Source organism: Physella acuta, unplaced genomic scaffold (genome assembly GCF_028476545.2).
Source record: "Physella acuta isolate Inbredline_101_S28 unplaced genomic scaffold, ASM2847654v3 ptg000916l, whole genome shotgun sequence".
In the NCBI taxonomy this organism is placed as follows: domain Eukaryota; kingdom Metazoa; phylum Mollusca; class Gastropoda; family Physidae; genus Physella; species Physella acuta.
Window position 1 is genome coordinate 331290 of NW_026732433.1, and position 144179 is coordinate 475468.

At 35.1% G+C, this 144179-nt stretch overlaps 10 protein-coding genes and 3 long non-coding RNA genes across 39 annotated transcripts; 9 read left to right on the forward strand and 4 right to left on the reverse strand.

The window, feature by feature from the left end:
• The first annotated feature begins 510 nt into the window (after positions 1-510).
• LOC131953331 (uncharacterized) lies at positions 511-5414 on the forward strand. Of its 2 annotated transcripts, none has more exons than XM_059316477.1 (4): positions 511-542; positions 2589-2818; positions 3335-3377; positions 3615-5414. In XM_059316477.1, the coding sequence occupies exons 2-4, from the start codon at positions 2638-2640 to the stop codon at positions 4699-4701; spliced, it is 1311 nt and encodes a 436-aa protein (XP_059172460.1). In that variant the 5' UTR covers positions 511-542; positions 2589-2637; the 3' UTR covers positions 4702-5414. The 2 variants fall into 2 exon arrangements, with proteins under 2 accessions (XP_059172460.1, XP_059172459.1); XM_059316476.1 differs by lacking the exon at positions 511-542 and adding an exon at positions 718-913.
• A 2545-nt stretch (positions 5415-7959) lies between these two features.
• LOC131953305 (uncharacterized) lies at positions 7960-12814 on the forward strand. Of its 2 annotated transcripts, none has more exons than XM_059316442.1 (4): positions 7960-8061; positions 10200-10329; positions 10631-10673; positions 11604-12814. In XM_059316442.1, the coding sequence occupies exons 2-4, from the start codon at positions 10251-10253 to the stop codon at positions 12643-12645; spliced, it is 1164 nt and encodes a 387-aa protein (XP_059172425.1). In that variant the 5' UTR covers positions 7960-8061; positions 10200-10250; the 3' UTR covers positions 12646-12814. The 2 variants fall into 2 exon arrangements, with proteins under 2 accessions (XP_059172425.1, XP_059172426.1); XM_059316443.1 differs by having other exon boundaries at positions 7960-8046.
• A 4779-nt stretch (positions 12815-17593) lies between these two features.
• Positions 17594-21462, forward strand: LOC131953306 (uncharacterized). 10 transcript variants are annotated; one of them, XR_009388622.1, is made up of 5 exons: positions 17594-17738; positions 20145-20262; positions 20430-20572; positions 20928-20992; positions 21308-21462. It is a non-coding gene; the product is annotated as an uncharacterized LOC131953306 (long non-coding RNA). The 10 variants fall into 10 exon arrangements; XR_009388626.1 differs by lacking the exon at positions 17594-17738 and adding an exon at positions 17821-17839; XR_009388625.1 differs by lacking the exon at positions 17594-17738 and adding an exon at positions 17832-17850.
• Positions 21463-28054: 6592 nt separating this feature from the next.
• Positions 28055-33078, forward strand: LOC131953330 (uncharacterized). Of its 5 annotated transcripts, none has more exons than XR_009388630.1 (4): positions 28055-28321; positions 28554-28596; positions 29618-31070; positions 31999-33078. XR_009388630.1 is itself a non-coding variant. In XM_059316474.1 (4 exons), the coding sequence occupies exons 1-3, from the start codon at positions 28123-28125 to the stop codon at positions 30426-30428; spliced, it is 1053 nt and encodes a 350-aa protein (XP_059172457.1). In that variant the 5' UTR covers positions 28055-28122; the 3' UTR covers positions 30429-30445; positions 31999-33078. The 5 variants fall into 5 exon arrangements, 4 of the variants coding, with proteins under 4 accessions (XP_059172457.1, XP_059172456.1, XP_059172458.1 ...); XM_059316474.1 differs by having other exon boundaries at positions 29618-30445; XM_059316473.1 differs by having other exon boundaries at positions 29618-33078.
• A 5997-nt stretch (positions 33079-39075) lies between these two features.
• LOC131953333 (uncharacterized) lies at positions 39076-41787 on the forward strand. Of its 3 annotated transcripts, none has more exons than XM_059316480.1 (2): positions 39076-39130; positions 40598-41787. In XM_059316480.1, exon 2 carries the CDS (start codon positions 40670-40672, stop codon positions 41678-41680), a length of 1011 nt encoding a protein of 336 aa, XP_059172463.1. In that variant the 5' UTR covers positions 39076-39130; positions 40598-40669; the 3' UTR covers positions 41681-41787. The 3 variants fall into 3 exon arrangements, with proteins under 3 accessions (XP_059172463.1, XP_059172461.1, XP_059172462.1); XM_059316478.1 differs by having other exon boundaries at positions 39105-39263; XM_059316479.1 differs by having other exon boundaries at positions 39105-39256.
• A 2943-nt stretch (positions 41788-44730) lies between these two features.
• Positions 44731-52747, forward strand: LOC131953286 (uncharacterized). 2 transcript variants are annotated; one of them, XM_059316409.1, is made up of 5 exons: positions 44731-44827; positions 46012-46150; positions 48986-49143; positions 51547-51688; positions 51996-52747. In XM_059316409.1, the coding sequence occupies exons 1-5, from the start codon at positions 44779-44781 to the stop codon at positions 52234-52236; spliced, it is 729 nt and encodes a 242-aa protein (XP_059172392.1). In that variant the 5' UTR covers positions 44731-44778; the 3' UTR covers positions 52237-52747. The 2 variants fall into 2 exon arrangements, with proteins under 2 accessions (XP_059172392.1, XP_059172393.1); XM_059316410.1 differs by having other exon boundaries at positions 48986-49134.
• Positions 52748-55244: 2497 nt separating this feature from the next.
• LOC131953284 (uncharacterized) lies at positions 55245-60210 on the forward strand. 3 transcript variants are annotated; one of them, XM_059316404.1, is made up of 2 exons: positions 55245-55406; positions 57187-60210. In XM_059316404.1, exon 2 carries the CDS (start codon positions 57258-57260, stop codon positions 58266-58268), a length of 1011 nt encoding a protein of 336 aa, XP_059172387.1. In that variant the 5' UTR covers positions 55245-55406; positions 57187-57257; the 3' UTR covers positions 58269-60210. The 3 variants fall into 3 exon arrangements, with proteins under 3 accessions (XP_059172387.1, XP_059172388.1, XP_059172389.1); XM_059316405.1 differs by having other exon boundaries at positions 55245-55399; XM_059316406.1 differs by having other exon boundaries at positions 55257-55275.
• A 1215-nt stretch (positions 60211-61425) lies between these two features.
• LOC131953285 (uncharacterized) lies at positions 61426-73653 on the forward strand. 2 transcript variants are annotated; one of them, XM_059316407.1, is made up of 5 exons: positions 61426-61537; positions 66593-66731; positions 69467-69624; positions 72072-72213; positions 72517-73653. In XM_059316407.1, exons 1-5 carry the CDS (start codon positions 61489-61491, stop codon positions 72755-72757), a joined length of 729 nt encoding a protein of 242 aa, XP_059172390.1. In that variant the 5' UTR covers positions 61426-61488; the 3' UTR covers positions 72758-73653. The 2 variants fall into 2 exon arrangements, with proteins under 2 accessions (XP_059172390.1, XP_059172391.1); XM_059316408.1 differs by having other exon boundaries at positions 69467-69615.
• Positions 73654-74149: 496 nt separating this feature from the next.
• On the reverse strand, positions 74150-78728 carry LOC131953283 (tRNA (cytosine(72)-C(5))-methyltransferase NSUN6). Its single transcript, XM_059316403.1, has 10 exons — positions 78521-78728; positions 77702-77833; positions 77128-77229; positions 76762-76855; positions 76476-76632; positions 75928-76129; positions 75535-75652; positions 75222-75379; positions 74692-74817; positions 74150-74335 (listed from the first exon to the last, which is right to left on the reverse strand). Exons 1-10 carry the CDS (start codon positions 78578-78580, stop codon positions 74156-74158), a joined length of 1329 nt encoding a protein of 442 aa, XP_059172386.1. The 5' UTR covers positions 78581-78728; the 3' UTR covers positions 74150-74155.
• Positions 78729-78796: 68 nt separating this feature from the next.
• LOC131953329 (mesencephalic astrocyte-derived neurotrophic factor homolog) lies at positions 78797-83550 on the forward strand. Of its 4 annotated transcripts, none has more exons than XM_059316469.1 (5): positions 78797-78859; positions 79067-79313; positions 81234-81364; positions 81906-82047; positions 82274-83550. In XM_059316469.1, exons 2-5 carry the CDS (start codon positions 79193-79195, stop codon positions 82468-82470), a joined length of 591 nt encoding a protein of 196 aa, XP_059172452.1. In that variant the 5' UTR covers positions 78797-78859; positions 79067-79192; the 3' UTR covers positions 82471-83550. The 4 variants fall into 4 exon arrangements, with proteins under 4 accessions (XP_059172452.1, XP_059172454.1, XP_059172450.1 ...); XM_059316471.1 differs by having other exon boundaries at positions 78844-78859; positions 79100-79313; XM_059316467.1 differs by having other exon boundaries at positions 78846-78902.
• A 7822-nt stretch (positions 83551-91372) lies between these two features.
• LOC131953296 (macrophage-stimulating protein receptor) lies at positions 91373-99585 on the reverse strand. Its single transcript, XM_059316432.1, has 8 exons — positions 99482-99585; positions 98410-98526; positions 96637-96720; positions 96082-96266; positions 95688-95797; positions 93098-93257; positions 92764-92897; positions 91373-92453 (listed from the first exon to the last, which is right to left on the reverse strand). The coding sequence occupies exons 1-8, from the start codon at positions 99498-99500 to the stop codon at positions 91715-91717; spliced, it is 1548 nt and encodes a 515-aa protein (XP_059172415.1). The 5' UTR covers positions 99501-99585; the 3' UTR covers positions 91373-91714.
• A 4493-nt stretch (positions 99586-104078) lies between these two features.
• On the reverse strand, positions 104079-107105 carry LOC131953297 (uncharacterized). Of its 2 annotated transcripts, XR_009388617.1 has the most exons (4): positions 106852-107105; positions 106108-106165; positions 105638-105796; positions 104079-105507 (listed from the first exon to the last, which is right to left on the reverse strand). It is a non-coding gene; the product is annotated as an uncharacterized LOC131953297 (long non-coding RNA). The 2 variants fall into 2 exon arrangements; XR_009388616.1 differs by lacking the exon at positions 106852-107105 and having other exon boundaries at positions 106108-106414.
• A 25657-nt stretch (positions 107106-132762) lies between these two features.
• LOC131953298 (uncharacterized) lies at positions 132763-135432 on the reverse strand. Of its 2 annotated transcripts, XR_009388619.1 has the most exons (5): positions 135409-135432; positions 134724-134867; positions 133974-134086; positions 133630-133687; positions 132763-133391 (listed from the first exon to the last, which is right to left on the reverse strand). It is a non-coding gene; the product is annotated as an uncharacterized LOC131953298 (long non-coding RNA). The 2 variants fall into 2 exon arrangements; XR_009388618.1 differs by lacking the exon at positions 135409-135432 and having other exon boundaries at positions 134724-135343.
• Between the last annotated feature and the right edge of the window lie 8747 nt (positions 135433-144179).

Sequence of the window (144179 nt, forward strand, 5' to 3'; positions counted from 1 at the left end):
AATAAAAAGGGTAGTAATTACATAGGCCTAAGGGGGGGGGGGGTCTTCCATAAATGACGTCACACTCGTAGGGTGGCGGGGGTCCGTAATTTTGGACGGGCTGGTAAAGCTCATGATTGCTAATCCTAATAGTCTTGAGTTCGAACTCTCTTCTAGGAGAAATAACTCAAACAACTGCTACCTTGTATTTTGTTCTTGGATGGAAAAATGCCATGGAAGCAAATAAATAGATTTTGTAGACCTAAATAAAGATAGATCTACATTTAACTACATTGTAACATTAGGATTAGGCTAATAAAAACGGTAGTGAATCCAGAAATTTTTAAAATACAGTTTGCGAAATTGCGATCGACGCTTTACAACTACTTTAGACAGAATATTTCTATAAAGATCTAGATTCTAAGTCTAGATCTAGATTTTTTTTTTTTATTGTTGCTCAGTTTAACATGTTATTAATATTATGAAGGTTTTTAATAGACCATACTTTAGCCATACCTTTAAAAATTAATCAGGCAGTTACTTTAACTTCCGGGTTAAACATGGTTGTCAACAATATTTTTAAAGTATTTTATTTAGTTACTTAGTCTGTGCTTATAATATATTATGTACTAATAATAATAAATAATAATGCTCTAGTTAAATGGATAGGATAATATTTATTATTTTTATTAAATTATTCACGTTCACCTCCAGTTGAGCGTATATATTCGAAGTGACTACTCGGAAAAAGATTTTTCGCCCCAACGTCCTCGCCTAGTCGGCAAAAGATAGTTCTACGCATGCGCAGTGACCTATGGCTGGGGTTAGGGATAGTTATAGGCAGTATGGGTTTAGGCTTAGGGATGGGGTTAGAACTAGGGTTCTGCGGTTGTAAACACGCATGCGCAGTACCATCAAAAACATCGCCGTGAAGGCAAGTTGTAGTTTCTCTCCATTGCGCATGTGTACCTTTTTCTGGCTAGCATCAACCTTTTATATTAGGCCAAGGCCTATAAACTTTTAATATTAATAAAGTATAATTTAATAAATAATAGGCCTAGGACTATGTAGGCCTATAGCCTAGGCCCTAAAAATAATAAATAATTATATTAGGCCTAAATTATTAGGCTAATAAATAAATTAATATTATAATATTATATTATATTAAATATATAGGCCTATAGTATTATAGACTTATTGCATATATGATATATCGGAATAATATCGGCATATTATATAATTTTATAAACACCAGCGAAACACAAAAATGTTAGGAAATGTCTTGGCCTATTTTTAATAAATATTTACTTAGGGGTCATCCATAAATGACGTCACGCTTTTTTTGACGACTGTTACCTCCCCCCTCCCCTCCGTCACACATCGTCACAAAAAGCCAGACCCCCCCCCCCCCTAAAATGACGTCACACCTCAGCCTACATCCCCTCTCAAAATTGCAGTTGAATTTTCCCGAAAACATCGATATTTTTGCAAAATCTTGTCTGAACTCTGTCAAAATAGAGTATTTTAATAAATTCCTTATGCAATTTATCAAATTCAAAACAGTTTTCTAAAATGCGAAATAACGTCTAAAATTCGTTTTCTAACATTGCTTTTTTATAATGTAAAAGTGTGACGTCGCACCATCTGAACCCCTCCCCCTCATCACACACCATCACAAAATTACGGCCCCCCCCCTTCCACCTACGAGTGTGACGTCATTTATGGATGACCCCTTAGGCTATGTTTTTTAGTTTTTGATAATTTAAAGTTACTTTTGTCAAACCTTAAAAACTTAAAAAAAATTTTTTTTAAAATTTGAAATGAAAGATTAAATGTGCTCTATTTAGATCCAGATTTTGATCTAGCTGTTTTTGGTTTATTTCTTGAAAATATGTTTATATCAGTTAAAATTTCATGGCAATGGTCAAGTACAAAACTCATAATCGCAAATGGTTTCACACCAAAATCGACTTTTTTATTTTATATACTGTATATAGAGAAAAATCGCACACTCCCTTAGCGCCGCCCTTGCGAAATTAAAAATTTTTTTTTTTTACAGAACCCTTCCCTAAAGTGTTATAATGAACTCCCCAAAATTTCATGCCTATCGGATGAACGGTGTCAAATCAAAACCGACTTTTATTTTTATAATCTGTATATAGAGAAAAAACAAATCGTGCCCTAGGGGGGCGCCACTCCTACGAATTTGAAAATGTTTTTTGAGCAAAAACCTCCCCAGGAGTATTCTCAACATCTTACCAAAGTTTCATGGCGATCGTGAGAATGGTGTCAGTGCAGTTCACTTTTATTATTTTTATATACCGTATATAGAGAAAAATCGCACCCTCCCGTGGCGCCGCCCTTGCGAATTTGAATTTTTTTTTCGCAGAAACCACCCCAGGAATATTCACAACAACTTCCCAAAGTTTCACGGGGATGTGATGAGAGGTGTAGTAATGCATAACAGACAAACACACATACATTGCTTTTTATATATATAGATTGCTTGATTATGTTGTTTTAATTTATATACTTTTTTAACAATATTGTTATTTCAGGCCTTTAATTTGGTATTAGCCTGTGTTAAAAATTAAGTGTTTGTATTTTAGGTAAGTGTTATGCCTACTCCAGTTTGAAGATGAGGTAAAGACTTTGACTATGGAGGGATTGTCCAGCGAGGAGAATAGCTTTTGTGTAGCAGCGGAGGATATGATAGATACTAATCTGTTAGATAGGACAAGTCATACAGTGCCGAAATCTCTGTTGCTTGAACAATGTTCTGCTGCTGATATAGAGATGGCCTTATCAGAGGTGAAACAACTTGGTACAGAGGATAACGGTAATTAATTAATATAATTAATTTCTGGATAAAAATTTAGTATATTGTATTAATCATGTAACACTTCAATGTATATTCCTTTTTCCTTTTAGTGCTTTTCATGCAAACTAAACAGTCTTTTAAATGTAAATTTAGATCACTTATAGTTAAATAAAAATGCAGAGTAATTGTAGGTCGACCTTTGGGCTGATTGTTAACATCCTCTAAATGTTTGTGCATTTATTATTTATTTATTTACGTTCAAGGTTATGAATATATCAAAATAAAGGTTAAGCACTTAATAACCATATTATTTTGATGTCAGGTATTTGTATGAGAGCAATAACTATTAACATATTAAAAAAAAACTTGAGCAATGGGAGCAAACTCAGGAGGTTAAAAAAGGAATGAGCAGTGCTTATGAGTTAGAAATGGGTAGTTAAATGTTTAATTATTTTACATCAATATTTTTCTCATTTTGGAATTTCATAATAAATAATGAATCAAGTTCATTTTAAATTTAATTTTTTTAAACAGAACTTTTAACAGTTTCACAACCAATGGAACACAATTACTTTATGTAAGGCTCAATGGTGGAAAGTATATTTTAAATAAAAATCAATAGGAATACATGTTTTACCTTAATAATTTAATTAATCATAGTTAAGCGTATTTACTGCAATTTTTCAGTTCCTGTTGTAACTCTTTTTCTTACACTGATACTATTGATTAGATTTATTATGGCCAAATTATAATTGAATGATTTATATTGAAATTATTTACCATAGATTATTCTTTTGTCTTGTTAAATCCACAGAACGAAATCCCAAGGCCTTGAGGTTGGAAAATATGATACTTTACTTGACTGTTTTATGGAACTTACTGATCCTGTACTGAATGGATATATTGTACGAAGCATGCAGATCTCCACTGTGAAAAGTGCTAATTTTAAGTGCAGACAAATAGCACAGAAACTAGATCTTTTTGACATAAATAATTTATTAGTTTTTCAAAGGTTTCGTAATGCTATTGTTAAACTTTTAAAAAATGTCCAGCTTTTGAGAAAACAGCTTAAAACAAACTGGAGCAGGCTTGTGGAGTGTCTCAATACACCTTTTACTTTCAATATTGTGGGTAGAGTAAAAAGTACTGTAACAAGTGTAATACCAACTGAGGATTTAATTACCAGTAATCTAGAGCTTGTTGTGGTACAAGTAAATACATCTGGTAAGGAGATTTCTTCTACTCAAGAAGATGATACTAGTGTGTCAGAGGAGGGTATGAGGAATACTAGTCCATTAGGTGTGCCAGGTTTTTCTTCTGCTGATAAACAAATGACAGATGAGAAAAGTAAACGTAGCATTAGAGCTAAACATAGGCTTTGGTTAAAAACAAACAGTTGTTCTAGGTGTCATATGAGTAATCAAGCACTGCTCAAGAGTAAAAACAAAATCAGAGACCTTAGAAAAATATGTCGCACTCAGCAGTCACCTAAAATAGAAAGTTTACAACAAGCCTTAACCAACAAATCCATGGAGGTTGAGAAGCTTAAATTAAAGATTAAATCCTTAGAAATCAAGTTAAAGTACAAGTTAAAATCTGAATCAAAAAGTGATTTAACACTTTCTTTTTTGGAAAAGGAGAAGGGTGAACAGCCCACAACTTCTACACAGGAAGAATTAAGAGTATTAAAAATAATGCATACTAAGCTGCAAAATAAAATGCAATTATTTAAAGAAATAAATGAGAAAAATTTGCTGGCTTTCTCCACAAAGCTGAAATCTAATCACATTGAAATAGAGCAGCTGAAGGCGGAGATAAAAAAGCTGGTAGAAGAAAACAACACATTGAACGATAAGCTTTCCACAGAGTTAATTTTTCAACCTTTTGATTCAACAGAATAAGCCAATCGGTCCATGTTTTGCAATGTTGAGTTCTGATGAGTGTTTTTCTGTTACTTAAATGATATAATCTCAAAAAAACAGACCATTGTAGCCATGCATGAAAAATAAAAGTATTAAAAATTGTATTTACATATTTGCCAAATAGTTTAAATAAAGTAAAAGAAAAGGCAGTTTGTACTTGCTTACCATTTGACAATCAAACTGACAATTTTTTATTATTTTGAAGTAAATAAACTGACAGCACCAGTAGTTAAGCACATAAGTTATAAAATTTAACACGAGTTTTGAATCAGAAAAAAAAAAAAGATTATTCTGATTATTTTTCAGGTTCATTAATATGACTTTATTGGTATGTATGGCAAATGGATTTTTAAAATGCGAAGTGGGGAAGAATACTTTTGATATTAAATACTTTAAAAATGTGTACTGTATTTATTATTACTGTTTGAAAGGATGGCATGACCCATGATGCACTATCCTTTGTTTGCAATAATTTTAGGGAAAAATTATTTTCCTCGACAATATATAATATATAAATAAAGTGAGAAAGTTCATATTTGTATAAGGTAAATAGCTTATAACTTGTCAAAGAAAATAATATAATGAAAGCTACTGGGTGACTGGAAAACTGAGTTTATTTCACAATTTTATTTTACTTTTCTTGTAAATAATGTGTAGGGGCCTATAATGTAATAAATTATTTTTGTACAATACACTTTTTGTTACTTTTTTGTTCTTTGTTAAAATATCTTAAAAAAATTTCTTATGCAATTTTCTTAAAGCAATTTTAAAGCAGTTTTTTTGTCATCCTCCATCTAAAATATACAAATTAAATAGTGAAGAAGGTGCTATTCTAAACCTGCAAGTACGAGTACCCTTAAAATAAAGCATGACTTGCAATTTGGCATGGACTCAATGTGACTGTCATATTGTAGATCTATATCATCATTAACAGTTGCCGAACAAAAGATGAAAGCCATCGTTATCCATAGTACTGACACTGACTGCTTCATTAACAAACAGTGATGTAGGATACAAACGCCGACCACAAAGATATGTTGTAAAATTAACAAAACGTTGTGTACAAACACAGACCACAAGACAAGTGCTTCATCAATGAACAGTCAGAGTACAATCCCCGAGCTATGTGCCTTCATTAACCATCAGTGAGGTACAAACACTGATCACAAAAATGTGTTCTTCATATGGCTGGTAGGCGCATTTATTAACTAACAGTAACAGCTTAGTACAAATGCCTACCAAAAGTGTGTTGCCTACAATCACTAACCAACATTAGCCAACACTTTAACGCCCACCACAAGAAAAGCGCATCCATTTCACTCTTCTCATTATTTTATTTATCCATCACTGGCTGTTCTTGCTTGCTTTATTTAATTTTATTTTAATTTTCCAAAAAGGCGTATCACAAATGATCACAGATAGAGCGGTCGCCCTCCCTCTCTCTCAGTGTTTCTTTCAGACTTTTTCTCCGGGGGGGGGGGGGGGGGTCAACATTTTTCGGGGGGGGGGGGGGGGCGGACACAGGAGATGCCTGGAAGCAGCTCTCTCTCTCTCTCTCCCTGCACCTCACTTTACTTATACAGTGAAATCAAATCAAAATATCTAAATTTAATTTGTTTGATGATTTTCTAGTACCATGGCCACAGAGGTGTAGCGAGGGGGGGGGGGAAGGTGTACATATGTCCCCGGGCGCCAACCCCAGGGTGCGCCAAAATGGGTTGGAAAGAAAAAATTAAAAGCTCATTTTAGCTGCAGTTTTGCAGTATAAATAGAAAAAATATATGGGGGGGGGGGGGCGCCAAATTTAAAGTTTGACCTCGGGCGCCGGGAAGGGTTGCTACGCCTCTGCATAGCCATGTACACTTTATTTACTCGCCTTGAAATAACAATTGATTAGGAATTATAAATTCTGACAGATGCTAGACTAGATCTATAGGCTAATACTAATATACAGCAGTGGAGTAGGCAGGGGTTAGGGGGATACAACCCCCCCCCATGGACCCCTCTGTAAAAAAGTGTTACTGTCATAATACCACTGTTATTTATTTAAATCTATTTCTGAATCAGTATATATGTATAATAGAATATGAATGTTTAGAACAGTCATCTAAAAACTGTTGCTATGTTCACTCTGAGTTGGCTATTTCCTCACCACCACAATTGTGTAGAGTGACATTAATATCACACCTAGGTATACGCTGGGTAGGATACCTGACCTAAAGTGGCTGGACAGGGGTGAATGAAGTTTAACGCCCCCCCCCCCCCCCCCCAAACTGATATGTTAAGTACATTACGAAGACGCGCAATGAGGTACCAAAGTACCATGCCGCCAGAATCATAGTTTTTGAAACATGTAAAGCTCTGTAACTATTGTTTTTGCAATTACAAGTAAAGAGGTGTGTGATCAATAGTGATCTAACCCATACCATATCATTATGTTGAATTTTTATAAAAACTTTTATTATGCTGTAATATTTTATCATTATTCATTTATGATGACAATATATATAATTCTGATTGTAGACAACATATTTTTGTAAAAACGATAGTGTTAAGCTATTATATTACATACTAAAGTAATTATTGATCTTTTTGACATTTACATTTAAATTTGTAGAAATATGCATAGTTATATTAAGAGGGTGATTTTTCCCCTATTTCGTTTGTCTTAGGGGTCATCCATAAATGACGTCACGCATTTTTTGACAATTTTTACCTCCCCCCTCCCCTCCGTCACTCGTCGTCACAAAAAGCCAGACCTCCCCCCTAAAATGACGTCACACCTCAGCCTACAACCCCCCTCAAAATTTCTCTTAAAACATCGATATTTTTCCAAAATCTTGTCAGGACTCAGTGTTCTAAAACTCGTTTTCTAAAATTTCCTTTTTTAATGCAATAAAGAGACATCACACCATCTGAGCCCCCCCCCCCTCCCCCTCATCACACACCGTCACAAAATTACGGACCCCCCTCCCCAATACGAGTGTGACGTCATTTATGGACGACCCTTATATATATATATATATATATATATATATATATATATATATATATATATATATATATATATATATATATTGCTGGAAAAAAATTGACCTCCCTTCTCTCCCCCCCCCCCCCCCATGAGACGATCCTGGCTACACCATTATATAGATCGATCGATCTAGTTTGTTTATTTAGTTCGGGCATAAAGATGTACGCAATCAAAAAATTGACCTGGCAACAACTTTTACTTCCGGGTCAAACATGGCTCCCTTCGATACCTTTCTTAACAGAAGCACTTCACGTACCAATAAAACTAGCAAATAACAATAACTTGTGCAGGTCTAAGATCTCGTGGTATGAAAATAGTAAATACGGCTGTTTCGTTTGTACTACATTACATAGGCCCTAACTAACTACTAAAGTTTATAAATCTACAGATCACAATATATATAGTCATTCAATTTCAATGTAATTTGAATTTCATACTAATTTCTACTGTAGACTACTGTGAATTTTCAATGGAGGCGAGCGAGTTGACGAGATTCCTTCCATAATGTTGTTGACATGGAATAAAAACGTCCTTTTTAGATTTAGACCGTAAAAAAAAATAAAAAATAAAAACTTAAGCCTAAAATTAATTTAGAAATTTTATATTTTTAGAATAAATGCTATAAAAGTTGCAAATCCAGAGAACTTGAAAATAATTTGTTGAGTTTAAGGCTACATTTCTATTTATTTTCATCAAGCCTAAGTTATAACCGGATGTTTTACTTTCGTAAGACAAATATTGATTGGCTGTACAGTAACTTAGTGATCGATAACTATTTGTTTACAAAACTTTGCAGATCAAGTTTTTAAATAACAATGCAAATTTAAAACCCCATGACCTAGTTTTCTATTTTTAGCTTACAATGTGTACAATAAAATCAATGGCGGCCTATCGAATAACAGGATGCCATTGTTTATGTCGCCATTACACGTGAAAACCAAATTGTTTTTGCTTTTTTTAAATTTTTATTTAGTTACCGAAAATATTATAAACATCAAATACATCCAATCTTTAGTAAAGTCCGAAAAAAACCAGACATACAGGATTTTATAACCATATTAATTGTAACTACGCTGTGCAAGATTTTTAAATTAATTTATACTCTTTTCTCGCTGGTGTCCATTTGGTGAGTAAAAAACCCAAAATCAACATATTTAATCATGCAATTTAGAGCTGAAATTTAGTTGTTAATGTGCCAGATCGGTGGCGCCGTGATGTAGATAAATATTTGCTATTATCATTAATCGCTTTCAGTATCAGACAATGTAAAACGGGAGCTAATTCATTCATAATATTATTAGGCCTATGTATTATATATACTACTAACTAGGCTATAATAGATGAAATACAACTCAAATCTTCGTATCCAATAAATTTTATTCTTCGATTCTGATTGCAAGATTTAACATGTTTAAAAATGGCGAATTTCTACAAGTACGCTTAAGAAGTCCAGAAGTGGTCGTACCTCATTGAAACGTCAAAATGATTATTTAGAATCTAGGGCCTATTAATTAATTATTTATTAGGCCTAATTAATGATTAGCCTGGGCCTAAGTGATTTAATAAATTTGATTTTATGATCTCGTTTAGACAGACTAAGCTGAGTGAGACCTAGTCTCACTTTCTAGAATCTAGACTGAAAGACTCACAATCACTGTGCAGTCTTCGTGTGAGTTACGATACTAATAATAATAATATGTTGTTGCGCCATCCAGTGACATGAGTAGTAGTAGTATCACTATCCTAATGAGTGTGACTGAGAAAATATTTTGATGAAAATTCATTTTGTGTTGAATAAAAAAATTTATATTATGCATAGTCCGACTTATAATAACTTTTTATCATCATTCCTGTGGAGCATCCACACCTCACCATCGTACTCGTTTTTAGGTGATTTCTTCAAAATTGGGTCCATTATTACTTAAAATAACATTATGCTAAAAAAAAACACTCACTACTAAGCATGTGACCAGCTTTTAATACTTTTATAATTTAATTTCAATCTATGACCATGACAAACTATTAAATGCACATCTCTTATGAAAAAGTGAAAGAAATTAAGCTAGACACATGTGATTCTAAGTCTTAATTAACTGAATATATTATAGATTTGCAGTACTGGCTACCTAAAGTAGTTGACAACTATATTAGAATCCTTACTTTTAACATTTAAGTACTTGATGCAATAGAAGATTTATGCCATTGGTGTCACTTATAAGTGCTTCCAAAATGATGGTGGGATTTAATAACAGTAAAATATAAAACTGATAAACAAATAGCCTTGTTAATTAGTACTCATTAGGCCTACAGTTTTAAAATCTACTGATTAGGCCTACTAAATTCTAAATCTAGTTTTTATAATTTTAATAATTAATTACAATAGGAATATGTGTTGGAAAAATTTTTGATCACATGGTTTGTAACTTGCTAATTTACATTTCAGGACTGAAAATAAATCAATTGTTAGGTCCACTTCTGTTTGAACATTCTGAAAATGTCTCTCTACAATCAGTCAACAAGTGCTATAGAGATATCTTCTGATGAGGAAGGAAACCTTATTGTAGCTTTGGAGGGTAAGATAAATACCAGGCCTTATAGGGTAGGCCTCTTGAGCTTATAAACAAAAAATATTTACATACCGGTATGTTAGTAATCTGTAAATAATAATAATCAGGCATTTCTTCTATAAACTGTATATTGTATTATAAAGAATATATAAGGTATTTGATGTGACTATTTAAATATGCGATTAAGTACCATGATATATTATTAAGCAATTTCTTTTATACTCACTAATAATTACAATGAATCTTTAGAAAGAAATATCTTTTACTACTTTTAAAACATATTGTTTCATTAATTTTTATTCAACAGATACTTCAACTGTTTCAAAAACTGTGGTGTCCAACTGCTCTAAGTAAGTGTATATGAAAAACTAGCGTGCCTGTCCCCGCACGTTGCTGGGGGCTGGAAAAAGTGTGACGAAATATATTAGGAGGGTTTCATCAATGTGTTACCAATCCTATATTCTTAGACCGTGTTTTCTAAAACCGATTTATTTAAATGTAAACAATACCCATGCTACATTTATTGGATCATATTGTCTGGGCAGGGGTTTAGCTAAACTGTATGAAAGCCTTGAGTGTATGTTAATCTCTCTCAGTAACATAGAGGTAGAACATATTTTGACTACTGTCCAAGTGTCAGGGACTTAGCAAGGCACTATCAGGAGCCCCCAGTTACACTAACGTGTCTTGAGTATATAGCCTTACTAAAAAAAAATTAATGTAGGCACCATAGTGCTCAAGGGGAGCCCAGGGTGTTTTGGGACACGCAATCACCAGGAAGCTGGCAGATGATAATGTGGTCAGCACTATGCCCTTCCGCCTTTACTTTCCCTCACGTGATTTAGGTACCCATCAGAGTTGGGTGGACTTAGGGACGTTCCACTAACGTGAACCCGGATTCGAACTCGAAACTATCGGGTTAGCAGTCTAGAGCTATAACTGTACACAGAAAAGAATCATATGGCGTCCTGCAGGGAAGTTGAAATTTTTTTGCTGTAGATACCTCCCTAGGGGTATTCTCAACAACTTTCCAAAGTTTCATGGCGATTGGATGAAAGTAAGGTGTGGTAAGGCATAAAAGGAAACAAACACACAAACGTACTTTCATTTATATATATATATAGATAGATTTTAAAATGTCCTTTTAAAATTTTGTATTTAAGGGTTAATTCATGAAGTCATAGCTATACATCATTTATTTTTATTATTGAATTTGTAAGGCTAAATCGCTGTCATGTTGTCTATACTGACAAAAATTCTTTGTCTCTTTTAATACACAGAAGTGAACCAGGTAGCTTTATGGAGGAAAAACTTAATACTTTAATTGACAGTTATTCCAAGTGTACTGGTCCTCCATTGAATGGAAATATTGTGTATAGAATGCAACCCTCCAATGTGGCACTGTTTAAGAGGTGTATGCAAACAGCATTTACTACTAGTAAACTTGATACAGATTCTGTAGAACGGTTTGATAATGCTGTTTTGAAGCTCCAGAAAGAAGTCCAATATTTAGCAAAGAACAGTAGTGACTGGCCCAGACTTGTAGAACTTTTAAATATGCCTTTTACTTTCAACAAATCAGGAAAATTATCAAGCACTTTAACTGTAACAGCAGTTGAGGCATGGAATAATCAAGGAGTTGAACTCAATGAAGAGTATGGAAATACGTCCACCATGGAAGGATCTAGTAATAATAAACCCAGTGTGGAAATATCTTCTAAAGGGATAAGTCAGTCTGATGTGTATATGTGTACAGATGAAACTATTCCTGGTGTTGTTGTTGTGGCATCTGCTAAAAAGGGAAATGAGCCTAGTGTGGCAGAGAAGGTTGGGATAAACACCAAGAGTAAGATTTTAATAAAAACCAGCTGTTGTTCCAGGTGTTTTTTGAGCAGCAGAGAGCTGCATCAAACCCGGAAGACAGTCAGATTGCTTAAAAACGCATGCCGCGCTCTAAAACTACCTCTAATAGGACGTCTGGAACAAACTGTGAAGAGCAAATCCATAGAGATCCAGGAGCTTACAAATAAGCTAAAGAAAAGTTTGGCAGAGGAGAAAAACAAGAATGAACTGGCTGTTGTAAGTGCCCGTAAAAATGTAAGACATTTTAAAAAATTGCATTCAAAATTGAAATGTTCAATGCAGACATTTGGAGAAGACAGTAAGAAGACTATGCTTGAGTTGGAAAACAAAAAAAAAGAGAATGAAACTGAAATAGAAAATCTAAAGGCGGAAATAGCCAAAATAGTGGCAGAGAATAGAGTGATAGAAAAAGAAACAGATACATATATCGATAAGCTCCATTCTGCGTTAAATTCTTGATTTTTAAGGTGGGTATAGGTGTATAATATTAGCTCAGTTAGTCATCAAGATTAACATTGTTATTTGTCTGAAAGTGTATATTTGTTCTGTTTTTCGCATGAACAAATTATTCAGTTATTTTTTTCAACCTGATGTTAATGGATTAAATAATTACAGATGTAAATTGAAATCTATTGTGCTTAAGTTCATTAAGAAATGTGTTCTGTATTTGAAGATGTATGGCAGTAGCTCTCTTAATTTATACATACCTCACTTTTAGGGGAAGTAGAAAAGTGTCACATTGACCAGAAAATAAGTTCTTTCCTATAATAAGGCAATAACAATAACTATAATGAAATTAACTATTGAGGGATATGAATGGCTACACAGTGGGATTTACTGTCCAGTGAGACAGCTTATAGTAAAAGAACATCATATTAAATAAGCAGTGGTGGTCATTGAAAGATATGTTTTTTGTTAATGTCGCATACAGGAGCTTGTAAATGAATGCTGTAGAAAATGTAGATTACTTCTGACTCCTGTAAATTTTGTCTATAGGTTGTTTTAAATATGTATATCAGTGTTTCTTAAAATTTTAGAGGTACCGAACACAAACAGCTTCATATTTGCATTCACCAAACCTTCTTAATAGGAAATAAAAATATGATATTTTCGAATTCAAACATAGTTATATTTGTATTTCCCATCTCCATATAGCTTAATAAGGTAGTGTTCTCTTAGCTTTGTTGGTGCAAGAATTACTCAAACCTGACATTGCAATTCATGCAGTTTGAACATTGACTTTCATCAGGTTCTGTTAAACATATGAATTCATATTGTACATATTAGTCCAACGTCTTTCTGTTTTTGCTCAACATTATTAGTATGAAGGGATTAAACTATGTAATAATAATCATTAAAAAAGTTTTTAAAAACCCACGTTTTCTGATTGAACTAAAAAGTAGAAAATAAACGCTATACATCACAATAATGCAAGCGATCACTCTACTATAAGCGATGATAAACGTGGGGCGCCGAAGTAAAAGTTATATTACTATTGATTAGATAATACTATTGACTTTTATTAGGGAGCTTGTAGAGAGTCAACAGTATTAGAAACTGTAAGAAAATCACGGCGCCCCACGTTTTTGATCGCTTATAGTAGAGTGATCGCTTGCATTATTGTGATGTATAGCGTTTATTTTCTACTTTTTAGTTCAATCAGAAAACGTGGGTTTTTTAAAACTTTTTTAATGATTATTATTTTCTACTTTTTAGTCTTTGTTTGTTTGCATTAAAATCTTGCTATCGATTTTATCTTTTCACTTTTTTTGGGTAAACGAAGACAACTCGTAAAAAGACAACTCGTAAAAAGACAACTCGTAAAAAACACGTTGTGTGAATACGTTACTGACTAGAACACATAGATTTGAACCCGTGTCGAGTGGGATAGCAATCGTGTGCCCAACCACTCGACCATATCGTCTCCCCCAAACTGGCCTACCTCGTGTAAGTTTAAACTCGGTTCAAACTAAATTATCTGTCCCTAAGCCTGTGGCGAAGTGGGATCGTTCGCTTCACTGCGCGCGAGGTACGCGTCGCTCCAGTAAGTTTAAACTCGGTTCAAGCTAAATTCTCTGCCCCTAAGCCTGTGGCGACATGTGATCGTTCGCTTCACTGCGCGCGAGGTACGCGTCGCTGGTTTTTTTTCTAATGGCTAGCAGAGGAGAATTATATATATAGATTATATAGCGGTCTAAAATGCTCAATAAAATGTTTCCATTGATCAATTTAGTAATAATAACAATTGAATATTCAATGGTCATCCAAAAGAAAGCTTCCCTGAAAATTTCAGCGCGCTAGCTAACTGGGAAGTGCCAGAAATTTCGATCGCAAGATTTGATTGGAAAGACAAACACACAAACAGAGAAAGCAAGTTAAAGAAAACGTGGGAAAAAGAAATCACAAGATGTACCATCACGACAGTTGACTACTGGCCACGGTAAAGAAAAAAAGTATCTTCTTCACAGTATGTATACACACAATTAACTCACGCCTGTATAGGGGGCGTTGGTGTATGTGTGTGGTGACAGGAAGGACTCCACGCTATTGAAATATGATAATGATATGTTACTGGTATTTTGGTGTATTGAATGGTTTGAGAGTATGATTGGAATGTGAATTAATAAAATATGTTGAATGTGACGATGCAAGGAAGGATGTGACGTGCGAGAATAGGTTTTGGTTGTTAGGGGAAATAGTTGAAGTTAGTCTTGGTCATGTCGTGTGAGGGTCTGTAGGTCTTCGTCATGTCTTCGTTAATGTATTCGTGTCTATTATATGTAATTAAAAAGATGAAAATGAATAATGCCGTCCTGCGACACTTTAAATTTTATCGTTTGTGTACGTGGTATTTCAAGTCCTTCGAACCCGTCCAGATCTCACATCATAACATATGATGGATGCAGCGGGTCTGTTGAATCTGATTGCTAGGTGTACAACTACGCCAGTCAATACTGATCAACTTTTGAGATGATCTCCTCGACACCTGATATATGAACGTCTTGATCTACACCAGGGGTCTCCAAACTACGACCCGCGGGTCGGATGCGGCCCCCGAGGTCCTCTCATACGGCCCGCGGAGATCATTTTATCTATGTAAAAAAAAAATGTTGGAGGTGGCTGAGGAACTTTGCCCAGAAAATTCAAAACAATCTGAAAATGTAGCTTTGGGTGCAGATACCAATGCCCGCCTTGTTGAAAACTTTGTGACTTAAATAGCGAAAAATGCAAGCAAGCTTCGCAATTTTCAATTGCAATGGATGAGACGCTGGAAAGCTGTTTCACTTCTCAATTGCTTGTATTCATTAGAGGTGTTGATGAAGACATGAACATAACACAACATATTTTTCTGAACCTAAAACTACTAGATAGGGAAATCTAATTTCTGATCTATACACCCAACTTAAGGCCTTCAGATCCAAACTTGTCAAGTGCAGGCCAAAACCTTAACACACTTTCAGCAGTGCAAGGTCTTCATTTGCATGCGAGATAATAAAAAAACTCCAGTTGCAGTTTCAGCAGCGGTTTTCTGACGGATTCAAAGGCAGAAGAGACGAGACTAATTCAAAATCAAAACCCATTTGAAGCAAATGTGGCCAGTTGCCCATATTAACTGCAGCTGGTGATCATCGAATAGCAGGAAAATGACCTCCTTAGAGACAAGTTCAGAGAAGGGTGGGTGGGTTTTTATACGTTTTTTTTTAAAATATGTTTTTGCCCAAGAAAGACTTTCCTAACATTAAAACTATTGAATCAAAGTACCTTTTTTTTTTAATTTTGGAACAACATACCTGTGTGAACAAACATTTTCCGACAGTGTTTCTTTCGTAATATTTTTCTCCTGGGGGGGGGGGGGGGGGGAGAGGGAGGAGACTTGTAATTTGTATATATTTCAATATAAATATGTTTTGTTAGGGGGGGAGGGAGGGGGTCCGCCACACCAGAGATATCCTTGGAAGAAACTCTGGCCCCCGAACCGATATTTAATAGTTAATACGGCCCTCGGTCTGAAAAGTTTGGAGACCCCTGATCTACACTAATCTGGCCGTGCTGAATTCGTCTGTCCTCTCACTCATTACTGTCAATAAAAGTAAAATCTAAATTGACATGTTTAGATGTATATGACATAGCTCACTAAGGGATTATTAGGTCTGATGAAGTAGGTACAGCTCCCAGAGGCGTAACTCGGGGGGGGGGGGGGTTCGGACCACACCGGGTGACACCATTTAGGGGGGTGACACCAAGGCAAAAAATAATGATAATTCCACTTAATTAAGTGATTTATTTGAGTGTTAAATAGTGTTTTAAGAGGGGCAAATCGAAAGTTTGAGGCGGGAGGGGGGGGGGGTGGGGTGCAAATCGAAAATTGAAAGTTTGTCCCCGGGAAGAGTCGCTACGACTCTGGGGGGGGGGGGGGGGTGACACCCGACCTAGCTACTCCACTGACAGCTCCATATATTGGTCCATTTTTTTAGTGACCTCCGATAATACCTATAACTTGAGTACACTTTTAGTTAGCTGGACAAAAATCTTATACATTGGTATGGTAGCCCTATATTATCTAACTCACTGGTTGCTATCAAATTTCGAGTGATTTGGGGTCATCCATAAATGGAGTCACTCTTGTTTGGACGATTTATACCTCCCCTCTGTCACACATCGTCACACAAAGCCAGACCCCCTCTTATGACGTTACAACTCAGCCTACAACCCCCCCCCCCCCCCGGCACAAAATTGCAGTTGAATTTTTCTTCAAATTTCGATATTTATACTAAATCTTATCTGAACTCTGTCAACATAGAGTATTTTAATCAATTCCTATTTATTAAAACCGTTTTCTAAAACTAGAAATAAATGGCTCAAACTCGTTTTCTAACATTACTTTTTTTTAATGCAAAAGTGTGACGTCACACCATTTGAACATCCACCCTCCCACCACACACCGTCGCAAAATGTCGGACCTCCCTCCCCCCCTACGACTGTGACGCTATTTCCGATTTCTCCAAAAAAGTACCGGTATTCAATGCTTCCTTTATAAAGTGCTAATTTTCCGCTCGAGTATATACACGCTGTTTGCATTCATTTGGCGCGGTGCGCATTTGCTGTGCAATTCTATTTCCACATGATTCTATTCTAATTAGAAAATTAAAGTTTGAAATTTTAAAAATTAAATAATAAAACTAAAACATATATTGTCGGATTGCCATTTTTAGGGGAGAACAATCCCGCTTTAATATAGCGCAGTGGTTTAATAAATTAATATTAAATAAATATTGATCTGTTGTAGATCGTGTAGTTATAATAATCCTTTAAGTTTAGTCTACCAGTTATCTGCAGAGTAGGTTAATCAATCGTTTAACTAGGACAGTAAAATTGGCTGAAGTTAGCAATAGTAATGCACCCCATGCGGATCATCTCAACGACAGAATCGTTGAGCCTCTCTCCGACTGTGTCGCTGAGAATAAAACCCTTTGGTGGTTTCTCAGTCAACACTGTCGTTGAAAATAAAACAATAATTAAACATGCTCTCCACAATTAGGAAAGCATAAACTGTAGGTGTTTTGAAGCTAATATTCCAGCCATTTTGTTTTGACGAGAGCTAGTCCAGATCTAGATCTAGACTAGATCTACTTGATCAACGATTTACACTGATGTAAAACCTACGTAAATCAAATCTACAAGATCAGGATTTACATTTAGATCTAGAAATCTACATTATTGACTAGAGAGAACAAGTTAAAAGTATGCCTAGTGCGTCGAAAGTAAATGATAGAATCTAGATCTAGAAAATCTAGTAATTTTTCAGTAGCACTAGCTAGATCTAGACTAGTCTAGATTGACTAGATAGAAAGATAATTATTTCTGTGGCATAGCTGTCCTTTAGCATTTAGGATCTAGATCTAGAAGTCTAGATCTACTCAATTTTAAATCTCTTCTATTTCAAATTGTTTGTAGATCTATATCTACAAGATTAGGCTTAGGTCTAAAAATAATATATACTAAAGTTAAAGCTACACAAGTACAGTGACATCATTCCTAAACTTAATGACATTAATGGCTAAAATTCACTGAGCATTGTTGCACTTAAGACTTAAACGTAAGGCCTAAATAAATACTAAATAAAATTATTACGATAGCTTAATTTTCGTGACAGCTTTTCTCTTCTTTTTTGCCATGCTTAATTTAAGTCACTTTCATGTGCTGGTAGCTTAAAATAAAACTTGTTTAGGAAGTTTATTTCTTTCTCCCTTTCATAATGCTGCAAATATGAGTAAGACGCTTATTATTATAATTAAATAGCTGCGATAAATAATCATTTGCATCTTTTTGGGGGTATTTCTTTTACATGAACTGTGAAATATGGTATCTCAAATTTTGCGCGTAACTCAAAGCGAAATATTACTCGCTCAACTGCTCGTATTTAAAAAATCTGGTATGTCGAGGCACTAGAATGTTGAGGTACCACAGGATCTACTATGTATTGAAAGAAAACATAAATTAATTATAGAATAATAGGCAAATATAGTAATAAAGTAGGCCTTATAGCTTTAGATTTTATTCAGCCTACTAATAAATAATTAAATAGGCCTAAAGTAGTACTAGATATTAGTTAAATCCCTAGTATTGTGTAGGGTTATTTTTATTAAAAAAACAGATCACATCTTATACATTAAGGCGGGCTCAATAAAATAAAAATAATTTATTTAGGACCTAGGCCTATCTTTTGGAGATCTAAAATTCTAAATGAAAAATAAATTATTAATTAGACCAACAATAGGCATAGTATGCTAAATCTATTTTAGTATTTAAATTTAAGGCTCGGCCATCTACTAAAAATTTTATAAATGTCATAAAATGGCCTACTTAATTATAATTACTAATTACTATTAGGCCTAAGTTTAAACTAGAGATAGCCTATTTTATTAGTAGAAAAAGTATTAGTCATAGTTAAGATGGTATAGCCTTATGTAAATTAATGTAATCAGTGTTAGATATTATGATATCGATCAAGCAATTATTATATAATATCGGAAAGGGGCCTAGCACTCTTAGTCATTAGTCTATTACTACTATTAGGTCTTACAAGTAGTTTAGCCTATTTATATATTATAGGGCCTATAGGCTGTTATTTAAATTAGGCCAAAGGCTTATTAGGAAAAGGCTTAATAGGCTTTAGTTTTTAATTAGGCAACAAGGCAGAGGCTTAATGTTGCTTATAGATTTAATTTGAAATTATTATGATATACGCTACTCTGCGGCTATCACTTAACTATAGACTGCTATAGAGTATATTATAGCCTAGGCCTAGCTAAATAAAATAATTCAACTCACTTAGCTTACTATAATTTTTAAAAATGTTTAGTTAAGTATTCAGCTCTCTATGTCAGCTAAGGCCCATAATTGTAATTATCCTACTGTTAGATCTATTAATTATTTAATAATTAGTAGGCCTAATTATAGGAATTAGGTCTGATACATTAAGTCCTATACATTGGTCGTAGAGTAATACTATTGGGCTAGTAATTATATACAATATCTATACAAGCCTACTTATCGTTAATTTGGAAGTCTTTGCATTGACCTTAGTTTTCAGATGTAGCAGCCTAATTTTTATCAGATTATACCATAAAATCAAAAGTAGACTTGTAGATCTTTTTAAAACAAGGCATGAAATATTAATTTAAATAATATAAATTAAACAAATAGCCTAAATAACAACTACACAAAGTTAAAGTCATAATAACTTTTTATAAAGGTATCTTGAATTTCAACTGGAGGTAGTTTTGATAAATATTAGTATTCTGAACATTAAAATAGGTAGACTTAACATACATTTGTTCTGAAAACATATTTAGAAATTGGTTTTAAAAAATGAGGTTAGGATTGGGGTGATAACTAGTTGAGGATTAGATATGATATTCATTGTGTTTATCCATGTTGTAATTTCTCTTTTACAGGTTCATCCAAAAAAAAGGGAAGATCTGATTTTTACCAGTAATAAGACTACAGCATACTAAATGACACAAGATGTTCTTTCTCTATTACCTCTTACATTTGACATAAAAGTAGGAAAAGGTATGACAATTATTAATAAGCTGCTTTAAATTTTATAATTTGTTTTTTTATAACTTAATTGTACCATTTTTATTTCCAATAATGATAAATATAATTTAGTGTCATTTATATTTTAAAATATTTATATTATACTAGATATAATTTACTTCTATAATATTACTATCCAGGTTTAACAGTCTATGCCTACAACATAGATCTCCAGGACTAAAAGTACACAAAATGGCAATCAGTATATCACAAGTGTAATAACACATGCATCTAATCTGCTTCAGTGGCGAGAACTGGGTGAATCCTCTCAAACATTAATCAGGTAAGTTATCACAAGTTTGCTTTGGTTTATTTTGAACATGTTGATGGAGGTAGATTTTTATTGGTATAAATATTGTATTTAAAAAAATATTTTACCTAGTAAAACCAAGTCAGTGGTGATGATTGATACAATATCATTATGTATTTTTTTAAATATTTGTTTTGCAAAATATGCTGATTTGCAGGAAAGATATATATATATTTATATATATATATATATATATATATATATATATATATATATATATATATATATATATATATATATATATATATATATATATATAACAGTATCATTTAGTGGTTTGTCTTACAAATTTGAATTATTTACTTAATCTGTCTTAACTGCTCAACAGGAACTAGGCATACCTAATGAGCATCAAGCTGATACAGTAGATGTACAGAAGAGTTTATACACAAGGTAAATATTGATAAATTTTAAGTTTTCTTTTTTTAAGGATACATGTAGTGTTTTGGGAGAAAGGAATTAAATTATTTAAATTAGGCCTAATAGTTTATTTCTCTAGCTTATGTTTCACTTAAAATAACTTAAATTTTTCCCCCTTTATCACTAAAGCAAAATTTTATAGATATCTGTGCCGTGATTCATCTCATTCAATCACTTTTTTCTTGTTTTGTTTTGATGTATTAAACTAATTTAAACTAAAGATTTTTTTTTTTGCTAATTTTATTATTTCAGATGGATGATTAAGAAAATCATTTTGTTTTGTTTCAGGAAGTGAAAAGTGATGTAAAAGGCAACTAATACTTCCATCTACCATAGTTAAACAAGAATCTGCAAATGGTGATAATTGCAATAATCTTGATATATTAATGTTTGGCTTTATAATTATATGCAATTGTTTCATAAATAAATTATTTCTCAAAATTTGATGTTTTTGGTTTTCATACTTTGTACATAAGATGCAAGTGATTGAAAGCTGAAAAGGGTTGTATGTAGTTATAGTATTCCCAGCACAAGTTGACATTAAAACAGCTGAAGCTTTTTAAAAAAAAAAAACAAAAAAAAATAAATAATCTAGGAATGCTGTTTCTATTAGCTGAGCATATATTTGGAAAAGAACTTAATTGTTTACCAGAGAATACTGTGACCCAGTTTGTACTCCAGGCAAAAAGTGTCTATGGTTAATATTATTAAGTTAAAGAAAAGTATCAAACAAACAGGATAATATTAATAAGCAAGACCTCCACACTAGAGAAGTATGGAATGAGTGTTGCATGGAATCCAAATCAACTTTGATGTTGCTAATTGCTACACTGGCCATAATTGGCCTACATTGATTTTTGCTGAGGTAGGCAACTGTTTTTGTTTAACTTTAGATGTCGACTAAATAAAGAAGAAAACTGACACGCCAATACCAAAATCAAGAACTTGTAAAGTTCGTGGTTGCTAAACCGAGAAGTCCTGAGTTCAATCTCCCGTGTAGATGAGGCTCTATAGTTGGGGATAGCAACCTATCTTGGGGATACAACACTTGTTCTTGGATTGACAAAAGATAAGAAAAGAAATCCAGAAAGAAAAGCAGCTGAACGAAGAAGAAAAAGGCTGGATATATTCGGTATCAACTGTACAATTTTAACAGACACACATTTCAAACTACACATGCCTTTCAATGACAAAGTTCAGTGAAGCCATAATGTTGAGTTTGACTGAATGAAGAACGAAATTGTTATTTCAAGCAAAGTTAAGGTTTATTGTCTTAAAGACATTGTCGTGGATTGATTTAGACTAAGATTTCCCTGTTAAATAAGCCGACAACGATGGCTCTTTTTATTTCTCGTCTTTGATGTTGCTTTCATGAACTTGTATGAGATTAGATTACCTACATACATAAGGCTACAGAGTTTGGAATCTTGGCTTTCTAATAGTGGACCTGGCTACATGACATTACCCCCACCCCGTCAATTACCCCCCCCCCCCGGAGGAGCCCCCCTCCCGTATTTACCCCCCGGGGCAATTACCCCTTGTCAATAACCCCACTGGAGAACCCCCCCCCCCCCCCCGGCCTCAAGTTATGATCCTAACTCAAACTCTATACCTATGTATTTCCTTAATCCTAATCGATAAAAAAATGACCAAACCCTAAGCATTCACCTCAGCCTAAAACTTAACACATAACCAAAACCAACTCTAGACTTAGGTTTCAGCCTAACCTTGACCATAACACTAACCCTAATCCTAGCCTTAATCCTAACCCTGACCATAACACTAACTCTAATTCTGAATCTAACCCTAGCCCTAACCTTAGCCCTAACGCTAACCCCCTAACCTTAGCCCGAACGCTAACCCTAACTCTAGCCCTAACTCTAACCCTAGCCCTAACTCTAACGCTAACCATAACCCTAACCTTAGCACAAACGCTAGCCCTAGCCCAAACTCTAACTCTAGCCCTAACTCTAACCCTAGCCCTAATCCTAACCCTAGCCGTAACCCTAACCATAATCTTAACCTTAGCCAGAACGCTAACTCTAACCCTAGCCCTAACGCTAACCCTAGCCGTAACCCTAACCATAACCCTAACCCCAGCTGTACCTTAAGAGGTGTGTGCGTGTGGGGGGGGGGGGAGATGTCCTCCTTGGCGGGGGGTAAATGACAGGGGGTAATTGCTTCAGGGGGGGGGGAGAGAACTAATAATCTGTAAGTCCTACTATTCAATACATTTGGTTAACACAATGTCGTCACACATGTAAAACAAAATAAGCAGTGTTTTTATTATTTGTATCCTTAAAAAATGCAAAATAAATGCTACGCCATTAACTCAACCCTCTTTTTTCTCGTTACATATCGTCACATAAAGCCACCGCCCAAAATAATGGTGACGTCAATATACAATCATAAAGTGGTCACCCATTAACCACGACTCACTCTTCAGACGATTTTGCACCAAACCCCCCTTCTCTAATTGTAACAAATTTTCACAAAAAGCCAGATCTTCGCTCCCCCCCCCCCACCACTCTCTTTAAAAACACTACACCTCAACACATAACCCCCTCCGCCGTTCCCCTGAAACTGTATTTTTACTTTCTCGTATATACGAAGTATAGAGAAAGTCTTGTAATCGTGCAAAAAAAAAATCGAGATTTTTTTTTACAAATCTCGACGTTTTACACCTCACTGATACGGAAAAACATAATTTTGCAATCTTGTCCGTATGTCTGTGTCTGTGTGTGTCTGTGTGTAAACACGATTACTTGAGTACCGTTACAGCTAGGTTGATGAAATTTCATATATAAGTATTTTATCAAAATCATAGATCCGTATAAACTTTTGAGTGATTTCCGATAACCGAAAGTGGTACTTTTTCTACTTTGAATTTTTCAAAAGCCTATAACTTGAGTACTATTGCAGATAGATAAATGAAAATTTTCACATGTAAGCAAAAGATCTAATTCTCTACCTTCTGTCAAATTTTGAGTGATTTCCGTTGACAGGAAGTACTAATTTACGCTATTTCCGATTTCTCAAAAATCGCACGTAAATTTATAAAGTACTAATAATGTTGCGCACTATTATGCACATCTTTATTTGACGTTCACTTGGTGTGCAATTCTTTTTTCTACGAGGTTTTATTCTATTTTAAAAAGTTTAAGTATTTAAAATGGATTAAAAATCATGTCTATATCCCGAGTTGCCATTCCCCGTAGTGTTATATTAGAATATTCGAGAAAGTTTAGGGGAGATCACTCCCGGTTTATTATAATATGTACTGACCTCGATAAACATTGAGTTAATAAATGAATTAATACCAAAAGCAATCTTTTAAAGCCCGAAATAACGGATGAAAGCAAAAATGTGTCGTCACACTTTCCGATCATCCCTTCCCATAAATGAAAAAAAAAAGCCTGAACATACTAAAGGAGAGTATGGATGTCGATGGAGGATCCCAACGTTAAAAATTAAAGCAGCGCAAAATTTCAGGAATCCATGTTACATATTATTATTTTCCGTAGGTATAACAAAGGTATTTACATTGTGTTTTATATTTTACGAGCCGCTATCATACGCCGCTATTTTGTTGTTTCATTTTCTACTTTTCTGTAATTCATAATTTGTGAATTTGACAGTAACAATGCTGCCACTGAAAATATTTGCTTTAAAACACTATCAGTAGCTCGTTAAGGACGATAACCCCCCCTCCCCACCCTCCTTTCCCAAAAATCCTAACCCCCCCCCCCACTCCTCGTGAAAGCAGCCCCCTCTGAGTTACCTCCACTAAGTTTAAAATCGTTTCAAACTAAATTATCTGCCCCTAATAGCTGTCACTAAACCCGGCTCTACGATTGTAAACATTTAGCTTGAACCACAGCTCACTAGACCATGTAGGGATGGGGGTGGTAGGGATAGAGAGAAAGAGAGGGGGCTGCTAGGGGCGCTTACAGCTTGGTGTTTTCTATGGTATCCATGAAGAGAATTATTTATATAGAAGAAATATATATTAAACCAGCGAACCCGTCCCGCGCGTTGCTGCGGTCTCAGAAGACAGACTGACGCAATATTTTAAGAGGATTCCATAATTACATTAGCAATCACGTATTTTTTTACGCTTGACATTGATTTCTAAATCTAAACAATTTAAATGTAATCAAAGCCGGTGTTATATTGCTTTCATCATAGTTGTTGAGGCGCAAATTCTACCGCACACAGTAGCCCATTGTATCCATAATGTATCGCACTCTTTAAAACGAACGTAGGCGCAATAGTGTTTATGAGGGACCCACACAGGGGCGCTAGACCACACGCCAGTGGTGCAGTAGACAAAAAATTTCCCTACTGTAGAGCGCTCTTTTAAAACTCATAGTGTTCCTCCCGAAGCCAGTGGCGCATCGGGTCAAACGAATTGTCATCGAATGTCGTGTGCCACAGGGTCAATATTGTAGAGTGCTCTTTAACACAACCTTAGGATATCTCAGGGCGCCAAATCGCTTCCTGCCGGGGAGCCGGCAGACGCGCCTGATTCCATATAGTCAAAAATTATTGTTGCCCATCGTGTCTTTAGTGTATAAATTTAAAAAAAAAAAACGAACGTAGGCGTCATAGTGTTCACATGGTAGCACGGGGCGCTTCGGGTTACGTAATATCCGGGGCGCCGGCGGCTGCGCCTGTTGTTGCTTTTTTACCTTAGCCCCCATGCAGTTTTAATATCGCCGCCCTGGATTTTCAGGCGCCAAGCCGCTTATTAACAAAAATCGCACCCTCCAGGGAAACGCCCATAATAAATTTTAATTTTTGTTTTCGCAGAAACCTTCTCGTGAGTGTTTTCATTAACTCTCGAAAGTTTAACGGCACTCAGATAAACGATGTCAAACAGCATCCGTTTTGTTTTTTACAAACTGTGTAGAGAAAAATTGCACCCTCCAGAAACGCCGCCCTGTTAAAATAAAAAAAAAATAACCTCCCCTGAAGTTTTATGGCGAGCGGATGAACGGGATTAAACCGCAATCTACTTTTACGTATATATACCCTATATAGGGATCTATATATAGAATCGATTCGCGCCCTGCTGGGGCACCGTGCTTGTGAAATATATCCAGTGGTATTCTTAACTTAAGTTGCATGGTCATAGGATGAAAGGTGTAGTGCTGCATAGAGGACATAAACAAACCCACAAACAAACAAGCAAAACTTCATTATATATATACATAGAGCGAAATATAAATAATTCTAGATATGCATATATATATATATATATATATATATATATATATATATATATATATATATATATATATATATATATATATATATATATATATATATATATAGCTACATTTGGTGACTTCCCATTTTCCCAAATGGCGTCAAATTTTGCACATAATCCACCTATTAATTCATGTGAAAAAAAGCATCGTTTTCATCGTAAATTATTAGATTTTGGTATCAGCCTCTCTCCGGTCGTCGCTTAGCAAATCTGTTATCCAAAAATTCAACAAGCATGTATTCACCTGTACATTTTGCAGTTTGTGTCATCTCCCCTCACCCCCCCCCCCCCCCTGAATGATAGTTTTTAAACGTGCACAGTTAATTGTATATTTTTTTTATCTGCAGTCAGTTATTAGTACAGTTAACTCTCATTAGTCATTTATTGAACTGGCAAAATGCTTACTTCTTCTATATATTTTGCTATTTTTCGCCATGGTGTCACCCCCGAAATTTTGCCACCTTGCGCAGTCCTCAGCCCCGCCCCCCCCCCCAACCTTGTGACGCCTCTGGTTAGGGGTACTACTTGAGTACAGTAAATATGTATATGTATATGTATATATATATATATATATATATATATATATATATATATATATATATATATATATATATATATATATATATATATATATATATATATATATATATATATCGGGGGGGGGGGTATAGCCCCTTGGCACACCTTGTACCTACGCCACTACATAATCATGTTCTTAAGATTATATAGTCATTCTATGTATAAATTCGATAAAAATAGCTATTACGTATTCTGCAATTTTTTTTTTGTAATAACTAATTTTATAAACGAAATGAGTCTTAAATTCGATTAAAAAATGGGCCTTTATATTATGTATTTTTTCTATTGTGCAATCATATCATGTATTACTTGTTGTATAGCCTAGATTCTATAATAATATACTAATATATTCTATATTACATAATCCTATATTATATCGTTTAGTAATCTCTACCCTAATGTTTTCTATACCGAATAATCAATATTCTGTAATTCTAAATTGTGTATAAATTAATCATACAATCTCTAAAATTAATCATAACTATGGTCACAATTAAATTCAGCAATCCACTGTATTAATTTATATTGCTAAAAATAATTTTATTTTCAATTTTAAAGACAGAAGATACATTTTTTATAATATTAATTATTATTAGCTCTGTAAAATGAATGGTTGTTTAATTTTTCTTATATTAAATATTTTAAGCGATTAATTAATCGAAATGGTTTTATTCCGTTAGCTAGTTTTTACAGTTTATAACTATAATTAGAGTCTCAACGACAGAATCAAATGAGAAAAAATCTATAGCGTTATTATATACCGACACTGTTGATAAGCCACTCAACGACAGTCTCGTTGAGAATAGTGTAGGATCGGCTGAGTAATGAGTAAGATAAGAAGGTGAAAGGTTATTTTGTTTTGGGGGTACTCAGATGTTCAGTTACTTTTAGAATTTCAAGGGAAACCACTCTAATATACATATGGACATGGTCGCTGTAGTTTATCAAATCTTCCCCTCAAACACTTCTGTTTGAAGTAAATTTTTTGCCTATGTTCTAGATCTAGATCTAGATTCTTTCTAGATTATATGACATATGTAGATCTAGATCTAGATCTATAATGAATAACTAACCGATTCCTTAAGATAGTGTATACTACTAGATCTATTTAATAAAATTTAATTACTTTAATAATTAGTTAATTAGGCCTAGATCTAGATCTAGATTCTAGATCTATTAGAAAATGGAGGTCTATTTGGAGGGGCCTTCTAATTCTAGTGTCACTAGTGAGGAAAATGACTTTATTGTGGTAATGGAGGATGAGATAAATACTAGATCTAGCACTAGATCTAGATCTAGCTGGCCTCAGACATTAGATCTGTTAGAATTAGATTATTTAGATGAGAGTTCTTTACCAGAAAATAGTCAATGTGTGATGCATGAAAAAAGTTTTACCATTGATGAAGAGATGGCTGCAACTGAAAACAGAGAGCTTGTTGCAATGACTGAAGGTAATTAATTAATTAATTGTAGATTGATTATAGAATCAAAGATCTATTATATTATATTACTTTACTATTTTAAAAAAATGATCTTATTCCTACTTTCTGTACCAAAATAATTTTTTTATATCAAAATCATTGCAATAGTATACTATTTTACTATACAGCTTTAGATGGACAGGACTTAGATCTAGATCTATATTATATAATATATATCCTATATGTTTTTTTGTTTTAACAGATTCTAGAAATTTGCTTCAACATACAGAGGACAGCTGCTCAAAGTAAGTTTTTTCAACCTGTAGCAATTCTACTTTAATCAAATGTCAGTTGCCCAGTTTGCTTCTAAAGATTTTTATCATAGACAATGACATAGGGACCTAGAAGGCTCTTTACTTTCTGATTAGCCATGCACCAAAAAATAATTATAAAATTAAAGCTAGAAAATGTATTCAGAAATAAAGTAGTCTAAGAACTTCTGTTGTAAACTTTGCACATTTTTTATTTAATTAATGCTACTTGGCTATTTGCATAAACCTGACATATTACCTTTGTTGTTTTTGTTTTTTTTTTTTTTTTTTTTTTGCTGAATCTTTTTTGTATGACAAGCTTTGATTGGCTATCATTTATAATTCATTATAATCACCATCAATTTTGTGATATAATATTCCAGAAAATATTTGTTTGTTGATTGTAATACATTTTAAAAATTTGGAAACTTATGCTATAGGCCTACTTGCATGCATTTTTTAATAATTTTCCCCTATGATTTATGCCAACACGACCTATTATATTACTGAACAGCGTGCTTAAGTCAATTATTTTCTTAAATTGTGTTGATGTACTAAAAATAATGAAAACAAATTAATCCAGTTTAGAGAAAAGTCATTTTAAAAAACTTTTGATTAATCATGTCTCTGTGCACAATATTGAATGTATTTTGGGCTGTTGACATCAATAACATCATACATCTAGGGGGAGTGGAAATTGAGATTTGTTAAGAGATTATCATTACACAGAAAAGGTAAAGTTTAAAAAAAGTGACACCATGTACTTTGTATTGTTAGAGAACAAAAAAAAAAGAATGAAAGCATGTTAACTTGGCTAAAACTATTATTATTTCAGGAGAAATAAAGAAATAAATGTAGGAAGGAGAAAGTGGAATGTTGAATAGCATCTTTTCTTTGAGGATGGGGGGGGGGGGAAGAAACAGTATGGAAGACAACAGGACTTATTATTACTAATTGCATTACATAATACATGGATGTCACTTATTCATAACATATTTTTAAAATCTTATAACAGGGTGAAGGAACAAGGCCTTGTGGTTGGAAAATATGAAACTTTACTTGATTGTTTCTCAGAGCCTACTGAGCCTCTACTAAATGGTTATTTTCTTCACAGTGTGAAATTCTCTAAGGCAAAAAGTATTTCTTCACTGTTCAAACAATTAGCAGAGAGACATAACCTCTGTGATATAAATAACTCAGTAATTTGGAAAAGATTTTTTGCAACTGTTTTTAAACTAATAAAAACTGTCAAACAATTAAGAAAGAATATAATATCTAACTGGCAAAGACTTGTGGAGCTGTTCAATACTCCTTTCCGTTTCAATAAATCTAATGAAAAATACACTAAAAAACAAAATTCATTAGCCGTTCAAAGTTTCTTCAAATGTTGTGTTGATCCAAGTTCTTCTGCTGGTAAACAGATGATCACAAATGGAGAAAGTAAATATGGTCTAAGAATAAAACCCAGCTGTTCTAAGTGTCCAAAGATTAACAAAGAATTGCTTCAGAGTAAAAAGACAATTAAAAACCTTAGACAAAAATTGCGCTGCCTTCCAATAAGTCTCCCAAGAATACAAAAGCTGCAGGAGGCTTTACTGAGCACATCCAGAGAAAATGAGAAGTTGATGTCAAAATTACAAGAAATTTCTGATATGCATCACAACTTGCTAATAAATGTGCAGTTAAATAACATTGAAATGGAGGAGCTGAAAGCAGAAAATGCCTCACTGAAGGCCGAGAATAAAAAGCTGGTTGAAGAAAACACCACAATGAATGAGAAGCTTTCTACTGAGTTAATTTTACCTTTTACTTTTAAAATGTCTTAACTTGATTAAAATAAACAGTGAGTGTTTAATATTTGACAATGTTGAGTGTATTTCCTCAGTTATTCAGATTATCCTATTACTTTTTATAGTAAGTAAGACCTGTAAAGTGTCTTCAGCTCTAGGAATCATTACCTTTACCCAAGTCATTACTATAGATAGAATAAACTGACTTTTCAAATGACATACACCACCCCTATTGTTGATCTCTATGTGTAAAAAAAATTATAAATAAATATTTTTTATAAACATGTTTAATTAATTTTTATATTTATATAATATATATTTTTTTTGCATTGTCCTTGCAGTCATTTTAACATATTTTTTGAGGGAACGGTTGTTGTAGTAAGATTTATTATAGTATAGCTTATGATTATAGGTGACAGTATTTTGGGCATAACTAAATGTAACCACTTCTAAATCCACCCCTCTCTAGTTACACTTTATCAGAAGAGTGGAAACTACACTATCAAAATACAAACCTGCTCAGATTGTGTTTCTTATATGGACAATAATTGCTATTTATTTTCTAGGTAGTCAATTACGTCTGTGGGCTATTTTACATTTAAAAAAACAGGCTAGATGACTGACCAAATTGAGTGGACTAAGTTATTCTAGCTAGGAACCTGAACTCGAGACTTTCAGGTTAGCAGTCAAATGTTCTTCCATTTGACCATTTTTTGTTGAATGTGAGTTTTAAAGTGACATAACTGATCCAGAACTATAATTTGCTTAATATAAGTTTCATTAATTGTGCTCTTACGGAGTAGGCAGCACCTTCAAGAGCAGGCACTCCCCTTTTGTCACCACCCCAATCGCTGCATCTGTACATCTTTATCACAAGCTTATTGAGGGGCTTAACCACCAGTCTAGGTTTATACAGCGGGAGCTTAATACATGTGCTATTTTTTAGAATTTGAAACTACATTTGTATTTGTGAATATGTACCAGACACGTTACCTTGATGTTTTTCTTTTTTTTTTTTTTTGCTGAATCACTTTTGCATGAACATCTTTGAATTGAATTGCTAACTAAAATCAGGATCACCATTATTTTTGTTATGTGATTTTCCACAAATGATTTCGTTCTGTGACATTTAAAAGATTTTTAATGCATCACATGTTTGGTCTTTGTAAAAGACCTACATTTATAAAAAAAAATCTGAATCTAAAAGTTATCCTTGAACCGGATAATCCATTTGGTTGGTGAAGTAGAGTTCACTTTTTTGTTACTTCTGCACGATGCTCTACTTTCCTTAATATGTGTCAGTTAGCCATCGAGCCCTGGATCCAAACTTGTGATATAATGGTTAGCTGTCATGCGCTTTACCATCCAACCTTGCCATCCCTTGAAACTAATACTATACTTGTACACATTCTGGGAATAATTTGTCCCTATGATTTATACAATTGAATGTCAACATTGCCTAGGTCTCTAGTTTTTTTTTAAGCTATTAGCAACAAACATTGATAGCAACATAATTTATTTACTTAGAAAAGTCATAAAAGGGAACAAACTGTTTCAATATGCATATTAATTCATTACATTTTTTAAAAACTTGTTTAATACACAGAGTAAAAGAAAAAGGACTTGTGGTTGGAAACTACAACTCTCTACTCGACTGTTTCACAGAACCTACAGATCCTCTACTGACTGGGTATATTGTTCGCAGCATTCATTACTCCATCGTGAAAAACCGGAGTTTAGTGTGTAAACAAATAGTAGAGAGACAAGCTCTCTTTGATATTAAGAATAAAGTAATTCTGAAAAGGTTTATAGTTTCAGTTTCACACCTAATGAAAAAAGTTCTGTGTTTAAGAAGGAAACAAATAATTAACTGGCATAAACTTGTGGAGCTGTTAAATACTCCTTTCAGTTTCAATACATCTAATGAAGTAAAAGACACTAAAAAACAAAATTCATTAGCCATTCAAAGTTTCTTCAAATGTTCTGTTGATCCAAGTTCTTCTGCTGATAAACAGATGACCATAATTGGAGAAAGTAAATATGGTCTAAGAATAAAACCCAGCTGTTCTAAGTGTCCAAAGATTAACAAAGAATTGCTTCAGAGTAAAAAGACAATTAAAAACCTTAGACAAAAATTGCGCTGCCTTCCAATAAGTCTCCCAAGAATACAAAAGCTGCAGGAGGCTTTACTGAGCACATCCAGAGAAAATGAGAAGTTGATGTCAAAATTACAAGAAATTTCTGATATGCATCACAACTTGCTAATAAATGTGCAGTTAAATAACATTGAAATGGAGGAGCTGAAAGCAGAAAATGCCTCACTGAAGGCAGAGAATAAAAAGCTGTTGGAAGAAAACACCACAATGAATGAGAAGCTTTCTACTGAGTTAATTTTACCTTTTACTTTTAAAATGTCTTAACTTGAATAAAATAAACAGTGAGTGTTTAATATTTGACAATGTTTTACCTCAGTTATTCAAACTATCCAATCATTAAAATAGGTTTATGTTTCTAATGAACCAGTTGATGTCAGTCTCTAGGAATTATGTTTTTACCAAAGTCATAACTGTATTTAAAGTGAACCTACTTTTTGACGAGACTTTTATAAAATGCATTACTCCTTTAGTGGATCTGTAATTATAAGTGCATTTTTAAAATTCATTAAACATGTGTTAATTTGTAAATTACATAGGTATAAAGGTTTGTTGTGCTGAGTTGTTGTGTATAATAGAGTTATGAACATAACTATACAATGTAAACTCTGCAAAATCCAACCCTCTCTTCCTCTCTTTCCCCCCCCCCCTCTCTCTCTGTAGTCACAATTTGTCAAAGAGTGCACACTACCCATCAACCTAGCTCACACTATGATTTTCATATGGAAAATAATTTCCATTTATCTTTCAAATTATGGTTTATTTAACGTAAAATAATTCTCAGGTGCTTTCATTATATTCACACACAAAAAAATTATGACAAGGCTATATTAAAAAAATAAAAGCCTCAGCGCTCAATGATGAAAATTGAACTTAGATGTAGATCTTATGTTATAAAACCAGGCAGTAGCGTAGGGGGGGGGGACGACCTTAGGGGGCGCCAAAATGGGTTGGAAAAATAAATTGAAAGGTTGAGGGGGGGTGCAAAGAACCAGGGGTGGAACTACAATACCGCCAGATCCCGCAATGGGGGGGTGTGGGGGGGGGGGGGGCAGGCTGACCATAATCAATTTTTTATAGTTAAAAAAATTAATTTTCTTGCATTTTTGACTTGATGGTTGTTTTGTAAAAAGAATACTGTAGCTGCGGTTGGATTATCTTTATTCTAATTCTATAGACGCTATCCAACGCTGTTGTATATTCGTTTCCCTTTTGTTTTTAAACTTACACTTACAGTCAAACACAAGCTGTTGTCTGCTAAATTCTGTTGAAAAAATAAAGTCCATTGCGCGAGAGGCCGCTAGATATTAAGACGACTTTTACTTCTTTATAGCGTTAGTTAGGGGCTCACAATATATTATATAATGTAAAATGTTCATTAGTTGTATAGGTAGAACTACGATTGTGTAGTCTCCTGTATTCTACAAATTATAAAAAAAATATAATTACAATAATTTCGGTTTTATGTACATTTACTTCTTTTTGTTTTACAAAAAAAAAATGTGATATTAAACATGCATATATGAATTATCTCTCTTTAGTGTTTCTCTATAGGCTTAAGGAAAAGTAGTTGAGGCCATCCCAACTTCAGTACTGATGTATAGAAGCACACCGGCGCTGTGTTGTCCCTTTTGTTACTATCTCCTGACTTTTATGCACTACTACACCAGTAGCGGGGGGGGGGGGGGGGGACAAATGTCCCCAGGCGCGACCTTAGGGGGCGCCAAAATGGGTTGGAAAAATAAATTGAAAGGTTGAGGGGGTGCAAATAGAAATCTTAAGGGGGGATGCAAATCGAAAAGTTTGTCCCCGGGCGCCGAGAAGGGTCGCTATGCCTCTGTACTACACCCTTCTCATGCTATCGCAAAAAAAAAATAAATTAGGAAGTTTTTGAGTTCACTTCCGCAATGGTTTTGTTATAGACCTAACACTTGTTTAAAAATTTAAAAAAATATTTTTAAAATATTTAATGACGGCTTCCTACAAAAATGTGTAGTTAAGTGCCACAAGATCCCCAGCGGCTATCTAAGCGCCATGGATCTGCTTATTGAATATTTGTGTCCTGCACAGGGGCATAGGTGTACTACTTGAATCATCAGTCTCGCCGCATTAGGGGGCCTCTGCCGGTGGCCGTGACGCCTCAGACATCATGGCAGTGGTAGTGTGTACAAACTAGCGCCCCAACAAGTAAGCTGTCCTCTCAGTGGTGGTAGTATAGACAAACTAGCACCCCAACAACTTAGCCTTTTAAAGTTCCACCACTGGTATCTTGATAGTAGTTTTGTAAAAAAAAAAAAAAACATCTATTTCAGTAGTGATGTTCTATAGTAGCTAACACATGCTGTTGCGTAAAAGAAAAAAATATATATACTTGAATTGTAGTGAGAAAGATAGGCAAACCTTCAAACCACTTCCATGACTTATTTCCCATTTTTTAAATAGTCATTAATGGATGCCCATATGCTCCTTTTAATAGATATGTAGTAAACCTTCTGATTCCTGGTAACTGGGTGGCAGCCATCAGTACCTAAAGACCCTACTGGTTCCACTACAAGTAGCTCTGATGTTGATGACTCTGTTCACACTGAACTGGCACCTGCATATATCAACAATGTGCCAAATGCTGACAGTCATAACCATATAGAAACAAATCAAGCTGATGGTGAGCGACACGATGAAGCAGGAGAAAACAAAATACTCGAGAAAGACAAATCGATAGTGTGGCACTCAAGACCACTGCCTGAAGTACGCATTCCCAAAAAAAATGTACCCAAACTGCCTAAGAACCAAACACCCTTCACTGGTCATGTGGTTTCCCTCACAGAAGCACTCCTTCTGTACATGAATGAAAATATAATACGGAAAATTGTTGATTTCAGCAACAGGGAAAGAGAGAAAGAAAGACAAGACAAATGGCAGAGAACTGATGCAACTGAAATGAATGCTTTTAGGATGCTTACTCCACACTGGTGCTCTGGAAATCCACGTTTAAGAGCAGCTTATGAAGAGATTCAGCATCCTTCTGAGTCACATTCGTTCGACAAGGACACTAGATCAGTTAGTCTTTGCTCCCATAAGGGATATTTGGGAATTGTTCCATAGCAACCTGCCAAGGTATTATGTTCCTGGAGAGAACATAACTGTAGATGAACAACTTGTTGGTTTCAGAGGTCTTTGTAGGTTTATTCAGTACGAGCTGACCCGCGACGTAGCATACGCCGCTATCTAGTTGTTTTATTTTCTGCTTATCAGCAGTTCATAATTTGTGAATTCAACACTATCCCCTACCGCCCCCCCCCTCCCCCCCTGTTGAAAGCAGTCGTTTACTTAATTATCTGCCCCTAATAGTCGTCACTAACCCCAGTAACCCGGCTCTACGATTGTAAACATTCTTCGTGAACCAAAGCTCACCAGATTGGTGGGGGTGGTAACGATTTGCCTGGAGAGCGGGGGAGTAACGGCGTGCGTTTAAGTTTTGTCCTGCATGGTCCCCATGAAGAGACTATACCTATATATATATATATATATATATATATATATATATATATATATATATATATATATATATATATATATATATATATATATATATATATATATAAATACTAGCCGTCCCGGCCAGGCCCTGCTCTGGCTTCTGTGAAAAACCTTTCTGTTAACGACCATTACCTGTGTGTTTAGTAATCATCATAAACCCGGCATTGCCCACCCAAACCACAACCAACCAAAACAACAAAACGCAAACATAACGCTAACACAATTACAAATACAAACGAAAACAAAAACCTAACAACAAACCCAACCACAACCACAAACACCAATACAAACACAAAGAAAAAACAAACAAAAAAGCAAACGAAAACAAAAACCTAACAACAAACCCAACCACAAACACCAATACCAAAAAAAAAAAAAAAAAAAAAAAACGAAAAAGCAAACGAAAACAAACCAAATCCAAACGCAAAACCAACCAAAAACACAAATACAAACCCAAACAAAAAAACACAAACAAAAACGAAAAAAGAAAGAACGAAAACAAACCAAATCCAAACGCAAAACCAACCAAAAACACAAATACAAACCCAAACAAAAAAAAACACAAACAAAAACGAAAAAAGAAAGAACAAAAACGAACCAAATCAAAACGCAACCACTAACGCAAACCCACCTAAACACAAAGAAAACACTAACGCGAACATAAACGCCCGGGGCAGAATCGCCTGTTTTAGCTTAATAAACGACTATAGTACCCCAACTTATTCATAGTTTTTGCACTCACTTAAACGAACGCGCCTGTTTCAATTTAATGAACAATTATAATACTCCAAGCTTATCCGTAAAATACCTAAAACATTTGCACTTGATCAATCCCCGCTAATTATGTAATTATTTTTTTCCCAACACCAAAACAAAGTAATTAAAAAGTAAATGCTTTTCAACTAATGCAATGATTTCATAAAGGGAAGTAATTGTGTTTTGCCTAATTTATCAAAGGGAAGTAAGCGCTATAGGACTAAATAAAAACATAATTAGAATTTTTGTAAAAGATGATATTTTTTTAAAACTTGTGTTTAATGAACATGCCGACAATTATTACTATAATTTGAAAAATGAAAATGATTTCCCAACACTTTTAATAGTAATTTTTTAACTCATAAATTTAGACAAACGCGCACGATAATTGATCTAACACTTAAATCCGTAGAAATGCCAACGACAAACATATGCGTTACAGAATTGAGCTTTATATATTAGATATATATATATATATATATATATATATATATATATATATATATATATATATATATATATATATATATATATATATATATAATTCTCTTCTTGGATACCATAGAAAACAACAAGCTGTAAGCGCGCCTAGTAGCTCTCTGTCTTCCTCTCTAGGCATATCCCTACCACCCCCACATGGTCTGGTGAGCTGTGGTTCACGCTAAATGTTTACAATCGTAGAGCCGGGTTTAGTGACGGCTATTAGTGACAGATACAACTATCCATAGCGAGGCTGCCCATATCTTGGTAAAGAGTGTAGATGCTATGGATCAAATGGATAAGGCAATTCACTGTCTAACGTAAAACAAAAAGATGGTCATTGGTTGTCTTTTTCAACATGATTGACTTGGCATCAATTGCTGCAAGAGTCGTATTTCAATGCAAATATCCTACAAGTTCTCTGGCCCATGAAGACAACAGACAGCTGTTCAACGTTGAAGTTGCACAATCCCTCACCCTCCCACAAATACCGAGGCGATCCGTCCCACACATCAGGATATTGTGAAGCAGAATATCACCAGTGTTTTAAAAATGTTACAACCACGTGAATAAGTGAATAAGCTACACACACAACTTCAACTCCTCCAAAAAGGTAAAGGACATCTGACGTTTCTTCTGATTCAGCTTCAAAGTAAAAGAGATGCACATTGTGCCCAACAAAATAAGATTGGAAAACGAAATCAATATGCAGCAAATGCACTTGGCACATATGCAAAGAACACTCAATTATTCTATGTAATATCTGTACTCTTTGAACTGTAAACATTTTATGTGCTCATGTTATGATCTTTTTTATTATAATAGATAAGACATTTTTTATATAGTTAGATAATTTTTTACACAGATTACTTCAACGTGTCTATTTACAGTTCTATTTGAATATGAATCAAACAAATCAAAGAAATAGTAAGCAAAAATATATGTTTAGAAGACAGTTTATAAGTTATAAACGTTGTTTCCTATAGGGGGCCTACATATTGTGTACGGGTGTGTTACACCCAGTTGCCAGGAACCGCACGAAAAAAAAAAAGTGTTCATGCTTTTTAAATTAAACCCTACCTAAGTGTTAATTTCTACCACCTTATAGATGAGAATGCTTATTTAAGAAAAATTCAACTGCAATTTTGAGGAAGGGGTGGGGGCGGGGTGTGTAGGCTGAGGTGTGACGTCATTTTAGGGGGTGGTCTAGCTTTTTGTGGCGATGTGTGTCAGAGGGGGTTCAGATGGTGCGACTTCACACTTTTGCATTATACAAAAGCAATTTTAGAAAACGAATTTTAGACGTTATTTCGCTTTTTGGAAAACTGTTTTAATAAATTGTAATAGGAATTGATTAAAATACTCTATTTTGACAGAGTTCAGACAAGATATTAGAAAAACATCGATGTTTTTTTTTTTTTAAAAATTCAACTGCAATTTTGAGGGGGGTGGGGGGTTGTAGGCTGAGGTGTGACGTCATTTTAGGGGGGGGGGGTCTGGCTTTTTGTGACGAAATGTGACGAAAACGGAAGGGGAGATTTAAAAATCGTCAAAAAAAGCGTGACGTCATTTATGGATGACCCCCAAATTACATTTTTTGAAGGGTAGAAAAAATTGCTTTCTATTATAATGTAGTCTATAGGCCTTGTCTATAGTAAATATTTCTGGATCTATCTATATTCTAATTACTAGTATAATGAATATAATGGCCTAACTAACACAAATCAATTTACGTCCAAACAAATAGAAATTAAAGGGAAACTACTCTAAATAATATTTTTATAAAGATGGCCGCTGTTTCAAACTTAAAAAGTAAACTTATCATCTCGAACGTTGTTTTTGTCAGAAGTTAATTAAACTTAAACTTAATGTCAGGACATTTAAAAAAAAAAAATATTGCTTTAGCCCTTGGACCCAAGCGAGAATAGTCTCAAAGGGGTAAACGGTAAACCTCCATTCGTATTTTATTCCACGCTTCACATTCACTTCACCTCCAGTTTTATTTTTATTTTTACATTTTACGTTTCTAGTTAGTAGATCTAGTTAGATCTAATCTAGATCTAGTAGTTTTACTAGATCTAGATCTATTTTGATTTTTTTTACTTTGGTAATCAATCGTTTTAGGACTAGATAAATACTAGATTCTCTAGATCCAGATCTAGATTACGTAAAATCGCTCGCGACTAGTAGTAATGTAAAAAACAGGTGACTCTTTAATTTATAAACTTTAAATTTGGTAATCTATCGTTTTGGGTACGTAAAATCGCCCGCGACTTGTGATGTGAAAAGCAGGTGACTCCTTAAATTTTAATAATTATTTCACATTTTCAGTTGTTTAAAAAACAGGTACATAAAAAAATGAAACAAAGAAGCATTTTTGTATTTTTCAAAACATAAATCCTCCTCAAAATGTGAAATAATTATTAAAATTTAAGCAGTCACCTGTTTTTCACATTACTAGTTGCGGGCAGAGGCGTGGCGACCCTTCCCAGCGCCTGGGTACCCCCACTCAAGCTTTCAATTTGCACCCCCCCTCAAGCTTTCTATTTATTTTTCCAACCCATTTTGGCGCCCCTAAGGTCGGCGCCCGGGGACATATGTCGTCCCCCCTCGCTACGCCTCTGGTCACAGCGATTTTACGTACCTAAAACGATAGATTACCCATTTATGTACTAATATGTACCTGTTTTTAAACAATTGAATTAAATCTCATGAAAATTACCCTATGCCCTATTTGCCTAACACCCACCCAAGCCAATTGCAGTAACACATTGTTACCCCCACCCCCCTCCCCCCACAACACACACTCATTTACCCACTAGCCACCAGTAGGGATTGGTTGAGAATAAGTTAGAAATAGATTAGGTATAGCTATAGATGTAGTTATAGTTATAGGTTTTGTTAATTGGTTACTGGTGCAGGATAGCAAAAATGGATGGTTATAGCAATAGGGAAATTGAAATGGAATAGCAACAGAAATCTGGAAATGTATAGGTTTAAGATAAGGTTATGTATTGCTACAGTGATAGGTAAGGGATAGGGATATCGATAGTTTTAAGTTTATAGGGATAGGATATGTATTGCTACAGGAATGCTGTAGGTAAGGGATGAGTATAGGTATAAATAAGGATAAGGATAGGAATACATGAATGGATAGAGATAGGGAGTAAGGTTAGGAAGAGCAAACCGGGTATAAGCTGCTAGTTATTAATATAAAATTGTTTTAGGATACTAGCTATTTATAGGCCTATTTTTAATTCTATTTCAATACTGTTTCAGGAATTTCCACTTGAAATAGAAAGATTTTTTTTTTATCTCATTTCAAAAATTTAATACGGTTGAGAAAAAAGTATGGAATCCCAAGGCTCTGATGATTCTTATACCTTAAATAAATATTTTGATTTGAGAGAATCATTTTCAGAACCTACAACACCACTACTCAATGGATTTATTATCCGTAACTTGAAATGCATGCGTAACCAGAGAATGGATGTACAGTGTAAGAGATTTGCAAAGAAACACTATTTTATGAAAGGTACATCTTGTCACGGTGCGTACTTTAAAAAATTTGTAGAAGCTGTTTCAGACCTGTTTCATGAACTCCAGGGCCTCTTAAGATTTAAGAAAACTGTTAGATGGAGTGAGATTGTGGAGCTCTTTAATACTCCTTTTGCTTTTCAGCCGTCACCAAAGTGTACATCATTTAAGCAATTATATAATGAAAATCTTGCCCTTAAAGCACTTAAGCCATTGGAAGAGGCAAGACCTTCAGTGTCCCAGGATGGTTGGCCAGAAGCCACTTCTACTTGTAAAGAAAACCAGGAAAGTAATTTTGACTTAAATGTTGAAGGTAAACTTGAGAATTCATCTGAATTAAGAAAAGAAATATGTCCCATGTGTGATAGAAGAAATAAAAAAATTCTTAAGAGGAAAAAGTGGATTGAATTCCTGACCAACAAATATGACCCTTCTCAGTTACCTAACATTAAAACTTTAAGGACCAGAATTAGCAGAGCTGACTTGAAAATAGCAGCGTTGAAATTAAAAATAAAAGCCAAGTTTGATAATGAACAAGAGCAGCATCAACTAGAGATTGAACCTCTAGCTAAAGAATTAAAGTATCTACAAGACAGCTATGCTGAGATGCAAGTTAAATATCAGAATGTTGTACAGGAGCATCAGGAGAAACAGCTTGAAGCAAAAAGTGAGCTGTCTTGTTCCCAAACTGAGGTAGACATGCTCAGGGTAGAACTAGCAAGAGCTAAAGCTGAAAACAAGTTGCTTTTGCGCGAGAGAGAAAGAGTAATTGAACAGTATGAAGTACTGGTCGTTGAGGGGGCCACTGATTCTGAAAGTGATTAGCATAATTATTATGCTAATCACTTTCCAAAACCATTTTCTTTTATTATTAATTAAATAAAATTGTTTTGGAATTCTATAGGCAAATGTATAACAAATGGTGAATTAGAAAAGAGCAATTGATTTTGTTTTTATAAATAAAAATAATGTGTTACATAAAAGCATGTATATTTCTGTTTCATGCCTTTTCCAGTTCTATTCTTTAACTAATTGCAATATTTTAATTTTGATTTTTCCCAACACCTGACCATTTGGTATAAATCTATAATTTTGTTACATTAAATAGACCAACTTGTGATCTGTTAAAAAGGAATGTAAAATGACAGATTTTTTAATTACCTACATACATCACTTCACTATAGGTACACATCAAGAAATGTGTTTTAAAAAAGACAGTTTTTGCTACTGAGAGAGGGCAATATAAGTTTTTTTGTTAGTGTTTATGTTTATTTTATTATAACAAACCCTTTCATTGCACCAGTGGTAGATTTAGTTTAAGAATTTGTTTTTAAACTTGATTCAATGCAAATCTTTTTTACTAGTACTGATTAAAACACACCATGGCCATTTATGAAGATACATTTTTTTATAAATAGAAAATAGCAACATTCTATCCAACCTAAACTTAGTAACTGAGTTGTTTGAGAAATAAAAGGTGAACAAAAGCTGATTGTACATTTTTTTGTATCAAGGTGTTTACACCCTTGGGGTAACCCAGGGTGTCACTCCACTTCACATACAACTATGGATGGTGTCATGATGTTCTCATTAAAATATTTATTTTATTTGGGTTGGAAGGCATCACTTGGTGTGGTCCACATTATGGGCTATAACTCTCTCTATACATTCAACTATTTGTTGAAGGTTAGTTTATTAAAGTTAGTTGATGCTGGGTGGCATTGATATGAATTTTCCTCGTGATTTGTCATCAAATAATGATTGTTTTTGCACATAAGCTGCATAAAATTTATTTTTTCAAGAGCCACTCAACCATTCATCTTGTAAGACTATTGGCATTTACTGCTACGAGAGATAAGGTGATGTCATTCATTTTTCCTTTCACATTTTATTTAATGATGTACAAGAATTACACTAAAGAAAGTTTAAATGATAACATAAAGTATGTTGTTGATTTGCTGTTGCTGTATAACATGTTAATTACTAAGTAAAAAAAAAAAACTTTTATGATGGTATGTATACCATCACTGTTGTATCAATTTTAGTTAGTAACCTAAGTTAACTGGAGTTTTTTTTAATAAACCAACATTGAACTTATGCATATTTATAATTCAACTATTAGACTTATTTAATAATCACCTTTAAAAATTTCTTTAAAAATGTTTGCTGTTAGTTTTTAAATTTTAAGTGCAACAGAAAATATTGCAATGCTCAAAATTTGTAAACATCCAGCTTTGTATCATGTTCTATCTTTCATGTGCTAACAATACGATTCACATGTTATGTTTAATTCATTTTTAAAATAAGTTCAACTACATAGATCAATTTTGTCCTTATGTTAGTACTTTTATTTGACAAAAATGGCTGAGTTGTGTTTTTAAAAAACATTTCACTTTATTTTTAAATTATCTTTTTTTCTTGGCTTAAATGATACATTTCTATTCTCAATAAAAATCTGTTCCTCCACATATTTCTTTTTAAAAATTTACTTTATTATTTCAAGAGGTTTTGTTACCAACTTTTGGAATATGTGCTCACACTGTATGTACTTACCTAATGAACAGAGTGGCCTAGCGGTAGAGCGCTAGACTGCTAACCCAGAAGTCTCGAGTTCGAATCCAGGTTTAAGTTGGTGGAATGTCCCTGAGTCCACCCAATTAGTGAAAGTAAAGGCAGCTGGTGATAGTGCTGACCACATCTCATCTTATGCCAAGGTCAAGAAACATATGAACTCTACTTCATCTGCCCAATGGATCGCTAAGTCTAAAGAGGCATCTTTTTACTTTACTTACAATTTCTGTAAGATATAATTACTATAATCCTTTATGCATGATAAGTATAATATGATTATTTTATTTTCGTCATGTCATATTATGAAGGAGCATTAAAATTATATTAAGTTTTATTTAATTATTTATTTTATTTAAGTAGAACTTGTTATGAAAATAATGGGAAGCATATTATTGTCATGATAGGGGTCGGCGTGGTCGAGTCTGTAAAGCTCATGGTTGCTAAACTGAAAAGTCTTGTGTTCGAACCCTTGGGCAGATGAGGCTCGTAAGTTAGGGACAGCTACTCTTCTAGGAGAGACAACTCCTGCCTTGTAGTTTGCTCTTGGTTGGACAAAGGCTATGGAAGCAAATCAAAAAAGAAAAGCAGGCTGAAATCGGAGTCAATGGCCTCAATGGTGCATAACCAGTGGACATGAATACTAAATTATATTGGAGGGGATCCCTTCTAACTCTAAAATTAAGAACGAAGAAAAAGAAGATTGTCAGGATAAACTATTGAGACAGCTTTCAGGTTTGTGGCTGATTTATGTTTTAAGCTTTCAAGTAAGAGGTTATGATGATAATGATATCTGGCTATAAAAGTGTATAAGAAGAATGAAAACACTTCTAAGTTCAACAAGAGACTCAAAAGCCAAATTAATATTAATTTTAGTAGGGTCTATTATTCTCCTGTGTAACATAGGCTACTTCACCACTAGCCTACACAGAATGTCTAAAGAAGATGGTGCTTTCGGCTGATAGCAAGAGCTTAGCTATCAATAGCTGAACCAACAGCTTCCATAGCAAATGTTCATAAATTGCTTTTATATTTTTAAATCCTTTTTTAAATTTTATAATTTTGACACTTTAGACCACACTGGCTTCTATAAATAATCGAAGATTAAGCCTAGATTGTGTCAAAATTTTAAATATAAACAAAAATAAAGTAAAACTTCCAACAGAAACCCAACATGCAGAAAAAAAAGCTCAGACTGTAAACATACACACAAGACACAACAAACTGCCGCGCGCTAAAAATAGCAGTGCCAGACCGAGACACCTTGAGAAAACCATCTGGGCCACAGGTTACCTGCCTGCCCCGGGGTGAGCTGCCCCCACCGTTAAATGCGTGCTTGAACCTACACAGACAAGATGGCGAACGTTGCAGAGATCGTCTCGGTGGTGGCACTTCTTTGCTGCGGTAAGTCAAGATGTTGGTTGTGATGTGTGGGGGATGGTGTTAACTGTGGGGGGGGGGGGGGGGGGGGATGGATGGATGGGAGACGACACTTGCGTGATCGTTGACTGCTGGAGTTGACGGGACTCAAAAAGTTTTTAGTCTAGGATAATTCGTTTAAAATACATTAGCAGAATTACGAGGCAGGACAAGTGGTACTTTCTCAATATTATAATATTATAATATATTATATTATAATAATATATATATATATATATATATATACATATTATACACTATGTATAAATCAGTATACATGTGTATCTTTGTCTTAGGCTATATTTTATATATATATATATATATATATATATATATATATATATATATATATATATATATATATATATATATATATATATATATATATATATAGACGTTTACTGATGACACATTTTTGTAACAGTAATAAGTTTTTCTCAATTCACTATTTTGTGTAGTTCACAACTTTATCATGCTTCCCCCCCCCCCCTTTCTCGCGCGTTCCACAGATAGGCCCTAAAACTTTGAATGTTGATATCGTTATATAGTCGTTTTTTTTAACATAGGCGTAATGGTTACGGTGAAGGCCAATTACAAAACAATGCAGACATTTCTAAAGTAAGATAGAAACATTGGACACTATCTGTGCCTTGATGTTTAAAAATAAAATGTGAAAATAATCTTAACAATTTTTTTTTGTTGGGAGGGCCTTGGGGGGGGGGGGGGGGGGGAAATGTATACGGATCCTAGTTATATTGGCTATCTACAGAGTTTCTACCCCCCCCTCCCCGCTCGAACGAAGTGGAATTTATACAGAAAATATATACTTTTACCAGTATCCGCCCCCACCCCACCCCCAAATATTAAGTGACCCCCCCGCCCCGGAGAAAAAAAAACTGAAAGAAACACTGGCCACAATTCTATGGGGCCCCTGGTTTCAACCCGTTCACCCTTTCTTAATTACTATCTTGATGTTATTGTAATGGGGTCGTGTATATTTACAGAAGCTTTAATATTATAATTTGTACTTAGATTAGATTTCCTCGCCATTATATGGGTATGGGAAATCAATAAACATGCATTGCAAATAAAAACCAGAAATGCCAATGTTGTTGACCTCCCCTGTTTTAACTGTTTACACTCAGAGTAATCTCCCTTGATTCCCCCAGCCGCCGCCCACAAACCAAGATGCCCCGAGGACTATCGCTACAGAGTGGAAACGTGTGTGATGGAAGCGCAGGTGGCGCCACAGGCGGGGGGCGGTCTGCCTCTCGTTACTGACACAGATAAATTGGAGGAGCTGTGCGAGTAAGTACTGCTGCGGAGAAACCCGATTAGAACTTAGAACGTGTTTTTCACCAGACTGCTAGTGTGTCTTTGTCGCTCGTTTATCCCAATTATTCTGACGTTCACCACATTATTTATATAACTAGGATTCACCTATGATAAATATTCGTGCGTTAGGCGGAGACTGGAACATAAGACACCCCTCCTGCGTTCGCCCCGTCCCACCTATCGTGGAATGTAAAAATATGACATCTGTACTCAGTGGCGTAGCGAGGTCGGGTGTCACCCGGTGCGGCACTTAATGGTGTCACCCCCCCCCCCCCAGAGGCGTAGCGACCCTTCCCGGGAACAAACTTTCAAATTTTCGATTTGCACCCACAAAGTGGTTACAAAACACACGACTAAATAAAACAAAGGCTGTTCACAAATCTAAATAAAAGTTTAATACATATCTATGTATATTTTCTACACAAACCAAACACAGTCTATTTTAATTAAGGAACCCAAAAGTAAAACACACATCTGGGATACATTGGCTACAGAATTAGAGTACACAGCACTAGACTACACTAACCTGATAGATGTATAGTAGGTACTAAATAGAGGAAAAACAAACCACACTGTTACACACCTTTTATACCCGTACACAAACAAGTAGCCTACAATATAGACCACGTGATTAGCGACAGCTACAAACAAACAACGGCGTAGCCAGGAATTGGTCATGGGAGGGGTTCAAACATTTTTCCATATGTATACAATCATATATATATATATATATATATATATATATATATATATATATATATATATATATATATATATATATATATATGGTTCCACGGGATGGTTATACCCCCCTAACCTCCCTTGCCTACGCCACTGACATACCAACTGACATACACATACCAACAATATTCACTCCTTTCATCCCCTTCATTTATTCACTACATATAGACTGATAAAAATGTGGGAAGTCCTATGGAAATAAAAATGAAATAAAAAAGGATAGAGATCAATATTCATCGATTAGGGGTTGTCTATAAAAACTATCACACTGGCTGAGAGGCAGGTCGGTTGGGGTTTTAAAGTCGGCTTTGGTCGTCCACTCACCAATAAAGATCGTGCAGCTTGTTTTTTGTCATCTACAGCGACACCATAACCCAGTAGCGTAGCGAGGGGGGGGGGACGGGGGGGACGGGGGGGGGGGGCGGGGGGGGGGGGGGACATATGTCCCCGGGCGCCGACCTTAGGGGGCGCCAAAATGGGTTGGAAAAATAAATTGAAAGGTTGAGGGGGGTGCAAATCGAAAGTTTGAGGGGGGGGGGGTGCAAATCGAAAAGTTTGTCCCCGGGCGCCGGGAAGGGTCGCTACGCCTCTGCCATAACCTAAGATTATTTCCATCCTCATAACACAAGGCTTGTCTCCTGCCATTTCCACTGATCAACTACTTACTACGGCCAATGGATAGGAACCCCCAAACTTGGATTATCAACTCGAGCCCTGTCACTAAACTCTGTAGTCGTATGCTCTACAAATCGACCACGTCATTCAAGGCATTTCATGATTTGGCAGATAGTTTTAACAGTTTTAAAAAAGAACTTGACTCAGTCAAGTTACCATTTTGGATCTGATAGTCAATTGGACAGGTGAAGTTGAATTCGCCAGTGTCCATCACCACGACATTATACGATGGGATAGTGTGGTCAGTATTGTGTCCATCCGTTTTTACTTTCCCTGAGTCAGGTAACCCTTAAAGATGGATAGACTCAGGAATGTCGCACTAACTTAAGCCAGGGATTCGAACTCAAGATTTCCGGGTTAACAGTTTATTGCTCTACCACCAAACCCATTCATCCAACAAAGCGAGACATAACATTCTAAATGAATCCATTTCATAAAACAATACAAAGTGTTGTTTTCTATCCACAAAAGTAGAACAAAAGCTACATTTTAATGGTAAAGTGTTTAAGTTCAAGGTACTTGAGACCCAAAACATTGTGATGGGAGAGTTAGCTACCCCTCCCTGATAGCCAGGGAGAGTTATCTACATGCACTTTACGAAACCCGCCAAGGGAGATAACCTTTTTGCTAAGTGGTTCTCCCACACTACACAGGAGAAAACGGTTCTGGAGATTGCCAGTTTTCCTAACCACAATAACATTGGGTGCACCATATACAAACTTATAGCATTCAATGTCCAACCAAGTTAGTATGTGTGGTGTTTGAACCACGTTGAAAAACGAGTAGTTATGTTCACAATCCTTAACTTTTTTATTCGCTGCAAGTATACCGTATTTCATTCACATTTTAGGGGTTTCTTTCGATATGTTTATAGCCCGATGAATTTCTTGAAACGATCGTGTATAAAAAACAAAACGCAAATTTATCCACACACCCCTGCACTATTGTCTTTAGTCGTGAAAAAACTACAATTAAGCCCCCTTTCCCTTCCTGATAATGTCGAAAAAATCAACTTTTTTTGACGCTTGTGGACTGAGGGGGTAGGGGGGGGGGGGGGGCGTTTTGGGTCAATGTGGACGTCAACATGTTGAATTTAACATCAAAATCCTAACATTTAAAAAGAATTGTATATAAAATTTATGGTTTAAATCGGCAGTCCTCTTGTTAAAAATCACCAGCTCAATGGGACAATAAATGTATCAGAAATGTTAAAAGCGGCAATTTTTTTTTTACAAGCTGGAGGGGTGTGCGCCTCTAGCCTTACTGATCGCCCTCTGTCTGCTGCCATCTTCAGTGTCTCTCCTTATGTCCAACCCGTCCATCCTTGGTGTTGTCGGCTTATGTCCAGTGTTCAGAAGGTACACGTTTGACTTGATGCTGTCTTCTCACCAGGCGTGGAATTCTCCAGAAAACTATCGACTGTCTGCGAGACATCCACACTCGATGTGCCGAGAACGCCACCCAACGTCACGAACTGGACATGCTGTTCAGCCTTGACCAGTGGAAGCAAGGGCAAGAACTGTTGTGCGAGGACCTAAACCGTAAGTTAGGTAAACGAAAGTCACCCAGGACTTTCATAAAACTCACGTCATTTAACGTATCTGACCTACATGAAGCGCACTAATACATGTTGTGTCAGGGGTTACGACATACTCTGATGGGGGTTAATTCGAAAGTTATAAAAAATGTAACACGAATTTTAACAAATAAATAAATGAATTTATTTTGGCAAAGGGATTACATATTTAAAAACTTTACAAATTTACACTATTGTTGTAATTTAAATTAACTTTTCTTTCAAATGATAAAGAAATATTAAAAATATTTGTTTAAACTGCTAATTTAATGGAACTATTTAATTAAATGGGGGTATTGGGCAGGAGGATATACGCTTCATAAATCTTAAAGGGGCCAATTCTGAACTACGGACATTTTTTTTTACGGATATAAATATAATGTCGAAAATGGGCATCACTATCTAGAGTATAGAAATTGTTAATAATGTTTTTATCTTGCTGCGCAAATCAAAATAAAACAAATAAAGAGGAAGCGTTGATCTTGAGGTAAGACAGCCATGATGCCATAAAATGTGTTTCTAGGCAATGAAACACGGTGTCGTTTTTGTGTGTGCTTTTTTTGTGTTTCGTAGTTTAGTTTTGTTTTGCTGTGGTAGGCTGAACAAGCGCTTTTTCCCCAGTGAAAGTTATTGACTCTTCTTGGTGTTTGGGCTGATCTTGGTTAACTTAGTCAGAAAAGTAGCCCTTGTCTATGAATTAAAAGATGGAAAAAACTAATATATATGGGTTTCAAAGTAAGCCCAGTAAAATAAGAAACCCATTCGAAATTACTTCGGCAACTTTATAAAATACTAAAAAAAAAAAAAAAAAAAAAAAAAAAAAAAAAAAAACTGTTAAATTAAAATTAATCAGTAAAAAATCGAATTATTGGCTGGGAACTTATATAAAAAAATTGTTTTTCTTCTAGTCAGCCGAGTGGAATAAGTAAAATATGTGAAGGCGCACTGAATGTAGGCCTAATGATTAATATTTTACTTGTTTAATGCTTAAGTAGTTGTGTAGGCCTAGAAAGTACAATGTTTTGTGTGATATAATGCTTTCCCCCACTTCTGAGGAGGAAGCTACTACACCTAAATGCAAAAAGCATCGTTTATCCGTTGTCAATTTTTTTTTATATTAATGTAGCCTATGACAAAAAAAAATCCATAAACGATGCACAGTAGTAATGAAATACTGTTTCAACGAATTAGCTTCCAACATAAACCAAATTAAAATAAAAAGTTGAAGTGAAATATGATCAATCATCAAGGTTTTGTTGGTTCGTTTTTACCCCCTCCAACAAACACTTAATTCTTTTTACATATTATGATAAAAAGATCAGACCAACCCCCTCTTCACACAAACTTGAGCCTATCACATTTTTTCAAGGGACATAACAAAGAAATGCTTATTATGCCGAAAATATTAATAGAGTTGTTTCCCTTAATACAGTTTTGAGCCGAAAACTATCGCAAATTACAATTTTATCATTCCCAAACCATTTTCTCATTCCCAAAAAGCAACCACATTACTCGACTTTAGGCGCTTCCTCCAAAATTGTCCCATGACATTCCAGCTGCATGTGCTTCGCTGACAATTGATCCTTTCCATGTTTGCTTTAGCCTACTAGTAGTATAGATTGCGTTTTTCAGCAAATTTTTTTAAAGTGACGTCCCGCCCCCTTCATCACGCTACATGAAGAAAAAAAAGTGGAAAGGAAGATTGGTACAGGTCCCCCTACCCCTTGTTTGCTTTTACAAATTAGCTGCTTAGCTTTTATGACGTTTACATATTTAGATGCTTTTACTTGATTAATTGTATACTGTATATGTACATTTTTGCTTCCCTTGTAATTGTTAAATTAGTTTTAATGTAAAATTTAATTTTTATCAACAGAAAAAAATTGTCAGAAATAAGGCTTTTAACTTTGCCACTAAATGAATTAAAAAAAAAGAATAACATTTAGTGAAAGCCTAATAGTTTATCGTACTACAACAATTAATTAACCCACCAATCGTTTAAAAAAATATCGGCTACTTTTGAAATGAAACTGCATAGTTTAAAGTTTGATTTTTTAAAATTAATCTAGCATGCTACTAACTCAACGATGAATTAGATTCAATTAACAACATTTTAAATATTACTTTAAATCTTGAAGGTAAAAATTATTTGATTGGATGTACACATATTAATTATTAGAACCCTAGTCTAGTAGTGTACTATTTGTGAGCTAAATTTGAGTGTATATATATATTACCAATTACTATGAAAGAAAAAAATATTGTTTAAAACAGCATTATTTGGTTTACAAAATATAGACGTAAAAATAGATTACTAAATATATTTAAACTAGAATAGCTTTTATTTTGTCAATAGTGAAATGAAATGTATTTTCAGTGTTTAAAGACCATTTTGAATGTGTGTCTCGGTTTGGACCACGGATTTCAAGCTGCATACTGACAAAAACACAAAACTTTCGGAAGGATATCACTGATGTGGGCAGGACACATAACAAAACACTACATAACATCACGTGCAAGTAAGTGATTGATATAGACTGGACATGTAATAAACAAGAAATGCAAATTTGTTCTCATAGTCTCATAGGCAGGAATTTGTCATGAAGGGGGGGGGGATCATTTAAATTGCGTTCTCATGTTTTGTGTAATATATTATATACATATTTTATACATATAAAGTAGGCCTATCAGTATATATATATATATATATATATATATATATATATATATATATATATATATATATATGCTTACATAGTTTTACATTATTATGCTACTGAAATTTTTTATTATTATCAAACTTAACCCATATTTCGCCTATTTCAGTTTTGCGGAAGATATTGTCTACTGTTTAGAGAGGCCCCTAGCAAGAGCATGTCCCATACAGGTTGTGGAAACCATGGTCAGCGCGCTCCATAAATTCCTACCCCCTGCCTGTGCCCCAGTGCCAACAATTTACAACAGTGAAAACTTAAACGAAGAGGACGATGAAGATGATGACTCTGAATTCTTGGAGGCTGTTAATTTTGATGCTGTTATTGTGGAGGGAGGGGATCCAGAGAATTAAACTTTACTTTCACAGGGGAGATAACTGTACATTTATATTGAATATTCAAAACACAATGATGAAAGAAGAGTGAATGTGATTGGTTGTTTGAGAGAATGGTTTGTAAGTAGAATGTACAAAATATTGACCTACAAATTTTTTTATGCTCTATGACTGTTGTCAAACTTTTTGACATTGGTGTATTTATTACATATTTATTTGTTGTTTTCTTATTCACTAAATTAGTAATATTGGCTTAAATAAATATTTTAAGATTGTTGACTGATCACTGAAAAATAGGTAAAGTAAAGGTTATTTTTTCAACAAATAAGTTTATGTAACAAAAAAAGTTTAATGAAATAAAATTAATGCTGAGCTATTTAGTAAAAATAGTTTAAACATTTAAAAATTCTCTTATCATAAAGCATTATAAGTTATAATCTGTTCAGTTGAGAGTAGTGATTAATTTCTTGTAAAATATTGATATTCTATATCACAAGTATTGTCAATAAAAATTGTGTTAAAATACCAATTCAAAGATTATATTTGGAATACAAAAAATGGTTTTGCAGGTTTGTATAGAAAAATCACAGCATTGCATAAAACATTGGATCATTCTTAATTTTTCAACTTTCCTTTAAAAGACATTTGTATTAGAGAACAGAAATAAATTACTTTGTAAAAGGATCTTTAGAGCATGCCATCTAAGCAACTTTGTAAAAAGGGAGTAGAAAAAGATGACAAAAAATATAATTACAAATATTTTCAAATAATGCTGCTTGTTGGTTTCTGCAATATAAATTTAGATACTATAGATTGATTAGTGAATTTGTAAAAAGAATTCTCTGAAAATGAGCACTACAATGCATACAAATACACACTATATTCACACCAAAATACCATAATCCCACAGAAACAAGTCTTAAGTGAAAACTTGCCATGGTGAATACACCAAGCCAGATCAAATGTACAAATGTCATAAAACATGAACAACAAATAAAATAACAAGAAAACAAAAAAAGTTTTAATCATGAAACACCAGCATCTTTATTTTTTTTTAACTTTGCAATAAAAAATCCTATAGTATCCACGTTATATTTATCCTGGTCAGATGTGCTTAAAAAACTGGGGTCAAATCTCTGAACCATTGACCTCTGCTCTTCAGTAAGGCCACATCCTGGTAAGCCATCACCTCCAATTTTATAAGGCTAAAATTTGGCAAAGAAAGTTAGGAGAACAATAATTGTTTTATCAAATACTTGAACAAAAATAAAATAATTGGCAAGACAGGAGAAAGTAAATTGTTTTATCAAATATTTGAAGAAACACAAAAAAAAAGGAAATTCAGGAGAACAATAACTGTTCTATCAAATCTTTGAAGAAACATAAAATAATTTGAAAATTGAAAAACAAGTTAATAAAAAATAAAATATATGGAGAACTTTATACGGACTTTTGTTGAAAATAATATGTTAGATGTTTTAAATGTATAACCACAATTTTATTTAAAGAAGAAAAATAAAAATTAAAGGCGTATTCGAATGTAGAGAAACAGTATTATTTATGCAACCGGAAAAGCATTAATAGATGTGAAAAAGAACACATAAAACTGTGACGTCACTATTGCTTATACATTAACTAATGACGTCATCTGCCGTGTTTAGAATAAAAAGAAATGAACTATTTCATTCAAATTTGATTTAGATCTACGTGGACTATGAAATGTATACAATACAATTTTTCCGGCCTAAACTCATAAAATTTATTTAATTTATTTGGATTCTAGATCTAGATATTCTAGATTCATCTATTCAAATAATACATTTCTATACTAAAGTATTTCAGGCCTTAATTACTTTATTGAAATCTTTGTTTATCTATGCAATTTGCTAATCTCTATAATATATAAATTAATAATAAAGCAAAGTTGTCGGCTGCCCGATAGGGCACTTCCCGGCGCCGCAGGCGCTTCAAATTTGGCAGGATCTTGCCTTGGGGCGACAGAACACGGGGGCCGGTTGGCCGAAAAGTCTACGATGATGGGGTCAAAACTGACCTCGACTGACCGGCGCCTTATATGAGCTATAAATCGAAAAAAAATGTCCACGGAGGAACCTCTTCATAACTCCTGAGGTCGTAGACCGACCCTCGGGCGAATTAATTAAGCATTCAAATTCTCAATGTTTTTGAAAGCCTAAGCAAAGCTGGGCAGCATGCCTAGTAAGTTATAAACGTTGTTTCCTATACATATTGTGTACGGGTGTGTTACACCCAGTTGCCAGGAACCGCACGAAAAAAATATTGTTCATGCTTTTTAAATTAAACCCTACCTAAGTGTTAATTTATAGATGAGAATGCTTATTTAAGAAAAATTCAACTGCAATTTTGAGGAAGGGGGGGGGGGGGGGGGGGCGGCGGGGTGTGTAGGCTGAGGTGTGACGTCATTTTAGGGGGTGGTCTAGCTTTTTCTGGCGATGTGTGTCGGAGGGGGTTCAGATGGTGCGACTTCACACTTTTGCATTATACAAAAGCAATGTTAGAAAACGACTTTTAGACGTTATTTCGCGTTTTGGAAAACGGTTTTAATAATTTGTAATAGGAATTGATTAAAATACTATATTTTGACAGAGTTCAGACAAGATTTTAGAAAAACATCGATGTTTTAAAAAAAAATTCAACTGCAATTTTGAGGGGGTGGGGGGGGGGGGTTGTAGGCTGAGGTGTGACGTCATTTTAGAGGGGGGGGGGGTCTGGCTTTTTGTGACGAAATGTGACGAAGGGGAGATTTAAAAATCGTCAAAAAAAGCGTGACGTCATTTATGGATGACTCCCCAAATTACATTTTTTGAAGGGTAGAAAAAATTGCTTTCTATTATAATGTAGTCTATAGGCCTTGTCTATAGTAAATATTTCTGGATCTATCTATATTCTAATTACTAGTATAATGAATATAATGGCCTAACTAACACAAATCAATTTACGTCCAAACAAATAGAAATTAAAGGGAAACTACTCTAAATAATATTTTTATAAAGATGGCCGCTGTTTCAAACTTAAAAAGTAAACTTATCATCTCGAACGTTGTTTTTGTCAGAAGTTAATGAAACTTAAACTTAATGTCAGGACATTTAAAAAAAAAATATTGCTTTAGCCCTTGGACCCAAGCGAGAATAGTCTCAAAGGGGTAAACGGTAAACCTCCATTCGTATTTTATTCCACGCTTCACATTCACATTCACTTCACCTCCAGTTTTATTTTTATTTTTACGTTTCTAGTTAGTAGTAAGTTAGTAGTACTAGTTAGATCTAGTCTAGATCTAGTAGTTTTACTAGATTTCTAGATCTAGATCTATTTTGATTTTTTTTACTTTGGTAATCAATCGTTTTAGGACTAGATCTAGATAAATACTAGACCTAGATTAGTATTACTAGTCTAGATCCAGATCTAGATTACGTAAAATCGCTCGCGACTAGTAATGTAAAAAACTTACAAAAAAACTTTATAAACTTTAAATTTTAATAATTATTTCACATTTTGTGGAGGATTTGTTTTGAAAAATACAAAAATGTTTCATTTATCATTTAAAGACATTTATGGTTTAATTTTAAGCCATGGGTAATCTATCGTTTTAGGTACGTAAAATCGCCTGCGGCTAGTAATGTAAGAAAAAGTTACCTCATTGTCAAGGCTTTAATAGAAGTATACTAATAATACTATATTCATAATATTTGTGTCAAGTACTATAGATAAATGAATAATAAACCTAAATCAATGGCTAAATATATATCAATATATGCAAGAAATTAACTTTAAACAGCAGTGTTTGCGAGCAGGATTTGCTATATAATAAGCGGCCATCTGTAAGTTAGAGTGGCTTCCCCTAAATCTTGCGCTATAAGTTTACAATACAAAAATTAACAAGGTGGCTGTTATAGTAAATGTCAGTAAATGAGCATGGTTGCATCTGTTGGAAACATCGCTAGTCTTCTTTTATTACTGAAAAGTTTTAATTCAGTTGTTTAAAAAACAGGTACATAAAAAAATGAAACAAAGAAGCATTTTTGTATTTTTCAAAACATAAATCCTCCTCAAAATGTGAAATAATTATTAAAATTTAAGCAGTCAACTGTTTTTCACATTACTAGTCGCGGGCAGAGGCGTGGCGACCCTTCCCAGCGCCTGGGTACCCCCACTCAAGCTTTCAATTTGCACCCCCCCTCAAGCTTTCTATTTATTTTTCCAACCCATTTTGGCGCCCCTAAGGTCGGCGCCCCGGGACATATGTCGCCCCCCCCCCCCGCCACCCCCCTCACTACGCCTCTGGTCACAGCGATTTTACGTACCTAAAACGATAGATTACCCATTTATGTACTAATATGTACCTGTTTTTAAACAATTGAATTAAATCTCATGAAAATTACCCTATGCCCTATTTGCCTAACACCCACCCAAGCCAATTGCAGTAACACATTGTTACCCCCCACAACACACACTCATTTACCCACTAGCCACCAGTAGGGATTGGTTGAGAATAAATTAGAAATAGATTAGGTATAGCTATAGATGTAGTTATAGTTATAGGTTTTGTTAATTGGTTACTGGTGCAGGATAGCAAAAATGGATGGTTATAGCAATAGGGAAATTGAAATGGAATAGCAACAGAAATCTGGAAATGTATAGGTTTAAGATAAGGTTATGTATTGCTACAGTGATAGGTAAGGGATAGGGATATCGATAGTTTTAAGTTTATAGGGATAGGATATGTATTGCTACAGGAATGCTGTAGGTAAGGGATGAGTATAGGTATAAATAAGGATAAGGATAGGAATACATGAATGAATAGGGATAGAGATAGGGAGTAAGGTTAGGAAGAGCAAACCGGGTATAAGCTGCTAGTTATTAATATAAAATTGTTTTAGGATACTAGCTATTTATAGGCCTATTTTTAATTCTATTTCAATACTGTTTCAGGAATTTCCACTTGAAATAGAAAGATTTTTTAAAATCTCATTTAAAAAATTCAATACGGTTGAGAAAAAAGTATGGAACCCCAAGGCTCTGATGATTCTTATACCTTAAATAAATATTTTGATTTGAGAGAATCATTTTCAGAACCTACAACACCACTACTCAATGGATTTATTATCCGTAACTTGAAATGCATGCGTAACCAGAGAATGAATGTACAGTGTAAGAGATTTGCAAAGAAACACTATTTTATGAAAGGTACATCTTGTCAGGGTGCGTACTTTAAAAAATTTGTAGAAGCTGTTTCAGACCTGTTTCATCAACTCCAGGGCCTCTTAAGATTTAAGAAAACTGTTAGATGGAGTGAAATTGTGGAGCTCTTTAATACTCCTTTTGCTTTTCAGCCGTCACCAAAGTGTACATCATTTAAGCAATTATATAATGAAAATCTTGCCCTTAAAGCACTTAAGCCATTGGAAGAGGCAAGACCTTCAGTGTCCCAGGATGGTTGGCCAGAAGCCACTTCTACTTGTAAAGAAAACCAGGAAAGTAATTTTGACTTAAATGTTGAAGGTAAACTTGAGAATTCATCTGAATTAAGAAAAGAAATATGTCCCATGTGTGATAGAAGAAATAAAAAAATTCTTAAGAGGAAAAAGTGGATTGAATTCCTGACCAACAAATGTGACCCTTCTCAGTTACCTAACATTAACACTTTAAGGACCAGAATTAGTAGAGCTGACTTGAAAATAGAAGCGTTGAAATTAAAAATAAAAGCCAAGTTTGATAATGAACAAGAGCGGCATCAACTAGAGATTGAACCTCTAGCTAAAGAATTAAAGTATCTACAAGACAGCTATGCTGAGATGCAAGTTAAATATCAGAATGTTGTACAGGAGCATCAGGAGAAACAGCTTGAAGCAAAAAGTGAGCTGTCTTGTTCCCAAACTGAGGTAGACATGCTCAGGGTAGAACTAGCAAGAGCTAAAGCTGAAAACAAGTTGCTTTTGCGCGAGAGAGAAAGAGTAATTGAACAGTATGAAGTACTGGTCCTTGAGGGGGCCACTGATTCTGAAAGTGATTAGCATAATTATTATGCTAATCACTTTCCAAAACCATTTTCTTTTATTATTAATTAAATAAAATTGTTTTGGAATTCTATAGGCAAATGTATAACAAATGGTGAATTAGAAAAGAGCAAATGATTTTGTTTTTATAAATAAAAATAATGTGTTACATAAAAGCATGTATATTTCTGTTTCATGCCTTTTCCAGTTCTATTCTTTAACTAATTGCAATATTTTAATTTTGATTTTTCCCAACACCTGACCATTTGGTATAAATCTATAATTTTGTTACATTAAATAGACCAACTTGTGATCTGTTAAAAAGGAATGTAAAATGACAGATTTTTTAATTACCTACATACATCACTTCACTATAGGTACACATCAAGAAATGTGTTTTAAAAAAGACAGTTTTTGCTACTGAGAGAGGGCAATATAAGTTTTTTTGTTAGTGTTTATGTTTATTTTATTATAACAAACCCTTTCATTGCACCAGTGGTAGATTTAGTTTAAGAATTTGTTTTTAAACTTGATTCAATGCAAATCTTTTTTACTAGTACTGATTAAAACACACCATGGCCATTTATGAAGATACATTTTTTTTATAAATAGAAAATAGCAACATTCTATCCAACCTAAACTTAGTAACTGAGTTGTTTGAGAAATAAAAGGTGAACAAAAGCTGATTGTACATTTTTTTTGTATCAACACTTGGTGTGGTCCACATTATGGGCTATAACTCTCTTTATACATTCAACTTTTTGTTGAAGGTTAGTTTATTAAAGTTAGTTGATGCTTAGTGGCATTGATATGAATTTTCCTCGTGATTTGTCATCAAATAATGATTGTTTTTGCACATAAGCTGCATAAAATTTATTTTTTCAAGAGCCACTCAACCATTCATCTTGTAAGACTATTGGCATTTACTGCTACGAGAGATAAGGTGATGTCATTCATTTTTCCTTTCACATTTTATTTAATGATGTACAAGAATTACACTAAAGAAAGTTTAAATGATAACATAAAGCATGTTGTTGATTTGCTGTTGCTGTATAACATGTTAATTACTAAGTAAAAAAAAAAACTTTTATGATGGTATGTATACCATCACTGTTGTATCAATTTTAGTTAGTAACCTAAGTTAACTGGAGTTTTTTTTAATAAACCAACATTGAACTTATGCATATTTATAATTCAACTATTAGACTTATTTAATAATCACCCTTAAAAATTTCTTTAAAAATGTTTGCTGTTAGTTTTTAAATTTTAAGTGCAACAGAAAATATTGCAATGCTCAAAATTTGTAAACATCCAGCTTTGTATCATGTTCTATCTTTCATGTGCTAACAATACGATTCACATGTTATGTTTAATTCATTTTTAAAATAAGTTCAACTACATAGATCAATTTTGTCCTTATGTTAGTACTTTTATTTGACAAAAATGGCTGAGTTGTGTTTTTAAAAAACATTTCACTTTATTTTTAAATTATCTTTTTTTCTTGGCTTAAATGATACATTTCTATTCTCAATAAAAATCTGTTCCTCCACATATTTCTTTTTAAAAATTTACTTTATTATTTCAAGAGGTTTTGTTACCAACTTTTGGAATATGTGCTCACACTGTATGTACTTACCTAATGAACAGAGTGGCCTAGCGGTAGAGCGCTAGACTGCTAACCCAGAAGTCTCGAGTTCGAATCCAGGTTTAAGTTGGTGGAATGTCCCTGAGTCCACCCAATTAGTGAAAGTAAAGGCAGCTGGTGATAGTGCTGACCACATCTCATCTTATGCCAAGGTCAAGAAACTTATGAACTCTACTTCATCTGCCCAATGGATCGCTAAGTCTAAAGAGGCATCTTTTTACTTTACTTACAATTTCTGTAAGATATAATTACTATAATCCTTTATGCATGATAAGTATAATATGATTATTTTATTTTCGTCATGTCATATTATGAAGGAGCATTAAAATTATTTTAAGTTTTATTTAATTATTTATTTTATTTAAGTAGGACTTGTTATGAAAATAATGGGAAGCATATTATTGTCATGATAGGGGTCGGCGTGGTCGAGTCTGCAAAGCTCATGGTTGCTAAACTGAAAAGTCTTGTGTTCGAACCCTTGGGCAGATGAGGCTCGTAAGTTAGGGACAGCTACTCTTCTAGGAGAGACAACTCCAAAATCAAACAACTGCTGCCTTGTAGTTTGCTCTTGGTTGGACAAAGGCTATGGAAGCAAATCAAAAAAGAAAAGCAGGCTGAAATCAGAGTCAATGGACTCAATGGTGCATAACCAGTGGACATGAATACTAAATTATATTGGAGGGGATCCCTTCTAACTCTAAAATTAAGAACGAAGAAAAAGAAGATTGTCAGGATAAACTATTGAGACAGCTTTCAGGTTTGTGGCTGATTTATGTTTTAAGCTTTCAAGTAAGAGGTTATGATGATAATGATATCTGGCTATAAAAGTGTATAAGAAGAATGAAAACACTTCTAAGTTCAACAAGAGACTCAAAAGCCAAATTAATATTAGTTTTAGTAGGGTCTATTGTTATCCTGTGTCACATAGGCTACTTCACCACTAGCCTACACATAATGTCTAAAGAAGATGGTGCTTTCAACTGATATCAAGAGCTGAACTAACAGCTTCAACAGCTGATTTCAAGAGCTGAGCTAACAGCTCCCACAGCTGATTTCAAGAGCTGAGCTAACAGCTTCAACAGCTGATACCAAGAGCCAACTGCTCCCACAGCTGATATCATGAGCTGAGCTAACAGCTATAGTTGATGTCAAGAGCTGAGCTTACAGCTCCTATGGCTGATATCAAGAGCCAAGCCAACAGCTCCCACAGAAGATAACAATAGCTGAACCAACAGCTTCCATAGCAAATGTTCATAAATTGCTTTTATATTTTTAAATCCTTTTTTAAATTTTATAATTTTGACACTTTAGACCACCCTGGCTTCTATAAATAATCGAAGATTAAGCCTAGATTGTGTCAAAATTTTAAATATAAACAAAAATAAAGTAAAACTTCCAATAGAAACCCAACATGCAGAAAAAACAACATTAGACTGTAAACATACACACAAGACACAACAAACTGCCGCGCGCTAAAAATAGCAGTGCCAGACCGAGACACCTTGAGAAAACCATCTGGGCCACAGGTTACCTGCATGCCCCGGGGTGAGCTGCCCCCACCGTTAAATGCGTGCTTGAACCTACACAGACAAGATGGCGAACGTTGCAGTGCTCGTCTCGGTGGTGGCACTTCTTTGCTGCGGTAAGTCAAGATGTTGGTTGTGATGTTTGGGTGATGGTGTTAACTATGGGGGGGGGGGGGGGGGTGGATGGGAGACGACACTTGGGTGATCCTTGACTGCTGGAGTTGACGGGACTCAAAAGTTTTTAGTTTAGGATAATTCGTTTGAAATACATTAGTAGAATTACGAGGCAGGACAAGTGGTACTTTCTCAATATTATAATAGCGATATGCCTATATATATATATATATATATATATATATATATATATATATATATATATATATATATATATATATATATATATATATATATATATATACATATTATACACTATGTATAAATCAGTATACTTACTTACTTAATCCTCATCACTCCCTGTGGAGTATAGGGCAACAACAAATCTCCGCCATTCCACCCTGTCCTGGGCGAGCCACTTTAGTTCATGCCAGGTTTTGCCAGTAGCCTGTACTTCTTCTTCCATCTCCCTCCTCCATGTTCCCAGTGGTCTTCCTCTACTTCTCTTTCCGGGTGGGTTCCACTTCAGCGCCATGTTGGGGAGTCTTTTTTTGCTCATGCGTAGGACATGGCCCAGCCATCTCCATCTCCTCGTTCTAACTTCTGAGACAATGTCGTTTAATCCTGTCCTTCGCCATATTTCCTTGTTCGGGACTTTGTCGTCCCACTTTATCCTGAGGATGCGTTGGAGGGATCTTCTTTCAAAGCCTCTGAGTCAGTGGCGTGCAGAGGGGGGGGCGGACGGGGCCCAGGCCCCGGGCATCCACCACTGGGGGGCATCCAGCGGAGGTATAAAAAAAAAAAATTAATTAATTAGTTAATTTTTTTTTTTTTTTTTTTTTTTTTTTTTTTTTTTTTTTTTTTTTAGTAATTTTAAAACTGTTGTGATATGTCGTGTCATGGTGTCATCGTAACTTTCCATATGTTTTGCGATCTCACTCAAAAAAATTGTAACACTCAATCGTCTGTCAGCCGTTTTAACATTACACTGTCCGTATGGCAAAACTTATATAGAAACAGCGGGCATCAGTGAAGGGTAGTCCTGCGGAAGTCAATGATATTCCATTAATAAATGTGTGTCATATTTATTTAGTATAGTGTAGGGGCATCGTTTAGAGTACTTGTGACCAAGTTATTCCCATGCACTGTATTAGGGCATCTTTAAAGTAATATGCGCGTATTCGTTATACTCATTTTCAAGGACATCCGTCGAGTAATTAAATCATATTTATTTTTATACACTATAGGGGCATCTTTAATGTAATTATTCGTATATTCATTATAATATATTTTATGAGCATTTACTAATATGCCCACTTCACTTTATAATACATTTTAAAGGCATCCATACAGTAAGTATGCCCATCTTCATTTTATATATTGTAGGGGCATCTTGAAAGTAATTAAGCTTATATTCATGTATTACACTCGAAGGACATGCAACAGTAATTACACCAATCATCGTTGTTAACATTGGGGGCATCTCTAAAGCTATTTTTTGATGTACTTCTTCATTATTATCCATTTTAAGGGCATCCAAAGGGTAATTATGCCCATATTATTATTATAAATTTTTGGGGCATCTTTGGTGAAATATATGGCCATTTGCAGTGTAATAACTTTTTTTTGTTAAATTGTATGGGCAGCATTCAGTGGCGTAGCTAGGATTTTCGGTCCCCTATGCAAAAATTAACAATGTTAATGTTAGTCGCCCGCCCTCCCCCACACTGAATGCCACTGCCTGTACACTAAGAAAGGACTTGGGGCCTTTTTTAAATTAAATTATTTCTACAGTAGAAAAAAAAACTTGATTTCATTAATTTTTTAAAAATTATTTATATAAAATAAATATCAAAATTCCAATGTAAAAGTTTTAACTTTTTAAAAGAAGGAAAATGGCCCCTATTTGCCTTGGGCCCCTATGCCTTGCTTACTCTAGCTTTACGGTAGCTAAGCCACTGACAGCCATTAGTATATTTTTTTTTCATGCATTATATAAGCATACTTAAGAATAAGAATGCCCATATAATGTTTTTGATACACTGTAGCGACAATCTTAAGAATACGAATCAACATATTGTTTTCGGTACATTGTAATGATATCATTCAGAATAATTGCGCCCATATTGATTTTTACAAATAGGAGGAGCATGCTTTAAGTAGTGTTAAAGTTAAAGTTTTTAACTCTGAGTAGAGCTTTCTTTAAAGTAATTGGGAGCACATGCAGAGCCAGTTTTATTTCAGTTAATAGTAGAGCTATCTATAGAGTTATTGAGCCCATAATGATGTAATGAAATGTGGGGATGCGGTGTGGGTTTTTAGGCTATGGAAGCCGTTAGTGGATTATCCACCACCTGAACTAGACAGACGTACTTGGGTGTTAAATTTGTGAAAACGCGTCCAAGCCTAGGGAGGGTCTGACATAGCATAGTGGATTTTTAAACACAGTCCGATTTAGAAATGTTTTTTTAAGCTGGCAGCTTTAGTGGTCATCCATTTATGACGTCCACACGGGGGGGGGGGGGGGGGGGGGGGGGTCCGAAAAAAAATTGACTTTTGTGGACGCGTGTGGACAGGGGGAGGGGGGGTTGGCCCAATGTGGACGTCCACACATTAAATCTAACATTATTTTTGGTAGTGTGAAAGAAAAATATTTCCTAGCGAAGCTAAAGTTCAACTATCCTATCTCTCTGGCCCTTTAACCACCCAGAGCTTGGGTCTATGCCCTGGCTTAACCTGGAATACAATAAGATATCCAATTACAAGTTTCCCACATTTGCATCCCAGGTCAAATACCAGGCGACCACTTCTCTAGGTAGGCTGGGTCATCCCAGTTCAGTTGTGACACGGGAGAGGGGTGGAGGGGGGGGGGGGGGGGGTTAGCACGCTGTCCCTGTTCAGGTGTGGGACACGAAGGACAATAAAACACATTTGTACCAGTATTTGTAATACTATATACACTCAGAGTATATACACACTAAATGCAGTAGCTTGAGTAATAGTGGAAGAAGATTATGCAAAAACTTATAGTCAGTGTGGACGTCCACGGGATGGGGGGGGGGGGGGGGGGGTCCGTCAAAAGTGGACGTTTGTGGACAGGGAAGAGGGGGGGGGGGGGTCCAAAATCCCAAAAATGTGTGGACGTCATAAATGGATGACCCCTTAGCCAACCAAGGTACACTTCTGTTATATTCAAGGTTAAGATAGTTTGAGAGTATCTAGCTAGCATCACCCATCTCTTTAAAGAGTTGACGTTTTGACCAAGTGGTTTAGAGAGAAAAATCTGAAACATCTCTAGTTCAATGCACACTCTCACCTGTATTAGTTACACTATAGGAATTCCTAAACAGGCCAAGAGAGAAACATCCCATTAATAAAGGCGTATCTGACGCCCTAATTGCAGACACGGACAGCGTTTTTGTCCCTGCGGTCCCAGGTGGTAATACAATACCGGATGAGACTCTTTTGTAGTGCATCACAGCCCCCCCCCCCTCCGCACCACGACCCGTCCCGCAATTGTCTCCCCCCCCCCCCTTCTCCCAAGTTCCAACCATTCATTCCATTTGGATTTAGCTGGCTGTAGTCAACGTTTTCATCTCAATTAAGATAAGTACATTTTTTAAAATAAATGATATATATATATATATATATATATATATATATATATATATATATATATATATATATATATATATATATATAAGTATTTATGGGGGCATCTTCCGCTTGATTTTGCCCCGGGCATCTACATAGGTCTGCACGCCACTGCTCTGAGTCGGCTGTCTACTTTCTTGTTTAGTTTCCATGACTCTGCAGCATAGAGGAGTACAGAACGTACATTAGACTTATAGATCCTTATTTTAGTTCTCTGCTGCAGTGAGGATGATTTCCAGATCTTAGCGAGTCTATTAAAAGCTTGTGCTGCCATTGCTATTCTGGTGGCAATTTCTTTCTCCATGCTGCCATTTGCTGATATATAGCTGCCGAGGTACTTAAAGTCTTCGACCTCTTCTAGCTCTGCTCCATTCGCAAAGGTCTTGAGAGCACTTTTGGTTTTTATTTTCATTAGATTGGTTTTTCCGGAGTTTATCTTTAGCCCAACGCTTTTGGCAATTTGCTCTATTCTTGTGGTTTTCGCTTGGATGTCTTTTTGGGCATGTGAAAGTAAAGCCAAGTCATCAGCAAAGTCACAGTCCTCTAGGTGGTTGGTAAGTTCCCAAACAATTCCTCTTGGATAAATCAGTATACATGTGTATTTTGTCTTAGGCTATATTTTATATATATAGACGTTTACTGATGACACATTTTTGTAACAGTAATAAGTTTTTCTCAATTCACTATTTTGTGTAATTCACAACTTTATCATGCTCCCTCCCCCTCGCCCCTCACGCGTTCCACATATAGACCCTAAAACTTTGAATGTTGATATCGTTATATAGTCGTTTTTTTAACATAGGCGTAATGGTTGAAGGCCAATTACAAAACAATGCAGACATTTCTACAGTAAGATAGAAACATTGGACACTATCTGTACCTTGATGTTTAAAAATAAAATGTGAAAATTATCTGAACAAATTTTTTTTTGTTGGGAGGGCCGTGGGGATGGGGGGGGGGGGGGGGGGATGGTAAACATCAATCCTAGTTATATTGGCTATCTACAGAGTTTCTACCCCCCCCCCCCCCCCCCCGCTCGAACGAAATGGAATTTATACAGAAAATATATACTTTTACCAGTATCCGCCCCCACCCCCAAATATTAAGTAGCCCCCCCCCCCCGCCCCGGAGAAAAAAGTCTGAAAGAAACACTGGCCACAACTCTAATGGGCCCCTTGTTTCACCCTTTCTTAATTGCTGTCGTGATGTTATTGTAATGGTCTCGTGTATATTTACAGATGCTTTACTATTATAATTTATACTTAGAGTAGATTTTCTATCCACTATATGGGTATGGGAAATCAACAAACATGCATAGCAAATAAAAACCAGAAATGCCAATGTTGTTGACCTCCCCTGTTCTAACTGTTTACACTCAGAGTAATCTCCCTTGATTCCCCCAGCCGCCGCCCACAAACCAAGATGCCCCGAGGACTATCGCTACAGAGTGGAAACGTGTGTGATGGAAGCGCAGGTGGCGCCACAGGCAGGGGGCGGCCTGCCTCTCGTTACTGACACAGATAAATTGGAGGAGCTGTGCGAGTGAGTACTGCTGCGGAGAAACCCGATTAGAACATGTTTTTCACCAGACTGCTAGTGTGTCTTTGTTGCTCGTTTATCCCAATTATTCCGACGTTCACCACATTATTTATATAACTAGGATTCACCTATGATAATTATTCGTGCGTTAGGCGGAGACTGGAACATAAGACGCCCCCTCCTGCGTTCGCCCCGTCCCACCTACCGTAGAATGTAAAAAATATGACATATGTAATTTATATAATGTTATGAGCACACGGCAGAGGCGTAGCGAGGGGGGGGGCGCCAAATTGAAAGTTTGAGGGGGGTGCAAATGAAAAGTTCTCGAGTGGGGGGTGCAAATCGAAAGTTAGAGGGGGGGGGGGTGCAAATGAAAAGTTCGAGGGGGGGGGGGTGCAAATCGAAAGTTTGTCGAAGGGTCGCTACGCCTCTGGCACACGGACACACATTTATGGTTTTTTTTTTTTTGGCGCGTCGCGCAACATATAAGACACAGATCCACAAAGTGGTTACAAAACACACGACTAAATAAAACAAAGGCTGTTCACAAATCTAAATAAAAGTTTAATACATATCTAGGTATATCATCTACACAAACCAAACACAGTCTATTTTAGTTAAGTAACCCAAAAGTAAAACACACATCTGGGATACATTGCACTAGACTACACTAACCTGATAGATGTAAAGTAGGTACTGGATAGACGAAAATAAAACCACATTGTCACACACCTTTTATACCCGTACACAAACAAGTAGCCTACAATATGGACCACGTGATTAGCGACAGCTCAAGGCATGGGTGGTGAACAGTAGGGGAGGGGACAGGTTACTACATACAAACAACAGCGTAGCCAGGAATTGGTCATGGGAGGGGTTCAAACATTTTTCCATATGTATACAATCATATATATGTATATATATATATATGTATATGTATATATATATATATATATATATATATATGGTTCCACGGGAGGGTTATACCCCCCTAACCCCCCTTGCATACGCCACTGACATACCAACAACATTCACCCCTTTCACCCCCTTCATTTATTCACTACATATAGACTGATAAAAATGTCCTATGGAAATTAAAATGAAATAAAAAAGGATAGAGATCAATATTCATCGATTAGGGGTTGTCTATAAAAACTATCACACTTCTGGCTGAGAGGAAGGTCGGTTGGGGGGTTAAAAGTCGGCTCCAGTCGTCCACTCACCAATAAACATCGTGTTTCCTGTCATCTGCAGCGACACCATAACTTGCAATTCTTTCCACCCTCATAACATTAGGCTTGTCTCCTGCCATTTCCACTGATCAAATACTTACCACGGTGAATCGATAGGTACCCCCAAACTTGGATTATCAACTCGAGCCCTGTCACAAAACTCTGTAGTCGTATGCTCTACAAATCGACCACGTCATTCAAGGCATTTCATGATTTGGCAGATAGTTTCAACAGTTTAAAAAACAACAACAACAACTTCACTCAGTAAAGTTACCATTTTGGATCTGATAGTCAATTGGAGAGGTGACGTTGAGTTCGCCAGTGTCCATCACCACTACATTATACGATGGGATAGTGTGATCAGTATTGTGTCCATCCGTTTTTACTTTCCCTAACGTGAGTCAGGTTACTATTAGAGCTGGATAGACTCAATGAGGTCCCACTGACTCAAGCCCGGGATTCGAACACAAGATTTTCGGGTTAACAGTTTATTGCTCTACTTCCCAACCCATTCATCTTACAAAGCGAGACATACAATTCTAAATGAATCCGTTTTATAAAACAATACAAAGTGTTGTTTTCTATCCACACAAGTAGAACAAAAGCATCCCATTATTCACACAGAACTCAAGATAAGTTATATTCTTACGAATAAGAGTTCAAGGTATATAAGACCCAAAACATTGTGATGTGAGAGTTAGCTACCCCTCCCTGATAGTCAGGGAGAGTTATCTACATGCACTTCACGTAACCCGCCAAGGGAGATAACCTTTTTGCAAAGTGGTTCTCCCACACTACACAGGGGAAAACGGTTCTGGAGATTACCCGTTTTCCTTACCACAATAGCATTGGTTGCACCATATACAAACTTATAGCATTCAATGTCCAACTATGTTAGTATGTGTGGTGTTTGAACCACGTTGAAAAACGAGTAGTCATGTTCTCAATCCTTAAATTTTTCAATCGCTGCAAGTATACCGTATTTCATTCACATTTTAGGGGTTTCTTTCGATATGTTTATAGCCCGATGAACTTCTTGAAACGATCGTGTACAAAAAAACAAAACGCAAATTTATCGTGAAAAACTACAATTAAGCCCCCTCTCCCTTCCTAATAATGTCGAAAAAATCAACTTTTTTGGACGCTTGTGGACTGAGGGGGGGGGTGGCGGGGGGGGGGGGCGTTTCGGGTCTATGTGGACGTCAACATGTTGAATTAAAATACTAACATTTGAAAAGAATTGTATATAAAATGTATGGTTTAAATCGGCAGTCCTCTTGTTAAAAATCACCAGCTCTATGGATGAATAAATGTATCAGAAATGTTAAAAGCGGCAATTTTTTTTACAAGGCCTCTAGCTTTTCTGATCGTCTTCCTCCATTCCACTCTGTCTGCTGCCATCCTCAGTGCGTCTCCTAGTGTCCATCCCGTCCATCCCTTGGTGTTGTCAGCTTATGTCCAGTGTTCAGAAGGTACACGTTTGACTTGATGCTGTCTCCTCACCAGGCGTGGAATTCTCCAGAAAACGATCGACTGTCTGCGAGACATCCACACGCGATGCGCCGAGAACGCCACCCAACGTCACGAACTGGACATGCTGTTCAGCCTTGACCAGTGGAAGCAAGGGCAAGAACTGTTGTGCGAGGACCTAAACCGTAAGTTAGGTAAACGAAAGTCACCCAGGACTTTCATAAAACTCACGTCATTTAACGTATCTGACCTACATGAAGCGCACTAATACATGTTGTGTCAGGGGTTACGACATACGGGAACTCTGGGGGTTAATTCGAAAGTTATTATAAAAAATGTAGCGAGAATTTTAATAAATAAATAAATAAATTTATTTTGGCAAAGGGATTAAATATTTAAAAACTTTACAAATTTACACTATTGTTGTAATTTAAATTAAATTTTCTTTCAAATAATCAAGAAATATTAAAAACATATGTTTAAACTGCTAATTTAATGGAACTATTTAATTAAATGGGGATATTGGGCAGGAGGATATAGGCCTACGCTTCATAAATCTTTAAGGGGTCAATTCTGAACTACGGATATTTTTTTTACGGATATAGATCTAAATATAATGTCGAAAATGGGCATCACTATCTAGAGTATAGAAATTGTTAATAATGTTTTTATCTTGCTGCGCAAATCAAAATAAAACAAATAAAGAGGAAGCGTTGATCTTGAGGTAAGACAGCCATGATGCCATAAAATGTGTTTCTAAGCAATGAAACACGGTGTCGTTTTGTGTGTGCTTTTTTTGTGTTTCGTAGTTTAGTTTGGTTTTGCTGTGGTAGGCTGAGCAAGCGCTTTTTCCCCCAGTGAAAGTTATTGACTCTTCTTGGTGTTTGGGCTGATCTTGGTTAACTTAGAAAAGTAGCCCTTGTCTATGAATTAAAAGATGGAAAAAACTAATATATATGGATTTCAAAGTAAGCCCAGTAAAATAAGAAACCCATTCGAAATTACTTCGGCAACTTTATAAAATACTAAAAAAAAAAAAAAAAAAAAAAAAAAAAAAAAAAAAAAAAAAAAATAAAAAAACCTGTTAAATTAACATTAATCAATAAAAAATCGAATTATTGGCTGGGAACTTATATAAAAAAATTGTTTTTCTTCTAATCAGCCGAGTGGAATAAGTAAAATATGGGAAGGCGCACTGAATGTAGGCTTAATGATTAATATTTTACTTGTTTAATGCTTACAGTAGTTGTGTAGGCCTAGAAAGTATAATGTTTTGTGTGATATAATGCTTTCCCCCACTTCTGAGGAGGAAGCTACTACACCTAAATGCAAAAAGCATCGTTTATCCGTTGTCAACTTTTTTTTATATTAATGGAGACTATTACAAAAAAAAAAAATCTATAAACGATGCACAGTAGTAATGAAATACTGTTTCAACGAATTAGCTCCCAACATAAACCAAATTAAAATAAAAAAGTTGAAGTGAAATATGATCAATCATCAAGGTTTTGTTGGTTCGTTTTTACCCTTCTCCAACAAACACTTAATTCTTTTTACATATTATGATAAAAAGGTCAGACCAACCCCCTCTTCACACAAACTTGAGCCTATCACATTTTTTCAGGGGACATAACAAAGCTTATCATGCCGAAAATATTAATAGAGTTGTTTCCCTTAGTACAGTTTTGAGCGGAAAACTATCGCAAATTACAATTTTCTCATTCCCAAACCATTTTCTCATTCCCAAAAAGCAACCACATTACTCGACTTTAGGCGCTTCCTCCAAAATTGTCCCATGACATTCCAGCTGCATGTGCTTCGCTGACAATTGATCCTTTCCATGTTTGCTTTAGCCTACTAGTAGTATAGATTGTGTTTTTCAGCAAATTTTTTTAAAGAGACGTCCCGCCCCCTTCATCACGCTACATGAAGAAAAAAAAGTGGAAAGGAAGATTGGTACAGGTCCCCCTTCCCCTTGTTTGCTTTTACAAATTAGCTGCTTAGCTTTTATGACGTTTACATATTTAGATGCTTTTACTTGATTAATTGTATACTGTATATGTACATTTTTGCTTCCCTTGTAATTGTTAAATTAATTTTAATGTAAAATTTAATTTTTATCAACAGCCTTCATATAACAGAAAAAAATTGTCAGAAATAAGGCTTTTAACTTTGCCACTAAATGAATCTAAAAAAAAAGAATAATATTTAGCGAAAGCCTAATAATTTATCGTACTACAACAATTAATTAACCCACCAATCGTTAAAAAAATATCGGCTACTATTGAAATGAAACTGCATAGTTTAAAGTTTGATTTTTAAAAATTAATCAAGCATGCTACTAACTCAATGATGAATTAGATTCAGTTAACATTTTAAATATTACTTTAAATCTTGAAGGTAAAAATTATTTGATTGGATGCACACATATTAATTATTAGAACACTAGTCTAGTAGTGTACTATTTATGAGCTAAATTTGAGTGTATATATATATATTACCAATTACTATGAAAGAAAAAAATATTGTTTAAAACAGCATTATTTGGTTTACAAAATATAGACGTAAAAATAGATTACTAAATATATTTAAACTAGAATAGCTTTTATTTTGTCAATAGTGAAATGAAATGTATTTTCAGTGTTTAAAGACCATTTTGAATGTGTGTCTCGGTTCGGACCACGGATTTCAAGCTGCATACTGACAAAAACACAAAACTTTCGGAAGGATATCACTGATGTGGGCAGGACACATAACAAAACACTACATAACATCACGTGCAAGTAAGTGATTGATATAGGCTGGACATGTAATAAACAAGAAATGCAAATTTGTTCTCATAGTCTCATAGGCAGGAATTTGTCATAAAGGGGGGGGGGGGGGGGGGGGAAATCATTTAAATTGTGTTCTCATGTTTTGTGTAATATATTATATACATATTTTATACATATAAAGTAAGCCTATCAGTATATATATATATATATATATATATATATATATATATATATATATATATATATATGCATTATTATGCTACTGAAATTTTTTATTATTATCAAACTTAACCCATATTTCGCCTATTTCAGTTTTGCGGAAGATATTGTCTACTGTTTAGAGAGGCCCCTAGCAAGAGCATGTCCCATACAGGTTGTGGAAACCATGGTCAGCGCGCTCCATAAATTCCTACCCCCTGCCTGTGCCCCAGTGCCAACAATTTACAACAGTGAAAACTTAAACGAAGAGGATGATGAAGATGATGACTCTGAATTCTTGGAGGCTGTTAATTTTGATGCTGTTATTGTGGAGGGAGGGGATCCAGAGAATTAAACTTTAATTTCACAGGGGAGATAACTGTACATTTATATTGAATATTCAAAACACAATGATGAAAGAAGAGTGAATGTGATTAATTGTTTGGGAGAATGGTTTGTACAAAATATTGACCTACATATTATTTTATGCTCTATGACTGTTGTCATACTATTTGACATTGGTGTATTTATTACATATTTATTTGTTGTTTTCTTATTCACTAAACTAGTAATATTGGCTTAATTGAATAATTTAAGATTGTTTACCTATCACTGAAGAAAAGGTAAAGTAAAGGTTATTTTTTCAACAAATAAGTTTGTGTAACAAATAAAGTTTAATGAAATAAAATTAATGCTGAGCTATTTAGTAAAAATAGTTTGAACATTTAAAAATTCTCTTATCATAAAGCATTATAAGTTACGAGCTGACCCGCTGCGTATCATACGCCGCTATTTAGTTTTTTTTCTTTCTACTTTTCAGTAATTTATAATTTGTGAATTCGACAGTACCAATGCTGCCATTGAAAATATTTGTTTAAAAACACTAACCCCCCCCCCCCCCCCCCACGTGAAAGCAGCCTCCTCTTAGTTACCTCCTCTAAGTTTAAAATCGTTTCAAACTAAATTATCTGCCCCTAATAGCCGTCACCAAACCCGTCTCTATGATTGTAAAATGTAAACAGAGTGAACACCGCTCACCAGATCATGTGGGGGTGGGGTGGGGGTGGTAGTGATAGTGATAGAGAGGAAGAGAGGGGACTGCAAAGGCGTGCTTGCAGCTTGTTTTCTAACTGATCCCAGAAGAGAATTATATATATAGATAATCTGTTCAGTTGAGAGTAGTGATTAATTTCTTGTAAAATATTGATATTCTATATCACAAGTATCGTCAATAAAAATTGTGTTAAAATACCAATTCAAAGATTATTTTTGGAATACAAAAAAATGGTTTTGAAAGTTTGTTTAGAAAAATCACAGCAGTGCATAAAAATTGGATCATTCTTAATTTTTCAACTTTCCTTTAAAAAACCCATTTGTATTAGAGAACAGAAATAAATTACTTTATAAAAGGATCTGTAGAACATGCCATCTAGGCAACTTTGTAAAAAGGGAGTAGAACAAGGTGACAAAAAATATAATTACAAATATTTTCAAATAATGCTGCTTGTTTGTTTCTGCAAAATAAATTTAGATACTATAGATTGATTAGTGAATTTGTAAAAAGAATTCTTTGAAAATGAGCGCTACAATGCATACGAATACACATTATATTGACACAAGAATACCATAATCCCACTGAAACATGTCTTAAGTGAACACTTGTCATGGTAAATACACCAAGCCAGATCAAATGTACAAATGTCATAAAACATGAACAACAAATAAAATAACATGAAAACAAAAAAAGTTTTAATCATGAAACTCCAGCATCTTTATTTTTCTTGAACTTTGCAATAAAAAATCCTATTGTATCCACGTTATATTTATCCTGGTCAGATGTGCTTAAAAAGCTGGGGTCAAATCTCTGAACCATTGACCTCTGCTCTTCAGAAAGACCACACCCTGGTAAGCCATCCCCTCCAATTTTATAGGGCTAAAATTTGGCAAAAAAGTTAGGAGAACAATAATTGTTTTATCAAATATTTGAACAAAAATGAAATAATTGGCTGATCAGGAGAAAGTAAATTGTTTTATCAAATATTTGAAGAAACACAAAAGAATTGGAAATTCAGGAGAACAATTACTGTTTTATCAAATACTTGAACAAAAATAAAATAATTGGAAACTCTGGAGGAAATAAATTGTTTTATCAAATATTTGGAAAAAAATTAAATAATAGGAAGTTCAGGAGAGCAATAACTGTTTTATCAAATATTTGAAGAAACATAAAATAAATTGACAGTTGAAAAAAAACAACAGATGATAAGAAAACCAAAAAACCAAACTTACAGTAGCAACAAGATCCAGGTCTGGACAAGCCTTTAAGAGGTTGCACACCTGGTCCTCATTCTCCTCCCTTGTTATAGTGCAGGTACTGTACACCAGCACACCCCCAGGTTTCAACAGTTTGACGGCCTGCAGGTACATTAATTGGTTAATTGGTCAATTCAAAGTCTCATTAACATTGCGGGAACATCTCAATCAAATAGACATGCCAATTACAACAATAAATGGCACAAAAGAATCTTTACATGTAGTTGATAGCTAAGGAACGTTATTTGTCAAATTTTATATTTATTATAATATTTTTATTCATAACAATAAAAATTAATTATAAATTATGATTTCAATACCTAGCTAAAAAATATTCATCTATAAAATATAAAAGTATATCATTACTTATTTAAATGAAATTACATCAATTTAAATAAATAAGCAAACTTATTCATAGAAGATTGATATTTTTTTACACATAAAAAAGTTGTGTCTACAGACTTAAACTATTTTAACAACTAAGTACATATACAAAGATTGCTCACAGTCATCAGAAGCTTGTGTTGGATGACAGGAAATGACTTGAGTTGGTTGAGAGTTAACTTGTTCATGTACGACGGCCTCTGACCCAAAGCACTGCATGGTGCGTCTACCAGGATACGGTCAAACGTACAGGGAGGATACGGTGGCCCACCCATGGGATCTGAAACAATAACAAAGCTATTGAAAAGACTTATTAAATACATGATATTAAAAATTAAACTATATATTTATTTAACATTTTGACACTTTAAATATACAATACCCTATTACTTTAAACTTTGCATTCAAGTAATTCGAATAACAAAACACTGTTACCAGCATCAGCAGAAACAGCATTTGTTGAGTCAAAAGGATAAATCTCCATATTCTCAGTTTTTAGTTTTTCCATTTTCTTAGTTCTTTCTTTGCTCTTTTCTAATGCTACAATCCGTCCCTGGAATAAAGTCACCAAAAGCTTCAGAACTACATAAAAAAATTGATATCATACCTTTTCTAGAGACATAAATAGTCCCATGTAACAAAGCTTTGAACCATTTACAATTCAATACAGCAACAGTAAAAAATATATGTAGCCGCATTACCCCACTATTGTAGAACAGAATTTATTTCTTAACTAAAATAATGTCTTAAAAGTCATTCTGTAATTAATATGAGCTAATACATTAAAAACAAAGTTTGTATATTAAATTGTAAAGGCACAGGCCTCACTCTGTTTTTCATAAGTGTGGCAATATGGGTCGTCTTTCCTCCTGGGGCAGCACACATATCCAGGATAGTCTCCCCTTCCTGTGGGTCCAGAACATGAACACATACAATGGAGGGTAAATTTTGTGCAAAAATTTCCTCTTGTAGTATATCAGCTAGGGAGGGTGCTTCAAAAATTGGCTGCGTCATCAAAATACCTATCCCGCTGGAGTAAAAAAAAATTAACAAAAAAACTCAATAAAATAAAAATTACTGTTTAAATAAAAAAAATATTAACAATATGATCTATTTTAAAAACTAATTATAAATTGATAAATATATAAAAGAAAACAGTAAAATAACAATTACTGTATGAACATAGTAACAACACAATTTCCTATTTGAAAAACAATTTATAAATTAAGAGACAAAATTCAAAACAGTAAAATTAAAATTACTGTAAGGACATAATATCCTAAAAATAAATTTAATGTACATCAGCTGTAAAAAAATTGCCTGGTACAACAAAAATGTAAATATTAAATAATAAGAAATTACCAGCTATGGCCTACCTGTGTGATGTGTTGACATTACATACATCTGATCTTGCAACTTGAGAGACCCCATTCCCAACATGCAGCTTTTGACCATCATATACGGAGGCTCTGCCCTTTAGACACTTGCCATCCAGATCAGCGTACACAGATACAAGATCACCCGCTCTGGTATCTACATTACAGATAAAAAACATAAATCCAAATCAAGGGTTACATTCAAATATATAATGAATACAAAACATACTATTGATAAACTGCGTTATTGTTACACTATCAACTAATTAAAATTGTGAATACTCACTATGTAGGATTCCCATGATTCCATTTTTATAAACATGCGCTCCTCTCAGTATTGCCATCCCACATGCCAAATCAACAATTATTTCTTTATCTGTCTTGGATAACATTTTAATAAAACTATATTCAAATAAAAACAGCTGAAAATGTTAGACTATATTTCTACACCATAGAAATTACATATTATTTTTAATTTATGGTTTTAAAAAAAAGTGAAATCATTCTGTATAAATATTCAATTGTAGAATTACATTGGTATAATGTAAATAATCACTGTTTCAGTGACCTTGACATTTTACGTGTGTATAGTGTAGTTTTATAAAACTGGCAATAGCCATACACACTGAAACCATTAATTCAGAACATTTACCTTTGCTACATCAAAAGGTCCCCTATTCTTAATCACTATACAGTCACAAAGTTTTGGGTGCAAAAATATATCATATGGCTTTCTTTGACTTAGTTGACTTTGCTATTAAAGAGACAAATATAGGCAATATTTAGTAATAAATTAGATGTATATTAAATAACACACCTATATAATATTTAATATAAGTAAAATAGTAAACTAATAATACTGAAGTCTTCACCTCATAAGGTAGTTTAACAGCATGACAAATAGAACAAAATAAATAAAGGTAATGAAAAACTCTGCAGACCTTAAGACATATGCAATCAGATTACTTTCTTAGCAGACTACTTTCAATCAAGACACAAGTAACCTAATTCAATACCTCTTCTTATTAGTAGTCCTATACACTATACTAAACATTTTCCTTACTGTAAGAAATGCAAATGATATTTCTAATCCTGTTCTAAAATAAGGTTATCAAACACTACTATCCTATAAATAAATAGATTGGCTATCCAAAGAGTCCCTGATAAAATTAAAAAATAAGTAAAATTCTATGTTGATGTTGTCTACACAAAGTTTAACTGTCTACCTCATTTAGCAACACAGCAATCTTCTCCACTGCCTGTTCTGGTTGGGTCTTCTGTGAGTTGAACCGAAGTGTTGTGTACATAGGTGGCGTTGTGAGCATGTGCAGCAGGGAAGACAAATGCTGTTCATTTTCCTAAATACAAGTATATGTATATAAATATATTTATTATTTCTAATTGTAAGCTCTCTTTTATTGTAAAAAATAATTATTCTCTTCAAAACAGCTATGCATCAAAGATACAAACAAAATATCAGCAGTTTCTTCCAGGCATCTTCGAAATGGAATTTATATAGAAAATATGTACTTCACTTTTACCAGTGTCCTTTTTGGAATATTTAGTCTGCCCCCCCCCCCCCCCCACCTCCCCCACCGCCAAAAAAAAATATTGAGTGTCCCCCCTCTCCCCTTTATTAGTTTTAATATGGTTATAGATTACGTATATAGTAGGACTAGGATTGAGGTTAGGGATAGGGTTTGCATTGACATTAGCAAGCCATGTGTGTATTTACTAGATCTAGTATTTAGTTAACAATCCTTTTTTTAAAAGAAGATTCTATTATCGGAAACACTACACTGTGACTACAGATGACACCATGAAGTATTACATTTTTTTAGTAGGCCTAATAATTATATTGAAACATTTATTAATAATTAATAGGCCTAATTACTAATAATTAGGCCTAGGCCTAACTAATTACTAGATCTAATTATTAATTAATAATTAGGTACTTAGGGCCTAAATAAGTAAATAAAAAAAAATATAAAATAAAAATAAAAATTATTTTGATAAAAAATTTAAAAAATATTTATTTAAATTACAAAAGTAGTCAGCTTTAGAGCTTGAAGAACATCTTTACAAAATTGAATCATATTCATCATACAGATTTAGCCTGAAGTGTGTATTGTACAAAACGGGGATCTCTAGCTAGATCTAGATTAGATCAATGATCAAGTAGGCCTACTCCAGACTATAACAATAATAACATGGAGAATCTTTGTTGACTGAAAAACCGAAAGTGAAACAAGCTTCTCGTTCTTTCTATTTTCATAGCTAGGGCCTATAAGAGTGAGAATAAAAATGAGTAGATCGTCATTTCCTGCTCAAAATAAAGCTACGTATCAACAAAATAGACCAATCAGGTTTCGCCAACTGTACCGGTATGTGTAAAACACGGGTTGTATGAAGGCGTTCTAAATAAAAGTGAAGAATAAGACGTCGTGTTTTACAGTCTCAGTGTCGTGTTATAAAGACTTCTCGTTATCTACTGCTGATTTGAATTATTGATACTTATAATTATTACAAAATAGTCGTACTAGTTGAACAATAATTTATCCCATCTTTCTAGATTCTAGATCTAGATCTAGAATCTCACCAGCACGTTTCTTTCTCAACTGTAGAAGTTACGAAAAGAGGGAGGACTCACACAAACAACAAAGGAAACAATTGAAGAAGAAAACAGTCTTTGAACTGAATAACTTAGACACTTTACAATGGCCAATAATTTACACTTGCTTGGAAAGACTACAGTTCCTCTTCTATGCTTATTCTTGTGTCTTCTACAAAGTTCAGTTACCTTAGGAAAAAAAGAGAAGGATGAACGTGAATGCGAAGGTAGGCTGATAAAAGTTTTTTCTTAAAATTATTAGATCTAGAATCTAGATCTAGAAAAGATCTTATCTAGATCTAGACCTAAATAAAAAAAACAAAACACCCTTAGCCTAGCCTTTAGGCAACTTGAACTTTTAGATCTAGATCTAGGTCTTAGAGAGTTTGACTCTAGAAGATTTGTAGGTCTAGAGATCTAGACTCTAGATTCTAGATCTAGAGTAAAGTTCCGCGTGTGGTCACACATAGCAAAAAATTCCGAACTCCCGATTTTCATCGGACGCTATTTTGTAACAGTTTCACACAGAAACAAACCGAAAGTACTTTATTACTCCACTGCCATTCTACTCTAATATGCATGAGTTATTTTGTATTCATACGCATAGTATTTGAGATATTCATGTTTTAGTGACGAACCTCCTTGTGATCTACTTTTCCCCCCTTTTCTTTTGCCTGTGGTCACCTGTCCCTGCTTGTGATCACTAGCGTATTTTTTTACGTTTTGATCCAATTTTAATAATTTTACTCATTTAAACGTGTTGATGATTGTATAATTAACTAATAGATTTGCAAAACCAAATAATAACACGTTAATTAAATTTATTAACTACAAATTACGGATGACCCAGTGATGACTCAAGGGACGCAACTATTATAATCATAACAAAGGGACGTAACAATCACTAACAAGACAAAACGTAACATTTGCTTCGATTGGATTGTATGTAGAGACACAAACTAGATTTAGAAGAAGTAGATGATTAAAATAATTTAAAACAACAGAAAAAAATAGAAATTATACAGGTTCTAGACTTAGCTTGAAATATAGAGCATCTAGATCTAGGCTAGTCTAGCTCAAGTCATTGGTGACCACAGCGAGGGTAAAACACAAAAATCGTTACCCCAGCTGTGATCACCCCCATTTCACCACTAAGATTCTTTTAATAGCCTTAACTACAGTATTTTCAGTGTCCCGCACATATATTGAAGCTATTAATAGTTAACCCACTTATAAAAAGCTTTGATTGGTTGGTTTTATTCATCTCATCCGGGACCTAGTGCTTTTCATACGGGGGAACTAGAATCGCCTACGACGTCATACCTCGAAACTTGAAAATTTAAAAACTCGTCTTTCAGAAGGAGGGAAACAAAAGAATTTGACCTGGATATATTTAGAAATGGACATGTTTACAGCAGATATTGGTAGTTTCGTATAAAACATCCAAACAAATATTATACGAAGCCATAAACAGGAATGTGACTACACCGTGGTTTTGACCACACGCGGAACTTTACTCTAGACTAGATCTAATAATAGATCTATCCAGGCCAAATGATTTTAATATAGCCTTAGGCCTTAGCCTAACTCCCTTTAGCTTAGTAAAAGTTAGGCCTAACTTTTAATCAGATCTAGATCTAGAATCTTCAATCTAGATCTATCTTACAAATTCTACTAGATCTAGAATCTAGATCTAGTTCACTCGACAATATCTACTATCTAGATCTAGATTCCATCAATATTTCAAGACATCCCTAGTCTAGATCTATGAGTCTAGAGTCTAGAGTGTTTCATAAGAAAACTTACAATACTTACATTCAACCAAAACTCTAAATTAGTCTAAACTCTACTGGCATTTGGGGAACTATCTGGAAACGCGCATGTACAGGACCTGCATATGTTCAGGACCTGATCTGAATAAATACTTGTATAAGCAAGCTTAAAGATTTAGATCTAGATCTAGATCTATATTGTGTATGGCATAGTAGTTATTAAAAGCAAATTTTCCCATCACTTTTCCCTCCTCCTACCAATAATAGAGTAGTGTCATTAATATTAATTAAACTTAATCTATTTTGAAATTTATTAGTTAAGATTTTATGAATTAGCTAAAAGATCTTAAGATGTTTAATTTGAATTTCTTTTAGTTTGTATTGCTACAATTGAAAAATTCAAGAAAGAAGTTCCTGATGAAATGTATGGTAAAGTTGACAAACTAGAATCTGCCTTTAGAAAGTTCTGCAAAAAAATCCCTAAAGGTGGCAAGGAAAACAGATTTGTAAGTTGTTTTTTTCTCTCCTGTTATTTATAAAATAATAGTTACTAGGCTATATTAAAACTAAAACCATTGTTACTGCCCAAGTTTTGATCCTGACCAGAACACTAAGACTATAGTGAAAATAACAGCACAAGAAAAATATTAATTTGATGCTGTATACTCCTGACATCATTGTTTATCTAAAAGACTAAAAAAAAAAGAACTTGTGCTACTAATTCAATTGTACTGTTGAGATTAATAGCTAAGGTGCTTTAGAAAAATTGAGTTATAAGTTTCAATACTTTTAGAAATGTTGGCATATTATAAAGTAATATCCTAGCTCCAACCCAATATTGTCTATATTCATGACTTTAAGACCTGCAGAAAAGAACCTCCTTGTGATACTGTTTGTCATTATGAGAACCTTTAGCATTTCTTATGACATGTTCACTTAATTGTTGTGTATAGTTATAATAATTACTGAAACTTGTATTTGTAGTAAAGCAAAGTTCTTGAATTCTTGATATAAAATTAACAAACTTTTTTGAAAAATATCTATTAGTGCTACTTTGTTGGTGGGACTGAAGATGCAGCTACAGGCATCCTAGGGAATTTGATCAAACCATTGAGTTACCACCTCCCAGCAGAGAAGATCTGTGACAAACTAAAGGCCATGGATGCTCAGATTTGTGAGATGAGATTTGGTAAGTGTATATTCTTTAGATAAATAACTGTTAAAAATGAGTCTACATGTTATGTTTGTTTTGTATTAAAATATAATTCTATATGCTATTTAGTATTTTAAAAAGGTGAGTCAGTGTTCTTCATTTAACCACAGATTCTCTATTGCCTTACATATGCCGTATTTTCCCACCAGAGAACATACATGTTTTTCAGAATAGCAGTTGTTATTTAGTGTTATTTTCACAGATGTCAAGCCTGACTTCACCAAGCTGAACAAAATGAGAGTGGGTGAGCTCAAGAAAATCCTGTCTAACTGGGGTGAGGACAGTGCTTGTAAAGGATGTGCTGAGAAGTCTGAGTTCATCAAGAAGGTCAGAGAGTTGATGCCAAAACATGAACCAGAGGAGTGGAAAAAACTTCAGGCTTTAGAGAAAGAGTTATGATTTAAGTGAATGTAGTTCTTTTTATTTCTTTTTGAATGTTTGAAATTTTGTTTTGAATGAGAGGTGCTTGGGGTGATATGTGAAATGATAGCTGCATGTTGTTTGGTTAAGCTGGGTGTGTTATGCTAATGTATACTTGATGTATACAAGTTGACTATTAGCTTGTACATTTTGAATGTTAAAAGTAAGTAAATTTTAAATTTGAAAATGTATGTTTTCACTGCCATATTTTTGTTTTGAAAATCTACACTTGCTAAAATATCTACTGTAGTAACAGTCCAGTCAAGCCAATCAACAGGCTCCTACAGATTTTGGCATTCATACAGGGCTAAATTTGACAAATGGATATTTTATGAATGCTGCTTTATTTTCACCTTGCATGCAAATCACTGACCGGATGACTAATGGTAAATGAAACTAACTTTTCAGCAGGGTTAAATAAGAATCCGGTGTGAATGTTTATATTGAAATTGTTTGACGGTGATCAAATTTGTAAGAATTTTTTTTTTAATGGTCTTCTCACATTGAGTAGCTATTGTTTCTTAAAAGTTTCCCACTTGATTTGATTAGTTTCTCCAGGATTTGATTCCTCTACTTGAGTAACAGCAGTCTAGTTTGGTTCCTTCATTGACTTGAGTGATCTCATCTGCTACAGGTTGGCTGATGTGTTTCACATTTGTTGAGTATTGTTGATTTCCATTACAACTGTTGACCTTCCTGTCTGCTATGTGTGTATTGACTGTAGCCAGAAACCACAGCATAGAAAACTGACTGCTGAGAAGCATACTTTTGAAGTAACATCAAATTTAACATTACCTTTTTAGTAAGATAAAAATTACAAAAATCATTAAAAAAAAAAATTCATTGAAAATTTTTTTTTCTGTAGTCTGAACAGTTATGAAACTATTTTGGTGAAAGCTAGTATCTTAATTTGTGTGATTTAACAGAATTATTTCCATATAAATGCTAGCTTATTTCCCTCAAGTTTTTACCTTGATGTTTTTCTTTGTGGTTCTGAATTGTTGACATTTTTGATCTGTCATGCTATAGTAAATTATTAAACTGAGTACTTTTTGATAGACTTTTGTCTCTGTTCATTTATTGTGTGACTTATGAATGTGATGTCATTTTATTTTAAAAAAAAATGTTAACACATTTTTTTTTAAATTAACATGTATTTAATTTATTCATAAGTATGAAAGTTTCCATATATATAGTTAAACATATCCTTGCCTATTGAATCAAGGTCATGATTGGGCACATACCAGTTAAAGACTGGTTAAAGTTTTTATACAACTGGATACATTATTTAGTGTATTTTATATAGTAGTTCCATGCTAAGGGAGATTGGGTATCTGTAGTAAAGTAAGTAACGTTCCCTTTCAAACCTGACGGTCTATGGGGCAAGTGAAGTAGAGCTCACCTGTTTCTGTCACCTCGGCATATGAAGAGTGGGTATCTGTGTACAAGTTAAAAAACAATGGGCAAAAGGTTTTGTCACACGTTTCATGAACAGTAACTCTTGTACATTGGTAAACATCTGATGGGGACGGTGTGGTCGAATGGTAGAGCTTACCACTGCTAGCCTGAATGTCGAGTTCGGATTCCTGGCTCAAGTCAGTCCCAGAGTCCACTCAGCTCTGATGGGTAGCCTGTCTAACTTACGTTAGGGAAACTAAGTGCTGTAAGGCGAGGCCATTGAAAAAACAGCACACAATGCTTATCTACAACGACCCGTTCGATTAAAAAAATTATTGGTTTGCGGAATCTTGGAAGACAGTTTGCTACAGGGGTAGGTGGCTGGTTTTTTTGTGACTGGCGAGAGGGTGTGGAGTTGAAGTGGGATGGAAATGCATGCTGTCTTGTGTGGTTGACCCCTTACACCAACTATCAAATTGGAGATCTAAAACAGAAAAAGGAATGCATAATCAATACTGACTCTTCGCATTGTTGAAGGACATTTAAAAACGGAACAGATTTGAATATAAACATTGCGAGCAAGCAGTGATTCTTTTAAGCATATCGGACACAGAAAAAAATTTATATAGATATATAATTACTAGCTGCATCCCGTGCTCCGCCACGGTAAATCTTTTTTAAATGTACCAACTTTGGAACAGAACAAAACAAACAAAAACAACACAAACACAAAAAACACAACCACAAACACAACACAACCACAACACAACCACAACACAACCACAACACAACCACAACACAAACACAACACAACACAACTACAACACAACCACAACAAAAACACAACCACAACAAAAACACAACCACAACACAGCCACAACACAACCAAAAAACAACCACAATACAACCACAACACAACCACAACACAACCAAAAAAAAAACAACACAACCACAACATTAGAATCACCACCAAACAACACGCTTTTTAGGCGTCCGCGCCCAAAGAGACCCTTTCCAACATTAAAAATTTAAGTCACATAAATAGATCCTACTCCATAACTTACAATAAAACAATGCGATGCAAATGAATGTACGGCAAGTGGTGTTTACTTTTATGGTTCTAAGAAAACACATTGGCAATGTAATTAGAATTACCACCGAAAATCACGCTTTTCCCAGGCGTCCGCGCCCAGAGAGAGTCTTTCCACCATTCTCTATATTATAATTATAAAATTTCACCATCTGTTAGCACCAAAAAACAAAAACAAAAAATAGTGATTTTGAGAAATCATAGACTAATTAGAAAATAATATAAATAATCTTAACATTTTTCTCTTTTAATTATGAACCTTAACATAGACTAATCAATGCGGTAGTAATAAAAAAAAGATTAACTTAAATTATTGTTGAGTTAAATATATTTTCAAATTACCTCCCTTGAAACAATTACCACAAAAAAAAGTGGAATTAATTAGCTTTTTCGACCTACTTTTATGGAAATGTATCCATTTTTTCTAGGAATATAAACTAAAATGATATTTGACATTAATCTTTTTAATACGTTTTAGCAGTTTGCGTGTATTTAATATTTTCTTGACGTTATGCGAAAGAGTAAAAACCGTGGCAATTATAAAACAGCTCTATGCCGCTATATAAACAAACCATACTCTAATACTTATAATAAGACACTGCGGTGCACTGAAAAGCACAGCGTGGTGCGCAGTTTACTTTTATAGTCCCAAAATCTATAGCGATGACGGACGGAAGGAAGGAAGGAAGGACACGCTCAGCCCGCTTATATAATAGATACTTTTAACTGTCCCGTCACCCCCCCCCCCCCCCCCCCCCACTTCCACCAACACCCTCCCACCCATTAAAAGTTATTTAAAAAGCCCTCCCCGGGAAAGCCAGTTCTACCAAAATGACGTGTGCTATAAAAAAATCCCTCACTGTCGTGTGTGTGTGTGCCCAAATCGCGATCAATCAATCCGGTGACCTGATAAAAGGTCTCAGGTTGAAATCATTTTATTTCTGGCACTCGATACTGAAACTGTTCTGCTTGATCGAGATACAATGTATAGGCCTATGTGCCATAGAACTGCTTGTGGTCGGCTGTTTATTTTCTGAAAACATTGTGGATTAGCCTATTCTTTGTTTTATATACAGGTAGGCTAAGGATTAACGTGAGGGATGGATTAGCTTGCTGTTATGTTTGTAGTATTAGGCTACTTAAAAACTTTCTTTAAATTGGTATCTAAATACTCGCAGAAAATTTTTAAAGTTATCAGTGTATTTTAATTAGTGTATTTTAATTAGGCTAATTATTGAACATTTGGCTTTTGAATAACATAAACAACACGCGCTGTTCAATCATAAATACCTATTAAGCAAGCTAATACATTTTGTTTTAATTAATAACATTTTAATAATTAATTTTTAATGCTTAGCTAAGCTTACATAAGCGCCTTATTTTCCAGAATTAATATACGAAATTCCCATTACTGGTTAGACCATTGATGAAGGCCGAAGTTCCCGAAGTTAAGTAGATAATGCCAACACAAAGATCAAATTCCAGAACTTCTTAGAACGTTGCCAGCTAATAGCCACTTCCGTAATCATGTGTTCAAAGAAAGTAGAGTTTCCTAACAAGAGAAATCGAAACTAAGACCAGGTGCTAAAATCAATGTTTTATTCATACATTGTGAAGTGTGCTGTATGTCTTTCACCTGTTACATTAGCGGCAAACTGGGGGAAGTCTTTATAGACCAGGGTTTCTCGAAGTGTGAAGGGCTAACTAAAGGGATCATACTACTAAATTATGGGGGGGGGGGGGGGGGGGGGGGGGAGAGGGACTGGATGGGTTGGGTATGTCATGAACTATTATATTTAGGAATATATTCCTAAATTTATTCCTGTTAATTTTTTTTTCGCAAATAAACTTGAGATCACCTAAATGTTGGTTCGGATTAAAACGGTCGCCTGTGGGAAAAGTTTGAGAATCCAAAAAGGTATGTTCTACGGTCAGTGGTTCTCATGGGGTTTCTTTCCCCAACGATAGATCCATCACTTAAACAGCCTGAGTGTTTCAATGCCATGTAAGTTGTAACAGAGGCGCCCGGGGACATACTTTCAATTTGGCGCCCCCTTGGGAGCAAATTTTCGATTTGCACCCCCCTCGAACTTTTCATTTGCACCCCCCCTCAAACTTTCAATTTGGCGCCCCCCCTAAGGTCGGCGCCCGGGGACATATGTCCCCCCCCGCCCCCCCCCCCCCCCCCCCCCCTCGCTACGCTACTGAGTTGTAAGCCTGATATTTTCGATCTGGAGAAAAAGATTAACATATAGGTGTGGGGCGTAGGCGGGAGGAGGATGTGGAGGAGGTGGGGGGGGGGGGGTGGAGGGAATTTAAACCTTTCGAAAGTTCTAAACCCAACAATATTTAGCTATGTGTTTTTTAATCTTCGTTTGATATATAGGCCTATATATAAGGGTGTTGAGTAGGCTGACTATGTGATTAACGATCGTCTACAAATGCGTGAAGTCCTTTTTGGACGACCCGAAGACATAATACGTTTATGGTTTTTCCTATATTTACGGGCCGTATGTCTATAGCCTCTTCAATTTTAAAATGGTTAAATTAAAATAATTCTTGATTTGTACAATTGGTCTATTTTCATTTTTTTTTTGCAGGCTCTTATGTAAAACCAAACGATTGGCAAGCTCTGGTATCAACAGCCATTTTTTTAATTGCATGTAAACATCAACCTGCGATTTTATAACTAGAAAACAAACAAACAGGAGACGTGGATTGTTGATTAACAAATAAAACTCTTTGTCATAATGTGAAGTACTTCTAAGGGAGTTCATTCAATTAATTTTTACTTCAGAGTTCAACAAGAGTTGCCTACCCTACGATGGCTACAAAAACAGACCGCAATGACGCAGAAATTATAGCTGAGGCCGCGTGCGACCCCGACGAATCCTCTTTTAAACATCTTCTCGATCAGGGTCATGACGTCAACTGTACGGACGAGAAGGGGAGGACGTCTTTAATTCTGCTGGCCAATTGGGAAACTTCCGACAGCTGTTTCGGGATGGAAAAGCTGCTCTTATACGGAGCTAACGTCAATGTACGGGATTCGTTTGGTAAAACAGCCCTCAACAGCATTAACGGTCCGTCTGTTTACGTTATGTTTGACAAGCTGAAAATTTTACTCGCGAACAAGGCTAATCCAAATTTAGGAGTATTTGATGGGGACACTTCTTTAATGGCGGCGGCTTTTGTTCATTGCAAGTTCGAAGTTTTACACCTGATTTTAGATTACCAAGCAAATCCTAGAATATGGCGTTTCCCGCCAAAATATTTGCATTGTTTAGTGAAAGACGGTCACGAGAGTATAATCCGGAAGTTGATCATCAACGGCGCAGTCGCAGAAAACTCTAAACCTCTCTGGGCAGACAAGATGAAACGACTAAATAAAGTTTCGCCTTTAAGAACAGCTTTGTATTATGGGAGAACTCGCATCGCTAAATATTTCCTGGCCAACTTTTTCTTAACCGACATGGATGTCGTAGTTCCTGACTCAAGGGCCACGCACAACTTCAGCGAGAAGGGAATGGAGCTGTTAAAACTTGTGCGTAGTAGTCCCTGGTCTCTTCTTCATTTGTCAGCAATCGCCGTTCTAAAATCAATCAACAGTGATACAGATCGATGCTCCAAGATGAACAGTTTAGGGGTACCACGTGATCTCCATGATCTGTTCGTTAGTGCTAAGGCACGGTTGTGTATTAATAGCTGGGACAAGATTGATTTGACTCCAATAAAGGGAAACTACTGGCCTTTCGTGGATTATAGGACTTGTAAATGCCACTGTGAGGATTGCAAAGGCGAGGGGATTAAGATACTGGATATAGAGGATTAATCTCTTGTTATTTAAAAATTAAGCTATTAATTATTCATCACTGGGTTTCTTTATATTGAAGATTAAATCTTTATAATTGAGTTCCTGATTATTAAAGTATATTGCTCATTTTTATTCATAACTATTTTTGGATTATTGAGGATTAAGGTCACATAGCCTACATAACGGATTACGATGCTATGTAATGTAGTATGATACTGGCTATATATGAACCTGGGGTTTGGGTTAAGATGCTACGTAATATATTATGATACTGGCTATAAATGAACCAGGGTAAAGTTAGGTTCTAACTAGCTACCTTTAACAGCAGGTTCCTGAACAGTTTAAAGAGGTAAAACCCAATCAATAACTAAGAATAATTACTTAACATAAAGATATGTATAAAGTTATTTATTTATTATTAGTTATAGTTATTTATTTAAAAGCTTGGATGATAGTTTACTGTGTTTTGTTTGTTTATATTCTTAAGGCCTACGCATTGAGCGATAAGACACTTTGGTCGCGTGGTAGAACATACGAACACAATCATAAAAGGCTAAAACTCGAGGCCGTAGGATGGCCCTGAGTTCATCCAGCATTTCCGGGTACCTGGCCAGGGTAAATATGGCTGGATAAAACGCTGGCCACACTGTAGCTTTACACGAGACCAAAAAATCAGATGACCTCTACAGTGCTCTATTGGCTGTCTGGTTGGATACTTCACTTTTTGTTTCTTTCCTTCTAGATATAATGCGGTGTGCAATACTTTAGACTTATTTAACTGTACATTACAAAATGTTTACGTGATACAAAATAAATATTGAAAGCAAAGACCTTCAAGTTTAGTTTGGATTTCATTCTAATTTTTAAAATTTTAAACTGTTAAGCTTTACCTTTCACACAACAAAAGTAATAAAAACTTTTTAATGTAAAAATATAACTCTAGTCAGAAAATGTTTAATTTACGCCAAAAAAAAATATAATTACAATTAAACACATTAATGTTAAAATACAATAGGCATGAAAAGCTGGTTCCAAATGGTTCCAAATTTGTATTGCCAGAAAGCATATTCTTCAACCAAAAAAATGAATATTTTATAATTTATAACATTTGTATAATAAGTAAAAATTACTTCCGGTTTCATTAAGGCTAGAAATAGTCAAAGGAATAATTACTAGTTATATAAAAGTAATTTAGCAAACAATTTTATTTTTAATTTGGATTAGTAGAGTCAGAGTGTTGTGGGGATTGATTTTGGGGCCATATTTATTATTCTTAGCCTAAATATACTTAGTATTTGTAAATTGTTTATAACATAAAAATAATTCGCGCATGCTAGCTAGAGCTATAACTAGTTTTTATGACAATTAATTAAGTGGCTACTTGCGTCAATTTAAATACAGAAAATCCATTCTGACACTAAAGGTATGCAGGAAAATAAAAAAAAATTCAGGCATAAACAAAGACAGGTAAAAACGAACTCATCAGTTTAAAGTTTAGAATTCACGTACATTAAATTAAAATTAGCTATTGCATTTGAAAATAAATTATGTAAATAAACTGTAAGACATTTTAAACATATACACGTAAAGTTAGTCAAAGCTTAGTCGATTTATCTTTCAGCTAGTACATACGTATTTGGTCATTATAAAAACAGCATTTCTGTTAGATTAAATTAAGACTGCGTTATCTGAATAATAATAGCACACCACAATTTTACTTTTCAAAAGTAGGTGTATCTAGTGACGTCACTAGTTCTGGTGTTACCTGGTGCTGTAAATGATGGTGTCACCCCACCCCAGCCCCTACCATTTCATTAGTTTAACAAGGCAAGACTTTGTTATAACATTATATTTTTAAATTTTATATTTGATGTCACCCGCAAAATGGTGTCACCCAGGCGCGAACCGCACCCCCACCCTTGCCTTATGACGGTACGGTGTTCAAACGTAGCTGATTGGTATACAAGTTTGTCTAGAAGTGTCTAGCCAAGTTTGTCTAGAAGTGTCTAGCCAAGCTCGTCGAGCAGTGTCTAGCCAAGTTTGCCTAGAACTGTCTAGGCAAGTTTGTCTAGAAGTGTCTAGCCATGTTTGTCTAGAAGTGTCATGTCAAGTTGGTCTAGAACTTTCTAGCCAAGTTTGCTTAGAAGTGTCTAGCCAACTCACACGTAAATATTCGATACGGCCAAGCTAAATCTATTGGTGCTGTCTATTGTCTTGTCTAGAAGTGTCTAGCCAAGTTTGTCTAGAAGTGTCTAGCCAAGTTTGTCTAGAAGTGTCTAGCCAAGTTTGTCTAGCAGTGTCTAGCCAAGTTTGTCTAGAAGTGTCTAGCCAATTTTGTCTAGAAGTGTCTAGCCAAGTTTGTCTAGAAGTGTCTAGCCAAGTTTGTCTAGAGGTGTCTAGCCAAGTTTGTCTAGAGATGTCTAGCCAAGTTTGTCTAGAAGTGTCTAGCCAAGCTCGTCGAGCAGTGTCTAGCCTAGTTTGCCTAGAAGTGTCTAGCCAAGTTTGTCTAGAAGTGTCTAGCCAAGTTTGTCTAGAAGTGTCATGTCAAGTTGGTCTAGAACTTTCTAGCCTAGTTTGCTTAGAAGTGTCTAGCCAACTCACACGTAAATATTCGATACGGTCAAGCTAAATCTACTGGTGCTGTCTATTGTCTTGTCTAGAAGTGTCTAGCCAAGTTTGTCTAGCAGTGTCTAGCCAAGTTTGTCTAGAAGTGTCTAGCCAAGTTTGTCTAGAAGTGTCTAGCCAAGTTTGTCTAGCAGTGTCTAGCCAAGTTTGTCTAGAAGTGTCTAGCCAAGTTTGTCTAGAAGTGTCTAGCCAACTCACACGTAAATATTCGACACGGTCAAGCTAAGTCTATTGGTGCTGTCTCTTGTCTTGTCTAGAACTGTCTAGCCAAGCTTGTCTATAAGTGTCTAGCCAACTCACACGTAAATATTCGACACGGTCAAGCTCAGTCTATTGGTGCTGACTCTGGCCCTGTTACTGCCCTCCATCAGACTCTGTGTTCTCTGTAGAGCCGAATCAGCGGCACACGAGTCGTCGTCCGTGGCCTTCTCTAGCATAAAATACGCGCTGTCTTGGGTCAAAGCTACGCCGCCGCCCTCACAAACCCCGCCGTTTCCGGGGGCGAGTCTCTCCAACAAGGAGCTGTTTCTGTTGACTGAAGTAAAACTCGTTTTTTTCGTGGGTTTGTTCGTCTTTTTTTTAAAATCAGGGGCGGTTTCGTAGTTGTCGACAAGACGGTGGAATTTCTTAACGGTGGTGCCGCTGACTTCTCTGTCCGAATAGCATTCTGGGATCGTGATCGTTGTATCAGGCAGGGCGTTATGGGCTGGAACAGTCAAAGTTCGCTCCCCCATGCAGCTTGCAGTGTTCTCGTAATGAACTTTTGTCATTTCGCCGTTTGCTTCAACAATTGTTTCGGGAATCCCCTTGGGAATTTCCGATTTGGTTTCGGTTTTTGAAGCACCCGGTGTTTTACTCGATTGGAGATTTGATGTTTGTAAATCCGGGCACTTCTCGGGGTTTTTCTTGTTTATTTTGGGTGTGGATGGCAGTAAAGAGTCTTGCCCAATCAGAAGCTGTAGTTCAAGGTGCAGAGCTTTAAAAGTGGGTCTCAAATTGGGGTCTTTAGCCCAACACTGCATCATGAGACAGTACCTGGAAATTAGCAAAAATAGTAGTTAAACATTGGTATCATCCGGGATTTCGAAAGAACCAATTTCACATCATCAGTCATGTGGAGGGTTAACTGGAGAAATAACCTTACAACAGAAAGACGTGATAAAAGTTAAAAAAAAGGGGCGTGTTAAAAGCTTCAAAAAGAAGGGCGTATTAAAGGTTTCAGAGAGGTGTGCACAAATTCTCAGAGGATAATGCGCCAGTGGTAATGTGACAATGGTAATGTGACAGTGGTAATGTGACAGAATGCGACAAAAGGAAGTATTGCTAAAATAAGTCTGGAACTTACAGCTCGTCTGGGCAGAAGAAAGGGGCAGGCAGACGTCGACGCCGTAAAAAGTTGATGATGTCCCAGCCGTCAACACCAGGGTAGGGAGTTACTCCCCTTGTCAACATCTCCCAAAGGACCACACCAAGCGACCACTGCAGGTTTCAAAAGAAAATGTTACACACACACACACATACACCACTCACCACACATACTCACACGTATATATATATATATATATATATATATATATATATATGTATATGCTATAGGCTGTGTAGGTCGTATATATTTGCCATATCGAATTTTGTAACGTAAGTCGCATATGACTTGTTATTGTAAGCCCCATACTTACAACATCTGACTTGGTACTGTAAGCCCCATGTTCTATACTCTCTATAGCCATCCACCTAATGGGCAGTTGCTTTTTGTTGTCGCTGGTGTAGTAGCCCTTCTCATAGATGTCCCGACACAGACCAAAGTCGGCCACCTTCACGCGATGGACACTGTCCAGCCTATACAAATACATATTGGTTATCCGTTGATGAATAATAGCAGTACATATTCATTATAAACACTATACAACCATCGCTTAATTCTAATCATCGCCTGCAGATAGCAACAGTAACTAGCATCTGAGTTACGATATCATTTTTATTTTAAAGTGAAAACATCATTGTGTAACAATTTGGTGTAGAGAGTGTATGGATTGAGTGGAACGAATCTAAAGGCACATAGGTGTTAAACTTTCAGGGGCGGAACTACAGTGCCGCCAGACCCCGCAATGCGGGGGGGGGGGGGGGGGGGCACACCATTTAGGGGCCCACGGCCGAACATAAAAAAAAATGTATAGTGAAAAAAAAAATTTCTTGCATTTTTGACTTAATGTTTGTTTTGTAAAAAAGATTACCGTAGCTGCGGTTGGATTATCTTTATTCTATAGACACCATCCCACGATAATTTTTCCTTCGTTTTTAAACCACTGTCAATCAAACTTATCAAAGATAAGCAAACGTTCAAACCACTTCAATGACTTATTTCCCTTTTTTAAAAAGTCAAATAGTGATGCTCATAAGCCTCTTTTTAATAGATTTGTACTAAATAAATTAAATAGCAATTACTTCTCTTTATTATTATTTGTTTATAAATTACTTATTAAAGAATGACACTGTACAAAAAGAAAATGTATTTAAAATTAATAAAATAAATACAAAAAAAACATAAAAATAAACATGACACGAGACACCATTATTTACAGAAAGCTTTCATGTTTTATATTCTTTTTGACCGGTATGTTATTAGAGGCCTTACGGCAAACTTAATATAAAACTGATTTTCACATAACAGACTAATGAACTTACACACATGACATGATGTTGTAATTTGTTTCAATATAAAAAAAAACCCATGTATTTCTCAAAACACGAACAGGCCAGCAATAAGTATCCTTGTTCGTATTTTATGTTTGAGTATATATATATATATATATATATATATATATATATATATATATATATATATATATATATATATATATATATATATATATATATATATATAGGCCTAAATATTTATATGGGGGGGGGGGCTAAAAAAATTTTTTGCGGGGTGGCCCCTTTTTTCTAGTTCCGCCACTGAAACTTATGCATGTAGATTGTTCGAACTCTGTTTAGGGCATTGAAGTAAAATATAGATAGAAAATGATTGTCGTCTCAACACAACACGCAATCCCCCCTTCCCCCCTCCCCCGCTAAAAACAAACAAACAAAAAACAACAAAAAAAAAACCCCCAAAGAAACAAAAAAAAAGCACAAAAAAACCCCCCAAAAAAAACAAGCAACTTCTGAAAATGTGTAGCTACTAAATTAAGTATTTGGACATCCGTCAGAATACAAAGGCTTAACTGAAGAGTCGACAAATAAGATTGTATCTATCTATAGTAGTTCTAAGTATTAAGGATATACCAATACTTCCACCGAAAATGATACTACTATTTTGACTAGACATTTTTAATTTTTTTTTTTTTTGAAAAAAAAAATTCCTAACATTGAAAGATACACCCAATCGTTGAGTGGTACTAACAAAAAAAAACCCCTCATACGTCAAACGTTAGATAAGTGTCCAAATTTGACACAGGGATGTAGATCGCGATGATTCTATTATTATCATCACACAAACATCGCGTGCTTATTGGCTTGCGTAAACGTGTCAAAACTCACCACTCAAAGGGGGATAATGCAGCATTGTTTTAAAATCGTTTACCTCCCTTGTCGTGGCCTGTCTAAGTGGACCCGCTAGCTTGTTTAAAATATTCATCATTAATTCAATTTTAAAATTAGTTTACGAATGTTTCAAGTGGAGCCTCGAACTGAATGGAACACGTGACGTCCATGACCTAGTTCGTGTTACATCAACAACCGACCCAACGAAAACCTACTCACCAACAGTTTAGCGAAATGATAAGTGAAAGAGATTTACGCAAGACCCAACGAAAAACTACTCACAAACATTTTAGCAAAGTTGAAAGTAAAAGATATTTACAACAGACCTAAAGAAAACCTACTCACACACAGTTTAGTAAAGTTTTAAGTAAAAGATATTTACAACAGACCCAACGAAAACCTACTCACAAACAGTTTAGTAAAGTGTTAAGTAAAAGATATTTACAACAAACCCAAAGAAAACCTACTCACAAACAGTTAAGTAAAGTGTTAAGTAAAAGATATTTACAACAGACCCAAAGAAAACCAACTCACATACAATTAAGTAAAACGTTAGATTAAAGAGACCTACAGCCTACTCAAAGAAAACCAACTCACATACAATTAAGTAAAACGTTAGATTAAAGAGACCTACAGCCTACTCAAAGAAAACCAACTCACATACAATTAAGTAAAACGTTAGATTAAAGAGACCTACAGCCTACTCAAAGAAAACCAACTCACATACAGTTCCGCGCTGCCAGATCTCTGTGAACAAACTTCAGGGAACTTAAGTACGCCATGCCGTCTGCAATGTCAGCTCCAAATTTGATGACGTCATGTAGAGTTAGTTGCTGGTGGAATAGATACGAATATTTGCATGTTTTATATACATGGGAATGAATATAATATGTGTTTGTTTTTCCTACATTATTTTTATAATAAAGACTTAAGCGAACAAAAAAGTAAAGATGAGATGATGAAGTAGTAGATTTATATGTTAAATAATTGTGGGACTAGAATTTGTAATTTTCTGTATTACAAATCAAGGCAAGTGTTCGATCGTTGGATAGAGCACTCTGGACAATCGCCTCATGGTAAATAAACTAGACAGGCAAAACCAAGTGATCCATCTTACCACATCAGGGTCACGGACGTAGGTCAAGAGGTCACCGTTCTCCATAAAAGGCAGCACAACGTAGGGCACGCCCGGCTCTTTCTCTGACAAACCAACCAGTCCCAGGACGTTGGGGTGTTGGAACTCTCGCATCATTACGGCCTCTTGGACAAAACCCTTCAGGTCCATACTCTGAGACACGGATTCTTTGGGGGAGAAACAAACCGATACAATTAGTTGATTCATATGGAATGTTGTCGTAGATGTATGGAAATGCCGAGGGGGCTAAAAATGAAAAAGGATGATTTTGTACATATTTGGGGGAGGATGATTTTGTACATATTTGGGGACAATGATTTTGTACATATTTGGGGAGAATGATTTTGTACATATTTGGGGGAGGATGATTTTGTACATATTTTGGGGGAATTTATTGTTACTTATATGGGAAGGATGATTTTGTACATATATGGGGTTGATGATTTTGTGCATAACAGGACGAGAAAGATTTTCTAAATATTATGAGGGGGGGGGGGAAGAGGTAAATTAGTTTAAGTTCACTTGAATTGTACTCACCCTGTAATGTTTTTACTGCGACCTTGACCCCCACAGAACCTTTTCCGGTGACGAGAAAACCTTCGAACACACACCCAAAGTTTCCTGGAACAAACATGGGTGACATTACTACACACGAACACATACCCAAAGTTTCCTGGTACAAACATGGGTGACATTACTACACACGAACACACACCCAAAGTTACCTGGTACAAACATGGGTGACATTACTACACACGAACACATACTTAAAGTTTACTGGTACAAACATGGGAGACATTACTACACACGAACACATACCCAAAGTTTCCTGGTACAAACATGGGTGACATTACTACACACGAACACACACCCAAAGTTTCCTGGAACAAACATGGGTGACATTACTACTCACGAACACACACCCAAAGTTTCCTGGTACAAACATGGGTGACATTACTACACAACAACACGGCATTACATTAATGCCCATGGAGTCATCCATAAATGATGTCACATTCCCCCCCCCCCCCCCCAACATTTTCCCCCTCTCCCCTTACCCTACGTCACACTACGTCCCCTAAAATGACGTCACACCTAAAACTACGACCCCCCATCTAAATTGCAGATGAACTTTTTTATCAAAACAAATATTTTTTCCCCTCTAAAATATTGACTGAGCTCGGTCAACATGGAGTATTTTATTAATTTCTATTGCATTTATTTAATCAGTTTTCTTAAACGCGAAATAAAGACTAAAATTCAGTTTCTAACATTACTTTTTTTTTAAATGCAAAAGTGTGACATAACATTTCCCGAACTTCCTCTCTACCTAATCAAATGTCGTTACAAATTTACGCTACCCCCCCCCTTCCCCTACAAGTGTGACTTCAATTATGGACGACCCCTTTACGACACAATAACTCGACAATACACAGGCGACATTACAACATAATAACCTGTGACATTTCTCATTAGTTATCGTGCCATCGCTACACCCTCGCATTTCTAAACAATCACATCTCATAATGTTTGTATGTTTAATCTCCTATTTTGGCATACAATTTGAAAAGAATGGTCAGATAAAAGCTATATTTAACGTTCAGTAAATTTTCAAGTAGGTGTAGATTAAGCTGCTGGTGCACATTTTTAGTTGTGGAACGAAGTGACCATGGTGGTGAGAGGCTTGACCAATCAGAAGTAACTAATAAATGGTTAGTAATATTTGTTTAATTATATAATGTCTCAGAAATAGTTTTCTTGTAAAAATATTTTGTTTTAAGAGCCTCAAAATATCCCCCGACCCACTTATCTTCTGCCAGTTAACTTAAAACTGCAACAGGATGTAAAACTAAGTTAAGTAAAACTTCCTTTTCAGACCTAGCAGATGAATTAGAGTTCATATGTTTCTTGACCACGGCATATGAAGGGGTCAGCGCTATATCTTGCCGCCTTTTCTTTCCCTAAGTTAGGTACCCATCATAAATGGGAGGACTCAGGGACGATCCACTGACTTGAACCCGGATTTGAACTCAAGACTTTCGTGTTATCAGTCTAGCGCTCTACCACTAGGCCACGCCATCCAACAGGATGTACAAGCATGTTTTTCTCGCGCCCTTGTTGCCAGTTGCTGTGACCTGTCGGTTCTCCCCCTCCATCATATAGTTGCATCCTAGTACAGTTTTGGATGTGGAGGTTCGTGTATCTTGTTCGTAACGCTCCAGTTAACTAGCTCATGTACTATGGACAGCTCCACCCCCACCCCATCTCCCTTGGATTTTCTACTAACTAGAAAGATGTACCGAACCATACCTTCTCCAATGGTTTTCCCGACAGTTAGACGGTCCAGTTTAATAATCAACTTGTCAATATCCGCTCTTTTGTTAGGCTCTACAGTAGACTCCAGAATTTGGGCCAACGAAAGTTTACCTTCAAACAAATACAAAAATTAACTTCAACCATTTAAATATAATTAAACTACCCGATAAAATCGATTTCTTCATGAAGACAAAAAATGAACATGTTTGGTATGTTGAATTATAAATATTAGAGCCTACTACGTAAATTTATGTTCAAATTTAATGAGTAAAATATTTGACACTAAACGGGAGTGTAGGCTACCAATACAAACACTACAACAAAAGATTAGAAAATTTCTGCGTTCGTATCTAGTTAGATTCTTTTGTGGAAAATTGAACAGATGATTAGTTTGATTACAAGTGAAAGTTATAAAGAGCATCTGTTCTTTAATCTGCTTGTCAGGACTTATAGTAAAGTAAAGTAAGTAAAGTTCCCTTTTCAAACCTATCGGTCTATAGGGCAAGTTTAGTAGGGTTCACTAGTTTCTGTGACCTCGGCATACAAAGAGATAGTGTGGTCAGCACTATGCCCAGCCGCCTTTACTTTCCCTAACGTGAGTTAGGTACCCACCAGAGTTGGGTGGACTTACAGGACTTATAACTATACCATATATCGCCTTACTTTCTTTGTTACGAATCAACCCCTCTCCCACTTCCCAGGGTTCAATTAGTAAACACGTTAGACATTCTATATCTTCGTATTTTATGTATTCTACAATTTTTCAACATAGTACCCAGCAACTCGACACAAGTGTTATTTTTAACAATGATTAAAGCAGTGATTTAACAATGGTTTAACATCTCTCCTGGTCGTCCTCTTTGACTTAATTTTTAAAAATCCCGCTGATTAAAAGAAAAGATAACTTTTAACTGTTTGCTTTGAAAAAGAAAAGTCAGGCTAAACCTTGTGTTTTGTCTAAACCTAAATCTGTTACTGTCACAGTCACGTTCAAATTAAAATAAACATATTATAATCTGGGGGTAAACTCTAAACAATCCAGACAACATTCGTATAATAAACAAACCTTCTTCCCGATCATTCATGCTGGCGTATTTTTTAGCCTGTAACCAACGTGAAATTCGAAAATAAACCACAAGAGCTAGGACAACCACAGCGACGATCGTGATGACGCTAATGATGATGGCTGTGTTCGAATTGTCTTCAACCGTAATGTGGGTAAAGACAATCTTAACTTTTGGAAAAGTCTTTTTGAAGTTTCCAATTTCAACTTCTATGTCTGCGATAAATCCATTAAGTACCGTGCGTTCTTTGCTTAGTATTAAATTTAATCCAAGGGGAATGCAGTCGTAGGTTTCATAATCAATATTAGGTTTTACTGTTGAGGCTCGTGTACTTGTGTTTTTATTAGAAGCATCCGGTCTCATTGCAGGCTCTGTAATTCCAACCGAAATCATCTCAGAAGTGGTAGTTCCATTTACATACGTTTGGTTGGTGCTGCTTGTGTTGCAGCTGTTCTCAATGTTGTTTACAATGGACGTGGCGTTGCATGTGATGGTTTTCTTGGTCAAGCCCAGAACGTTGCACGAAACTTTCCCCACATTAACTTGGATTTCGTTTTTGTCTAGCCACGTTGGGATGTTCCTACCCTGCCAAACATATTGTATTCACATTACATTATGATCATTGAGCTTTGAATAATTATTAAAACCGTTTCAATTAAAAAAAAACAGTAAAAAAAACACACACACACAACAAGGGTTTTAATTATTTCAAATTTTAGAAACATGTGACGATGATTAAGACCAAAAGGTTGATTTTATTTATTTTCATCATAATACTTAAGTACGTCTTTTTTGTGATTTGATGATAACCGATGCTTGTAAAGAAATAAAGTCTATAGTAGCCACACAGATTGACCTATAGTAGCAACACAGACTGATTTTTAGTAGCCACCAACACTGACCTACAATACCCAAACAGACTTACATATATACTCAAATAGACTGAACTATAACAACCACACAGATCTACCTACAATACCTAAATAGACTGACATAATTACCCCGACTGACCCACCTGTATGACCAGAACACTGTTATTGTCATTGTTAGTTGTTATTGTAAGCCCCTGGTTAAACAGCTCCGGGTCTGGATGTATTTTAAAATCTTCTATTTTCTCCACATGAGCCCAGGTGATACTTAGATAAGACTTTCCACTGAGTATCACATCTTCTGTGTTACTCTTTATCTTCAGGTTAGGACTTTTGAAAGTTCTCCATTGAATTTTATTGTTTCCGTCTTTAGGTGTAGACCATTTAGACAGATCAGCCTAAAACAAAACAGAAATTTTAGTTATGACGTGCATATGTACATTCTAGAAACGTATATTACCCCACTCACTATAAGGAACAATTCCAGTTACCTGATATTTTTTTTGTTTTTTAAACGATAAAATAAATATCAATTTAAAAAATGTTCAGACGTTAATTAATTCGAATGAAAATCTGCAATTATAAAATTTTAAATTAGCACGTACCGGTACTGGAGTTCCGTTAACCGTGATGTTAATCACCGGTTTTGTCGAATCGGTTTCTTCAAGATTGGTACCAAAGATAGTGATGTAAGTCCCTCCACTTATGACAAAATAATGGAAAACAAAAAGTCCAGTCAGCAAATGTTGTCTTATTTAAATTTTGAAACTGTAGTTGCTTTATATAAAACATCTCTTGATTGTCCGTATTTAGATGGATTAAACATAATAAAACTAAGTGACTGTTTGAAGTCAGTAATGAACTCAGGATCAGCATAAATGTGTGGAATAAACATAATTTGGGTTTATTAACATTTTGGACAAATACACGTCACAAATTATGTAACAGAAGGTAGTTAGACCCACCCCTACCTTATTTGTAGCAGTATACAATATTCCCATAAACTAACCATACTTATCAGCATTTTAGGACTTCCACCACACACCACACAACCCACAACACATTTTAGTACTAGAATAAAAGTATTTGAAAAATAAACCGGGAGTGATCTCCCCTAAACTTTCTCGAATATTCTTATATAAAATAACAAGGGATGGGAACTCGGGCTATAGACATGATTTTTAATCCATTTTAAATACTTAAAGTTTTAAAAATAGAATAAAATCTCGTAGACAGATTAATTGCACACCAAGTGAACGCCAAATAAAAACGCGTATAATAGTGCGCAATATTATTAGTACTTTAAAAATTTACATTAGTTTTTTGAGAAATCGGAAGTAGCGTAAATTACTACTTCCAGTCAACGGAAATTACTTAAAATTTAACAGAAGGTAGAGAATTAGATGTTTTACTTACATGTGAAATTTCATTTATCTATCTGAAATAGTACTCAAGTTATAGGCTTTTGAAAAATTCAAAGTAGGAAAAGTACCGCTTCCGGTTATCGGAAATCGCTCAAAAGTTGAAACCGATCTACGATTTTGATAAAATACTTATATATGAAATTTCATCAACCTAGCTGTAACGGTACTCAAGTTATCGTGTTTACACACGGACAGACAGACAGACAGACACACACACACACAGACACACAGACATACGGACAAGATTGCAAAATTATGTTTTTCCGTATCAGTGAGGTGTAAAACGTCGAGATTTGTAAAAATCTCGATTTTTTTTTTTGCACGATTACAAGACTTTCTCTATACTTCGTATATACGAGAAAGTAAAAAATTATGGAATCACACCACTTGGAGTTATATAGCGTTTTACATCTCCCTTAGAAACTATTCAAAACCCGAATCTTCAGTTTTATATTAAAAAAGGTAAACAAGTGCACGATTAGGTAGTGTCAACCCATTCTAAAAGCAGTTATTTTAAAAAGGAAAAACAAAAACAAAAAAAAACCCCACAAAATCAGAGTTAATTAAAATTAAATCCCATATAACACAATGCAACACACAATGATAGCCACTCATATACTTTTTGGGTGTATATATGATGCGTCCACGATCGTTAGATAGTTTAAATTGAAAGTATTATATGCAAGCAAGCCTAAGTTGTAAAAGTTACAATAAAACGTGCTGTGCTACAATACCTAAGTATTGCTGCCTTTGGTGCTATCCTTTCAAACTTTGGATCTGGTTGAAATGTAAAGTTGTCTTTACAGTAGCGTGTTAGGTTGTTGACCTGAACTTTAACTGGCACTGTTGTTATCTCTGTGAATGGCTTTCGGGGAATGGTGCACTCTGTTTTATTTCTGATTTAAAAACATGTCTAGAACAATAAATCCTGTAAGCTTTATTGTTAAAGATAAGTTTATTATGTAAAATAAAAATTACAACTTCATCTATAGAGGAGAGATAGATTGGCCTATAAGCAATGCACCATCTTTTAATGAGGAGAGGGGGTGGGTGGTGGAAGAGGTCTCATATGTCTAAACAGATATGTGTATACAAAAAACATGAAGCTATTCTCATAAACGCAATCGTCTATGATTTAGGGGAACATGTATTCATAAGTTATGCCTGAATTTCAACATAAGTATTGTCATGTGGCACGCAAATAACCAAAATATAGTTATTTGCTGTCATATTTATATTTTCAAGTAATCGTTTTTTCCTTGTGATACTATAAGAAATTGTTCATTATAAAATAGCTAACATAAAACATAGCCCGCGATTGAATTTGCTTACACTGGACGTATGCGGGTGCTATTACACAAATCATTCCCAACATAAACTTTATACGTTGGGCTATATTGGTGATGTATGACAAACTTAATTTCAGTGAACACTCCACCCTTTGGTATTAAACAGTTTAGTTTCTCATCGCCTGAGGACGCTGAAGGTACTTGCTGAAAAGAAAATAAACTCAATAAACTTATAAATATTATTAGGCTGTTGCTCGTAATTTTTAAACTCCACTAATTTCAAATAAAATTATACCACAAAAAAACAGTATTTTTTTCCCTACACATTGATACCAATTTTGTGTCTCTAGCTTAATTAGGAGCTAAGATATGGCCTTTTAAAAATTTGTGGGCGTGGCTAAAACAGCTTAGACCTTCGTCATTCAAGTCAATGTTACATAAACAAAAAAGTTGGCACCGATGGTTTTTTCATTGCATCATCACGGATTCGCATTTTTCGAAAAATTAAAAAATTATAATTTTATTGCATCATCCGGGATTCGCATTTTTTGAAAAACTAAAAAATTATAATCAAGCTTAAACTACTTAAAGCCTAAGTTATACTGGACTGGATGTGATTTGAATGAGTAATTACATGCCATTGTCAGCCTCATAACATATTGACTTATTGCTCCATGTACAAAAAAAAAATTAATGTAGGTTTAAAATAAAACTAGATCTAGTTATTGTAAAACGAATTATTAATATTTAATACTGTTACTACACTACTATTATTATATTATAGAAATGCACAAGCACATATTTTATTACTGCACACGTTCTTATTGTAATGAACGATATTACTTGGGTAGATGAAGTAGAGTAGACCTACATACACACACTACATGATAAATGAAAGTTGCAACTGGTTGCCTTGACGTTACTTTCTCAGACCCCCCCCCCCCCTTTGTACTTGATATCAGTGTCTATATCAGTAGGCCATAATAAAATTATAAAATAAAAAGGAAACAGCTGTCAAAGTGTGTACCAGTATTTATTTATTACTAGTAAATAATTCAATGTAACAATACTGACAATACAGACATTTCAATGTTTGCTAAAAGAAATATAAATTATTAAAATACAGTTATCAGATCACCACATGAATTTTGATTTTGTCTAATAAAATAGAAACATTTACGAGAATGGCAAAGTAAAAAACTTTTTTTTTGCAATAATTTAAAAATATGTTTATCAGAGCAAAGAAATAAATTACATAGCGACAACCTAAATTTAGCCTTTGTATAATCTACAATCAACATAGTAATGTAAAACAGTTACATAATCATAATTAGTGTGAAGAAACAAATCTACAGTACAAGAAATCAGCCTCGTCTCATTACGATCCCTTTCAAGAAGAAAAATAGTATTAATTATCAAGGAATAAACACCCATGCCTTGAGTGTATGCTGGGAAAAAAAAATTAGTGACAACAAATTTCTTGGATTACTTTAGTGTTTAAAACAATTTTCTAAGGTATCAATTGTAATTAATCTTTAGATACAATTTCAATTAGCACATAAAAGGAAAAGAAATAAATTTTTAAAAAGCGTTACTACTTGAGTGATCAAACTGAAAAAGAAAATAGTTTAAATTAGTTTGGACCAACATTTTTGAAGCACGTAACTACTGATTCTAGGATTATCTTGCTGATTCAAATTACCCTGAAAAATAAGTTACGTAATTAAAATGTAATTATTTTTTTACATTATGAAAACAAAACTTAATTATAAACATTGTTAGTGTTAGTTTTCAAAATTTTTACAATTCACAGCAAACATTTTTTCAGTAACAACTTATAAAAACACTAATGTTAAAAAAATAAAGTTAATTTGTATACTACAAATGAAAGAAGTACTCTGTAACTCTTGATTAGCAATTATTCAGTAAGAAAAACAAGATTCCTACAAAGCAAGTCAACAACCAGTGATTCTGCCAGATGACAGATTCTCAGCATTATCCTAATCATCTGCCCAGTAGCTTATGGTGTAAAGAGCTGACTTTTGTTTTGTTGCTGGCACCCTTTCAATAGTCCTTCCACTGTATTGCGACACACCCTGATCACCTTGCTCCCACTTATGAGTCAACTGGCCACCAATCAGATTTCCCATCAGAAACCTCTCCAGCTGTCGCACCAAGAAAGACTCAGTAGAAGTCAACAACGCTTCCATGACTTTAAGAAACAGAGTACAACTGATCGCCACTTTGCGTTCTTGTAAATCAACTTTATCAAAGGACCAGAAATTAACTTCCCAATCAGCCTGAGTGCTTGCAGCCCTGCACGAGAACCCCAGGCTTCTTGAGATCTGCAAGCAGTTGAATGTAGATTTTAGTTATGTCCCAGCAGCCACATCATTCTCTTTAAGATGAGCCTTGAATAAAAGCTGGATCTCCATGAAAACTGTACCTGAAAAGAGAAGGGCAAATGGAATTAGAATTAAGCAGACCATTTCACAAAATATATATTTAGCTCAACATATTGCAAGGTATATAAAATAAATATAAAAATTAGAAATAAATTCAGCCTCCATACTTACTAAATGTACTTCCACCTGAGGCATTGAACATAGATAGGGCTGTACACAAGTTCAACCAACCTAATCCACTCACAAGCCTCTGTTCTCCTCAGCCGCTTTATCTCAGCCATCAACTTTCTGATTACATTAGCAATCCTCCTTACACTGAGTTAGTCTTGCCTATAAGCAAATAAGATTTACAAGGAAAACAAATTTACTCAAGCTGTAGGCCCTATGTATATGCCTATTTTTTTTTTGCTCTAAGTCTAGTATTAACTTCATATTTAAAAAAAATTACCAAGTAAAGAGGTCTAAATAATCTGCTGAAATAATAGAGGGCATAGCATAGGGCTTTATAAAAAATTATATATAGGCCTAGTTATATAGATATATTATATATACATATATATATAGACCTAGGCCAGGCCTATTTGATGGAGAATTATGCCTGAACTAGTCTAAATCTAATCTTAACAATAACAATGTCTTACTATTTTTACAAGATCTAGACTAGATCTAGACTCCTTGGATGAAATAGAATGCAAGCTTCTGCAAAAATAAAATAATGAACATTAGGGGCCTATTGTAACTAGATCTAGGCCCTAAACAAAATTAACTAGTCTATTTCTTAAAGTTAATAGATCTAGATTAATTTTTACTAGATCTAGATCTAGAATACTCGAATCTTAGATCTAAATACTAAATCTAGATCTAGATTCTTTATAAATTTTTTTACTAAGTCTAGATTCTAGTTACTAGATCAGTAGATTTTTCTAAATCTATTCTTGATGATGTAATAATTAGTAGATCTAGCAGCTAGCTAGATCAAGATCTAATAGCCTATTTTTATGTAAAGATCTAAAAATAAAATAAATGTACAGTCTAGAGTCTAGATCTAGACCTATTCAACCGTAATAATTTAGTATGTAGGCTACTTACTTACTTAGCCTAAACTAATAAAATTATAATTAGAATCAAGGCCTAAGTGACAATGAATAACTAATACTAATATCAGAGAGCGGATATCAAGAGATGCGATATTTTAATTATGTAATAATTACTGGGAATTTGGCGCGAGAATAAGGCTTACTCGAGGGCGACTTTTCTGCCTATGTGGAGGGTTAAGACATAATTTTTTAACAGATATTAATTTTTTTCGACCCTTAGACTTGAATCATTAATATACTTTTCTCTGACTTTAAATTTTAAGTATATAATTAATTATCCAAACTTACCTTATATTTGAGCACACTAATCCTTGGTGATGTTTCAAACAAAATACAAGAAATAAAACGCGATTAATTTTTAAAACATCGTATCGTAAAGATGAGGACCCCTTCGTAATTAAATGTAGACCGTGGGCTCTGCTCATTAGCATAAACTGATAGGCCCCTAAATACCTAAGGTCAACCGGAAACATGGAATTTAGGTTCAAGGTACAGCCATGATTACCATGGCAACAAAGGTCACGGCGCAAGCTGCGCAACTCGCTAATATTATACAGTAGATTCTGTTATTACGTTATTAATTATAAGCCAACATTTGTTACACTGTTCTTGGTCTCCCCCCCCCCCCCCAACCCAAAGTCAACTTATTTATCTCAACTCTATCTTCTCGTGTGATGCGGGTCTGTCTGGTCGATTAGCTGAACACAACAGTTTCTCGAGTTGAAATCCAGGGTTTAAGTCCACGAACCAGCCCAGCCCTGGCACACTTGACTACATGAGAAAGACAAGGACGGCTGGACGCTAAGCTGGCACCAAAATTTCATTTGCCACATTGAAAGGCGGATCAAAAAATCAAACAACATTTTAACACGATGTCAGGGTGTGGGGATGGGGGATATATGTGATAACTCCAATTATCAGAATGTTACATGATACCCCACTGATTTCACGTTTGTTCCTATTATTGCTGCACGTAGTTCTGTCCTTGTTTTTGTTCATGCAGGCACCAAGTCTGTGGCACCATTCACAACCTCGGTCCTTACAACCCCAGGGCGTTGAATGTAAAGGACACAAGTCCTGATTTGCTAAGACAATCTGAGGATTAAAGTTACATTAAATCATTAGCTTAAAATTACATTGTCTGGCGATATTTACGGTACATTGAACTTAATAGCTTCACTTTCACCATTGAAAACTGTTTTAAAACGGTATGATGGATTACAATAATTTTTATTACATCATTTCCAAATTGACATACTTATATTAAAAGACGAAAGAGCAGGTTTAATTTAAATTTTAAACCTAAATCTTAATTACATTTAACTTATTCAATCATCTATGTAAAATGTATATCATGTAGCAAATAACATATATTATTTTATCATTCCTTAAAGTGATAATTTAACCAACTATTTATCAAGCTTTCATTACCTTCTGTAGCTCAGACTCTTGTGTAACCATGACAACGTCAGTTTGACTAAGATTTCCGGAGCCAACGAATGCTTTGAACTCCCTGACGTCAATTTTGAAGTGAAATAACGATTGACCGATGATTTTATTTTCCGTGTGTCGATAATGATGGGGATCTCGGGTTGTCATCTGAAAAAACAAATCTCAATAAATGTCACAAGATGACACCAAACAGGTTGGAAGGCTACGCGGGACATTAATATCACTATTTTAGAGCACAATAGGACGTAAACAACGTTGATGTGATTATTTAATCACATATGCAACTTTGATGCATTGGATATTATATAAAAAATTAAATACAATTGGTTTTCAACGATAATTCAGTTAACAAACAACTTTTAAAAAAATCACGTATGTACTTTTATGATTGCATTTTTGAAATACCATGTTAACTTACTTGAGGTGCCGACGGTACAGGGTTAATCTTGTCCAGTGAGAATCCACATATGACAAAACCTTCGCCCGGGTCGAATGACCTAAGTGTTACCATGATAACAGGAGGCTTTTTCGGACCCCACTGTAGCAATGACATTGACTTGATTACGCGATACCTCGTTGACTGTAACAAAAATATTCAGATGTTGAATATCATTTTAAACATTGAAGACAAGAGATACTACTGTTCTATAGGCCTATGGTGCTTAAAAAAAATAGTTTATCAAAAGTAGAATGTAAACATGTACCCTCTATATCTGTGGTTCTTGGACTGTAATCAAAATATTCAGATTGTGACAAAAATTTTAAATAGCGTATACAAAATATGCTATGCTGCTTTTGAAAAAAAAATATTTTGACCCTAACAACCCCATTCTTCTTGTCTTTACATTCCGAATCCGAATTCTACCACTGTTAGTTCCTGCGAACTTTATCACATCATCTTATAAATACACCAGAATACGAATAGCTAAATTTGCAAACTATGTTGTGCCCCTGAAGTTTCAAGATTAGTACTATTTGAGAACAATTATAGAACTTAGCTAAGAAAAAACTTTTCAATTAAAGAAAAAATATCACAAAAAAATGGCATTAATTTAATTTTCTAAACGCACAGTAAAATACATTTTTCGTGGAATACATAACTTTTCGCCACTATTTTTAAAAATCTTTAGTGACATAATGTTGACCCACCATGCTTAGTCCTACTACGTAAAAAAGTAACTCATATCTGAAACACGTAAGCTGATAATAACATTTTACTGGTGAGGAAATCAGGAATAAAAGTTGGAGGCCAGATAGGCCACACCCTACGTACACCGCCGAACAAGAAATTACCATGAGAAAATAAACCGGGAGTGATCTCCCCTATACTTTCTCGAATATTCTAATATAAAATTACGAGGGATGGCAACTCAGGACATAGACAATATTTGTTATCCATTTTTAATTACTTAAACTTTTTATAATAGAATAGAATCTCGTAAAAAAAGAATTACACATCAAGTGAAAACTTTCCCTTTCAAACCTGACGGTCTATGGGGCATGTGAAGTAGAGTTCACTTGTTTCTATGACCTCGGCATATGAAGAGATAGTGTGATCAGCACTATGCCCAGCCGCCTTTACTTTCCCTAACAGGAGTTAGGTACGCATCAGAGTTGGTTGGACTCAGGGACGGTCTACTGACTTGAACTCGGATTCGAACTCGAGACTAACGGGCTAGCAGTCCAGCTCTCTACCGCTAGACCACTCCGTCCCACACCAAGTGAACGCCTAATAAAATGTGTATAAGAGTGCGGGATATTATTAGTACTTTATAAATTTACATCCGTTTTTTGAGAAATCGGAAATAGCGTAAATTAGTACTTCCGGTCAACGGAAATTACTCAAAATTTGACAGAAGGTAGAGAATTAGATCTTTTAGTTACGTGTGAAATTTCATGCATCTATCTAAAATAGTACGCAACTTAAAGGCTTTTGAAAAATTCAAAGTAGAAAAAGTACCACTTCCGGTTATCGAAAATCGCTCAAAAGTCGATACGGATCTACGATTTTGATAAAAAACTTATATATGAAATTTCATCAACCTAGCTGTAACGGTACTCAAGTTATCTTGTTTACACACAGACAGACACACAAACACACAGACATACGGACAGAATTGCAAAGTCCAGTTTTTACGACTCGATAACGCATAAATCGCGAAATCGCTTAAATATTTGTATTTATAATTTTTGCCTGATTAAAATAAGTCCTCTATACCCCGGATGTGACGAAGGACTGAGGAGTAAAACGGTGAAAACTGTCAAAAATTTCGTGTTATTTTTGTGCACGATTACAATACTTTCTCTATACTTCGTATATACGAAACAGTAAAAATAAAATTATTTATTTAGGATAAACATGTTATTACTCTTAAATAGATGAGTAAACTGTATCTAGCTACAGCCAGCTGATGTTTATTGTATTGTTTATATGCCTTATAACTTTGTGTAAAACTTAGTTTATATTAAGCTTGTAATAAGAATAACACTTTGGAAATTGTTTAGATATATTTGGACATTTTCTCATAAGGTGATAGGAACACTCTAGCCCTACTGTTTGAAAGAAAAGGGTTAACACTTACATTGTGTTTACATTCCAAAACCGTACTCGACACGTTCATATTTTTGTCCACACGACTCAGCACTGTCAAATTATATCCATGTTGAATTTGGGAAGATATGATGTAAGAGTTATCCTCCCAGAAAAACGATGACATGTAAACGGTTGTCTTCTCCTGGGTAAACTTCGCTACTGTTTGGTTTACAAATTTTATGACGTATTGTTGATTAATAAAGTTAACTTGTCGAATCGATGTTGTTATTGACCCTGTGTTTTTGTCCAAGCTACTAACATATAATATGCTGGACGATAAGCTATTTGTGGGATTAAATGGTGTTGATTTATTGACTTTGGAAAGTGTTTGTTCCACATTGTTGTACATATTGCACGTGAAGTTTTTGTAATTTAGAGAAATTAATGAATCATTAAATGGAGACGTGGGTAATATTTGTAAAACTGTCGTATGGGTGACGTCCCCTGCTAAAATGTCTGCCCCATTGTCTCCATACAGACACCGCCAGTCTGTAATGTCAGACAGACTGTGCAGTGTACACGTCCCTCTGTAGGCTGTACCACAGACAACCAGCCAGCCCAGGTTGGCGTCTATCTCCATCACCATCACCTGGTTGTCACACGGTCCGGTTTGTGGCCGGCAATCTTCGTCTTTTAAAACTGGTCCAATGGTCAGATTAAATAGAACCACATCCAACGATTTGGTCAGCTGGGCTACAAAGTTCACTCCCCCTACGTAGACGTACTCATCACTCACGGCTAGTTGTGTCACCGGAGAGTCCAGTTTGATGGCCTGACCATGTACGGCCATTCCCGTGCCACGACACACCCAACTGTCTATCACGACCAACATACAAACAAGGGATGAGAAAGCTGAAGTTCCCATTTAGAATAATCAATCGTTGATGACTTGTATTTTTAATACAAATTTCATGTCCATTGTTCTATAAGCGTTATGTCCTGATATAAAAAGAAACACAAAGTTCAGACACTTCTTTCTTCATGGTATAACAAAAGAATACTGTGACACATTACGACGAGGATGTTAATAATACACGAACACAATTACAGCAACTTTCTGTTTGATCAAAATCTCGAGATAGATGGCCCTCAGTTTAAGCCTCAAAATCCTGTTAAATTAAAACAAGTATTATGTTAATATTTACATGTAAAAAATATATTTATTTGTAATGCTTGGTGTCATATTTAAAAACAATAAATTACTGAGAAAAAGCATTGATGTAATCGCTGCAATAATTTATTTTTATTCTCTTTTCAAAGATATACACACTAAATAAGAATCTAGCATATTTTAACCGAGTAAATGTAGGCCTACTCAGATGAGTAAAGTACAAGTAAAAGAACCCTCTTTAGACCTAGAGTTCCATTTGGCAGATGACATAAAGTTTATATTTTTCTTGACCTCGGCATATCAAAGAAAGGTGTGGTCAGCACTTTGCCCAGGCGCCTCTACTATCCTTAGCATGAGTTAGGAACTCATTATTGCTGGGTGGACTCAAGGACGTTCTAGACAGAGATGAAATTGGGTACTAAACATGTTTCTATTTTTTAAAATGTTTTTGTAGTTCACAGATACATAATGACAGGATTAAAAAAAAAAGAATTAACGGCAGATGTAAATCCTTCATAATATTATTCAGATTTGAGAAATCACTATAAAAATTTACACTTAATAGGCAGCAACACTATATGCGAAGTTATTAATTCATTAACAAAATGTTAATACTACAGTATGGAATTTTGTTTAAAAAAAAACAGAAACAAACATTTAGATTTAAACGTATTTCTAAATATGAATTTCTAGTACCCTTTCAAATTAGTCATCTAAAAAAGTGATCTCCAAAATGCTTTTGGTATCAAAAGATGATAATACTATTCGTTCAAAACGCGATAATCTCTCTCTCTCCTCTCTCTCTCTCTCTCTCTCTCTCTCTCTCTCTCTCTCTCTCTCTCTCTCTCTCTCTCTCTCTCTATATATATATATATATATATATATATATATAACTAGACAAAAGTATATAAGTATATGTTAACACATATACGCATTTTTGTTTACCTAAAATTTAAGAAAAAATAAAGAGCATTACATAATGCAACGCTCAAAACAACAACAGCATGCCGGTTCTAAAAATTAACCAACACATCACCCGCCATTCCTCACAAATATACTTACCATCAGAGTCAAAAAATTAAACGAAAAGCGCTTGTTACTTACAATCCCTCTCCTAGTGAGCAACAAACCCATATGATAGAATTAAAATATACAAACATAAAATCTCGGAATAGTATATAGCTTGTCACACCCTAAAAAGAAACATTAATGTAAACAAAAGAAAACAATAGTGAAAAAATATAGGAAATTGTAACAGACAAGTGTACACATACAGCACACTATATATCTAATACAAAAATTAATTATAGCTACAAGTACGTATCAAATGTTAGATATTGTGCACAGAAATTCCAATAATGTTACAACCTAATTTGAAATAAGCATACAACTAAATTAAATTATAATGTTATCAAAAATGTGACATGGTGTATCTGGGTGTTTGTTTTTGTGTTTATTTTTGTGTTTTTTGTGTTTATGATTGTGTTTATATTTGTGGCGTATGTGGCTGTTTAGGGTAGAAGGTTTATGTCTATGTTCGTTCATTTATGTTTGTGGTTGTGGTTTGTTATGGTTGGAATTTGGCTTGGAGTTAGGTTTAGGGTTGCATTTAATTTTTCTATATTTGCAAATGTACATTAATTTGGAAATTGAATATACATTTCCGAGAATTGGGCAGCACCAGTTATATGATGCTGAATAAACACAAAAGTCACGGTCCTTTACTGTTTTCACAAAAGCTAGTGCAGAGCCTGGCCGGGACGGCTAGTATGGACATAAAAATACATAAAAATATTTAATAACAATAAACGAGCATGCAACATTAAAGTTATGCCAGGGATAGGCTATATTTTAAGTTTTTAAATTATGGGAACACCTTAATAAACCTATTTACGTCACTTTGTCAAAAGTATTTTGTTTATACTGTTGCGAGAGTTAGCAATACTTATATTAGCAATATATACTGTAGATCTAGTTACAGTTTCACAAATACTGTAGCTTCACAAGTTGTTAAACATTCGAGTAGGTATAATACACATTGTTTTTAGAAGCAACTACATTTTTTAAGTACGTATTGATCAAATGTAAACTAGCTGGAATATCATACCAATAGCATTCCTTTAGAAAACACAGTCGGTTAAGTAAACTATCTCGAATCTCATCCCAAGAGCCGTCCTGTAGAAAACACAATCACTCGCGAGCACATTCCAACTGTGTAACACATGCCGAGCGTTTGCTCACATCGCGTGTCGTCTGAGCGTAGCCGGAAACATGACTGGCCATTGCTGAACTACCAGGCTATAAATATATTTTTGTGACGTCAATAAATTGTGTTTAGCTTTAATTCAAAAAGCTTCCTTGTTTAATATCTGAAAGCACCATCACGCTGTAGTAGTTTTAGGACATAAATTACACGATAAGTTTTCGTCTTAACGTGAGTAAGGATCTAACCAGTGGCGTCGTTAGGTGGGGCCGGGGGTAAGCGTAATATCAGATGACTACACTGAGTGACGCCCAAAAAAATTTGCAATATTTATCGAGAAAAGAATTTTCTTTGTCCAATAAAAAATATAATGATAGTTTGAAGAACGGGGGTGACACCACAAATTAAAAATATGCAAATAGTTTGGAGAGATTAGGGTGTTTCCACTTCCGGTGACACACAATCAGACACTAAATGCAATATCCAATGTAACGTAATGCAATGTTAATCCCAAAACAAAGGTAACTGAAATAAAAAAAAACAACGTGAACTGAACACTGAGTACTAACAAAACCATTAAGGTAATTCCCTTGAAGATAGTACTGCAGGTGGGGTAGGTTGAAGTAACTGTTAACTTAAAACAAACCCTAATTATAAAAACAAATTTAAGCCCAACACTAAATATTATCTTAAACATAAGATTGGATAGTTTTAAAACTAATTAAGACCCTGGCCATTAAACGTAACTAATAGAGAGAAAACATCTCGATTAGCTATTATTTATTGATATCTCGGAAGATAAGAGTTCACAATATTGGTAAATTCATCATCACATTTTGCCGTAGGTGCCTATGGACGCCAGAGAAAAGTTCTTCTGGTCTCTGGCAACTTACTCGGCAGATCCCCAAAATTTAGTTTCCATTTGTTTCTCGGCTGTTCGTCTCCATGTCTCACTTCACCTACTTTTGTAACGGCTTTTATTTCCGTTTCTCCCAGTGACCGGTCCTAGGATCTTTGACCACAGGTGCTTTGACCATAGGGGGTTTGACCATAGGGGGTTTGACCACAGCGGAGCTTTGACCATAGGGGCTTTGACCATAGGGGGTTTGACCACAGCGGGGCTTTGACCATATCGGTGCTTTGACCAAAGTGGGTTTGATCATAGGGGGTTTGACCATAGGGGGTTTGACCACAGGTGTTTTCTCAGATGAGGGCCTTTGATCACAGGTGGTCTATCAACTGGTGTTTGATCACAAGCGCTGTGTCCGAGGTCTTCGCATCCGTGGTCGTGGCGAAAAGTACAAGCTTGCTTTGTTTCCAGTTGAAACTTGGAATCAAATGCACACGATTGACGATGGTGTAGCACGAACAAATAACATTTGTGAAGGATGGCATTACAGTCTTAAGTCTCTCCTCCAATGTAGTCACCCAATAATGTGGCGTTTCCTTGAAGGTCTACAGATGGACTGCACACGGCAAAAGACAACTTTCTTGCAAGGTGTCGCAGGGGCAAGCTACCCAGCTGAGAAGCGATACAAGATGCTGCACGAAAAAGTACAACGTGCTGTCCAGACATATGGTCAAACAGATGTACTGACATATTTGAGTGCTATATCACATCTGTCATTTAGTTAACCATTTTATGTATTACATCTTTGACTATATTGTTGGCAAGTTTTGTATCATTTTTTATCCTTTTATCCTTTATATATGCTATGTATTTTCAAGTACATCTATATTATTTATTTGTGAAACTTGTTATATGTCGCATTATTTGTGTTCCATTTATATTTAAAATAAATCTATGAGGCCTAGCACCAGCCTTTATGTGGAGACTAAAATATAGTTCTTGGCTTTTTTAAATACATGTTAATTTCTATTAACGTACTCTCAGGAAACATGTATAAATCGTGTTAATTGTATCACACCTATGATCAAAGCCGGACACAGCGCTTGTGATCAAACACCAGTTGATAGACCACCTGTGATCAAAGACCCTCTGCTGAGAAAAAACATGTGGTCAAACCCCCTATGATCAAACCCCCTATGATCAAACCCCCTATGGTCAAAGCACCGCTATGGTCAAAGCCCCGCTGTGGTCAAATCCCCTATGGTCAAAGACCCTATGGTCAAAGCTCCGCTGTGGACAAACCCCCTATGGTCAAAGCCCCTATGGTCAAAGCTCCGCTGTGGACAAACCCCCTATGGTCAAACCCCCTATGGTCAAAGCACCTGTGGTCAAAGGTCCGCGCACCCAGTGACCAATCGTTTGAGCTGGTGTTGTGCCACTAGGAGCCTTTTGCAGTTGGGCAGGAACTCATGGATTCGATGGTGTGGCGGTTGTTACTTTTCTGCATTCGCTGCCATACAGAAGGAGACTATGGACATTTTGAAAAGTCTGTATTTGACCTTGGAAGATTTCTTCTATTGTCATGTGTTTTTTTTCTACAAGGCTACTGAGGCTTACTTTTAGAGATGCTTATTTTAATTTCAATAATTAAGCTAACTCCATAATTGATAAAGTTGCCTAAATATGTGAAATACCATACCACATCTACTTGTGTTATTTATGTTGACCAATCACTTGTTGATTGCATTCTGTTTAATAATTTTGGTTTTAGTAATAATTTTAATTGAGCTCTACGGCTAATAGCAAAGAAATTAAGTATTTTTAGTTTTTTTTCTTGCATTTCTTTTTTACTATTGGCTAGAAGAGTTATGTCATCTGCAAAATCTAGGTCTTGTGAGTTAGCTGTTAGTGTCCATCCGATGCCTCTTGTTTTGTCTGTAGTTTTCTAGATCAGCCAGTCAGCCAATTACGAGGTTTTAAAGCAGTCTAGACAGAACACATACATTGACACCGATCTGAACCATAAAAGGGTCTGTAGTATAGTTACCTTATTGAACTCTGCACCGGCAGCTTTTGTAAATTGAGTTTGATGGCATTAAGGTCCATATTTAGAAAACCATGTCACCAAAGAGCTGCTCTCGTTTAGTGGGACTGCTTGGCCTAGCGGTAGAGCACTAGACTGCTAAATCAAAGTTCTCGGATTTGAATCCGGGTTCAAGTCTAAAGAACGTACCTACGTCTACCCATATCTGATCGGTACTTAACTCAAGTTGGGGAAAGTAAGGCGGCTGGGCATAACGCTGACCGCACTATCCGTTCATAGGCCGAGGTCAAAGATTTAGGTAAACTCTACTTCACTTATCGTCAGCTTAGAAAATTATTTTTTTTGCTGTTGTCTATGTTATCAATAGTTTTTCAAACTCAATGAATTAAGAATACAGTAGGTGTGTCGTGAAAAGTTAAATTGTTCTTTCCACAATTTCATTCTACAATTAAAGATTGTGTCTAAATTATTTTTTACTGATGTAAGGTAGTGTGATGATTTGCTAGTTTTCTCCTTGTTTTCACTTAAACATTTAATTTAATAATTAATTAAGTTTTCCATACCTTTTGATGTTTTTTTTTAAAAGTGTTCCTGACTTCTTGAAGACGTTTACAAATAATTTTCGGCATCTGTATAATTACTGCGAAAATGACTGACCTTAAAACAGAGTGATGCTTTTAACTGAGACATTAGGTAGGGCTTATATATTAATGTGTGTATAGTGAGATTGTGCAACGACGTGATATGTCTTTAGCAAATTAAAACCGCTTTAACAAAAGGCTGAGAAACTATTTCAGGGAGACAACAGTTTAAAACAATGTCGGCTTTATAGATTAACGATCTTTACACGATTATGTCCCTTGTTTTTGCAGTGCGTATTACATTACAATTATTCACATCGAATTTATTTTTATAAATACGTTGTAAATAATTTAATAAACAGACACAGGAACAACCGCATTTAATGGAGTGGCAAACGGAAAGACACAGAAAAAGAGCGAGATTAAAGAGAGGGCTACAGAAATATTGATAAAATCATAAATATATATATTCCCACCCAGAGGTTGTTTCCAACATTGTATTATATGTTGTTCTATTCTAGAAAAATGAAGGAAAAGAAGCTAAGTAAAGGTGCATTGATGATGCCTGAAGTGGAGCGGCGTGGTAGAGCATACGATTGCTCTACAGTTACAAAACTTTTTTTCTCGGAAATTGCTGGAAAGTTGATTAATAAGTTGATTAATAAGTTGATATAAGTTTCATATAATAATTAAAAAATAAAAGTTCGTCAACCTACCTCTAAAGGTACTCAAGTTATCGTGTTCACATACACAAATACATACCCACACACATACATACTGACTAGATTACAAAATTAAGTTTTTCCGACTCAGGGAGTACTAAAACGTCGAGATTTTTGAAAATCTGGATTTCAATTTTTTGCACGATTACAATACTTCCTCTATACTCCGTATACATGAAAGTAAAAAGGGCCATGGGACTTGTGACTGGCGTATCTAGTAGTCTGGATTATTTCATTAAAACTAATGTACTTCCAATAGATAATTGCTTATTATTGAAATGTTATTATGTTATTAAATAAACAGGTAGTGATCTCCCCTAAGCTTTCTTGAATATTCGAATATAAAACAACAGGGGATGGGAACTCGGGATATAGACATGATTTTAATCCATTTTAATGCTTAAACATATTAAAATAGAATAAAATCTCGTGGAAAAAGAAATGCAAACCAATTGAACGACAAATAAAGATGTGCATAATAGTGCGCAATATTATTAGTATTTTATAAATTTACATGCGTTTTTTGAGAAATTGGAAATAGCGTAAATTACTACGTATTTTTATTATTGTTATTATTATTATTATTATTTGATTAGATGAAAAAAAGGGCAAATCAATCAATATTTAAATGACTGAGAATACTCGTATGCGATTGTGTGTATGTGTGTATGTGTGTATGTGTGTATGTGTGTATGTGTGTATGTGTGTATGTGTGTATGTGTGTATGTGTGTATGTGTGTATGTGTGTATGTGTGTATGTGTGTATGTGTGTATGTGTGTATGTGTGTATGTGTGTATGTGTGTATGTGTGTATGTGTGTATGTGTGTATGTGTGTATGTGTGTATGTGTGTATGTGTGTATGTGTGTATGTGTGTATGTGTGTATGTGTGTATGTGTGTATGTGTGTATGTGTGTATGTGTGTATGTGTGTATGTGTGTATGTGTGTATGTGTGTATGTGTGTATGTGTGTATGTGTGTATGTGTGTATGTGTGTATGTGTGTATGTGTGTATGTGTGTATGTGTGTATGTGTGTATGTGTGTATGTGTGTATGTGTGTATGTGTGTATGTGTGTATGTGTGTATGTGTGTATGTGTGTATGTGTGTATGTGTGTATGTGTGTATGTGTGTATGTGTGTATGTGTGTATGTGTGTATGTGTGTATGTGTGTATGTGTGTATGTGTGTATGTGTGTATGTGTGTATGTGTGTATGTGTGTATGTGTGTATGTGTGTATGTGTGTATGTGTGTATGTGTGTGTGTGTGTGTGTGTGTGTGTGTATGTGTGTATGTGTATGTGTATGTGTATGTGTATGTGTATGTGTATGTGTATGTGTATGTGTATGTGTATGTGTATGTGTATGTGTATGTGTATGTGTATGTGTATGTGTATGTGTATGTGTATGTGTATGTGTATGTGTATGTGTATGTGTATGTGTATGTGTATGTGTATGTGTATGTGTATGTGTATGTGTATGTGTATGTGTATGTGTATGTGTATGTGTATGTGTATGTGTATGTGTATGTGTATGTGTATGTGTATGTGTATGTGTATGTGTATGTGTATGTGTATGTGTATGTGTACGTGTACGTGTACGTGTACGTGTACGTGTACGTGTACGTGTACGTGTACGTGTACGTGTACGTGTACGTGTACGTGTACGTGTACGTGTACGTGTACGTGTACGTGTACGTGTAAGTGTATGTGTATGTGTATGTGTATGTGTATGTGTATGTGTATGTGTATGTGTATGTGTATGTGTATGTGTATGTGTATGTGTATGTGTATGTGTATGTGTATGTGTATGTGTATGTGTATGTGTATGTGTATGTGTATGTGTATGTGTATGTGTATGTGTATGTGTATGTGTATGTGTATGTGTATGTGTATGTGTATGTGTATGTGTATGTGTATGTGTATGTGTATGTGTATGTGTATGTGTATGTGTATGTGTATGTGTATGTGTATGTGTATGTGTATGTGTATGTGTATGTGTATGTGTATGTGTATGTGTATGTGTATGTGTATGTGTATGTGTATGTGTATGTGTATGTGTATGTGTATGTGTTTGTGTATGTGTATGTGTATGTGTATGTGTATGTGTATGTGTATGTGTATGTGTATGTGTATGTGTATGTGTATGTGTATGTGTATGTGTATGTGTATGTGCATGTGTATGTGTATGTGTATGTGTATGTGCATGTGCATGTGCATGTGCATGTGCATGTGCATGTGCATGTGCATGTGCATGTGCATGTGTATGTGTATGTGTATGTGTATGTGTATGTGTATGTGTATGTGTATGTGTATGTGTATGTGTATGTGTATGGGTATGTGTATGTGTATGTGTATGTGTATGTGTATGTGTATGTGTATGTGTATGTGTATGTGTATGTGTATGTGTATGTGTATGTGTATGTGTATGTGTATGTGTATGTGTATGTGTATGTGTATGTGTATGTGTATGTGTATGTGTATGTGTATGTGTATGTGTATGTGTATGTGTGTATCTGTGTATCTGTGTATCTGTGTATCTGTGTATCTGTGTATGTGTGTGTCTGTGTATGTGTGTATGTGTGTATGTGTGTATGTGTGTATGTGTGCATGTGTGCATGTGTGCATGTGTGCATGTGTGTATGTGTGTATGTGTGTATGTGTGTATGTGTGTATGTGTGTATGTGTGTATGTATGTATGTGCACATGTGCATGTATATCACTTATGGAAAATGTATTCCCTTCACAGGAATCAATTGATAGGTTTATAACACAAAAACATGTTCAAGTTTCATTTTAGTCGTACCAGACAACACGCAGGCTTTAGTAAGGATACACCAAATTAAATATAGTTTTTTTCTATTTACTGCATGTTTCAATTGTATATTATTTATAACTTTTTTTGTGATTAGTGAATATAATATAAGCCTTTACGAGGTGTATTTACTCTTTCGTATACTAAGTATAGTGGAAGTATTTAATCTAGCCGAAAAATTAACAGATATTTCGACAGTTTGTAACCGTAATTCGTATTAAACAAAAGAAAAGGAAATTATTTTAAGGTTAACATTTTAATTAGGCTGACATTCGTATGACTGTAGCTGTCACCAAGAAATCGTTTTTCAACCGTTTGCTGTTTAATTTGCTAAAGACAGATCTCACCCTTGCACAATCTCGCTGAGCAAGTATTAACAAAGCTAGTCTTTGTGTTACGTATATCCTGATCCGTATCTGCCTTTTAAGTATTTTTGAGGATGTTATCTCTTCTTAATTTCTTGTATGCAGAGTACAGAGAAAGTATTGTAATCGTGCACAAAAAAAAAAAAAAATAAAGCGGGAGGGATCGCCCATAATCTTCTCGTATATTTTTATATAACAGTTTTGGAGATGGCTTTTTTACGCATTCTGGCTATAGTAATGTTTTTTTTTTTAAATTTTCTTAATACGTATTTTTTTTCTTTTTACTGTCTCGTTTAGTATAGAGGAAGCATTGTAATCGTGCAAAAAATCGAAATCGAAATTTTCACGTTTAAGACCAATCTGATTCGGAAAGACTTAACTTTGCAATGTTGTCTGTATGTATGTATGTGTGTGTGTGTGTTTGTGTGTGTGTGTGTATGTGTGTGTATGAACACGATAACTTGAGTACCGTTACAGTTAGGTTGACGAAATTTCATATTTAAGTATTATATAAATGTGTAGTTTTGTATCCACTTTTCAGCGATTTCCTATAACCGGAAGTGAAGAAGAACTTATTCTACTTCCGGTTTTTCAAAAGTTTATAGCTTAAGTACTGTTTAAGTTAGATAGAAGAAATTTCACACAAATGTAAAGGTTCTCTATCGTCTGACCCGCAAAAAACGCATATGAATTTATTTTTAACTTGATTTTTATAAAGTACTAATGTTACTATTATACAAACATTATTTATTGTTGATTTGCTGCGCAATTCTTTTTTTTTCTCTACGAGATTCTATTCTATTAAAAAAATTAAGTATTTGAAAATTTATTTTTAAAAACTTCTATGACCCTATTGCACTTGAGTTGCCTTCTCGATTAGTGTTGTCTAAGAATATTCCAGAAAGTTTAGGGGAGATCACTCCCGCTTTGTTTGTAATGATAAGAGAAGATGCTATTTGGTTATGACTCTGCCGCTCCATACTAATTCGGGTTGTAAGTATGTCACTAGCTGTTCGTTCTCGTACTTGCCAGATAGTATTTTTATTAAATTGGTTAGACAAAAAATGATAGAAAAGTTACTTTCGCTATTGTTATTTAAAATATTAAACAATGATCATAATAGAATACAAGATGTAGGCTAGGTTAAAGAAAAATATTGATTACACATGTAAATTGTGATATTTAAAAAGAAGCTTATAGTTTGTTATTTATTATTCGAATACGAAACAAGTTGTCCTGAACGTAGTTACAATATTACTATAATGTTAAGAGACTAGGTCGACAGGTACTTAATATAGTTCAATAATTAGTGACATATGTAGAGGTGTTGCATTTCTGGTTCTCTTGGTATTTTGAATTATTGAAGCGATCCCGTTTTTGATGAATAGTAGTGAGCATTGACTTAACTGGAACATATTCGTAACTTGTAATCAAGTATATGAGTGCTGTGTGCAAAGACATGTAAAGAAGTATCATCATCAAACATCTCGCACAGTCTAGCGTCGATGCGCTTAGGTAGATCATTTATGTATAATGAAAAAAGTAAAGGACCTAAGATTGAGCCCTAAGGAACCTCTATTTAAACATTGTTCTGTGAAGAGATGGTGAAACACGCGATAAGATCTATTCGATAATAAAGAGTGAAGTCACCTAATTGTAGTTTCATGGAGTTTGCAAGGAATTAATTTTTTGAGAAGTATGATTGGAGACTTTGGCCTGTGCCGATCAGTGTACGGCTCTAGCTACTACACCAGCACCAGCAGAACAATGTTACCCAACGCGAAAAATTGATGCTGTATGAACTACTTATTTAGGTCCGTAATCCGAACTCGAGTCATGCGTTCTACCCCTCCCCATCATTGACCATACCCCCCACCCATATGTATACATCGGTTAGATAGTTAATTTACTTAAAAAAGAAAATCTATTGCTTGTTAATGATTAAAAAAATTAATTTCATTTTTAAAACGTTGTTGTTGATTATCTATACTGTTGGGTTTAGTATTGATTAATATTAATATATGGTTTTGTATATGTGATAAGATTTTAAGCATATTACTTTCGAGAACCAATGCGGTGGTATGCAAAGGCCTAGCATACATATACGACGAGGTCAAAATGGTGTTTTACTTACTCTTAAAACACTTAATGTTGATACAGACCAGGATGTTAAAGAACACAAAGCCTAGCTCAGTGTTTTCTTGCTGAGCGTGTGAAATTTTACTTTCTAAACGAAATGTGCTCAACTTAGCTTCGTTTGTTTTTCAAATACTCAAATAACGTTTTTTATTGTGTGCACGTGGAAAAATTTTCTTCTAAGCATTCGTAGCCATACAATTTTTGCTTGTTCTCTTTAAATATAAAAAAAAAACCCCAACATTATTTATACGTCTAATTTAGTTTTGTATTAGTTTAGTTTTATCATTTCAAACGTAGCTAATCTACGTTCGTTCTTTTGTGTCTAAGGTTTAATATACTCATGAAGTGGGAAAACTCGACTTGTTTCAAGCTACGCGTTTAAATGCATCTCTATATGAAAATGAATTTTTTGTTTTTCTGTTTTAGTTTTATATCTTACATATATAGCATTATTTTGCTTTTCTAAAATTGAATGCCTTTTTGAATAGCGAATGCTACATTTTTTATTTAACATGAGAATGTGTGATTTCCACTCTTCTATATAAAGCGATTAAGATATGTTTTATAAGTATAACTTACACGAAGGATATTTTATTTGTGAATTAACAGTCTGGAATAGTAATTTTTGTTTTTCTCTAGTCGCCGGGTTACATGTACAATTATGTTCCAAATGTTGAATATAAGTATTTCAAAATATTGTTCCTTATAAAAAAATAGATAATCAAAACTTTTTAAAATGAAGAATCGGACTGTTTATAAATTAATTTTCCTCTCTGTGTTATTAACTGTGTGGGTAGATAACTCTAGTGAACAAGTTCCGAATTACCATTCCTTAAATCTGGGTGCCGCCATAACAAAACTAGCCGTGAGTGATGAGTACGTCTACGTAGGGGGAGTGAACTTTGTAGCCCAGCTGACCAAACCATTGGATGTGGTTCTATTTAATCTGACCATTGGACCGGTTTTAAAAGACGAAGATTGCCGGCCACAAACCGGACCGTGTGACAACCAGGTGATGGTGATGGAGATAGACGCCAACCTGGGCAGGCTGGTTGTCTGTGGTACAGCCTACAGAGGGACGTGTACACTGCACAGTCTGTCTGACATTACAGACTGGCGGTGTCTGTATGGAGACAATGGGGCAGACATTTTAGCAGGGGGAGTAACTCAGACAACTGTACTCCATTTTATAAATAATACTTTCGGACGTTTCTCAACTGGAAACCATAACAATAAATCTTATCCAGATTGTCGGCCATCAGAATTTGGAAAATCTAAAAATATCCTTAGTGGTGCCAACCCCTCAACACATCAGTCTAGCTACCGACCTCAACAATCAACTATCATGATAGCAGGATATGTTTACAGAAACTCTTTAGATTCCGAGCCTATGCTGATGTCGTTACGACAAATAAATTACATCGACGACAAATTCATCATCAGCTACGTCATGGATTGGGACAGTAAACCCCGGGGGGTCAGCATCAAGCCCGGGGAGAGGGGCCGGTTCTTCACAGACTTCAAGCTGTCTTTCTACTGGCAAGGTTTTTCTTACCTGCTGTCCACACAAAACTACAGCGGTACAAGCAGGACAGTGGTGACTCGAGTTGACCACAGCACCAATGTTTTCTCGTTTGTTGAAACTGAGTTGGCCTGTGCAGATAGTGTGAGTTTTCATGATTTAAGTTTTTTATTTGCTTAATGTCAAATAAGTTACATTTAAAAATAATTTAAATAATCAAACGTTTATCAAAGAAAAATTAATATTTTAAAATAGATAGCCATTTTTGCTAATTTGTTTATCAGGGAGGTGTTAAAAGATTTCGATTTTTTGAACGACTACAATACTTTCATAATACACCGTATACGAGAAATTGAAATTCTAACTTAACGTAACACAAACACAACCTTATTAATCGAATTAATTCTTTCTGAAACTATTTAATGATGGCCTAAAATTGTGAAAAAATAAATAATAACTAGTAAATAATGCAGCTTTGTTTGACTTTTAAATAAAAAATTAAAAGAATCATCCGATTCATAATTATAGACAGATTTTAATCATAAAAACCGGGCTTTTATATTTCTCTTCATAAAAACGTATTGTAAAGTAAACAAAAGCAAACAAAAAAGCATAAAAAAGGATTTTAGCAGATTATACATAGATACTTATCAAGCTGTACATAATGTAACAGTTCGTGCACCATTTTCAAAATATTGGCAATATTAGCTATTTAATAGTTTTCATAGCTTGATGTTTTAAACAGAGTATGGTAGTGGTTGTTAAAATCGAAACGAAATTGTTAGATAATATTATAAATTATGTCCGCGATTCATTACTAAAGACATTTTCAATATCACAGGACCAACAGAATTCTGAGCCGACATCGTATTCACTTGGAAAATTTCTCATCGATAAAGACAATCCAGCTAAAATAGAACCTTGTTTTTTAGTAGCTTTTCCCATACGTTCTAGTGCAGCGATGTGTATGTACTTTCTACAAGATTTAGACACATATTCACAATTTATTAAAACTAGGTGTGATATGGAGGCAGACGAATGGGCAAGTCAAGTGACTTGGGTTGACGAAAGTATAGGTAGATGTGAGGTAAGTTGCTTAAAACACCATACTTGTATAGTGTGTAATATCTTTGTATTATAGATTGCTTTAAAAGTTTCTTTAAAACATTTTGGTAACTTTGTGATGGAAGCATTGCTCTAGACGAATACTTAATTTGCACTCGTAAACAGACATCACATCAACTCATCCATGTAATGTAAATTATAGTTGTTGTTGATATTTTTCGTTTTAGATACTAATTTTCATTATTATAACTTAATGGCAATAATTATTTTTCACTTACAGCAACACGGTACAAATCTGTACGTCAAAAACAACCATATCCCGATAGCGAAAAATTCTACAGTGTCAACCCCGCAACCGATACGACAAATCTACGCGCACACTGACCCGTCTATGATTAATCAAATGGACGTATTCCTGGACACAAATTCATCGCTTTTATCAAAAGTAAAGTTTTGTATGTTTACTTTTTTAATTTATTTGGCAGGTCAAGGCGGATACTGTTAAATTAATTTAATATCGTCTCCTATTTACCGGTCAAAGTCCGAAACTTTACTTGATTTTGCCCATCGTGGACTATAGTAGCAATCAATATTATCACTTGTTCCAACAAGATGGACTTTTATAGCATGTACAATTACATAGCAGCTTGTTTTTACACATGCAGAAATTTGTTGTGCACTTGGTTGTGCAATTGCATTTTGTTTAAATTTTGTATCTGATTTTGTTAGCATCTTAGCACCTTGAGTTTGCAAGCTTGTATGTGATACTGACCTTTTGCCCATGATTTCTTGTTTACTGTGACATAATCTGCAAGTAATGTTCCCTCCGTACCCTTCGTCTGCTTCATAGGCTATTCCGTATATTGCATGGATATCGTTGCCACAGGATCCACAAGAAAAGGCTGCACTCATCTTTTTCACAAACTATACAGAATCTGTTGGCCTTATGGTTGTTACGCAACGGCTTTGACAGTAATATATATATATATATATATATATATATATATATATATATATATATATATATATATATATATATATATATATATATATATATATATATTTATATATTTATATATACATTTATATGTATTGATAATAACAAAACACCATATTTGCCAACAAAACAATATAATTTATTACAAACAAAATTTTAGGAAAATTTACACACAATACAACCATAACCAAGAAAAGCAACACAGACTGTTTTGTAATCCTTGTAAAAAAACAAGTTGACGTATTGGAATATTAATTAAGACAAGGGAACTACAGTATGGGACATATTCACTCTCGTAATATAGATATGTATGGGCCTACACATTTTATTGTAATTTTCAAATTCAACCAGATCAATAATTACTGTATTATTTAATAAAATAGCTTATTACTATTTGTTTTTACACAAAATAAATGGGGTCTACAATCAGAATTGAATATATATTGACATAAATGCTAAAACCTCTTAGCATAAAAAAATGTTAATGAAAGCCTAGTTGGTTTAAAAACGCTTTTAAGTTCAATGGAAAAAAAATCTACATATTGAACAACCTAAATGATAGATTACAGAAAATTCATCTAGTAATTAAATTATTATTCTTAAATTTCGGGGATATATAAATTTGTAATAACCTACTGCCTTTTATGTTCTTTATTGATTATTTTTCAAAAATAATAATGACAAGGTATGGGTTAGATCACTGTGTTGCTTACACACCTCTTTAATGGTAATTACAAAAACAATATTTATAAGAGTTCTATCTGTTTCAAAAGCTATGAATCTGATAATAAAATAAATAACTTCAGTTACTCATTATTTGAAGCAGAGTTTCTTCCATTGGCGGAACTAGAAAAAATGGGCCACCCCGCAAAAAAAAAATAAATTAGGCATCTAACATCTAACATATTATTTTTAACAAAAGTCCGTATAAAGTTCTTCATATATCGCTGCAGTTTCTGACGTGATGTCCGGCAGCCGATCAAACACTATTTTCTATGAAAGACTCAATGAAATTATCAATGACAGAGTCAATGATAACTACCGCTCTCCTGTATTTTTCTCTCGAGAAACTCAATGATAAGCGTTAGTAGTTATAAAGAGAGAGAGAGTTTATCAAAACGGAAATAATTCAACTCGTTTAATTAATAAAGCGTTAAACGTAATTATTAATTCTTAATTTCTCAGCGATTGATACAATTGTTTAGGGACAGTTAAACTATTTTTTAAAAATATAGATCCTCGATCTTCATTTATAATTTATTAATTAAAATAAGATTTTTAAAAAAATAATTAAAACAGGTCTTTGTACTATATTATTAAAAAAAAACAACTAATGAATATAATAAATAATTTTGACTATTTCTCATTCTAAACCTATCGAATATCTTTTTTTTTAAAATGCAAGGTAATCTTTTATAGAACCTACATGATTAACTTTTCTTCTAATAATAAAAAAACTCTAAATAAAAACTATTATTCCTACAAATATTAGAGTAGTCTCCCTTGACAGTTTCTATTCGAATGTATTTTGTGTTAATTTTCGTTATGAAATACAGTTGACATTTTAAATTAATTATATAAGAAAGCAATCTATCTCTGTGTATATTTATTATAAAAAATATTATTACAATAATTAGAATGGGTGTTTCTGGTTAAATAGCAATTATTCTCATTCTAAATCTTTGGCTATCGAGTTTCATGGGTTTTTAAATTTAAGATTATGAACACATTGGCTTGACGAAAATGATTATATACACTTAAATACATACTAAAATTTACTTTTGTTAATAAACCTACACTATTTTATGCACACATACAAAAAAGAATATTTTAGCGGCAGTTACAACGTCAAAAAAAAAGGAAACTCCTTTATATTGAATAGTTCTACGTAACAACAAAAATGTAAAAATACATAGTCCTAGAGCACACTAACATATATATATATATATATATATATATATATATATATATATATATATATATATATATATATATATATATATACGAAGATATGTGTGTGTGTAAGTAGGATGTGTGGTGGGTAGACAGGCGGGGTGGAAGGAAAGCAGTTTGGCAGGAATAACGGTAGGTAGGAAAGTAGGTAGGCAGGCAGCAGCGCAGGCAGGTTAGTAGATAGGTAGGTACATAGGCAGGGAGTTAGGTATGTAGGTAGGTGGGCCTAGGTAGGAAGGCGCCTCACTCGGTATAGTGAGCGATTATAGTAGCCCATCATATTCATAGCGTTTCGCAATTATTAAAACGAACAAAGGTACCATAGTACTCACGGGAAAACACGGGGAGCTAAATGGAACCCTGCCAGGGCGCCACCAAATCGAATTTTTTTTCGCAGAAACCACCACAGGGGTATTAGCATTAACTTCTCAGATTTGAATGACAAACGAATGAAATCTTTGGTAATGCTTATACAAACAAACCCACATATTCGTTTTTGGGGCGCGGGTTTGTCCACACTGCCGCCTAAACGCACCAAGGCTCATTGTATGAAAGCCTTGAGTGTACGTTAATCAACCTCTTTAAAAGTGAGGTAGAACACACATTGCGACCGCCCATGTGTTAGAGACGCGTCCCTTGGCGCTCCAGGGAGCCACTGGTTATACTCCCGCAGGGGCGCCCCTAATTCGGTTTAATTATAAAATGTCGTGTGCCACCGTGTCCCTATTGTAGGGTGCTCTTTAAAGAGGCACTCTCTGTAGAGCCCGGGGCGCTTGCTGTCGCCAACTGCCAGGGCGCCGGCGGGCGCTCATTATTCTACTTAGTGAACATTTATAGTAGCCCATCTAAATCGTAGTGTCGCCCGAGGTTGGTCTTGGCCGCTCTGGGCCACTCAACCGCCAGGGAGCTGGCGGATGAACCTGGTGTAGTTTTATCACTGAATCTCAGAGGCGTAGCACCATTCCTGGCACCTGGGGACAAATTTTCAATTTGACGCCCCCCCCCCCCTCCCGCCGGAGACAAACTTTCAATTTGGCGTCCCCCCCCCCGTATTTTTTAAATATTTATAATGCAAAACTGTAGCTAAAATGAGCTTTTAAATTTTTCCCACCCATTTTGGCGCCCCTAGGGTTGGCGCCCGGGGACATATGTACCCCCCGCCCCCCCTCGCTACGCCTCTGCTGAATCTAGTATTACCTATGACCGCAATTGATGAGATAGCCCCTCTGGATTCCCCTCTGGATTCTGAGCTCATAATCGTATAATGAGAAAAATCGAATCCTCCCAGGGTGCCACACTTAAGAATTTTTTTCTTTCTCGAAACCCTTTTCACCAACTCCCCAAAATTTTATGACTCTCGTACGAACAGTGTCAAATTGCATCTGGCTTTTATTTTTATGGAGAAAAATTGCATTGCTTCCTGTCAGAGACCCCAGATCGAATGGGGCGCCAAAAGGGGTAGACATTTTATTTAAAATCCTCATTCTTCAGTAAAATTTAAGAAAACAGATTTATCCATGACTGATATCCTCAATTATTTTATATAGGGAAGTGTATGTAGGGATGGGCGCCTTTTTGCCAGCGTTTGAATAGGGTTGGCACAACAGTGATAGTTCGCACCGGGCGCCGGAATAGGTTGCTACACCTCTGCTTCCTGCTAGGGCGCCGCCCTCGCGAAATCTTTCCCGCGGGGTGGGCGTGCGGACACTGTTAAAAGTATATTTTTTTCTATATAAATTCCGTTTCGTTCGGGGGTGGGGGGGGGGGGTGTCGATAGACTTTCTTCGGGGGGTGGGGGGGGGATCTACATGGACTACCTACAGGTCCTAACTCGCGACGAGGTACACATTTGTATTAAAACACACATCTAAGACTCAGTGTTTCTTCCAGACTTTTTTCTCCGGGGGGCGGTAGACTTTCTTCGGGGGGGGGGAGGGCGGTAGACTTTCTTCCCGGGGGGGGGCGGACACTGTTAAAAGTATATATTTTCTATATAAATTATATAAATTTCATTTCGTTCGGGGGGGGGGGGGGCGGTAAAAAAAATTTCGGGGGAGCGAAGGCCCCCCCCCCCCCCCCCCCGAAGAGATGCCTGGAAGAAACTCTGCCTAAGACATTTTCCATTTAGGTGGGCTTTGCAGTACAGTGGTTTCTTAAGTCGTGGACAAATGATTGCGCTTATCTCTATTGAGTAGCTATGTATTCTGTCCTATATTAGACACATTTGTAAATATCTGTCACAATATGGGCATAGAGATGATATAACGATAGCTTATCTTTGCGGACGACGCTAAACTTTGGCATCGACACCACCGCCTACAAGTTCAAATTCGGTCCTTCAGAAATGTTTGAAGTCTCTAGATTAAAACTACTTTTCTCTTTTATGTGCCTACTGACCACATCACAGTCATGCATTTGTTCTGAAAGTCTAAAAACAGAGGCACAAATATATCGTCTAGACTTGTGAGGTCTACAGATTATGTATTTTGGCAGTTATCTAAGCCTTTGCCTGTTCTGACTCAAAGCCTTATTCTTTCTCTATCGACGCCTTGCGTAACATGGGATTGGGTTTTTAAGGCGGCATAAAGCTTTATGTTCTTCCTTTTTGAGTACACTAGATTAAAAACTAACGTTTTCAGATGCCTAAAGATGTTTAACCACTAATTAATCAGAATAATGGGTCAAGATTTCAATTCTTGGTTTTGGGACACGTTAGTTGCCGGGGTTGAGCTAATGTCGATAGCATAAGGACTGTACCTTGATGCGGGCGTTTTATTTGTTGCCCATCGTAATAATTGAATGGTTGATGGGGCTTCTTCAAGGGTTTGATTTGCCGTAATGTTAATGATATCATGCATGTGAGGCTTTTCTAAGAAGAAAATGCGTTAAAACACTTTTTAGTTATGCTTTTTTGAAATAGGCCTATATTTTACGACAACATAATCGTAATGAACAATAAAATGAATTTAAACAACTTTAGAATACACCTGTTTCGGCTAACATGAATGTTATTCTTCAAACTAGTAATGTTAAACGTGTCTTTTTCGCATTTTCGACTTATAAGCAATACAGTAAATTCCGATAACTTCCATATGCGTACAAGCAATGGCGTAGGCGAGGAGGGGTTTAATAGTGATTTAATAATGATACTTTCTTAACCCTCTACTGGACATCATGTTTGGTACCTTGCCCCCGGCAACTGGGTGGATTTGGATTTCACCCAAGTTTTACATCATAGTAAATGACTTCAGTTTTAATTATTGGAGTTGGTAGCAACATTGACACAGTTGAAGGTATTCAGAACAAGGTGGCCAAGAGAAATCACATTAATTAGTATAAAATTTACCATTACTAACATTAGGCCCTACTTAATTGTTTAATGTTGCTGGATATTAAGCCTGGTATGTATTTATGTTTATTAATTTGTACAGAAACAAAAAAAGGATTCCCAAACAAAGTTTTATTTTTCAGAAATAAAGAAAATGATACAAATCAATAAAGAACAGTTTTCAAAAGAATTTGTATAAAAGTAATTATTATAAAATAGGAATATAGCATTGCTTAGATAAAAATAAAATACTTGACACAAACAATATGAGGAATATTTTTTATCAGAGAGGAGAAAAATATATGATGTAGTTTGAAAATAATAATGTACAGAATGTAGCTTTTGCAGATTAAAATGAAAATTCTCATGCCTATATAATTTATTGAGTAAATGAAGCAAGGCCCAAAACACTAGGCTAAATACTATGCATGGGACAGGCATTGAAAACTACAAATTGCTTAAAGTGAAGGTTACCCTATTTATTGGCTATATCCACAGTAAAGATTTATGGCTTTATTACCTGCTTGTAAAATTGTTAAGGAAAAAGTGAAGTATTGTTAACGGCACATGTTGTCATTTTTTGTGTTCTCGGCACATGTTGCCATTTTGTGTGTTCTGGGAACATGTTGCCATTTTGTGTGTTCTGGGCACATAATGACATTTTGTGTGTTCTGGGAACATGTTGCCATTTTGTGAGTTCATGGAACATGTTGACATTGTTTGGCTGTGTTCTGGGAACATGTTGCCATTATTTGGCTGTGTTCTGGGAACATGTTTGTTTCATTTTTAAATATTATAATAAAACATTTTTAGAAATTCTATATTAGGAATTGTGTATATATATAAATTTATATATTTAATAAGACAATTGGATGAATTATAATAAACAGCAAAAATGATTCAAATAAGTTTAGAAGTATTTGGCTTGATGTCCCAACAGTGAACTGTATTCCGAGCTTGTTTCCCTAGTGATAACCCATCTTTTTTGTGTCACCCTTCCAATCAAATATCCAGCTTTTTCTTGGCCTGTATCATATTGCTGGTTATAGACTTGCTTGATTTGTGTATCACAATATGATTTTGAATGTTCTTCTGTAAAAGAAATAAAGACAAAATATTTTGAAATATTCTTTTGTGGAATTAGCAAGAGAAATACATTACAAATTTATATTACTATCTCTACTATTTCTTTACTATAACTAATTACTTTGAAAAGATAAAGCACTGAACATGATGAATAACAAGAAACAAACATTATCAGCAAATATTATAGATTTAAAATTGTGTTCATTCATATTGAAGATTAATGAAGTAGACTATCAATATTTACCCTCTTGATAGCTGATACTTTGATTTGATGTCTTTACTGTAAGCTTACACATCAGTCTCTGTGTGGTAAAATATGAAATAATATGCTTCAATAAAACTGTTTCAGTATATTAATTATATTAGATAAGTACATAGTTTTGAGCTCTATAACAATATGTGTTTCAATTATCATTCAAATATAATACCCTCTATGTTGTACAACTCACTGATTTATTAGAATTTAAGAAAAGACAATAATTAATAAAATATTTTGGATTAAAATCCATTATATTTATTTTAACATATAATGCTATCTCTTGCTATAATAATTACTTTAAAAATGGGTTATGCCTATAGTACAGTTACCTGAGGATGAAACTAGGCACAGTGTATAGTCCACGGAGACTGATTAATATCCCTTGTAATTGAACATCAGTTGTAGTTATGAAATCTGGATGGCCAAACACACACTCATAGTCCTGAAAAGCAATTTACACATAGATTAGCAAGAATATCTCACAAATTATTAAATTAAAGCTAACCCCTATTTAGTGCAATCCATCAAAGTAGTAGCATTTTTGTTAAGTTGTAGACAAAATACAAAGTAATGTTTGTTCTGTGATTTACATACTTTTATAAAATAGCAATATATATATATATATATATATATATATATATATATATATATATATATATATATATATATATATATATATATATATATATATATATATATATATATATATATATATATATATATATATATATATATATATATATATATATATTCATTGTAAATTTTAGTTATGACTTGCTATTAAATTTATTTACTCGACTGATCTAAACTCACTTTATTTAAACATAATATAGTGGATAAGTATAGTGATTTTATTATTCAGCAATAAATAACAGGCCTAAAAGTTTTTAAATAGTAACGTTTGCGAATGAACACATTAAATTCTATGTATTTCCATTTCTATGTCTTTCCCAACCTGATGCATATTACTAACCGAGCATTAAACTATAGTCCTAAACCTGACTCTAATTATCATTTATCGGACAACCTGAACCTTTGCGATACCATGTTATAATATATTATTTTAAAAAAGAGCTTACCACTAATTACTAAAATCAATTGTTTTTAGTATTAACTGAGCCGCATACTATTTGCTCCTATTGTCATCACCAGAAATCCAGTATGTTGGCAAAGATTAGTCTCTAAGTTCCCTGCAACCTCCTTCCTCTTGAGTGCGGAAAACACTGAAATTATTAATCATTATTTCATTATGCCTAATAGTTTAAAGGTAGTATTAAAGTAGTACTAAATAGTATGAGTCTTAGTTACTATAGGTCTAATGATAATTATTATTGTGTATGCTTACATGCTTTAAGTTTTATGCACAATATTGGTATATAATATATAGTCTATAGTATATAGCCTAAGCTATAGAGTATATAGGCCTATAAGCCTAAATATAACAGCAGCTTGAATAATGCTCATTAGCATGCATTCACTATAAACTATAAAGATAAACAAATATTTCAATTTAATTTAATTATAACTAATAATAGTAAATAGGCTTTTTTCTTGTGGTAACAAATTTAAAGTATAGGGCAGTACAGTTATAGTATAGGCCTACTAGATTCTATATTTAAGTATGTGGGCTTTTCATTCCAATGCACCACAATAGATACCACACATGATCAAGCTGGACCTCTGATCTAAAGATTTAATAATTGGGCCTAGCAAACAGTGAAACTACAATAAAAATCATGTAAATTACTAATTTAACCTTCTTACCTCCGCTTCTCTAGATCTAGAATACTAGATGGGTTTTCTTTTTATGCAGCCGTATGATTAGATTCTAGAATCTAGACTATATTCTAATAAACATGAAATAACTACTAACCAGAACACTAGATCTAAATTTCTATATTCTAAGAAATATGTATTAAACCTATAGGCCTAAAATTTATTTTAAATTCCTATGCGATGTGTCGTGAACTGTAGGTTTCATGTTATTTTTGTAATGGCGGAAATCAGTTTAAAATTTCGTTTCCTTCCTTTTGTTATTCTATTTATAGATTCAAAAGTCGGAGCAATTATCATTGAGTTAGTCGGCTGATCCACACAGGAAGTGCGGGTATATCTATTAGTTACTCAGTGATCCGATCATTGACAGATACAGAGATAGCCATTCGCATGGGGTGTGCAGAGAGAGAGAGAGAGAGAGAGAGAGAGAGAAAGAGAGAGAAAGAGAGAGAGAGAGAGAAGTGCGCAGGGTTTTTTTTATATATTAGGATCACTACAGTATTAGATCTGTTATCTGTTTGTTATTTACAAAACCACTATCAAGGTGCCAGTGATAAAACGAATATATATATATATATATATATATATATATATATATATATATATATATATATATATATATATATATATATATATATATATATATATATATATATATATATATATATATATATATATATATATATATATATAACACGCTATTAAGCGTGTATTTATTTTAGACGTTTGCCTTGTTTTCTAGAACAGTGGTTGTTAAACGTAAACAATTTCGGCACTTTATTTCTTGGATCTTTATTGTTGGAGCGCTAGTTTGTCAACACTACCATCACTACGAGCCAGCTTAGTTGTTGAGGCGCTATTTATTCGCTTCTTGTAAGGCTAAGAGCGGGAGGGGAGGTCTGAGAAAGGAACTTAAAAGGGACAACAAAGCACCGATGTGCTTTTATCCATCATTACCAAAATTGGGATGGTCTCAAAAAGCCGTATCAATATCTAGCGGCCTCTCGCGCAATTAATGTTTTTTCAAAAGAATTTTGCTGACAACAGCGTGTGTTTGATTGTAAGAAAAAGAATATACAAGAGCGTGGGATGGTGTCTATAGAATAAAGATACTCCAACCTCAGCTACAGTATTCTTTTTTCAAAACAACCATCATGTCAAAATTGCAAGAAAATTAATTTTAACTATAAAAAAATGATTATGGGCGGCGGTGGGCCCCCTAAACGGCGTGGGCCCCCCGTATTGCGGGGTCTGGCGGCACTGTCTTTCCGCCCCTGGTTTCTTCCAGACATCTCTTCGCGGGAGATAGAAAAAGAAAGTCTACCAACCCCCGAACCAGTGTCCCGTGTCCCCCCCCCCCCCCCGTCGCCGAAAAAGGAAAATTTCAAGTGCCCCCCGGAGTTAAAAGTCTGGAAGAAACACTGATTTGAAGCTTGCTTGTTCATCTTTTGGAGGCAGTTTTACTCTTATCTACGGTGTTTTTATATTGTTTTAACTATATTTAACCCGAGATATTTAAGTATATTTTCGTTGAGTCCGTGCTGATCATCTTAACTCATACAAACGTTCCTGAAGTTGTATTTGAATGTGTTTATTTTTCTGTACATTTATTCAGCTTCATTCCCCCTTCCCCCATATATTTCATAAAGTTTTTAACACTATCTAAATATATGTTCATATGTACAAAATACCTTAGGAGAATTTCGTAGAATTGACAAATCAAAGATAAGCAAAATTGTATTCTACGGGGCACACTTTAGGTAAACAATTACCCTGCGTTCTAGACTGATCTTTAAAACCAAAGTAAATAGGCCTCCCGTATAAAAAGGGGATTGCTGAATTGAGCCGACAACTAAAGCAAAGACTTAGATAAGGTCGATCTGTAGGTAGTTGACGGTCTATATCCAGCGGGAATAACACAAACAGCAATTGTACAGGTGCTAAAGTGGACAGACATTAGGATGAATAAAAAAGCGCCTAGTACATGCTTGACGCTGATCTAGGCGCCGATAAGTAAGCCAAAATGTAGGCTATAGATTTACCTGTAAAGTGTTATTAAAAATTATGATATTTAGGGTACATAACATGGCAGTTTTTTATTCATAGTTTCAATAATGTGTTTGCTTTTTGGTTTTTTGTTTGTATTGCAGAACTTGTTTTAAATTGTATTCAATTAATCTCCGGAAAAGGCGCCACTATCATTAAAATGGTCGTAGGCGGAGCGGCTGCTCCACCTACTCCCCCCCACCCAAGCGTACTCCACTTATATATAGGCCTATAACACTAACCTTAACGAAAACCTCAACCACAAACCCAAACGAAAACATTATTATAAACATACTAGGCATACTGCCTAGCTTCGCTTAGGTTTTTAAAAAAAACATTTGAGAATTTGAATACTTAATTATTTAGCGATGGATTGAGTGTGGAGTGCTTTAATATAAACAGTAATGCTAACTTTAGAAAATACTAGAATACCCGTCATCCGTTGGATAACTCTGGGTTTCGGGGGTCATCCATCAAAAAAACATCACGTCTGTCACTCAGAGGCATAGCGACCCTTCCCGGCGCCCGGGGACAAACTGTTCGATTTTACCCCCCCCCCCCAAAGATTTTGATTTTCAACCCCCCCCCCTCAAACTTTTGATGTGCACCCCCCCACTCAAACTTTCGATTTGAACCCCCCTCAACCTTTCAATTTATTTTTCCAAACCATTTTGGCGCCCCAACATATGTCCCCCCGCCCCCCCCCCTTCCCCCCTCCACCCCCGCCTCCCCTCCCGCCCCCTACCTCCTCGCTACGCTACTGCAGTGTCACTTAGCGTCACAAAAAACAGACCCCACATTCAAACATATGTTTCTTATCTTTTAAAAACACCGAAAACACCGTTTTCGGACTATCCCTTCATATACTGACGTCACATGTGACCTACTCAACTCTACTTCACCTGCTCAGTGTCCCGCCAAGTGTCAGACAACATGTTTTTATCTTTTAAAAAACGATTCCAGCCGAGCATGTCTCTGACCACACTATCCTTTCATATGCTTAGGACAAAGAAACAGATGAACTCTACTTCACCTGCCCTGTATCCTGCCAAGTTCAGATAGGCAACTTTATCATTCACATCTAAAAAAAAATTGAAAAAAAAATATCATTGACATATTGGTCTAGAACCTGTGCCACCCGCATGAGAGCGGACTACGCTACCAACTTAGCTATTTACTCGTGACGTCACAAATGAATTTTTATACTATACTTTGAATCTCCTTATGCAACTTGATTTACGCGCATAGATCTAGATCTAAGTCTAGTAGTAGTAACTTTCAAATTAAATTTTATCTTAAATTAGCCAAACAAAGATTTATATAAAATAATTAAGGCCTGAACTAGATTCTAGATGTATTAAGGCCTGAAATAGATTCTAGATGTAGAATTTACATTAAGTCTAGATCTAGAATTTACATTGAGTCTAGTGATCTAGATCTAGGCTAGATCTAGATCTAGGCTAGATTCATAACTTTCCTTCGACAGCTGATCTTTAGATCTAGAGAAATTTATTGTATAACTAAATGAAAAAAGACAGTTGAAAATTGATATAAGTGTTGGAACGTAATAAATACAGCAGAGTTATGACCGACAGAAAATTAGATTTAGAACGCGTTTAACTTTTGAATGGGAACACAATTTTCTTCGATAGACGCCGCCATTTTATTGTACTAAAGAGTAAACAAAAAACTGTGACGTCACGGTCCCGCCGAGTGTAGTTGTCGTTCTAAACTTTAAAAAAAAAATAGGGTTACTCTACGTATGAATAAATCAATAAATTAATTAACGTCCTTAAATAAAGTTGTGATTAACAGTCTGTCTGCATTAAAAAATTATTCTCTACCTACATACTATTTTACAGCTCTCCAGATAGAGTAGAACATATCACAATACTCGATCGGACAAACAAACAAATAAATATTCAAACATGTAAACAAACTTGACTTTTAGTAGTATATAGATAGATAGATAGATAGATGTTTTTGTTTGTCATTAAAATTCCGATCTCAGAGAAATAGTGGAAAGTACGCAATTTATAACTAAAATGGAATTAGAACTACAAAGGTTAAATGAACAGTATATCTCATAGTTTATATTACATTGCCTTTTGAAATTAATAAATTTATTTAATTAGGATACGTAACTAAATTAACAACTTAAATTTGTACTAAAACAAATTCTATACTTAGTCATTTTCTGTTTCTGTTTAAAATAGTATACACTTATTTGAAAAATAATAATTTTAAAAACGTTACCTCCCTTGAAAACTGAACGTATGACGTATGTCTGTTTACTTTTTTTTTTTACCAACAGTTGCTATGCTTATATAAGAAATTACGGTATATGAACATATTTAACGACTATAATGGCTGTTTCCGACGGGAATAAAGTTTTTTTGTTACCCTCCAGGGTCGGTCTACGACGTCATATAATATTAAAGAGATCGTTCGTCAATTTTGTTAATATATATATATATCTCATATAATGAGAATATTTCACTCACAATCATCTTTTAGCCCTCGTCAAGGGCTTTGAGTCTGACCAACGGTTTTTCCATACGGCCTAGTCATCTATAGTAGTGTATGCAAAAACTTAGCATGATGTACAGACGTTAAGTAACCTAAAAATTGTGTTAAAATTTCCCTGTTTTTGCCATAAAATACATAGATTATATAGGGAAATACGACTGGTCAGTTTTGACCCATTTCCCGATTTTTCCAGGACATGGCGAGTTTTTTGTGACATCCCAGGGCCTTCTTCTACCACCTCACAAAATTTCAAGGGGGGTCGTCGGAGGAAATTTTTTTGCGTAATAGAGCTCATATAAAGAGAATTTCACTCTCGGTCACTTTTTAGCCCTCGTCGAGTGCTTTGAATGAAACCGACAATTTTCCCTAAAAGGCAAGCCATTGACCTAAGAGTATGCAAAAAATTAGCCAGATATACTGAGTTTAAGTACCGTAAAGTCTGCGTTGAAATGACCCTCTGTTTTTTCCATAAAATAAAAAGATTATATAGGGAAATACGACTGGTCAGTTTTGACCCATTTCCCGATTTTTCTCGGACATGGCGAGTTTTTTGTGACACCCCCAGGCGTTCTCCTACCACCTCACAAAATTTCAAGGGGGGTCGTCGGAGGAAATTTTTTTTCGTAATAGAGCTCATATAAAGAGAATTTCACTGGCGGTCACTTTTTAGCCCTCGTCGAGTGCTTTGAGTCAAACCGAGAGGTCCGCCCTACGGCCAAGCCATTTACCTATAAGCATGCCAAAACTTAGCCAGATGTAAATAGGGTAAGTGCCCTAAAATCCGTTTTGAAATGACCCTCTGTTTTCCCCATAAAATACAAAGATTATATAGGGAAATACGACTGGTCAGTTTTGACCCATTTCCCGATTTTTCCCGGACATGGCGAGTTTTTTGTGACACACCCAGGCGTTCTCCAACCACCTCACAAAATTTCAACGGGGTCGTCGGAGGAAATTTTTTTGCGTAATAGAGCTCATGTAAAGAGAATTTCACTGGCGGTCACTTTTTAGCCCTCGTCAAGGGCTTTGAGTGAAACCGACAAATTTCCCTAAAAGGCAAGCCATTGACCTAAGAGTATGCAAAAAATTAGCCAGATATACTGAGTTTAAGTACCGTAAAGTCTGCGTTGAAATGACCCTCTGTTTTTCCCTTAAAATAAAAAGATTATATAGGGAAATACGACTGGTCAGTTTTGACCCGTTTCCCGATTTTTCCCGGACATGACGAGTTTTTTGTGACACCCCAAGGCGTTCTCCAACCACCTCACAAAATTTCAACGGGGTCGTCGGAGGAAATTTTTTTTCGTAATAGAGCTCATATAAAGAGAATTTCACTGGCGGTCACTTTTTAGCCCTCGTCAAGGGCTTTGAGTGAAACCGACAAATTTCCCTAAAAGGCAAGCCATTGACCTAAGAGTATGCAAAAAATTAGCCAGATATACTGAGTTTAAGTACCGTAAAGTCTGCGTTGAAATGACCCTCTGTTTTTCCCATAAAATAAAAAGATTATATAGGGAAATACGACTGGTCAGTTTTGACCCATTTCCCGTTTTTCCCGGACATGGCGAGTTTTTTGTGACACCCCCAGGCGTTCTCCTACCACCTTACAAAATTTCAAGGGGGTCGTCGGAGGAAATTTTTTTTCGTAATAGAGCTCATATAAAGAGAATTTCACTGGCGGTCACTTTTTAGCCCTCGTCGAGTGCTTTGAGTCAAACCGACAGGTCCGCCCTACGGCCAAGCCATTTACCTATAAGCATGCCAAAACTTAGCCAGATGTAAATGGTTCCCAGAAAGAAGCGCAACGGAAAAAAGCGCAACGGAAAAAAGCGCAAAACAAAAAGCGCAACGGAAATAAGCGCACACGGAAAAAAGCGCAAAGAGAAAAAAGCGCACACGGAAAAAAGCGCAAAGAGAAAAAAGCGCACACGGAAAAAAGCGCAAAGAGAAAAAAGCGCACACGGAAAAAAGCACAAAGAGAAAAAAGCGCAAACGGAAAAAAGCGCAAACAGAAAAAAGCGCACACAGAAAAAAGCGCAAACGGAAAAAAGCGCAAACAGAAAAAAGCGCACACAGAAAAATGCGCAACCAGAAAAAACAACGAAACATGTGCAAAAGAGAAATTTGCATTCCCCTCACCACGATACAGGCGATAATCGCTTTACACAATGACTATTATTTTCTTGGTCAATAATTATTCAACTACTATTCTCTATAAATAAACATAAAACTGTCCTTAATATCGACATTACACGAAGTATCTCTCACATTGTCTCTAGTCCGAACTACCTAGCTTGCATACCATAACTACCCGTTCCTATGGCAAAACTTCATTCTCTTTCATCCGCGTCATTAAACATGCATTCGTCATATTTCTCGCAACAACATTCATTCGCACCAAAATACCTGATAAAACACACATCATAACACCGATTTATTTACCATTATTTCATTATGACGCACCTACCTACCTACCAACCTACCTACCTACCTCCCTCCCTCCCTCCCAACACCTCCCTCCCTCCCTCCCTGACTGCCTGACTACCTACCTGCCTGCCTGCCTGCTTGCCTGCCTACCTACCTACCTGCCCACCTACCTACCTACTTACCTGCCTACCAACCTGCCTGCCCGCCTACCTACCTACCTGCCTACATGCCTACCCTATCTAATTACCTCACATATATATATATATATATATATATATATATATATATATATATATATATATATATATATATATATATATATATATATATATATGGGTAGGTTGGTAAGTGGGTGGGTAGGTAGGTTGTTAGGTGGGTATGTGGGTAGATGTGTGGGTAGGTAGTTAGGTAGGTGGTTGGGTGTTTGTGTAGATGATATAGATTATGCACATTTCAATTTTGCCAGCTTAGTAACAGTGTTACAAAACTCGAAATTTCAAACTGGTTTGGCGTAAGGTTAGTTCATTGATCCTGTTGAGACCTACATTACATAGTTAATCAGTTTAACAATGTAGATGATATTGGAGTAGGTGTAAGTCAAAGCCAGATGTTATTATAAAACTACATCTCTCTTTGTTTCTTTATAAAAAGGTTTTGGAAGGTTTTTTAAAGTTTTTTACTGAAAGGTTTACCGGACGAATGCAAAATGATATAAACAACCATAGCTCTTGTGTTATATAGGCTACATGCAGTGTTTCTTCCAGACTTTTTTCTCCGGGGCTAAGGGGGGTGGGGGGAGGGGATTTTCGGGGGGGGGGGGGGGGGGGGTCAACATTTTTCGGGGAGGGGGGGGGGGCGGACACTAGTAAAAGTGTATGTTTACATGTTTTCATTACCCTTCAAACAATAGTCTATTTTTAGTTATATTGAGATTAAAGAATGTAAATATATAGTACACACAATTCTGTAGAATAGGAACGATTGGGAGGGAAGTGACATATAGCGCAAGAAATTTAGAAGTTAGGTAGGGTATAATAAATGGTGGGGTTAGGAAAGTTAGGGGGTCCATTCTCTAACAGGCAGTCTATGTCTCTTTCGTACTTTCGTGTTGGTTTATTGTCGAACCTGTCCTCTCCTCACATCACAACAGTTGGGTGACGCTTACCGTGTAATGTTAAAATAAATAGCATGTAATTGAGTGAGTTTTCATACAAGCCCAACGCACTAATTAAGATTGTCGCAAAATGTAACATATATGTAACATGTCAATGATGTCAATGAATTTTCATTAAAAAAGTACAGTTTACGAAACTAACGAACTTCGCCGAACCTTTTTCGGTGGGTAGGTGGGTAAGTGGGTAGGTGGGTAAGTGGGTAGGATGGTAGGTGGGTAGGTGGGTAAGTGGGTAGGTGGGTATGTAGGTAGGTAGGTGTGTAGGATGGTAGGTGGGTAAGTGTGTAGGTGGGTAGGTAGGTAGGTAGTAGGTAGGTAGGTAAGTGCGTCATGATGTGAAATAATATTAAATACATAATTGTTATTTTGGTGCGAGTGAATGTTGTTGCGAGAGATATGAGAGATATGACGAATGCATGTTAGATGACGCGGATGAAAGAGAGTGAAGTTTTGCCATAGGAACGTGTAATGTCGAGATCAAGGATAGTTTTATGTTTATTTATACAAGAATAGTAGTTGAATAATTATTGACCAAGAAAATAATAGGCATTGTATAAAGCGATTATCGCCTGTATCGTGGTGA

Excerpts from the sequence above, each read along its gene's own strand:
- LOC131953331 (XM_059316477.1), top strand. The coding sequence starts at position 2,638 with ATGGAGGGATTGTCCAGCGAGGAGAATAGCTTTTGTGTAGCAGCGGAG. Across the intron at positions 2,819-3,334 it reads ACTTGGTACAGAGGATAACG|AACTTTTAACAGTTTCACAA; the intron begins GTAATTAATTAA and ends TTTTTTAAACAG. Across the intron at positions 3,378-3,614 it reads ATGGAACACAATTACTTTAT|AACGAAATCCCAAGGCCTTG; the intron begins GTAAGGCTCAAT and ends TTAAATCCACAG.
- LOC131953305 (XM_059316442.1), top strand. The coding sequence starts at position 10,251 with ATGTCTCTCTACAATCAGTCAACAAGTGCTATAGAGATATCTTCTGAT. Across the intron at positions 10,330-10,630 it reads CCTTATTGTAGCTTTGGAGG|ATACTTCAACTGTTTCAAAA; the intron begins GTAAGATAAATA and ends TTTATTCAACAG. Across the intron at positions 10,674-11,603 it reads GTGGTGTCCAACTGCTCTAA|AAGTGAACCAGGTAGCTTTA; the intron begins GTAAGTGTATAT and ends TTTAATACACAG.
- LOC131953330 (XM_059316472.1), top strand. The coding sequence starts at position 28,123 with ATGGAGGATGAGATAAATACTAGATCTAGCACTAGATCTAGATCTAGC. Across the intron at positions 28,322-28,553 it reads GCTTGTTGCAATGACTGAAG|ATTCTAGAAATTTGCTTCAA; the intron begins GTAATTAATTAA and ends TTGTTTTAACAG. Across the intron at positions 28,597-31,998 it reads ACAGAGGACAGCTGCTCAAA|AGTAAAAGAAAAAGGACTTG; the intron begins GTAAGTTTTTTC and ends TTTAATACACAG.
- LOC131953333 (XM_059316480.1), top strand. The coding sequence starts at position 40,670 with ATGGAATCCCAAGGCTCTGATGATTCTTATACCTTAAATAAATATTTT.
- LOC131953286 (XM_059316409.1), top strand. The coding sequence starts at position 44,779 with ATGGCGAACGTTGCAGAGATCGTCTCGGTGGTGGCACTTCTTTGCTGC. Across the intron at positions 44,828-46,011 it reads GGTGGCACTTCTTTGCTGCG|CCGCCGCCCACAAACCAAGA; the intron begins GTAAGTCAAGAT and ends TGATTCCCCCAG. Across the intron at positions 46,151-48,985 it reads AAATTGGAGGAGCTGTGCGA|GCGTGGAATTCTCCAGAAAA; the intron begins GTAAGTACTGCT and ends TCTTCTCACCAG.
- LOC131953284 (XM_059316404.1), top strand. The coding sequence starts at position 57,258 with ATGGAACCCCAAGGCTCTGATGATTCTTATACCTTAAATAAATATTTT.
- LOC131953285 (XM_059316407.1), top strand. The coding sequence starts at position 61,489 with ATGGCGAACGTTGCAGTGCTCGTCTCGGTGGTGGCACTTCTTTGCTGC. Across the intron at positions 61,538-66,592 it reads GGTGGCACTTCTTTGCTGCG|CCGCCGCCCACAAACCAAGA; the intron begins GTAAGTCAAGAT and ends TGATTCCCCCAG. Across the intron at positions 72,214-72,516 it reads CTACATAACATCACGTGCAA|TTTTGCGGAAGATATTGTCT; the intron begins GTAAGTGATTGA and ends CGCCTATTTCAG.
- LOC131953283 (XM_059316403.1), bottom strand. The coding sequence starts at position 78,580 with ATGATGAATATGATTCAATTTTGTAAAGATGTTCTTCAAGCTCTAAAG. Across the intron at positions 77,230-77,701 it reads TTGCTGTGTTGCTAAATGAG|CAAAGTCAACTAAGTCAAAG; the intron begins GTAGACAGTTAA and ends TCTCTTTAATAG. Across the intron at positions 76,130-76,475 it reads AATGTCAACACATCACACAG|CGGGATAGGTATTTTGATGA; the intron begins GTAGGCCATAGC and ends TTTTTACTCCAG.
- LOC131953329 (XM_059316469.1), top strand. The coding sequence starts at position 79,193 with ATGGCCAATAATTTACACTTGCTTGGAAAGACTACAGTTCCTCTTCTA. Across the intron at positions 79,314-81,233 it reads GGATGAACGTGAATGCGAAG|TTTGTATTGCTACAATTGAA; the intron begins GTAGGCTGATAA and ends AATTTCTTTTAG. Across the intron at positions 82,048-82,273 it reads GATTTGTGAGATGAGATTTG|ATGTCAAGCCTGACTTCACC; the intron begins GTAAGTGTATAT and ends TTATTTTCACAG.
- LOC131953296 (XM_059316432.1), bottom strand. Across the intron at positions 96,721-98,409 it reads CGGGAAAACCATTGGAGAAG|GAAACTTTGGGTGTGTGTTC; the intron begins GTATGGTTCGGT and ends TGTTTGTTCCAG. Across the intron at positions 92,898-93,097 it reads ACAGTACCAAGTCAGATGTT|TGGTCGCTTGGTGTGGTCCT; the intron begins GTAAGTATGGGG and ends TGAAACCTGCAG.